The sequence below is a fragment of the Xyrauchen texanus genome, chromosome 48, assembly GCF_025860055.1.
Source record: "Xyrauchen texanus isolate HMW12.3.18 chromosome 48, RBS_HiC_50CHRs, whole genome shotgun sequence".
NCBI classification, from domain to species: Eukaryota; Metazoa; Chordata; class Actinopteri; order Cypriniformes; family Catostomidae; genus Xyrauchen; species Xyrauchen texanus.
The window spans coordinates 11,778,313-11,911,735 of record NC_068323.1 but is presented as its reverse complement, the minus strand read 5'-3'; the positions used below and the strand labels follow the sequence as shown (position 1 = coordinate 11,911,735).

Here is a 133,423-nt window from a genome sequence, read left to right as displayed (position 1 = left end):
TCAATTGTTTGATATTCTTATTGATTTTAAAATTAATTTTTTTAGATCCACTTTTAAGTTTAAATTTTTTTATGATTTAATTTTCAGTTTGAATTTTTTTAATGAATACATTTTTTAATTAAATGGATTTTGTAAAAGTAATGAAATTTAAATTTGTGATTTTTTTTTTTTTGATGAATAAATTGTGGTTTATTTTTTAGTTAAATGAGTTAAAAAATACATTCGAATTTTAAATTAGGGCTTTTCTTTCGTTTCTTTAAATTTTGGATTTTTATTAATGTTGAGATTTTTTTTTAATGAATTTTAAAGCTTTATTTTTTTTTTTTTAAATGAATCAATTTACAATTGGGATTTTAAATGAATGAATTTAAAACCATTTTTAATTATAGGCATTACATTACATAAAGGGAAGTGAGGACAGGTACAAATCATGCCAGACTCAAACTTATGTCTCCCACAGCAGAGCTAATGTGCTAACCAAGCCGTGGCGGCTTCAACAAACTCAAGGTTTAAAATTAATTACTTATACATTTGTGATTAATGAAAACTGAAAACTTTGGTTTGATGTTTAATTTTTTAAAATTACATGTTTATACATGCAATGGCCAAGACATTAATGAAAATCCCTCCTGAATGTTTCATTTTTTGAGACTGCATTAAATAAAGATTAATTATGTAATAAATGCAGTACGATATAAAATGAATATTCTCTGGGAGCCGGACTAAATGAACAATCACTGTTATTGCATTCCTGATATAAATCAGACCCTCAGTCACCACTCAGATTACATAGTAATAAGAAAAATAGAAAATGTATTAATATAATAAGAAAACACTTATATAGATCCATCAATATTATAGGCAGCTTTGTTTGTTTCAATATAATGGACATCTGCCTTTAAAAGGTTATGTAAAAGGCTGAGATGTGATTGTGGCCATGGCTTCACCTCTCAGCCTGGTTATTTGTACTCACATATTACTGCTATGATAACACTGTGGTCTGAGCTGACTGAACTGATCACAAAGTACTAATGAGTTTTATGACTTAATGGTTTTATCCACAAAGGTGACATCATATAAGAGTGTTTCAAGTGACCAACTTTGACATGCTATTCAGTATATGTTACAGATATCACATAAAAAGTTACACAAACATTATACATATACTGTCATTAGCACTAATTGTTATTAAACTCTAACAGCATGGTGCTTTTTAATAACCTTTTAAAAGGACTTTGTAATACAAATTACATTGCATATTGCGACAGGATGGATAATGCACAATAATTGCTGAAGCATGTAACACCATGGTGATAAATCTATTTCAAACAGGCCATATCAATCTGAGTACCCAAATACTAAGAGATTTGTGATAGCGTGACATTACACGAGTCCACTTTATGCTTTTAAGAGCCCTCATAAAATTAGACTGCTAAAACAGCTACTATAACATGGTATTGCGATATATATGTTGCTTCTAAAATATATATATATTTGTTTCTTTTGAATGGCTGTCAATGTGAAAGATGCTTTTTTTTCTCTCAAGCATGGTGTAGTTATGGCATCTACCAACAGGGGTGAACTTGACCAATCAAATTTGACTCAAAATGGACCCCTAACACTAACCCTTCATGTTACCGTCTTATTTAAAAGTGTAAAGCTATTAAACCTTTTGTAGAAGTTTTCTATTTTAATTATTTTTATATATATTTAACTTTAAACATAATTTTTTGTTTATATTACCCTGACATGAAATTAAAAACTAGTCTGTTGCTGTGATGGAGTTTCAATACAACTGCTAAGTGACAGTAAATTTGGTGTCTTTCTCCCTTCTGACGGCAGTAATCCATCCATCCATCCATCCATCCACTAAATCTAAACCTAACCTTAACCCGACCACTAAATCTAAACCTAACCTTAACCCGACCACTAAATCTAAACCTAACCTTAACCCGACCACTAAATCTAAACCTAACCTTAACCCGACCACTAAATCTAAACCTAACCTTAACCCCACCACTAAATCTAACCCTAAACCTAACCTTAACCTCACCACTAAATCTAACCCTAAATCTAACCTTAACCCCACCACTAAATCTAACCCTAAACCTAACCTTAACCCGACCATTAAATCTAACCCTAAACCTAACCTTAACCCCACCACTAAATCTAACCCTAAACCTAACCTTAACCCCACCACTAAATCTAACCCTAAACCTAACCTCACCACTAAATCTAACCCTAAATCTAACCTTAACCCCACCACTAAATCTAACCCTAAACCTAACCTTAACCCGACCATTAAATCTAACCCTAAACCTAACCTTAACCCCACCACTAAATCTAACCCTAAACCTAACCTTAACCCCACCACTAAATCTAACCCTAAACCTAACCTTAACCTCACCACTAAATCTAACCCTAAACCTAACCTTAACCTCACCATTAAATCTAACCCTAAATCTAACCTTAACCCCACCACTAAATCTAACCCTAAACCTAACCTTAACCCCACCACTAAACCTAAACTTAGTAACAGCGAATGAGACTCTTAGGAGACTTAATTAGTATACATAGGTATACTTAATTTTTGTGCGCTCCAGATCGGATTGCTACCGGTCGACCACCTTGCCCTTCCTCTCTTCTGATTGCGAGTGAATATGAACGTGTTTGACGCATGCGCACTACGACTGCTTTGCAATACTCTTTTTGTACAGTCAACTGCAGGCGCTTGCGCCAACGATGTGCACAGACAACGACTGTATACTTGTTGAAAATATATGGGCCACACATGGACTTTGCTTGACGCAAACGTATTTGAATCACACATACTGTGCGCAAGGCAATCAACAACGTGGACAACTTTGGCCTTTAAGGCCCAGCTATACTTCTTTATTTTTGCGTTCTAGATCAGATCACGCCCAGTCAACTGTGTTGCCTTTGAAAGTATACTCTGTTGACCGTGAACAAATATAAACAAGTTAAACGCATGTGCACTACGACTCCTTTGAGATACTCTTTTAATTGATTCAATGGCAGTCGCATGCGCCTACAATGCATAGAGACATGCACTGTCCGCCTGTGGGGAAAATCAGGGAGGATTGATTACAAAATGTGTGTCACTCATACTGTGCATGGCGCGATCACCAATACGGACAACTGAAGTATACTTTGGCCTTTAGGCTCTCGGGATGTTACCTTCTAGACACAGCCGAAGTTTACCACACTTGTTTACTTCCACATTTCAAACAGGGAAATGTAAAAAGGGACCTTAAGGGCTGAAGTCATAATTCAGAAAGTTTTTTCCTCATGCTGAGCCTCAATGTTTTCCAGGCCTGCCACAGACTGTAAAAGTGGTTATTGTCAACCTGATACAGAGTTCCTTCCCATTAAACACAAAATAAGCTTAGGCCCAGGTACACTTCGTTTTTGCATGTTCTGGATCGCTTAAAGCCTGGCCAATTGTGTTGCCTTTGTGAGTATTCTCTTCTGACCGTAAGCGAATATGAACGCATGCACACTAAAGACCAAAGTATGCAAATTGTGTCTAGATCCGTCTAGATGTTCTCGACTCATGCACGCGGTCCTTGGCTGTGCGCGTCGTCTGCGCCTGTGCTGGCCATTGACTGAAATTTTCTTCACACATACTGTGCGCAGAGCAATCAGCAAAGTGGACGTGCCAAGTATACTTTGGCCTTTAAGTAGCACTGTCAGGATCTGTTGATACCCAGTTCAAATCTTATAAGGTTTGAACTGGCTGTCTGATCACTTATAATGATGGGAGTTAGGATTAGGTTGAATAAAGTTAGTCCTGGATTAGCATGAGAGTGATCTGTTTAGGAGTCAAGTTAAAACTGGGCAAAATTTGCATATAAGAAGGCAGAATGAGTGCTTTTGGAAAACAGTGCTTTTTTTTTTCCAATCTAGTTTGGCGACTAGACAATAGAACACCCATCACCGAAAGCATGATCTAGGACACTTCTAGTAAAGCGTGACAATGGCTGACCTCAAAGTACACAGTGAAAACACATATTTTAATTTTCACTTGACAGCCCACTAGCATGCTAACCGCCTACATGAAACCTTTCATTCACTTGTTTGCTTCTTCTCCCCTAGATTTTCCATGATGTCAGAGCCCCACAGCATTGGCCTTATTTGTGAGCTTGTGTACCTGTACAGCTACTGAACAAAAAGAAAGGTTAACATTTTTAGAGCTAAAAAGCTCAGATATACTATATGTGACATGATGACACCGAAATGGTAACGTGAACGAGCTTGAAAGTCACACCATGCCAGGAATGTAATGCAAGCCCAATGTGTGGAAACCTGAGCAGGTTGCATGAACCAGATCCTCCATGTTTTGTTCCACTGGCACATTCTGCACACACTGTACAAACTGTTGTAGCATATTGTCCAAAATAGATTTGGTGCTTTGAATGGTGTAGTAGGTTCCAAGGAGTTAAGACCGTTCCTCAGGGAAACAGGGAGCTGTTGGTCCCACCAAACCCAGTTCTGTTATACCTCCATGAAGGCATGTCAGACGCTGCATCCTGGAGATCCCAGGAGAATAGTGAATGGAGCCAGTCAGCCCAAGCTGTGCACAAGGTCTGGATCTCCTTGATTGGAGGTAAGATGGACTTTCTTTTAAGCTCAACATTGTTGATATAAAATAAACAGATAGACATTCAGACAGACTGTTGATTCCTGTAGCCGAGGGTCAGAAAGTTCTGTGTTGTTTACTCATTTGACGATCATTCAAATCCTATGCATAATGCACCAAAACATCCTGCTTGCTGGGTTTGCATTGTTTACTTCCTCAGTGACTAGATACAACATCAGACTGAGCTATCATTTATGAACCCATATGACTAATTTCCTTTGTGATGTCCATCTGTTCAATGTGAACCATTTACTGTAAAACCCTTTGTGTGAATAGTCTCATGTGTGATCTCTCCAGCTGTTGTTGTGGGTGAGGGTGACCGAAAAAAAAGAAAACAGCCTGGTGCGGGTGACGGATATTTGATCTTGCCAATACAGATTGTCTGGCTACTCTTATGTTTGGGTTCTCAGATGATGTCACAAGCAACAAGACAAAGACAATGCATTCAGAGAAACTAAAATGTCTAAAAATCTGATTTGTTTTTTTTATTGCAGATTTGCAGTTTATATATCAGAACATTTTGTCTAAACATAAAAACAGCCAGCCAGCCAGACAGATAGACAGACATAGTCATTCAGACAGACAGATAGATAGACAGACATAGTCATTCAGACAGACAGATAGATAGACAGACATAGTCATTCAGACAGAGAGACAGACGATAGAAAAGAAAGAGTGACAGACAGTCATTCAGACAGACAGACTGTCAGACAATCATTCATGGGTGATGCTCAAGATGGCACCGAGTATGGCTGCTGCATTGTGAGCTCCGACAATGTTGCAGTTTTTTGTATGTTTTGTCTACAATTCTTGTGTTTTTTGTCTTGGATGTTGTCTGCCTTATGCCTATGATAGACAAACACTTTTGGACATTGGTTCTGCAATAGCACACCAAAAACAGGACTTTAAATACCTCAATGCTGACCCGCTGTTTACAAACACGAAAGCGGAGCCCTTTGTCTGGGCAGCCCCAAAAGGGGAAGGAGAGCTGGCACTCTCATCAGACTAATACATCGTGCAAATCGACCCCTGCAACCCAGCATTCATCTGGCAAATGTTCAGTCCCTGGACAACAAAATCTGCGAGCTGAGAGCATGGATCTCTTTCCAATGAGAGACGAGGGACTGCTGCATTATATGCCTTACAGAAACTTGGATGTCTGCGGAGATTCCAGACTCAGCCATCAAACGCGTGGGGTTCAGACAGACAGACAGATGATAGATAGTCATTCAGAGAGACAGACAGACAGATGATAGATAGATAGTCATTCAGACAGACAGACAGATCATCATTCAGACAGACAGACAGAAAGATAGTCCTTCAGACAGACAAATGTTAGATAGTCATTCAGACAGACAGACAGAAAGATAGTAATTCAGACAGACAGATTTTCAGACAGATGATAGATTGATAGTCCTTCATTCATTCACTCATTCATTCAGACAGACAGACAGATACATCACCATTCAGATAGATAGATAGATATAGTCCTTTAGACAGACATATAGTCATTCATTCAGACAGACAGACAGACAGACAGTTACATGTAGTTAGATAGATATATAGATAGATAGTCAGACAGACAGACAGACAGAAAAACAGATTATAGATAGACAGACGATATATAGATATACAGACAGACAGACAGATAGATCATCATTCAGATAGCTAGCTAGATAGATAGATAGATATAGTCCTTTAGACAGACATTCAGAGAGACAGATAGTCATTAATTCAGACAGACAGACAGTTACATGTAGTTAGATAGATAAATAGATAGATAGTCAGACAGACAGAAAAACAGATGATAGATAGATAGACATACAGACAGACAGATGATATATAGATATACAGACAGCTAGAAAAATAGACAGACAGACCTCAAATAGATTGAATTACAACGCGGATCCTGACCTGAAGTATGATGTCTTCCTGTTATCTGATTGGTCGTTTAAGGGTTAACCCAAGTAAAATCCTTCCATGCTGCTGATTGGACAACAGGACAGCACATGACGTCCCTTTAAGATATTTCTTGACTGTCTGCGACCATGGCACTAGAAAAAATTCCACCTAATGACCAGGGCAGAATAATTACAATAGCGCAGTGCGCGTCTCATATCTACCCAGTTTGACGCGAATACGGATTTATAACTCGGCGATATTGGCGTTTCTCATAAGGGAATAATCTCCGTTGTTGATCATTCAGGCACTTTTACGCTGTCGAAATGACGCACCTTGAGTTATTTTAACAGATTGGGAAGTTTAATTTGTTATTAATTTCCTTCTGGACTACTACTTGGCAATTGTCTTGCATGCACAGTCAACCAAATCAATAACAAGTGACTTCGCCGAGCAGAAATCTAATATCGGTGCATATTTACGCGTGGGAGAATGCCACTAGACTTTTAAGTGCCTTGTTTAAACATATCCTGGGGCTTTTTGTTTTTTTTAAACTACTCGGAATATTTGCGCCATCGGTTAAGAGAGAAGTTGCATCCGTAGAGAGGAAACTGATTTTCATACCAGCAATAGTTTGTTCTTTTCTGTGAAATAGCTGCGCCAAACTTGTTCTCTGATGACTCTCGACAACGTAAAACATTCCGCGATTCTCACGACTTTATTTAAAATGGCAGAAGAGAATGATTTGATAGGCGCCTCTGAGTTCATAAAAGGTGAGTTGAACTTGCTGGGCATCTTCTGTTTGAATACATTTGATTCAGTGAGTCAAAATAATTAATTGTGTCGCCTCAGAGACTGAAATAAACTTCGACCATCAAATTTGGGCAGAAAACTTAATTTCTTTCAAATTAAGCAATCAAAATAAAATGTCTTGCCATGCTGATTAAAGTTAATGTTTGTACTGTAGTTAAAGTTGCAGTTGGATAACTTCTGGTTGATTAACCCAAGCCTACAATAAAGTCTCACCTCTTAAAGGGCCTTTAATGGCTGTTTTATAACTGTTCCAGGTTGTTTAATCGACCATATGTGTTTCCCCCTCCAGATCAACTCTATTTTGCCACCCTACGAAGCAAGCCGAAAAGCACCGCAAACACTCATTACTTCAGCACGGATGAGGAGTTTGTTTACGAAAAGTGAGTTTTCCCTCCCTCAGTGTTTTACCTCCTGAAAGCCTCAGCAGGCGGGAAACCGTTCCAACGTTTGTTACGTAACGCTTAATCGAACGTTTCCTTCAGCGAAAGCGCTACAAAGTTTCATTTGTTTTATCTCCAAAGTTCTACAATGGACCTGTGAAATAGTTTTTGAATTTCCTGCTGAAAAAAATTAAATAAAATAGTCCTGCTGTTTTTAGCGTCTTTCTGACAGAAAAGTGGACAAAATAGTTTCGAACACTTGATTCTCAGGATTTAACCCTTTAAATGCCAGTTTGTTTACATAATGCCACTGTTGTTTTTTTTTGTGCCGGGCTCACACACACATTTCTCAGTACACGCGTACAAAACATATTCTGACATCCATACCAACACACCCACACAATTTTAGCTGCATCATTTATTTAGTTGACCTGCAGGGCTCTATAATACAGAAAATGAGGGAAAAAATAATTATTGTATTTGCTCCATAGGCTAAACATGAGAAACTGTGCCATCTAATGGAGAGTATTACATTTAAATTTTGCAGCCAGGACTGTGGTATTAAAGCATAATATCATAGAATTCATGAGTTTATTCTTTAATGGCACTGGGATCAAATATTGCAGCTTTAATGTGCTTCAATGGGGACATTTTTGTCCTTAAGAGCCTGAGTGTAACTGTTTTGTGTACACAGTGCCTCACTGCAGAATAGATAGGAACTGAGGTTGAAATGTAAAATTCCCCCAAAAATACACACTTTTGGCCAAATTTATTCCATTGGCATTAACAGCCATAATGATTGAAAAAACAAAGCAAAGCCAAAAATGTCCTTAAGGTCGCACAAGTGTTAAGAGGCCCCCTGAGCCGCAGGGCACATATCATCGCAATTGAGAGTGATAATGAGCAAGTACATTGCAAATATGTGAAATTAAGTTGCAAAGCTGCTGTTGGGGGAATAAACACGTCATGTGCATTGTACATTTCTAAAGGGGCAATGTACCACAACTACATCATAAAAGTTTGAATAAAGATTTTTAAAGAATAAAGGCACTGAGTGGCCTGGAGCTGATCTGATTTCTTTACCACTGTTTGCCTGTCTAAATCAATTTTATTTTATCCGTTGTGGCTTGTTTCCTGTTTTTGGCCCACTGTGGCCACCAGGTAAACTAGGAAATGGATGATTTTCTTAATTAAATTAAATTTTTTTATTTATTTTTTCCTTCTCTTTGTTTTTAGCTTTTATGCAGATTTTGGGCCCCTCAACCTTGCTATGCTGTACAGATACTGCTGTAAGCTCAACAAAAAGCTTAAGGTGAGTGGAACACCTGCCTGGTTTGTTACATCCCTCCTGAAAAATGTGCATTATGTAGGTACAGCAATTCAAAACAATGAGGAATTTGCACCTACAACCCCGGCATTGACTGCATTGAAGATATTTTGGGCAGTTGAATCGCGCTGTCATTTCCTTTGTTTGTAATGTGGGATGGTAATATAAACTTAATGACCCCGTAGTGAACTTCGGTTAGAGCTAGAAAAAGTTTTGTTCAGCCCTCACTTTAAGGCGTAGTTCACCCATTTGAAAATTCTGTCATCGTATGACTACGATGGGAACAAATGGAGATGTTGGACATAATGTGACAAATCGCATCAGACACCATTATTTTTCATTGTAGTTTTCTTTTATAGTGTTCACAGTGTGCTGAGAAATTGAATTACATTATTCAAATGATATCTTAGGCCAGATCTTTTTCTTCTATCATAACCCAATGTTGGAAATTGAAGTGACTTTCTGCCTTTTATCTAGTAAGACTTCATTGACTGCCACCAGCGTTGGGCTCCGCATGTGGTTCAAGCGTGTCCTAAGGATTTATGTTGGAGGATTAGATGTCCGTCTGATCTGCACACATAAGTTGGGATGAGGGGGAGAGTCTTTGGATTTGTCACATCTATTTACAGGGGACTATTTGGTTGGGAATGTATAGCAGTAGGTAGAAGAATCCTGGATATACCACATTTGGTTAGCTCCTGTGAAAATACACTACCTCTCTTCCAAAACCTTGTGAGCTGCCTTGCAGTCTACTGCATATATGGGTAGCTGCCATGTCCACGCAAATATGTTTTCGTTTGAAAATGTATTGATTTTGCTATGTTTATGCCTGGAATGGAGTTTTCCACCACAGAAAATAGAGAATTTCGAAAGCGATTTCTAGTACTGCATACTTTGGAAAATGACGACGTTAGGAAACTTGATGTTAGGCTACATCCTTTGTTTTTGTTTCCAAACAAAATTGTTTTCCAGATTAAGTGGGGTGGACTGTTTTTATTGGACACAATATTTGTGTATGCTACTTATTTTTTTATTTTATGTAGTCGAGTGTTGCCATTAGCGTAGCAACATGCTAATGACTAATTTGACTATTCTAGTTTCAACATTTCTCTTGATTTGTCCACAAACTTTGATTTGTTTCTCAACTCCGACCTCGATGCAATGCATTCTCTAATTGCCTTTTCCGAGAAGGACAAATGTGATGCTTTCATAGATTTTGGCCAAAAGAAGGAACCTAAGGGTTTGTTTCATCCGTCTGCACTGTTTTTCAATAGTTTTTCTATATAAACATGCACTTTGATTATTGCACCGTATATTCTTTAGTCTTGTGCAGGTGTGCTGCCTTTATTAGATGTCATGTCAAGTTAAAAAGAACTTGAACTGTTAAAAATACGTATCGACACCTGCGTTCTGTTCTGTTTGTTGCACTGCGTCAAACTTACGTTTTAGCGTAACGACTGATATGGTCTGAACAGACACTTGCTATGCTGCTATCTTTTGGAACAGCCCTGTGCATTGAGCGTGTCTATAATGCTGTCTCGGTAGGTTGCTCATCAGGTGTTGGAACAGTGCTAATATGTTCTATTGTTCTAGCTAATAACAGAAATGTAGTAGTACATTTATCAAACTTTTATGACCATAAAATGGTTAAAACAACTCCAACTTAATTTTCCAATTAACCTAAATTGAGAGGTCAGCCAAGACGACCAGACCCAAAGCAAACAAGACTCTTTAAGTTTGTGTCATGCACTGATTCATTCTGCAACATTTCCATTTTCTTCAGCTATGAGCATCAACTGTATATGGGTTTACCAGAAAGGAATAAAAAAATAATCAACCCCTTTTTTCATCCCTGTGTTCTGTGTTTCTAAAGCTGGCAAGGTGTAGTTCTCTCATGTGTTCATGTTTTGGAATATTTAAGGTAAAGTCATGAATGATTTTTCATGTGTTTTCCTCCTGTTTTAATCACTGTCTTCGTGTCCACACCCATCCAACCACACGCAAATGTCCCTGCCTGTCTTGCCATTTACAAGTTGTTGCCATAGGGATGGCATTGTTTTTTTTCTTTTTCTAGCCTCTCCAGTTTGGGCTTGCATGTTTGGTTGTACACTGGAGGAAACTTAAAAGCAAAAGCTAATAAGTGATGTTTGGTAGGATCCGTTTGTAAGCTGCAGTTAAGGCAGTTCTTAGTGGATTCAACACCATTGCATTGGTTTGCAAGTCTGATTATCAGATCTGCTTTCTTGCATTGCTGAACGGCGCTTATGCCATCTGAAGTTGGTGTTTTTGAAGCACAATCTGATAAGAACGGTCAGTTTTGTGGTAAGCTGTTCTGATTGGTTAATTTTGACAGCTCATTCTTCCCCTCACTAGCATAAATACCTCCTGCATGTGGATGCTGCCATATAGTGATTTAAGCTCGTTCTGCTTATCGGTTTAGGCTGGAAAGGAAAAAAAGTGTTCACCCCTGTTACTTTGATTCAGTGAAAAGAGAAGGCACTGAGACCGTTCTAGTGAAAATATCTTCATTTACCAAACTAGCATTGTTGCTCAGTTGTTGGTGGCCAATTTCCATCCTTCAAAGTTGCATCCAGAAAGGGTCAATAAGAAAATGTAATATCTCAATGCTGCCAAGTTCTTGGGCTAGAGAGCTTTGGAATATTTATTGTATGGGCAAGTTTGAATCTCAACAAATTGTTGTGCAAGTAGATTGATTTATGTATGATGTTATCACACCCTTTGACTGCACCATGTGGAGTGACATGGTAACAGATTTTTGGAGGGCTTCGCTCGGATCCAGTACAGTTACTGTTATTCGGAAGCGTTGACGTTGTTGTCGGGATTCTTATAACCTATTTCCCAAACATCTAACCTGTCATGTTAACTGTAAACTGGTTTGAAGTGACTTGAGTGAGATGTTTAATCCAGTTTTTTTTTTTTTTTTTTTGCAATGTGCGATTTTAGCCAAAAGCTAAATTAACGATTGCCGTTTTTATGTTAGGCAAACCAAGTTTTAACTATTAATGCAATTGTTCTGCTATTTTAGCCAAAACCAAGTTTAAGGATCGTAATTTTAGTTTTTAAACAACCAAACTTGAATGATTCGTGCTATTTTTATGCAATATAGGCTATTTGAGTGAAATGCCGAGTTTTAACTATTCATGCTATTATGCAATCATTCATGCTGTTTTCTTGCTAATTATTTTGTATGTATTTGCACACAAACCAATGATTTGATTTTCATTATTGTTTTTGTTCAAATTATATTTTTATGAATACTGGAAATCAAGTTTAACTATATGCGAGTTTTGCATCTTATGTTAATGCTATTTTAGTGAAAACCAAGCCTGGCGACTGATAAAAGTTTTGTTATGTTAAATTATTGTAATGGAAACAGTTTTAAAGCTTAAAGCAATTTTTGATTGAAGCATTTGCATTTAATTGCATATTTGAAGTGTTTTTTGTCCTCTACTTGCATGTAATACGTTTATGTCTGTCTTTCTAGTCTTTTACACTGACCAGAAAGCGGATTGTGCACTACACCAGCTTTGACCAGCGCAAAAGGGCTAACGCTGCTGTGCTCATCGGTGCCTTTGCTGTGAGTATCCTGTCTCTTCTGTTTCTCTTCCCGTCTTTTTCACTGGAAAACTGTATCAATTACTTTTGCTGGCATTGAAGAATCACACCCTGGGTGGAATCTGTCAAGGCCCTGCAAATGCTCAGCTGTGTTTTTCCATGCGTCAGCATCAAAACCAACAATCCTCCCACTCCCCGTTCACATTTGCTGGCGTCAGGGACATGTCACATCAACATCTTCATATATGTGGCATGTTTGTGTGCATGCTTTGTCAGACAAAGTCTTCTTTGATGTCTGCCAGCATCCTCATTCCAGCCTCCCCCTCAGGGAGGGCAACGGTCTGATGACAGAGTGATACATCCCCGCAATGTGGCGGCTCAATAATCCTGTACTTGACTGGCTCATATGCTAGTGTGCCCCATTCCACTACATTTAAAAAAAAGTTTTTGAAACGCTGATCTAACCAGCCTTCACCATAAAGTTGCTCGCTTTAATGTGAACAATACCAATTTGCCCCCCTGATTGTGCTTTTGGACGTCTCTAGGCTTCCACTTCATGACAATTTAAAGACTTGGCAGAATTATTTGCTCCGATGGCACTGTTTGAATGCTATGCCATGTAAAAGGCCCTTGTGCCTGCTGTAATGTGGGCAAGTCTACCATTCTGATAAGCCATTTCTTCAAATGACTGCCCTCTTTCTGAGATGTTTAAGGCACCAATGTTTTGGCATGGCACCAATATTTTCATAATGTTCATAACCTGGTCAGCAAATATTTTAATCCTTTTTTGAAAACATGCAAATCTTTTCACTTTGTGCAGACTTGTGTTCTCATTGACAGCCACGGTCTCTCACAATGAAATAAGCTCAGTGAGAAGGCTGTCCTCATAAATATTAATGAGTCTTAAATGGAAACACAGAGAGGTAGTGGTATATGAGATGCTTCTCCGATGTCCTCCAAAAGTTTGTTTCTGCCAAATGCACAATTTGTGCATGTGAGTCACACTTTAAAACGTACAGGAAAGATCCAGGTTTGAATTGAAATTTTAGGGAACTGAAAGTGGCAGTGGTGCAATCCAATATCGGGATCCTTTTTTGCTTGATCCTGGCCCTTTTTTTGTTTTTCAGCATTCATCTGATGTTCCCTTTCTTTTCTTTGGATGAGGACCATACTGAATTGTAATCTGTCTTTCCACATAATCTGACTCTGTTGTGCCCCCCCCCCCCCAATAAGCTAAATCAGTGTTTCCTAAAAAATTAATTGTCAATACAATAAACAATCTAACTACGCAATGCCATAATCATCCAATCAGTGAGGCGTTGATTCATTGTTCATCCATCGTTATCAATGAAGACCTCCATCTCATTCATTTGATGACCTGGCTCTGTGCGTCCGAAGATAAAGGACCGCTCTGAAGGATTTCCTTTTAAGAGTCATTTGTTCTCAAATTGGACTAAAGTGGTCGTGCAGTTTTTGCACTGCAGCAAAAATGCAGCAATTGTTTTTCGATGCAAGCGTCTTTGAATGGTTGGCACCTTTTTCAGTAAGCCTTGTGAAATTAATGTTTTAACTTGTCTCGAGACACTGACCCATTCTATCTGTTGCGCTGCGTGCAGCTTTTTCGCTCATTTAATTTGGTCTGAATGACTTCTTACTCTAGAATCCTAACCATGACTCTCATTTAGGAACTTGTGGCATCTTAAGTATTCCAGGTTCAACAAGTTAAACTCAAATGATAACATTCGTGGCATAATGTTGATTACCACAATTTATTTTGACTCGTCCCTGGGTTACAGTGATGCACGTAAAATGGAACTGAAAAGGTCTAAGAATAATCACGGTTTCAAAAGTGTACCCACAAAATATGCATTGACATGATTTTAGTATGGTATAATCGCTTACTAACTTTTCTGTGTAAAGCGTTATCAATTAGTTTAATTAGCTATGTCGACGTAACGCTATAAACCATACAATTTACGAATTTTACACAACACTACAAACACTGTTGATTTGAGCTTAACTTGTATTGAATTTGGAATATTTCTTTATGACTTTAGATGGGAAATCTTAAAGATCCAGAGAAAATTTGCAGTACTTGAGATCCTGGTCTTTCATTTGTAATTATCCTTCAAAGAACCTTCAAATTGAGAGCTGTCCTCCACTGTATTCTACCAGGAATGTCCACTTTTACCTTATGTGGATCAATTTAGCCTGAACTTTGATCCTGCTCTAAATTTAACAATGTTTTAAATGGAAACTCCATTTAGCTACCTTCAAAAAAAAAAAAAAAAATCTCTTGAGATAAAGTATGCCCACATATAAATCCAATACTGTTCTCAAGATGGACTTACTACCATGATCTCCAACAATGAGGTTCCAAGTAAAACCAACCATTATCTTTTCTCTGGAGTTCTACAGGCACATTACTTCTGGCCCTGCCCATCACTCAGTGTGCATAGCTGTGCTTTTCAATATAATGTTTTTTATCTTTCAGTTAATGTTCTAAAAGTAGGTTTTTGAGCCACGCTTGTGTGGGACGACTAAACCTTCATGTGCTCCTCCGCCTACAGCAGATGTTTGCTGCTGATCTATCCAGCAGCAGATAACCCTGTTTTACCATGTGAAGGGGAGTATTTTGCTGGGCCAAGAGATTCCACAGTTATTCTCAGTCACATGGGACAGTAGGGCACAAAACAAGCACTGACCCATCTCATGGAACGAAACATAATCTGCAGAACTCTTCAGCTAATTGTTCACTTGGTGCATATTTCATGAGCTTGTGCAGAAATTACAAGGCTGTGCTCTCCTGCTGAACGGATATGGCCTTCATAAACACGGTCACTTGACCTCTGTTCTAGCTCTCCTCCAGCCACAATCCTTATGAAGTCTGTTTGAAAAGGGCTGTTGGGACAAACAGCATCTCAAGGTCAATCTCAAAAAAGAGAAATATTTAGCACAAAGGTGAAGCATAAAATGTGTAGCATTAATGATGCATTTTTATCTTGTGCACTGTTCGGTTGACAACTTTCGTCATCAGCACTGTACATGCAGACTGTCCGTGTACAGCCTATTTAATTTTTCTATTTTCCATATTTTTTGTGTACCATCTGTGTATGCATCTTCCGTTGACTGTGCTAAAAGAGCATCACAAAGCAGTCGTAGTGCGCGTGCGTTGAACACGTCCATAGGGGCTCATAGTCAAATGAGTATACTTTGAAAGGCTGAGCGCATGATTGTGAGCAAGACTGAACACCACACAGAAAAACCAAGTATACCCTAACATTAAAGTGCTTGAGGGTCATTTCCGGTGTGTTATTCATGCTGAGGTGCAACATGGTTTACTTGGTTTCTTATTGGATTTTAACACTGCAATGCTGTATTCTTACATCAAGCTGTTGAAATGATGATGATGATGATGATGATGATGATTGGGGAGCAGATGTCATTGAGAGGGATTGGCATGGCTGAATGGAATAGATGACCACTTAAACTCTGAACTTCAGCAAGTCTGTTTTTGTGTGTGTGTGGGGACTGCACTGTGCCGTGACAAGTTGTCCCAACTTGAGAAGGCCCCTATTGTGCTGGGCCTCAGCATCTCATCTGTGTGACACATTCTGCCAACAATTTTCCTGAGGGTTTGTTTGTTGGAGAAAGAAGGACATAGAAAGACATGGATTGCAAAATGGTTAAATAGAAGGTTGGGAAGTACTGATGTCTGATTCATGAACATTGTTCCTCCTTTTACAATGGTTCATTCAAGCAGATTTGTTGGCAAGTCTCTTGACTGCAAGAGAGCATTTTAAGAGTGGGTTACCACAAACCATAACTAAGTGACTAAACCCATTCGAAATCAAAGCTATCAACAGATTGACTTAAAGCTGAAGTGTGCAATTTCTGCAGGGCTAGCACCTCCAAATGTAATTGCAACAATGATTGTTTTCATATGTGTTTCTTGAACATTGGTCAAGTTAAATGCCAGGGTTGGGTATCAATTTGGTTTGTTTTCTGATTTCGATAAGATTTGACTCTGGGGCCTGGGTAGCTCAGAGTCGTGAGTTCGAATCCAGGGTGTGCTGAGTAACTCCAGCCAGGTCTCCTAATAAACCAAATTGACCCAGTTGCTAGGTTGGGTAGAGTCACATGGGGTAGCCTCCTTGTGGTTGCGTTTCATGATTCTCTCTCAATGGGCCGTGTGGTAAGTTGATCGTGGAGAATAGCATGAGCCTCCACATGAGTTTCCGTGGTGTCATGCACAACGAGCCACATGATAAGATTGGCGGTCTCAGAAGCAGAGGCAACTGAGATTTGATCACCCGGATTGAGGTGTGTAACTGCACCACCACGAGAACCTACCAAGTAGTGGGAATTGGGCATTCCAAATTGGGAGAAAAGTGTATAAAGACTGTAGACTTTACTCAGACTTATCCGTCAGAGACTTCAGACTTGACTTGGACTTCAGATGAAAGACTCGTTAACATCTCTGCTTTAAATCATCATCAACTAGATATAACCGCTTCTTTTACTGATCTTGTGTGAATTCTACTCCGTGTAGTCTTGAGAGTCCTCTTATTTAAATGCTCCTCTAAACGGCTCCCCCAGTGGTGTGACTGGTGAAGAACAGTAAGTGTACCTGGGCCTTAACTTAGTACATTACAAAAGTATTCATAAAAAAAATGAAATTTATGAAAATTAATTTGTTGTTATTAATTATATCAAGTATATTTTTAACCAACCCTATAAAATGATGCACAGGGACGCTTTATAAACACTGTAGTAATGACGAAATAATGTCTTGCTACCAGTTCATTGAAATGAACCATGTGAATAAACTTCCGCTTAAATGTTTCTCACTTTCTAATCATAGAGGGAAAATGTTAGTCCGTATAAAAATACAGATTGACTCAATAAATTTCCTTTGTACATACTCCATGAATGTTTCACTCAAACTCCTATTACAGCAGTAAATGGGTTGTGTATTTAGTTTTACGGTTTCTTTACATGGTAAAACATCCTCCATTTCCAGCTCAATTCTGGGAACTGCGTTTGTTGTAGACTGATCTAATTTCCTGTTTCTCTTGTTCCTTAGGTAATTTACCTAAAGAAAACACCAGAGGAAGCCTATAGAGCCCTTATCTCTGGCTCCAATGCCTCCTATCTCCCCTTCAGGTAAGACTCTCACTGTAAGAGTAGTTCTCCTGCCCAGTTTGTGTCAGTCACCTGAGTGGGGTTGTGGCTTGCATAGTTGAATTATAACCACCTTATTCCATAACAGAACCCAAATGAATTAATCCACACACACTCGCACTTCAGAGGCAACATTTTCTCCATCTCTCAAAGAAATGCATGCTTTTTATTTATTTTTTTGCTTTCAAAAAGCAGAAATTGTTCATGTCATGCCAACGAGATGTTCTTTTTTAAAAACTTGAACAAAATACAGTATATTTTGCCTCATTTCTCACAACTTTCCTCACACTGCCTCACTTCCTGCATGCTATGCTCTAATCTTATTTAGCACAGCATGAAATATTCTCTACTGTTGTGGCTCAGAGGGTTTTGCAATGCGATTGTATCTACTTCAGCCAGCTAAATAAATGGGGTAATGGAAAAATGCAAGCCTATTTTTTTCCAAGCTGTGACTGCTTAATCCTGATGTCAGGATGGATTGTTTATGGTAAACAATCATAATACATCTATAGCATAATGCTTAAAATTGTTGTGCTCAACAATCAGTACGGCTACATGCTGATGGTGTGAGACCATTCCTACTTATAGAAAGTCTCGTCCAATCAGATTCGTGCATGCGTGCCAGCCAGCCACAACATTAAAACCACTTGCATTAAAACATTTTCTAGGTCCCCCTCGTGGAACAATACGGCACCAAGTGTTTATCTGAGTTACCGTAGACTTTGTCAGTTCTAACCAGTCTGACCATTCTCTGACCTCTCATCAACAAGGCATTTCTGTCCACAGCACTGGATGTTTTTGGCACCATTCGGAGTAAATTCTAGAGAATGTTGTGTGTGGAAATCCCAGGATTTTCTACTTCATGCTATTTTATCTAATCAGCCAATCGTGTAGCAGCAGTTTAATGTACATGCAGATATGGGGCCGGAGCTTCAGTTAATGTTCACATCAACCATCGGAAGGGGGGAAAATATGATCTCCGTGATTTAGTCTGTGGCATGTTTGTGCCAGGTGGGCTGGTTTGAGTATTTCTGTAACCGCTGATCTCCTGGGATTTTCACACACAACAGTCTCTAGAATTTACTCAGAATGGTGCCAAAAACAAAAAACATCCAGTGAGCGACAGTTCTGTGAAATTTACTTGTTCATGTCAGAGGAGAATGGCCAAACTTGTCCAAGCTGACAGGAAGGTAACCGTAACCCAACTAAACACTGGTTACACCAGTGCTATGCAGAAAAGCATTTCTGACAAATCTGGATTGCTGCCAAGGTACACAAATGGTAGTCCCACTGCAGCCTCAGTTTTCTATTCTTGGCTGACAGAAGTGGAACCCAACGTGGTCTTCTGCTGTTGTAGCCAGGCGTTGCGTTAACCAAAAATTCTCCATTTACTTATTTTCTGTCAATCTTTCAAAAATAAAATGTTAAATGCTGTCTGTCATTTTGACCAATATAAAATAAAACCTTTTCACCTAGTGCATCAGTTTTGACTTCACTGTCCATCACACACACTCTTGCTGCGTTTGTTTGCCCTGTTTATTGCTTGGTATTAAGATGCGTATTAACGGGCATCATCGCCATTAACACCTGATAGTACGTGTCTCTTATGTCCAATTGTGTTTGGATTTCGAGGAGAGGTCTGAATAATTGACTGCATATCAGTCATTATGTTAGTGTGTTACTGCACGATCAGCGTGTCACTATTAATAAAGTAAAAAAAATAACAACAAAATGATGGCATGAAAAAGCAGCACTTCGTTTCAGCCAGTTACTTGCATTCAATCGAAGTGCAAACATTAGCCGAAATTTAGAGCAGAATTGTCAGTTATTTTAGAGTACCTGCATTAGAGCTTCAGAGATGCATGTGCTTCTCATCTGTGACTTTGTTATAGGCTATCAGCCACAGTGAAGAAGTTCTGTGAACCTGTGCATTTTCCAATCGGACTGTTTTCATTTAAAACTGCACATACGGTAAAGTTTAAATCGTGTTTTAGTGCAGTGGTTGATTGACTGGTAGCTTGTTTCACACAAGAATTCCTTGTTTTCACCAGACTTGCACTTGGAGTCAAAATTTTAATTAAGCCTATCCACTGTCATGTATTATAATGGATGCTATGCCCCTGAATGTGGTACTTCTAAAATGAAAACCAGTATGATGGATAAAAATAGACAATGACGGAAACTCAGTCCTTAAAATTTTTTCTAGCGCAGTGTCTGGTTGTAGCCCATCCGCCTCAAGGTTTGACATTCTGAGATGCTCTACTGCTCAATACAGTTGTACAGCGTGGTTATACGAGTTATCATAGCCTTTGTCAGCTCGAACCAGTCTGGTCATTCTCCCTTGACCTCTGTCATAGAGTTGTTTTTGCCCACAGAACTGCTGCTCATTGGTGGTTTGTTTTTCGCACCATTTTCTATGAGACTGTTGCGCTTGAAAATCCCAGGAGATCAGCAGTTACAGAAATACTCAAAATGGCCCATCTGGCACCAAAAATAATACCACTGTCTAAACCACTAAAATCACACATTTTCCCCATTCTGATGGTTGATGTGAACATTAACTGACGCTCCTGACTCATATCCGTATGATTATATACATTACACTGCTGCCACACGATTGGCTGATTAGATAATCGCATGAATAAGTAGATGTACAGATATACCTAATAAAGTGGTTAAGTATTGTCAGCACACTAATGTGATCCCAAGCCTGTTGGGCTGAATTTGGGACGGTTTCGCAAGCTTTGCCATATTTAAAGCTCACATTTGTAGAATGGAGGAAAACCTGCTTGTATCAAGTTTTGGACTCATAGCAGCTGGTGTGTGGTTGCAATCTACTGTGGTGGATTTGTGAATGGGTAAATGGAAGATTTTATGTTGTGAATGGGTCTTCCTGTTGGATTATGGTGTTGCCAGTGTAAAAGCGGTTTTATTAGTTGTCTCCAGTGCTGTTATTGAACCAGTTCCTTTTTGTTTAGTGTTGCCGTACAGTATAATATTTAAAGGATAATACAGAAGGATAAATGTGTTGGGTTGCCATGTGTAACCTGAAGAATGGCAAAATAGTGTTGGCTAATTCAAACCAATTATTGGTCTCTACTGTCATCACATTTGTTTGTTGTAAAAGTGTTCCTTTTAAAAAGAATAGTTCACTCAAATGAAAGTTTTCTATTTATTTACCCACCGTAATGTTTTAAATGCTACAATGTTCTTTCTTCTGTAGAACACAAACACGCAATTTTGTATTTTGTAAAAAATTATAAAAGTGAAAAGCTGTCAAACTTGAAAAAGGATGGAAAAAAGAAAGAAAAAAAACACACCATAAAACCAATGCAAAAAGTAGTCCATACATCTCGTGTACTATATTCCAATTTTTCAGAAGCCATAAGATAGCTGTGTGTGAGGAATGGAGCTAAATGTAAGTCATTATTCACTCTCAAATCTAATTGATTTTATTGATCGACTCAAATTAAATATGGCGACAATGTCAACATCAAATCTAAAAATTTTTGGTTTTGTGTTCCACAGGACAGAAACGTACTCTAAACAAGAAAATAGATGCATCACATTTTGTGAGTCCACTGCATTCCAAAACGTGTCCGACCACAATTCATAACAGAACACATGTAAGCATTGCATTCTCGGCGTTGCCACAGTGGGCACTATAGCGGACATTAGTGTGAATTTTCTGCTTCAAATTGCGGAGCAACAGTTTAAAAAAAAAATATGGTCGAGCAAGTAAGTTAGTCAATATGTTTATTGCAACTTACCTGAATAATGGCACATATTGTTTTAAGGTAACTCTATCGCCCCTCGGTACTGAGGTTTGTTACCGCCACAGTACAGGAATATTTCACTTATTATTTAGGCCATATACATACTTTACACAAGTACGCATAAGCAGATTGGAGTGTTTGGATGGCACATTGCCAACACAAGGTCAGGTTGAACATGCTTGATGTGTTTCTGCGTTACTGTGGCGGTAACACACCTCAGTACTCAAGGGGCTGATGGTTACCTTCAAAAAAAATTAATTGGCCATAAAACCATATGTGCTATTATTGAGGTAAGTTGCAATAAATACATGGACTTTAACTTACGTGCTCAACAATATTAATCTTCATGAGATCAATGATCTGACTGAAGCTTTAAAGTTTAAAGCTTCAGCTAGATAATTGAAAATATGAAGATTAATGAAAGTGACTCCAGACAGTTGTGGAATAGTGCCAGTGTAACTACTGTTCTGTTTCTCAACAACCCGGCTCAAAGACTCTCCCCTGCTGTTTCTCAAAATGACTTGAAATTCCCATGGAGATATCAGTGCCATCTCAAAGCTTTATCCATTTCTTTCATTACCAAAATGAAGTCTTTTATTACCATGTAGTTGGTATTCTGGATGAGAATAGCATTATGGCTGTGTGTCATTACCACATGCAATTTGACCCCTCAACTCCATCCTCCCTATTCACTGACCCAGAAACTCAACTCTCAAAAGTTCAGCTTGGCCAAGCACATAGCTACAGATTTTGTTATGCGTGCATGTGAAATGAAGGAGATGAAGAAAGCCTGGGTGACCCGTGGCCCCATCGAACAGAAACGTTCATTGTAGAAGTGGGCTATCTTTGGCTAATGACTGGAGCTATATTATAAGCCATAAAAGAGGCCTTCGTTTTCTGATTCTGTGATTTTCAATGCAGTCTAACAATGCTTTCAGGCGAGGACCTATGATTTCATATATCTGTGCATACACTGATGGGCACATGTACATTCTGTAATGTGTTGTATTTAAGTGCTTCTAATTAGGGGTGGGTAAAAATATTGTTTTTACGATTAATTGCCATCTTCATTTTGAACAATTCTTAAATCCCAAGAATGATCTTTCACTCAATGCGCAACCCTCTACAATGAGTGGAAATACTCACGTTTGCAAACAAATTTCATGCTATGTGACTAAAGTGAATATATTTGGCAACTGGCTGGTAAATGTTTTCATTTCACTCACCAGTAATTATGTAGTTTAGCCATGAAGTGTTCAGCAGTGAGATCCTTTCACAGCGTGTTGAGAGTAAAAGTTGTTCCGTGTAATGTGTCCAAGGCGAGATCAAAGTAACCCATTTGTCATTGAATACTGTCTCTTTTAATACCCTTTCTTTTCTTTACAGTCAGTTGTTTATAAAAAAAAAAAAGTGAAGTCTAATTGTGTCTCGCACAAATGAGGTAAGGCCATTCGAGTCCTCTAGTTAACATGCGCTCATTTAAAGGCACTGTAACAGAAATGCCTTTTTTGTTTTAAGAGATGGTACCAGTTTTGTTCAGCATGATTCAATAAATCAATGTAAATATTGTAAATAGTAAAAATTATGATTTTTAAAAATAAATGAATATAACAATTAATATATGAAATCTAGATCATTTTGAGGATTGTTCATTGATGAAGTCACTGTTCCTTGAACATTTCGTACTTGTCAAAACCGACTATTTAGCAGAAATGGGCCACTTCTATTAAAATGAATGGGAGAAATTGGAATGGCCAACGATCAGTGAAAAAGTACAGCCTCATCACTGCTGCCTTTTAAACACAAAGCGTGTTTATCCTGGCATATTTGCGGGTCCAGGAATGGAACAGAGCAGTTGTGAGTTAGATGTGTTGCCAGACCTGCACCCTGGAACCTGGGATTGAGTTAGATGCAATGCTGGGCATTGGAGCGTGTGTTGTGGCCAATGCCGAGGAAAGCCGGGCCGCTCGAGTGAACTTGCCGCCTTGTGTGCCTCGGAACAAGAACATTTGACTGCTTATTTGAAATATGTTCTTTTATTGTAATCTTGTCCAACCGTTTTGGGGATTTTGTTCTTTCCCCATTCAAGTAGATAGAAGCTGCACTGTCATGATGCTTGTTTACATAGAAAAATTGCTTCCCGAACTGTCCAAGAGCGTTCCAAAAACTGTCACCAAGTGGACTCACTTGCCTTGAAAAAAGACTTTGTTGAAAGGATCCGGAAAGACGTTTGGACCATTCAAATTCCTCTGGTGTTTGTTTACATTCTTGAAATGAGGATGTGTGTGTATGTATGTATGTATGTATGTATGTATTATATATTTCAAATCAGTAAATAAGATATTTATTTCCATATCACTTCACCCAATTCTATCAGTTATTTCAAAGAGCCCTACAGGCTACAACAACAAAATAGACAAATGAAACTAAAACATTGCCAAATAAAATAAATGCCTTGGTTAAGAACGTCAATGTCTATAGTATCCTATATTTATTTCAATTATGGGTTGAAAAGCTCCCTCGTCTCCCCTGCACTTACACACGCTCGTACATGCACGCAAGACTCGAGTCGCGACCAACAAATAAAGCCGTTTTAATATGTGAACCTTTTGTTTCGATGTATTTTGCCCTAATTGGTCTCGCATGGCTATAATGTAAAGCACCGTGGTACCCCTCTCTTTCGCTCATGCATGTGCACACACACACATGCACACACCATCTTGTTACTCCCAATGCCGAAAAGCAACAATGCGTCTTTTATTTGTCTCTGTTTTTGTTGGCATTAGTTCTATGCTTTTGTGCTGACATTTCTGTCAACTTCACAAGAGATTAACCTCAGATGTGTTTGACAACTGTTTTGTGTAAAGGTGCCGATTGAAATTGCTACCACACCTTGGGCTTGTCCATGCTTGTCGGGTGATCAAACATTTATCTTGGCCACAAGGTTTAATGTTTAGTGTCACTTTCTATCTATTTGTGTTCCTCATTGTGTACTAAAGATTGTAAATGGAACAATGTAAATCTCACATGAATGGTTTTATGGTCCAGCACTTTCGCCCCAGAATTTAACCTTGTGCTTCCCTCAAGATGTTACTTTGCACATCCAATTTTTAATATATGATAAATGACTCTTGATCACAAAAGAGATCACTTCTAACCGAATGTCCAAGCTGTTCTTGTCCATACTGTGTGTAATAGGGGTGTTCATTGCCAACAATATGTTTACCTGCTCCGCTGAAGAAGATATGTGATTTCCACAAAACTAAGCAGTAGAGTTTGACATGCATTTTTTCTATGCATGTAGTGTAATGGTGCCGGTATTAAAATGTTGATTTAATAATTAGAGAAGTTTTTTTTATTAGTTAAAGAACCTAACAAAATTAACCATGGTTTTACTATAGTAATATTGTAGTAAACATGACTGCTGTCACCATGGTTTTCTTTGCAGAAATCATAATTGATACAATTAACCATGGTTTTACAACAGCAATACTGTAGTTTCCATATAGTAACCATGATTATACTAATATATATATATATATGTGTAAACATGACAGTTACCATGTTGATTTTGTGGTTACTATGTTTTATTACAAATACCATAGTTAAACTATGGTTACTGTAAAACGATGATTTTTAAGGGCAAGTGTTTGTTACCAAATAGAGTATTCTTACTTTGGATTTGGCAGTAAATGTATTTATTTTTTTCTGAACATGGCAAATACAGAAACGTACCCAAAGTAGTTTCTGTTGAATAGAAACTTAAGTCTATTCCTCACACAAAGCTATGCCATGACTTCAAAATGTTCTGAATATTGCACTCTAGTCATAATAGAAAAGTGTCTGGATGTCCTACCTGCACCCTGACAGCCCCTGGTCCCCATCCAATTTAATGGTATAAAAGAGCAGCTCATTCTGCTTAACATCTCATTTTGTGTTTCACAGAAACCGTTCAGCTTTTGGAACTATTCAGGTTTTGGAAAGACATGTGTAAGTAAATGATAATTTTTGGGTGAGCGATCCCTAAATAACCAAAGCTCATGCATCCATTCTGAAGTAAACCACTGGGGTGCTAGCTGCTGAAACCACTTATTGTGTACAAAATCCTACGTTTACTAGTCGTGCCTCTTATGGCTTTTTTGCCACTCTGTTTGTCATCACGTCCATCTTGATAGTTAATTGAGCATTTGTTTCTCCATAAAGATGTCTTTTTGATGTCAGTGGTGTAGCTGCATGCAGAAAGAAAAGCACTTTGTCAGTGCTCCACCCACTTGGCTGCCGTAACCATGGCACTTGTAGAGACAAACAGGGCAATGCAGTTATGTAATTCTCTGCAATTGGTTAATTCAGGAAGTAAATGGAGTTGTTTTGTTTATAAGAGGCAGAGGTGCCTAATGGCAAGGCATGAGACATGCCATCCAATAAAGTAAAGCTCTGTGTGAGAAGAACTCATGTTTAAGTTTTCCTTCCAGGAAGTGCCTGTAAACCAATGTTGTATAGATGAAGCGATATGTTTCAAATGATAGTTTACCCCAAAATGATCTTAGTCCGTTGGGTCTGAGTGAGCCTACATTCAGGTATACTGGAGCTATATGGTCTATTTGATCCATCTTGCCTAAGAAAAGGCTTGCTATCTTCATCTGTCGGTTACATCATCTTCATGTTGATTGTATGGGAAAAATGCTCTGCCTTTCAACCTAGAAGTCATTTTTAGAAAGATACTTGCATAACCTAGTGTCCACCCAATAATGGAATGCACAACATGAACGGGACTTGTTGACTTCAAGCAATATATTTTAGGAATACATGCAAGTAACCTGAAATATCAGATGGTTTGGTAGCATTGAATGTTCCATTCAACTGAACTGGTTTTATTATTGTATGGTTTCAATACTCAACACAAGTTTGACATTGCTCTAGTGGCCAGGATGAAGAGCTTTAAACTTTGGTGAAAGATTCAGTACTTGGCATTGTTGACTTCTTATGTAAGAATGGGAAGGAATAAATCTCTATCTGGCCAAATATTTGGCAATCCCCAAGAGGAAAGCAGTGGCAGTCTTCCAGAGGACATTGGCTTGTCCTACTTTGCCCTGCAAGCGCAGATCTCAAATAAGAGTCTCTGTAAATGGACCTTGCTCACAGTGTACAGATTAGGGGTGGGAATCTGCAGGAACTTGGTGATCCAATATTGTATTGATACCTGGGATGCAGTACAGTAGTATTTCAGTAATACTGCATTTACTTTTTAGTGTGTTGCACCAAAACTGTTAAAACTGATGTGGTTTCTGCGCCACCAAATAGAATTGCCAAAATTGTGTTTTTAAAATGGCTTTCTGAATAAACCCCTGTCTGCCGTTGGGCAAACCCCATTTGCGTAGTCAATATCGTTGTTGTACTTCAGCTTTTAAATATTGTTCTTTCACTCTATTGTTTTATGAACATCCTGCATTATTTCATCATGGAGTCAAAGTAGTTTACCTTTTAACATCTGGCTGATTTGCGATTTAATGATAATATGATAGCATCTTGATTCTTTGTGTTGCGACATATCATTGACATCCCATTTTGATGGTTTATTTGAACATAAACTGAAGCTCCTGACCTGTATCTGTATGATTTTATGCACTGCAATGCTGCCAAATGATTGGCTGATTAGATAATCGCATGGATGATTGTTGGTCCCAGACGGGCTGGTTTGAGTATTTCTGTAACCGTTGATCTCCTGGGATCTAGTGTGTGTGTGTGTGTGTGTGTGTGTGTATACATGTATGTATATGTCCTCTTGGCCCCATTGAATGGCTCCACGCCCAGTTTCATATGAGAAAGGGTGGGTTTCACTTCCAATGTGCTTTCCTGTTTTACTACTGCTTGCCAAATTTAGTCCAATGAACTCATCCTTTCTAATTTAATTTGCACATACTGGTTGTAAAGGCCTTGTGTACAATCATATCCTATCCGTTTTCCCACTAGTGCTGGTGTTGAATATGGAAACCCAATTGCAATTCCTCCCATGGGCTTTAATGCTTTCATTTCCCTATTATTTTATCATATAAGCTTTAGGCCTGTTAAGACGCATCTGCCTTGCCAAATAGTGTGCACCAAAGGCTTTCTGAATTATTAAATCATATTTGAATCATGAAGTTGCCCCGCCCACTAAATCTCTGAAGATCTTTGAACCTTTCTGAAAACTCAGTTCTGCTATGGTGGTTACTAGTGTTGTCAAAATTGCCAGTACTTCGGTAACAAGTTGGTACTAAAATAAAGATTTAATGATACCACTGATTCTACAGCACTGGTAGTACCGACTTAATTCGGTGCCCACACACTGTCTTACCAACACATGACTGCTTTCAAATGCTCACACGCTTATTTGAGTGTGTGCTCTGTTGCTTTTTTACACTGAAATGCACAACTAATCGAATTAAAATTGTGAAATATCTTAGTGTGATTATTAAACTGCTAAATGCTGCAATCTTCATCTGTATGAGCTTTAAATTAATGTGAAGCAGACCGCTCATACACTGGAAACTCCACAGACTATGAGAATCATTCGCACCGTTTGAGAGATGACAGGGCAGAGAACTAATCCACTCTGAATTATTTTTTTTTAATATAATTAAATTGCAGCATTTGCACTTTAACGATCACACTGTGCCATGCAAACTGTTTATCCGAAGAGTTAAACTAACATAAAAAATACACATAAAAATAAAAGCATGATTCATCATAAAAGCTAAACTCCTAATTTATAACTGTATAGTAAAATATAATCCTCACTGTAGAAATTATAATGATTTTAATAAAAATTAAGCAATATATCATAAGCAAGAGTGCTTTTGTACTGAAAGTTTGTTAAAAGAAATGCAATGGTATGTTAAGTAATTGTTCTATTTTTTTTTTTACTTGTCCAATAAATGTTTCCTTGATGTTTAAATCATTTTGATGAATTAAATTAAAACATGGAATTCTGGAAAAATAATAAAAAGGGGAAAAAAGGGTTGGGGGAAAAAATACAACCGATTTCAGTAGGTCCCTGCCTAAAAGCAAACCAGTGTTAAAACGCTTGAAGGAAACCATGCATATCTTTTAATTGATTATTTACATTGAAATTAAACTTTGCTAAAGGAGTGTGTTCAATAGCACATTTATCATATTAGCACATTTTTCTGTGGTTTCAAAATTGGTATCGAGAACCTCAATTTCACTGGTACTGAAATTTTGGTACAGTGACAACACTAGTGGTTTCATAACGGGACTAATGTGCGGCTGTGTGGTTTTTGCATCTGTAAGCTTGTTCTGCTTTGCTCCTTAAGCGTTCGCCTGGGACACACCCAGTGCTTAACAGCTCTGCTTATCCCAGACGTTTATACCATGACTATAAAGAAACATATTATTATTATTATTATATATTTTTTTTTTAAATGTAATTGCTCTGACCAACCCTCTCTGATACCTTATTTGTTAGAGAGCCTTAATTACGTAGTAGCTCGCTCAGGAGGGGTTCTTGAACCAGCATATGTCTTTTGTTTAAAGGATAGTTCTCCCAAAATTAGATTTGTCATTTAACCATAGGACTTTCTTTGGTTTTCAGCAAAGAACTTTCACCAAAAGGTTGTAGGCTCAAAACGCATAAGGGACAATTTATGAACTATTACCTTTTTGTGTAAGGCACTTGACCTTGAGTTATTCCATTGAGGACGGTCCCTGCAATTAGTGTCCTTCAAGTTGCTTTGAATGAATAAGGTCTACTAAACACACATTGGTAAATTTAGAAGTGGACAAAGTGGGGCTGGTTTAAATGGAGTTGTATGACTCCTGTCCTCCAATAATGGAGGTGAGGCATTACTTAACCTAGAGGATGTTGGTCTATAATTGGTTCTGGTGAGCCTCAGTTTCTGCAGCCGAATCGATTGGCTCAACATTTCTCAGGGCTGCCGGGATGAAGATGTATGAGCTTCTAGCTGGTGGGAACAACTCCAACTGTTACTTCAAAGGTCTCTTAAATCCTGCCGTCATAATGTGGAACCGACAATGGAGGGAACAAAATAAAAATTTGTCTACAACGCTCCAATGGAAACTTGGCCTTTCTGTAGCCTTTTTTTTTTTTTTATCGAAGTGAAGCGAGTATGCTTGTTAAATCATTGTTGCAGTGGTTAAAAGTTTTGAGCTGGTAACTGACAAGTTGTAGGTTTGAACCCATTCAAGGTTGAACCTTGATCCATCACCCTTGTTCCCATGAGAAAGGCCCTTAACCCTAGTTTGTTTCATGGGGAATGTTGAGGCAATTTAAAATTTGTGAAATCGGCCTAATGGACCTAGATACTGTAACGTGATTTTAGCTCAACGTAGTCCACTGTGGATGCATGCTAATTGGATCGCAATTGGCCATGGCGTTGTGTGCACGTATACTTGGAGAAACAAATGAAGATTGTAGTTCAACTACTCAAAAACCCAACGTAGCTTGATTTATAACATGATGTTAATGTACAGAGTTTTTTGGGGGGGAAATCAACCTATGAATGGTTTACTTCTAGTTTGCTCTGCACATAGATTTGAAATGAAGTATTCTATCAAATTAGGCTACACATAAAAAAAAAAAATGTAACTAAGATATCTGCCAATACACAACACCCCTATGCCCTCTTGTGGGTGTTTGATATGCATGTGTGAATGCGTATTGTGCGTGTGGGTGGACAAGAGTCGTGTTCTTTCCATTGAGGCACACTGGGAGACGATGAAAAGATCCCAGCAGAACACTGACCCACTTTTTATACAACCCTGGCTGCATCATAAACAGCCAGTTAAGCACATGCATAATGCAAAACTTAATCTAAGCTGGCACAAAGAATCTTGTTTCTTGGTATGCATTAGGCAAGGGTGTCGCTTCTTTAGTTTCTAAAATACTAGCAAAAATATTTCTCTTGACCCCACGGCACCATTTCAGGAACACAAACCAGAATTGAACTTCGTTCATCTTTTCAAAATATGTCTGTGACACAGGCTATTTATTGTTCCAACTCGACCTTTAAGATGTAACCCATTGGTCTATTGAACGCCCACATGTGTGGCTTGACAGATGCAAGGTTTTCATTCTTTGTGGTGTTTTTGGTATTTTTCCGTCTAGTCTCTCGCTCTACCTTCACTCCCACATTCTCACACAAAGGGCCTGACCCAGTTGCTTGTATACATGGACAGGTAATAGTTTGTTCCGGATGAAAGCCGGCCACATGAGAACCACTGTATGATATCTGCCTGTTGTTGTTCCTTTATGCATAGCAGGGCTTCATATTCTTGGGTAGAGACCTGTGGCTGAATGGAAGGATGGTGTTTTGTTGTTGGATATTTATCTTGTGTGACTACACCAACATCTTTTTAATGTCTTCTGATTTCTCTTTCAGGGATGCTTCATTTGGGAATTGCACATACAACCTGACGGTTCTCGACTGTTTACAAGGCATTAGGAAGGTGAGATGTGCTCTAAATTGAATTACTTTGGCTATGCTATACTACGCAACTGCTTCAACCAACACTGGCCATGTTAGGAGCACAGATGGGTCAATTCTTCAGAATCAAACTTGTTGTTGATTTCAAAACAAAACTGAATAAAACACAAAATAAATGCACAGAATCAACTTTAAACACCATTAAACCCCCATTAATTCCAAACCCCACCACAACCCCCATCAAACAACTCCGTGGTCCAAGCCTGGGTTCTGTACATCCAATACAAACACACAATTGTGGAAAATCAAAATACAGCAATCAACATATAAAGAGCGAAAAGAAGAATTGAAATTCTACAAAGAATACAATTTAGAATTTGGACCATAATTGCATTTCTCTCTGCCTTCCAGAAAGGACGGGTATTTGCCCCATTTCTTAAAATACACCTCTAATCTGTCAAGCTGCTTATGACATCTTTTCAAATGCTGCCACCCTACCCAATTCGGTGAACCATTTTTTTTTTTTTTAGGGTAGTACTGTGTAAGGCGCTTCAGATATTCGTGCTTCTCATCTGCATCTCTGCATGTTGATGTCCGACACAATGAAGTTCTCATGCTTTACGTACACTGCCTGGCCAAATAAAGTCACTGTTTGGATTCAAGGCAGTTTTATGATCTGGGGTTGCTTAAATTGGTCTGGTCTTGGCTCAGCATCGCTATGCAGCGATGCCCTAAGTCAGCTGATTACCTGAACGTACTGAATGACCAGGTTATCCCATCAATGGATTTATTTCTACCTTATCGGCATGGGCATATTCCAGGACGACAATGCCAAGATCCATCGGGCTCAAATTGTGAACGAGTGGTTCAGGGAGCATAATTAATCCTTTTCACACATGAAATACACTGCCTTGGACTCTACACTGTACTATAGTTTGTGCGAGTTGCACGTAGGGCAAAGAGTGTTCTTGTCTTGGATAAAATGCTTCAGAAGGGTTTTTGCTAATGGTTTGCATAACACAGCAGGTGTCTTTACTTGGTGTAAACCTAAAACAAAACAATTTATACATTTGAAATTAACACTGATTTGGTGCGCAATCAAATAACAGGACTGCTTCTCAGACATTTAGGTAATTTATCAAAAACGGGATCGCTATCAAACATGACTCTTATCAGAGTTTTTCTGGATGCTTTAAAGGCAAGTAAATTTATTACATTTAACTGAAGAGCCACAATGGCTTCCCCAGTGGCAACAATTTCTATTTTGCTCCAATGTCCCCAAAAGTGAGAGATGGAGATGGTGCTTTATTTGCAAGTTGTTTTTGCAATATTACTATTTTTTTTGCATACATTTGCAAATCCAATATTGTTCACAACTTTTGGTTAGGAGAAACTATTTTAATATAGAAAAATTAAGTTTCTCCTTTCCCCTCATTTTGCAACTCAAGGTTTTATTTGCAGTTTTCAAAGGAATGCTTTCTAGACTGTTCCTTATTAGGTGTTACGAGTTCTTCCAAGTTGTCAAACTAGCTGCATTTTAAATGGTGTTCTCTTGAGGGAGGTTGTCATGCACATTTGTTTGCAAGTATCTTCACAACCATCCAGCTGGTGTGCTGGTATTGGTGTGACTGCAGCATGGCATGCTGAAAAGACTCGTTCAGCATGGTGAGTGTGCATTCAGGTTTCTTAAACTCTTTGGAATGTCGTCTGGTTCAGCCCACTTAAAAAAAAAAAATGGCAGAATTCTTTGTATTCATCCCTCCCTTGCCAGCATCCTTCATTTAACTCTTTACAACCAATAGCAATAGATTATTTTTGAGTGTACAATAACTAATATGCAGAATCAGTTATTAATGTTTTATTTCAGATTTTTTTTCACAATAATAATGAAATGATCATTAGACTGCACCAATAAAAACAAAGTGAGCTATTAATTTGATTTTTGTTATTCATAGTAATGTTGTTGTTTATAATTGGTGATATTAATAATTTATTTTATGTATGAATTATGCCAATATATTAATAAAGTTGTTTTGCAATCTGCAAAAATGGACATTGTCATCTTTGCTATAGACGATGTCCTTCACGTTTCGTCAAAATGAATAAATTAGGGCTGTCAATTCAATTGTAATTAAATCAAATTAATTGCATATATAAATATTTGCGGTTTCACAAAGCCCCTCAAAAAAACTATAATTCAATACACAATTATCAAGTAATATTATTTAGTTATATTTAAATAATAATAAATATGATCATTTAAAAAGCATTCAATTATTGTGGCAGATGAGTAAAGCATTGATATGACATAACAAAAGTGACATCAGAGGGCAATATATTTCCATATTATTGAACTTAATCCAATCGCTGGCCTACGGTCCACAACGATCTATTTAGCAATTTAATTTGTCAATCTGTCAGATACTGTACATTTATTATAAGGGTTTTTCTAAGGTTGAAAGATTATTTTAGAATGCTTTGCATCACATCATAAACATACATTTTGTAGCTCACTCTGTAAAGTGAAACTTAAATAAACGTAGAGATCCCTGCATTCGGAATTGCGCTCTGTTCAGTGGTGTTTGAATGCAAGAACGTGTTCACTGTTTGTGCTGTTGCTAGTGTCAATCAAGCATGAGTTTGGTTTGGCTGTATGATCAACACACACCTATTCGAAGAACAGAGTTCTTTTTTGTGCTTGATTTGCTCTGACAGAAATAAGGCATATACCTACCATCAGAGGACATGATTACTTGCGTTAATTATGTGGAGTGGTTAAATTTAGTTTTAATGACTTCTTTTTAATGACAATTAAAATAAATCAGCCAAGACCACAGAAAACAATTGTGGACCTCCACAAGACTGGTTCATCCATGGGAGCAATTTCCAAATCCCTGAATGTACCACGTTCATCTGTATGAACAATAGTACGCAAGTATAAACCCCATGGGACCACGCAGCCATCATCCCGCTCAGGAAGGAGACTCATTCTGTCTCCTAGAGATGAATGTAGTTTGGTGCAAAGTACAAATCAATCCCAGAACAACAGCAAAGAACCATGTGAATGTGCGGGAGGAATCGGGTAGACGAGTATCTATATCCACAGTAAAACGAGTCCTATATCAACATATCCTGAAAGGCTGCCCAGCAAGGAAGAAGCCTCTGCTCCAAAACCACCATAAAAATGCCAGACTACAGTTTGCAAGTGCACATGGGGACAAAGATCTTCCTTTTGGAGAAATGTCCTCTGGTCTGATGAGAACTTTTTGGTCATAATGACAAATTATTTTTGGAGGAAAAGGGGTCATGCTTGCAAGCTGAAGAAAACCATCCCAACCATGAAGCATGGGGGTGGCAGCATCATGTTGTTGGGGTGCTTTGCTGCAGGAGGGGCCTGGTGCACATCACAAATTAGATGACATCTTGAGGAAAGATAATTATGTGGATATATTGAAGCAACATCTCAAGACATCAGCCAGGAAGTTAAAACTCTGTCCGTTTGAAGACCCGTTACAATGACCCCAAACATACCTCCAAGTTGTGGCAAAATGGCTTAAGGACAACAAAGTAAAGTTATGTGAGTGGCCACCACAATGCCCTGACCTCAATTCAATTTCTGGGCAAAACTGAAAAGGCGTGTGCGAGCAAGGAGGCCAACAAACCTGACTCCGTTACACCCAGTTCTGTATGGAGGAATGGGCCAAAATTCCTGTTACTTATTGTGTGAAGCTTGTGGAAAAAATTTTTTAAACTATTTTTACAGATTTCTTTTGGATTGAAATTGTTGATTTCAGATTGCCGTATCTCCCCTCTGGCTCCTAATTAACCACCTATTTAATTCTGTGACTCACACTGCATCTGTGAGATTGGTTCTGGCAGTGTGATAAACACTGAAGCCTGTTAATGATCAAATCAACTCTTCTGCCTCTTGTGAAATTGCTAATGTGCATTTAAAGTCCCTATTGCTGACATAAGAGATTGTTTTGTATAAGGGAGGTAAGGTAGCCTAGTGGTTGTAGATTTGGGATCCCACAAAGGGCAATCTATTGAATCATTTGCTAAATAGTTTTTTTTTTTTTATTAGAGTTGTTCATTTGCAAACTGTATAGGGTCTAATATTTAAATTGCTTTAATATAAACTATTTAACGGGACACTCATGGTGGCCTTTTGAGGGTCCCAGGACCGTTGTGCACGGCAGTATGCCACAACCATCACAAAGTTGGAATGAGGCGACTGGTGATTTCGGTCATGTTAGCGGTAATTCAGCTTATCCACACTGTCTGTTGAAACTGCAGAAGCGAATTTCTGCTGTGAACTCCTCGTGCAGCATTGCAGGGAAGGAGGGAAGCCAGTTTCATCTGATTTAAACCTTCCCAGGACCAGAGAACAGTTACATAACAACAGCTTGGTAGAGAGAGCGGGCAATACGGCTTGCCAGATCAGATGCACACACATCTGTCAATTCGTAGTAATGGACACGGCTGTCTGTTGCATGTCTGTATGGCTCAGCATGTGTGATAGTACAGGTGGTTGTTTGGACAGTGCAGACAGATTCAGGGTTGCATACCTGAAAGCATTCAGCTGAGCCATTTAGCCTGGTGTAACTTTTGCCAGCTTGTGATAATCTCTCAAATGCTGTGTCCTTACCAACAGTCCACTTTGAAGGGGTTTTGACAGACTTATGGACCCTTGCAGCTCAGGACAACATGGCTCATGGTAACACCTGCCACCTTCCCAATTCTGCCAAGAGTCCTGTTTTTCAATAGACCCACCTGGTGCTCTCCTGGTACCACTTCACTCTCAAAATTCTCCTGTTTTTGGCCCATTTACTTAGCTATGTATGAGTGTTTCTTCAAATTCACTTTTAGCCATGTGAATTTATCAAAAGTGCTAACATTTTTCACCCTCTTGCTAGTTTAATTTGTCTACAATGTCCAAAAGTGTATTTACATGCACCATAGGCAGTTTATGTCAGTTTTGTGAACAGAAATTTGTCTGAATCATGAAAATACCCACTGGAGTTTCATTTCCACCATGAAATGACGCTGACATTTTACGTTTTTCAAATAAAATGTCCCTAATAAAAATGCTACTGACAATTTTGTCTGCTTCGTTAACAAGTACACTAAACGATTTAGCCCCAAATAAAGTGTTTCAAAAGTTTAGTGTGGCAGAAATTATGCCACAACTGTGGGACACTCATAATCTTTTAAAAATGAATGGAAATAATTTTCACAAAACATTAAAACTGTTTATTACACTCTTTGTTTAGAGTTTTAAACAACAGCTTTTTAATAGTTTAATATTGAAAGGCTAAAGCAATAATACAATCTGTATGTAAAAGGCATTTGAAAAGTACCAAAAATAAATGAAGACATGATAAAAAGTTTAGAAGTCAGTTTTAATGAGGCTATTTAACAAAAAAACGTTAATCTCTTGGTTTTAAGAAATATCAACGCCTTGGGACATCACATTTTCGGAAGTTGAAGAAACACTTAAACCTTGCCATGTCCCCTGCCCAAAGTTTGTTCTTGAGGATCCTAAAAATGCAACTGCAAGGTGCACTGAACTGATTTTTAATTGTGATTTCATGTGCTGTTCGAGTTTACCAAAGTTCAATGAAGCTAGGCAAGTAGGCAATCTAGCACGAAGAACCAGTGAGAAATGGCTAGAAACAATAAATGCATGTAATTTTAATTTTTAATGTTCTTGACTGATAGTTTAAAGGGAAAGTAAAGTAGTGTGCCTAGTGTAATGTCAGTAATATTTAATTATCTGTTCAGAATGGTGGTGGAAATTGTGGCTTACCATTTAAAGACTGAGAAACCTAAGGCAATTGTCGCACACTAAGGGCAACAGTAGTTCATTACAGATGGCATGTGGTTGCTGTTGGAATCAATACAACTATACATCTGAAGGCCTGTCTGTTCACCATGTGTGAGGTTCACGACCCTTATCAGTTTAAATCTGTATTTCATCTTACTGCCCCAATCTTTACTGCCATGTCGGACAATTTTATTACACTCCTTGCTTGGCGGTTCCTCTGTCAATGATCCTAAACGTCTGTTGAACACTTATTCTAATGTTTACTATAAATGCTCTACCAGATGGGCATGAGTTGTTTTAGCATAAAAACTGATGTTGTATATTATTAACTTTTTGTTTTTCAGGCCTTTCAGCACAGATTCTTGAACTTCGAGACGTTCGACATTAATGAGTACGAGCATTATGAGGTAATGACGCCCCCTCACCCTCTCGTTATGAAATGCATTGCATTCACACTCATTAGGCACACCAGCAGGCAATCTTTTACCCAGAATTGGATTCATGGCTCCTCAAGCCTGTTGCATAATCATGTTTATTCTACCGGATCTAAAGACATTTAACTTAATGACAGTCCCGCATTGATCAATTTTGGATTTAAACCGTACACACGGTGTAGTTCTGAGTCAACGTGAATTATACGTTGTGCACCTGTGTTATGTAAGGGATAATGTACAGTTGACTGGTCAATGGAGCAACTAAACCCTAATATTATCAGAACTTTTGTATAATAGCAGACCTAATAAATGCAGAAGTTTCCTTTTGGTCTTGTTGTCTTCCTGTCTCTACATCAGAATTTTCTTCATTCTCTTTTCTATTCAGCGCGTAGAGAACGGAGATCTGAACTGGATCATCCCCGGCAAACTCCTCGCATTCAGCGGGCCTCATTTGAAAAGTAAAATAGAGAATGGTAAGATTGAAACTAGGAAACCTTGTATTTGTATACTGGAATCTTTTGGCCTAATGCGTGTTAATTATGTAACTAACCACCATTGCAATATTGTTGCAAATCATCCAGAATTGTCATCACTTATGATCTTAAATTTCTGATGGTCTTAAAAGCCATTTGATACAAAGGCTTATGCTTTAATGCTTGAAATTAGTTTTGTGAATGTGAAACTCAAGATTTGTATTGTTTTGGTGATCGACTAGAGAAAACCACTTTTTGGTTTGTGGTGTTCACATATGTGGCAGTAGAGGGAGCTCATGTTTTGGGAAAAACTGGTCTAACATGCCATATTCACACATACAAAACTAGCTTAACCCTTAAATGTATGGGTGTTTTGCCTAACATTTAACATACCTCTGGTTTTTATCGACCCGGTATGTATGTCGATCACAAATGAATCTACAAAATGCCAGATAGTGTCACATTTCCAATTAGAGAGATGATTAGAAAAATGGTGAAGTTTTATTTTTCAAATATCAAAGAGATAATCAAGTTCAAGTTTATAAATTTCCCAAGGGAAATTTAGTTTGCGCTAGTTTTTTTTGTAGACATCAAACACACACAGATGTATAAATGCGTAAAAAAACCCACAATGTAATATAATTTACATAATTCACCATAACCCATTCCCTGAATTATCATCTGCCTTTCCCCCTTGAATTAAGCATTCTAATTGCTGTAGGAACAAAATAATTTACTTATCACCAAGTAATGCACCAAGTATAGAAATGGATTAATTTCTTCCCATCTGAAATTTTATGAGACACAACTTGCTGTTTAACACACATTGAGCAAAACATATTACATAAGCCATGCATGTTTCCTCGGCCACTTTTTCAGTCTAAATAGATGGACAATTTGCATATTTACAGTCATACACCCAAATGTCTTTAGTCCTATCATAGTGTTCATGTGTGTTGCAGGGCAGAGGGCGGGGCCGTGTTATGATTATACACACCCGGTCCTTATCGGGCTAATTAAGCCTCTGAGAGGGATAAAGGCCGATGGCAGACGGTGCGACGAGAGAGGTGTGTGTGTGTGTGTAATCCAACCCGGCTCCGCCCTGCCACAATGTGTTACACTTGCTATAGTTTATTCAACATTGCTTCTTCGTGAAATGGCAATGCCAAATGTAATTAAGTTAATCACTGAAACATCAGCACCACCTTGAGTAAGAAATAGCATGTATTTACAAAGTATTGGTAAATCAACATGATTTACTTGTATATCTCAATACAGTACGCATTTGTCTTGAAATATATACCTTGTGATTTGTGAACTTAGATGAAATAATCATAATAAGATTTTTGGAAGCTCAAAAAAAAAATGCCAATATTTTGGGTCTTTAATGATCCACTACACTTGGTAATTAAGCTATATAATGCAATTTTTTGTTTCATTATTCAGAAGAGAGGTTGAGGAATACTAAAGCAGTGTAGGCATTACTTGATGAGGGACTGGTGGATTAAGTCCCGGGTCGAGGTACACATTAAAGGGTTAATGGGATAAGCCACCCAAACAGGAAAATGTATGTAAAGACCTATTCTCTTGGGTTTAAGGTTACCCTCTACACGCACCTGAAGCCTATTTCCCATATTTCCGCAAGCACAATGTCACCACCATAGTGCGCCTCAACAAAAAGATCTACGAAGCCAAGCGTTTCACGGATGCCGGATTCGACCATTACGACCTGTTCTTCGTGGACGGCAGCACACCAAGTGATGTTATCACCCGGCGCTTCTTGCACATCTGTGAGAGCACAGATGGGGCAGTGGCCGTACACTGCAAGGGTGAGATGGCAAAGACATTTAACTTAAAGATATGGAAATTCAGTGCACAATGACGCCGTTGACTCATTGATCTACTAAGATTTTGCCAAAAGAGGATAATTGTTGTCAAAAATGGTAATGAGTTTTGTTTTTGTTGAAGTAAACCGAATACTCATTTTGAGATCAGACTCATTACTCCTAGAAGATATTTATTGGCTTCAGTGGAAATAATGTGGCATAATTTAATTTCATTCAAGTAGTGTAAAGCATTGACACATCAGTGTCAATAAATAAATGCAGTCAGGCATCCTTACAAAATAAATGTTACAGAGTTACTGAATTTCTGAGTTGGTTTGAATGTTTTTTTTTTTTTTTTCAGAAAAAAGTATATGAATATAAGTAACTTTAAAATATTGATTCTTGCCATTTAGAGTTTTGACAACAATATCGCAAGGAAAATTATCACTATACTTTGAAATTGATATACCCTCCCACCACCTTTTGCATCTCTGTGATCAAAACGCATTCGATGTTTCTCCTGCCAATCACAGCGGGTTTAGGCCGGACGGGCACCCTGATTGGCTGCTACATTATGAAGCACTACCGTTTCACAGCTGCCGAAGCCATCGGCTGGATCCGCATCTGTAGACCCGGCTCCATCATCGGACCCCAGCAGCATTACTTGGAAGAGTAAGTCCTTAAACTTCCCACAATGCACTATTACCACTATATATATGCTCTTTGAGCACTGGTGTCCCCTTCCTGGAGTATTTTTAGAATTTGTGTCCTTGAGCTAAGAGCAATTTATGAGCCATTGGCCATATTTTCGAAAGCGTGTAGAGCTTTAACCTCTGTATGCATTTTACGAGAGTGCCCTCTTGAGCAAAGTAGATCAGGAAGTACAGCAGATGTTCTAGATCCAGCATGGTAAAGTGTTACTGGTGCCAGCTGGTACATGATAGCTGTTCGGTATGTGTAAACGCTCTAGCAATCGCCTCGTTAGAGCGCCCGCCTCCAATGGAGACGCCAGGTCGAATCCCGTTAGGAGTGGGCCGAGCAGGACCGGTTACACAAGCAATAGTCATTCTAGGAAAGAAAGCATGCGTGTACGAATACGTCCTTCCGTGAACTTGGGATATTCAAAATATTGGCTTTATTATAATTTCAACTCATTATCCGATCAGAACAATCCAGTATCGGTCTACCTCTAATTTTTATCTATTTATATAATAGTACATAAAGCAATTTTTGTGTGATATTTATTTATTTTTTATGTGGAAAACATATCTTGAGAATTTTAAACTTGCAAATAGCCTACCATGTTTTACTAAAGCAATGTTAAGGCCATGTTGAATGTGTGCCCCTGCCAGTTTAATAGTCTGTGATACATGATTTATTTTGAGATTGTGTGGGTTTGTTGGTATGGGGATGCAGTATTCATTTTATTTGTTCAGGTCTTTAAAAAGGTCTTAAGTCTCAAATTTGATTTCAAAAACTGTGCAGCAACCCTGAGTTGTGTCACGGCTGAGTTAAAACAGCTCTGGTCATGGGAAGGTCAATTAAGCCTAATCTCGAGTGCTTTGTGATGCCGTGTACCTCAGTGGAGAGAATGCTCACCACTGCTTAGATGGTGTTATCTGCAAGCATTTTTTCCTCCTTAGGACATTGTGAGATGTGAGACATTCCATTCACTGTGTGGTGGATACAAATTGTGTGCTATATAGCATTGGCACAGATGTCTTACTATGTAAATAGGACTTGTTGAATTATTGGTGCAAAATGAGAGATCAAAAAGTCTGGCAGCAACAAACTACAAGTCCTCCTGATCCACGTTGCAGCTTATTCTGGCCAAGAACCAACAGACTGTTAAGACTTAAGACTGAGCAGAGTTTCTGTCCATTGTAGTCCAACCAGATTTGTCCTATTCTCTTTTTACTTGTACAGGAAGCAGGCAAGTCTCTGGGTTCATGGAGATGTGCACCGCGCTAAACAGAGGCAGTACGAGGACCGTTGCGTGCCTCACCTCATCTCCAGTATGGACAATCTCTCCATCAACACCACCTTCTTGAAATCCCAAAGCATGGATCACATGGAAGAGGTGAGGCCTGCCATGCTGCTTCCTGTTCAGGGCTTGTCGTATTCATGCAAGTGCCACACCGTCTATGATCATTGACCACGTGTACACTGCTGATGAATGAGATTGTCACTCCTCTTCTGATGAATAGAAATGGATTAAAAATAAAAATATGCTTTTTAACAGCTTTTTAGGTTTTGAACAGCAGTTTGTCGATCAAGTATTCAAGTAAACATAAAACTACTCCTGGTCTTCACTGTATGATTATAATACATTAATACTTTATAAAGCTACTAACGTTACTCCGTGGAGCATTGAGTGTTTTCTCATTGTCTTATGGTTGTTTGATTATTGTAATAACACACTACACTAGACGGCAGCAGGTCTATTAGCTTACATTTATACTTGCAAGTCTGACATTGTAAAACAAATTTACGGTTTATTCACTTTAGACATCACTCTGTGTTTACATGAATACCTCACCAAGGTGGGCATTTTGGCAGGTGCATTATCGCAAGCGTTTTCGTAACACGCGTGCATGTTGAGCACACACACATGGGCCATCGCGGTCTTGGTAATTAATGGGGGAAACTGGTTCAAGTACATGAGCGCAGTATCCTACCTGATACCAGTACTGGTTTTTGATAACCGTATCAGTATTATGACATCCCTATTTTTACCTAAAACTTTGCAGTGTGTACATTGATTGGGGGGTGTATAAACTTTTTAAGTTTAGAACTTAATCATCATAAAGATGTTCATGATTGCATGTTTTGACTCTTGACAGAATGATTATGCTGAGAATGACCTTGGTATGACTCAAGGAGACCAACTGCGTGCCTTAAAGGGTCGAAGACAGCCCAGGTCTGCGACCACTGGAGCCATAAGGTAAGAATTCCTGCCAGAAGCTAAAGCAATTTTGTGTGAATGTTTTGCAAATAGCATTTTATCTCAACAGTTGGTAACTGGATGTGATGAGGTCATTTGACAACAATGGAGCACGTTATGTTTGAAATGCTTATAATGGAAGAATAACTGATATTTTTAAAGAATAGCAGGCAGCGTATAATGCAAAGAATTCTGTAGTAAAAGAGCTAGTTTTACATTCTCTTCAGCCTCTTTAATGCTGCACCGTTTAAATGATATCCTTGTTCATTGTGATTATCCAGTGTAGCTGTGTATGAACCAAGTCTTTATAGTAAGTCAGTCCACTGGTGGCCATCTTTGGAATGCTCCTGGGAGGCTATTTCCTGTTATAACAGTGCAGCTCCCATCTACTTGAATGAGGGAACACCAAAATCTCAAACTGCTTGCCGAGCTTGCGTTTAAACGGCATTAAAATCTGATGACACTGGTATCATAATTTGTACTTCACATCATATTAAGCTAAAAAACAAAATTTTACCGGCTTGTATAGCTAATGCACATGCGTATTCTCAAATTTAATGATAGGCAATGTCTGTATCTAAAAGTTGATTGGCTCTTTTACCTGAAAGGCCGGACTTCTTTTCTACATCTGTTGGGTGCTAGAGCTGCTTGGTTGGCCATTTCGTTTTCTCCCATTCATTTGAATAGAAGTGGCCCGTCTCTGGTACGAAGCACCGCACACACAGAGGTCAGTGCTAAACCAAGCAACTTCCTATTGGTCAACGCAGCGAGTTCGCCAAACTGGAACTCCAGTTTTCTGTATATATGTATATGTCAAACAGTTACATTTATTTTGTGTACAGCAATCCGTGAAGGACGAGTCTTTTAGTTTTCATTAGTTGACCATAAGCTCTCTTGTATATAGCAAATTAATGTTTTCCTCAATCAGCACTGAAATTTAAATAACTTCGCAAATCCATTCACTACCAGCAACTGTAAAGTTTGCTTTCTGCTATCTTTCATGTCGACATGCGCCTTCCGATGTGATAACTCATGGGTCATTATGTGATAACTCATGGGTCATTATGTATCCCAAGCTTCTAAATACGACTTTGCGTGGTCATATGCATGTTACTCATAATTACAATATTTCCGACTCCACTTTAAGGCCACAAAAGAGGGACAACACATCACAACTTCTCTCCAGGTCTCCTACAAATTGTAATGAGCCATATTACGTAAATTACACTCTTTCCTTCTGCCAGTGAACAAAGCCTTTTATCACGACTCTTTCAACTTCCATTAGCTTTTAGCTCAGTGAAGAGCTACATAATGGCAGGCCATGCTTACTGTTTCCAGTCCTCTCTTAAACAAGACACCGAGCTACAATAATTACAAAAGAACATGACAGTGGAAAGAGCTGTGATGTTCCAGGTGCAGAGCTGGTTGGCATAGTAACATGGCATATGTTGTCTTGGGAGAGATGGTTTCTCTGTACTTAAGGATGGGCAAGTAACATGCTGTTGTTTTTTCTCAGTTTATTTACATCATTGATTTTTAGAGCAATTGGCTGTGTTCAAAATGGAATTACGGAGTTATTCCATCTGTAATGATATCATGAACATGGGCTTGGGATTACTTTAGTAAACCTTTGTTAGTCAAAACCACTCCCCGCTGCATCCACGGATGCAAGTTACGACTTTATTATGCAAAGCAGAAGCCGTACATCAACACTGTCCAGAAGCGCCGCCGACTTCTCTGGGCTCGGTCTCATCTTGGATGGAAAGTAGAACAGTGGAACTGTATTTTTTTTGGACTTAAGTGTCCATTTCAAAAAGTTTTTGAAAAACAAAGCTGTCATGTTATCCGGGCCAAAGAGGAAAAGGGCCATCCAAGTTGTTATCAGCGTCGGGTCCAAAAGCCAGTGTCTGTGGGGTGTGTCAGTGCCCATGGCATGGGTAACACACACTGGGAGAAAACCATTAATGCAGACAAATATGTACACATTTTGGAGCAGCATATACTGCCATCCAGCACAGTCTATTCCAGGGATGTCCCTGCATTTTTCAGCAGGACTACTTCAAACCACATACTGTCCAGATTACAAGTGCATGGCTGTGTAAGCAGAGAGTGCAGGTGCTATATTGCCTGCCTGCAGTCCTGATCTGTCTCCAATTGAGAATGTGTGGTGCATTTTGAAGCACATCCTACGGTAATGAAGACCCCGTACAATTGTGCAGCTAAAGACCTACATAATGGAAAATTCCCTTTTCTAAACTTAAACTTGTGTCATCGGCACACAAATGCTTAAGTGTTAGGAGAAATGGTGATGTTTCACAGTGGAAAACACTCAACTGTCCCAACTGTTCCAGCAAGGGGAGGCAGGAGTATTTAAGGAGAAGAGGGGAGGGAGATGTACGAAGCTTGACTTTGTGACTTGTTTGACTGTTTTTATGATTCGATGCAGCTGGCAAATTTTTTTACTCTTTGGAGGTCTGATCATACAATATATTTTTACATTTTATTTATTATTTAATCCAATTGGAATGCAATTCCTTGACTTTGTTCACATATGGTATCTGAATAAATAAATGGGACCAAAATTTTTTTTTTTTTTTTTTTCACTTTGTTGTTCAAAAATGACCAGCCATTGGAAATGATTGATAAATAAATAGACTACAAAATACAGAAATATGAAGTGTTCAGGAGCATCCCAGTCCTTTAGATGATTATGTGGATGTGTGTTAGCACAAATAAAGCCCTTGGACATGCACACGCGCACACACACACACACACGCACACACACAACACACGAAATTAATAAAAAAAATTAAAAAAAGATCTTCAAGTACCACTTGCCAAGAACAAGCTGCAACGTCCTTGTACTTGTGATGTCGTCAATAATTGGAACAGGCCCGTTATAGCACGTTTATGCCCAAACGTAAATTAAACCTCCCCTTGTGAGCACAGACCTTAATTAATTTCCCACAAAGACTCAGGAGTTAAAGAGGGCTCTTCGACATAACTGGCCCTCCTACTCTTCCTGTCGCAACTCCTTTTAATAAGAATGAATGATGAGAAATATGGTCTTGGCAAGTTTGTTTGTTTACGGAGTGAGAGAAGGAAAGGGCTAAGATGAGTCAAAGGGAGTTTGATTGATAAAAAAGGAATTAAGACACTGAGAAATGAAAAGAGCATTTTGGGATTAAAGGGATAGTTCACTTGTGGAAAGGAACCTGTGGGACTTTCTTCCCAAAATCTCCTTTTGTGTTCCATGAAGGAATTAATATTATCCTCCCCTTCACCATTTAATTTGATTGCAATGGTGACTGAAAAGTATTACCTCAAACTAAGCTGTTAAAAAGTGGAAGGAAACCTTTGGGACTTTCTGCCTATTATCCTTTTTTGTGCTCCTTGGAAGAAAGAACGATAGAAGGTTTCCTTCTGCATATTTGTGGTTTTAGTTTGAGTTAAATAATTCTCAGTCACCATTCAGTCATTGTATAGAAAAAGATGCAATGAAAGTGAAAGTGAAAGGTGACTGAGGTTTGAATTCTGTCTAACATCTAATTTTGCGTTCCATGGAGGAAAGATGGTTTTCCCTCAGTTTCCGGTCACTTTAATCACATCCTTTTTCCATACAATAAAAGTGAATGGTGACTGAAAATTAATTTCTCCTAAAATGTAGACGAAGACAAAACTGTTTGAGGAGAGAGTGGGATGAGAATGTGATTTGAACCTGCAACTCCTGCAGGAGCACCAAGGCTCAACATGTCTAATGTATGTTAACTAACCACTAGTCCACAATACGGACTCTCCTAGCGGAGATCTTGGCTCATCGCCAGTTACCTCCCCTGATTTCTTTTTCTCAAAGCCTCTAATAAATGTAATGTTCTGGATTTGTTTGTTTTGAAACTACTTTATGGACATGGCTTGGTAGAATCTAATGTCTTTTTCCAAGAAAATGGTCAGTTCTTAGGAAGTTTCGTGCATTGTAAATGGACAGTGCTATATTTTGACTGGAGGAATTTCAGAACTATACACACAAATGTTGGAAATCACCTTGTTTCCTAGTAATTTGAGTCATGGTTGAACCCTAGGCTGAATTATCTTTTTTTTTTTTTTTTTTTTTTATTCAACACATCCTTTTTAAATCATTTTGAGCTTTGATTTCACTTTCTTTTCTTTGGAAATCCCCTGATTAACTTTAAGTTCCCTAAAATGAAAGATTATGCAATTCTGCTTTTTCACACTCGGATCAAGGGTGATGGCTAAAGTCCTTTGGGTGAACTATCCCGTAAGTTCTGTGCTTTTTGACCTTTTTATATGGTTTGGTTGTTTTACAACAGGATGAAGCCGGCAGCCGCTGACCAAGGCTCCGCCTCTCCCCTAAAATCCTCCAAAGTCCCAACCTCCTCGGTCTCTGCATCTGCCAAGCGAATTGGCCGCTCCTCCTCCTCTTCAACCAACCTTAAGAGGTGAGCTAGCCTCCTCGGTCTTCTGCTTCATCCATTCTTCTCCGCACTTCTACTTAATTCTTTCTGCATAGCAGGTAATTTTTCATTACCCACCTCTCAATCGCCTCTTCTAGATTGTTGCCTCTTAATGGGTGTTGGGGAAAAAATATTCACTGCATCACAAATCTTTTTCTTTTTACTGGATTGATCCACAAAAATTCGAAATCTGAATTTTAGAATAATTACGAACTGGCAAGCGAAAACGGTGAATGTGACTGAAGCCCCAAGAGATCAATGATGAATACATTTTCATTCATTAACGATTGTTGATCAAGGATATTTTTGAAAATGTGCATCCCTAATTGAGATGCATAAACAATTTGATTGCGATTCACTGAATCGAAATCACAATTGTGTGGTGCCTAAAGATTCCCTCTATTATTACTTGCTGACTTTTTTCGAATAACTTACTCTTCCTTTTTTCTCTCTCCTTTTCCCCCCGTCTTTTCTCCTCCTAGCTCCCTGGTGGCCTTTTTTCCTCTCTGTGACTACCCTATGCTCTGAAATGGAGAGTAGTTCAACGCAAGGAACCAAGATGGTTCGCTTCGTACTGTTGGTGCACTAATTTTAAATGATTCGCTCCCTGCTGTTCATTTAATCAGCAGATAGTCAGAGCCAAATCACCTTCAAATAACTATCATTCTCTCACTCTCTTCAAACCAGCACTTTCTCAGTCATTTGCATTTTGGGACCAAGTGCATATCCACTACTTTCTAGTACTGATTTAACCATGTAAAGGACACTTTGGATCCACACATTTTAAGCACACATTTAAGGCCATGCTTTACATTTTAAATGTCAAAGTGCAATTTTACACAGAATTGTCTCTTTTCATACCTAACAGTATAGAACAGAAAAGATGCCATCTAAAAGTAATAGGACAGCAAGTTACCGCCAACATTAATGTCATTACCAATGGCTCAATTAAAAATGAGGCATCTATTTGATACATGGTTGTTACTGAAGTTTGATCATTGTGAAAAACCTCTATTATATAGTCAAGTTCATGCAATTGTTTTCATTATCTATCATTGCTGTAACTTCCAAGTAGGTGTGGGTGAGATACTGAAATTTTCGAGGTTATGCAAAACTCTGCCACATGGTTGGAAATGCACATTCAATTAATTTTTATATTTGGCTTAAAAAACTGCTAAGACCCTCTGCCCTTTTAGTTACAAATATGGAGAGAGAAAAGCATTTTTTTGCTATCGGCACTGTACGCGTGGAGTGTCCTCACGCAACCTCGTTTTTCAAGACAGTTCGCGTCTGCACATTGTCTGCTTATACACCTGGCACTGACTGTACTAAAAGTGTCCCAAAGCAGTCATCGCACATGCATCGAACATATCCGTTTTGACCCACAGTCAAATGAGTGTACTTTGAAACGCAGAGCGCTCGACAGTTTGCGAGACGGAATGGCAAGTATACCGTAGCCTTGAGGCCACGTTGAAGCCAATCTATTTTCGTCTGCAAACTCGATTTTTCCATTTTCTAACATTCTAGTTTCTCAAAGTGTGGGATACTAGAGCGTTTTCCGTTCGATGACAACGTTTCATTGTGAATTAGTCAAATACGCTGCAAAATTAAACTGTTTTCAAACAAAAACGTATTGGTGTGGACGTGACCTGAATTACCTCTTATCAAACAAAAAATATAATTTAAAATACATTTAGCTTGTTATTGCCCACCCCTACTTGTGATTTTATTTGGTTACATGTGCCTGTCCCCAATTGCCTTGTCTTAAAGTGTAGATATTGTAGAGTACAAGTGTGTTTTGTACGTTGAGTCGTCATGAACATCCTCCATATCCTCCACCCTTGTCTGTTTCCCCTCCCCCACCCCCTCCTCCAGCACCAGGTTAGCCAGCTCTTTGGGTAACTTGTATGAACCCGATGAAGAAGCCAAGAGCTCTAGGAAACAGTCCTCCCACTCTTCGTTCACTTCCTCAACTCCTTCCCACCCCATCCGTACAAGCTACAGCAGCCCCCACAATTACCACTACGAAGTCAACAACAACAACAATCAATACAACACCTCCAGTGCCCTGAGCACCAATGGGGTGAGCCCAACCAGTGGCACAAAAAGCCTTGCCTATAACATCAACCACACCAGCCTTGGGGGATCTTCCACCATTGGAAGGCTGGGGGCCGAGGAGAAGGGACACCACAGAAGCCCCCGGCTGGGTTGAGCGGGGTCTCCGCACGCTACCGGAGCCGCTCCATTCCTGTAAGTAAATTATTCTTCCTTTTTAGCCCTCCAAAGATACACAAACCCAGCAGCAGCATTTCATACCATCATGAAAAATGACAATTGTAACCTCCATTTCTGCCAAAATGTCATGGTTGCTAAAATGATCAATTCAAATTGTTAACCTGGAATTATGCTATGGTCATGTCGAAATTATCATAAAGCCATGATCACACTACACTTCTCACTCCATTTACTTCTAATTAAACTCATCTGAATGGGGGAGACCGTAAACACAAGCTCATTTGAATACATTTGCATTGAACACAGTGTACCACAGTTCAAGTTTGGTGAACTCTGACTGGCAAATTCGTATGATGAGAAGACGTGTGACCAATTGAACTAAATGTCACACCCTTGTCTCATTACGAAGTATACATATTTCAAAGTGGTACAGTATGTATTTATTGTTGTGGGATAGTGATTTGATGGTGTATTTTAACATTGACTACAGTTTTATGTAATTGTTTTATTTATTGAAATCAGAAGCCCTCAATTTTTGCACATTTCTGTTTGAAATGGCATTTGTTTTAGAGCTGTGTGATTTCAAGTCTTTTTTCTAAAACCCATTTGAAATTCTAGAGGGAATCCTTGGCAAAATTATACTTGCGTGTTAGACAAATGGACGTCAAGACTGAACGGCTTTAATATAGCCAGATGTATCTGGTTCACTTTCTTTTGCTCTTGAATATCTGAAGTATAGGTCTCTGTGGAACAATAATGGGCGTTTCCCAATCTGTGGGTGTTTTCAAAGCGGGATGGACATTTCTCAACTATCCAATGAAAGTAGGGGATCTTAATGTAGTAGGCAAATCCTGTAAAGCATTTGAAAAATGCCCATCCCGGTTTGAAAATGCCCACTGATTGGGAAACATTTGCAAAATATTTGAGACTTGTGTCTGCACAGAGCGTATAGACAATACAAACCGTAGAAACTTATTATACTTGTATTTTGGTGGGTTGTTACTATGGTCATTTTTTGTTGGGGGACCCTTTTGGGAATCCATCCTATATCACTTTCTGTGTCTCCTAACATGTGATTTTGTTCTTTTGCATTCTGTAGTTTTTTTTTCTCTCCAATTTTATTATTATCATTTAAATCCTGACTATTTGTCCAACAGATGCATGTACGTGTGTCTTTATTTTTACCCATTACACGCTAGTGTGCATGTCACTCATGGATACTTCTAATGGTCCCAGTTTCTCTGTGTACCATCTGTCTCTGTGTTCAAATAAAGCACTTATTTAGATGTTCAGATATAGACCTTATTACCATTGTCAAGTGAGCTTAAATCAAGTGGTCGGAACGAGACTAATTTTTCAATTTCATGCTAATCTGCAGCTCTTTAACTTGCCTGTGAGTGCATCCCACGCTCGGAGGAAATCAAAATGATTACTAAATTAACTAAAATATTAAAAAAGGCTGAGCAGTGATTCATTAGGGATATGGAAACAAAGGCTTTAAAGCCAAGCTAATATAAGTGTATTTTGAATTGCGAAAAGCTGCGGTGTTCTGGTTTGGCAGTAATTTGTGTAGTACATAAGTACTAATGGCATCTCAGTGCTGCTGTTTGATGCAGTGGGAGTGGTTTAGGCTGCAAGAAATGCTAAAGTCTCAATATTTGATTGTGTATCAAACAAATGGTCCTATACTTTCAGCTGGTGAATTTGCAAATAGTTCCTGTCGTCTTTACCTTGCCTGGAACACTTAGACTGCATTGCAGTTTAGGGTTTTAATCGAGAACCATTTCTTATCCTGAGCAGTATTTTATATATGTGTATATCTATCTTATCTTTTATCCGTCCGTCCGTCCGTCCGTCCGTCCGTCCGTTGTTATTTAACATGCATTTTATTTTAACGTTTCCACAAAACAATGTAAATGCATCTTTTTGCAGTCACATTGTTCATTATTCTGCCTTAAAATGACTTGTATAATAGAATAGATTCTATAAATATAGAATAATTTATAGAATCGTTAAGTGAAATCAGAGGTCAAGGGTCATCCTCCAGCCCAAGCTCCCTGTTCTGTTTAAGAAACACTTGACCAGTGCAATAAAAAGTTGATTCGGCTGTGGTATCACATGACAAGTGCATTCAGGTCAGGGTTTTTAGTGGGATGTTGTTTTTGGGTCTTCTCCAGAACTTTCTTCTTTCATTTAGGAAGTCGTCCTACCGAGGGAGTTTGGTGGTGTTTGTCTTCAACATCCGGTTTATTTATATTTTTCTTCATTTGTGCATGTAAAGCATGTGATTTCTACAAAGGCAGAATTTCTGGCAGCCTCTCCCATTTATTTGATTAGCGATTTGCCCATATCACCTCCCTTTTTGGATTTTAGTGAGCTGAGTTTTAGAACATCAGAACTCTTGGGAGGAGTGACTCAATGCTGCATTGCAACAGTGAAACATTACTTTCTGTCCTGAACTGATAACCGTACTGTATAGTATGAATAGGAATAGGCCAGATGACCAAGTAATTTGTTTGGTACTTTGCTTATCTGCAACACATCCCTTTCAGATGTTTGAAAGATGTTTGCGGCTGTATTCCAGACGTTTACGATATAGAATGTTTGCGAATCTGCTCTTCAAGACGTTGATCAGATGTTTGTAAACAAACAGAACACTGTTCTTTCTACAGCTTTATGCACAGTTTCACAAATGTCTTTATCTGCCAAAAAGACCAGCTTAAACGAGCCTAACGTTTAAATGTTTGAACTGGTTTAGCTGGTTTCCCATCCTAGCCATGCTGATCTACAGCTGGTTTATCTAGTCAGACTAGGTGTCCCAGACTATACAGCTGACAAGTGCCCCAAAACCGTTTTAAACCCATCAAACTAGACCAGCCTGAGCAAGTGGAAACAGCTAAGACCAGCAAACCACCTTAGGCTGGTTTTTCCTTTTTTATTTCAGCAGAATTCCCTTTTAAATGTACATGAATTTGCCATTTTGTTTCTTACGTTACACATGTAGTTCCTCCCCAGTCCTTAACTATCCATGTTGTACACCTGTGTCTTCTAACCTAAGTGGCTTTTTGCACAAATTGCATTTTCCCCATACACAATTAATGCAAATGTATTTTAATTTTCTGAGCTTTGACTTGTTCATTCTCCCATCTCACCTTCATTTACATCAGTGACACTGTGTTTTTAATGTCTCTGCTTGGCTTTTTCGACTATTATTTAACTACCTTTTGCCATTTGTCATTTTCCAAAATTATATTTGGCTTCAAAATCATTTAAATTACCTTCTGTATTTTCTGCACTTACCTTTTTTGTTTTTCATTTTTTGCAGTCCCTTCAGTCGGAGTACGTTCAGTACTAATGCGACCAATTTCCGTTAACCCCGTTCCATAGTGCTGCCCAGGTTCCGACCCACGACGCCATCACTGTGACTGCTGATTCTTCATCTTTTTGTCACAGGCACTCAAAGTGAAACAAATTCAAGAGGAGGTTCTTTAAGACTGAAAGGCTCCCATATGTTACTTATGGGGATATGATACTGATCTGGAATCTGCTGTATGTTGTAATTAACCAACGATGAACTTGCCCTGGCCCTCTTCTGTTTTGTTTTTTTAAAGATATTTTCCATGTATGAATATACGTAGCTATACTGGAAAGAAAATATTTTTAGATGAATCATTTTGTACTATTTTTGTCCTTACTATTTTATCTATAATTACACACAATCTTATGCTTGAAGACAAGCACGTTTTGTTAATGTATTTGTTTATCTTTGGACTGTTGAGTTTGTTCTGAAGCCTGTATCATGTTTGAGTGTACTTACCGAATAACATATCAAGTGTGAGGGCTATTTTTGAAAGGTGCAAAATTGGTTGACTGCTAGTGTTGTCTTCAAAGGGATTTTTGGGCCATTTTTAGGCACATGAATCTGATTAGTGCATGTTTTCTTTGGTTGGGTTTGGTGGGTCCAAGGTTGGCTTGTTTCCACGCAACAACGGCTGGCTAATGAGACCCCAACCATTTGCAAGCGCAAATAATTTTTCTCTGTACATGAAGGGTTCCGTTTGTTTAGTAAGAGTAACAGGTTGGACTCCTGTTATTTTCCCAGGCCTTTGACATTATAATGTACATGATAATCAAACTAATTCAGCTCTCCTCTCACTTGCTTTTTGAAAGCTTCAAGGGCTGTTGAAAACACACAAGCAGACACTTAATCTTTCACATTTGTCAGTTGCTCCGACGCACCAATGAAACTCCTTAATGTTAGCTTAAGTTGCACATTTTTGGCTGCTGGTCTTGCCGCCTAAGCCACGTTCAAACTAATCAGTTTTCATTTGAACACTTTCCTAATGTCATTGTTTTCCAAAGCATACAATGGAGAGCATTTTCAAAACCCTCTATTTTTGGTAGAGAAAAATGCTGTTCTAGTTTGGATTAGAGGGCATAAACGTAGTGTGAGTAATGTGGTTTCAAACTAAAAAGTATTAGTGCAGCCATGGCGCTAGGATGTATGGTGGTGATTATGGATGCTTGTACGTTCAACGGTAAATGGTAGTATAAAAATACGCAACATGACTTGTTCACAGATCTTGGCTTTCAATTACAATGGAAGCTGATGTAAAGGCAACAATATACGTAAAATCCATTATGTTCTTAATGCACATAATGAATGCATAAACTACTCAGAAAATGTTGGATGGTAAATGTAAACCAGTGTGTCTACTGAAATTTGGATACTTGTCCAAAATTGACTGTCAAATCATCAGATATGTGGATGTTTACAATCAGGTGAAGATTATTTATCGTACAGTGTTCAGTTTACCTGCAGAGTTTAAGCTAAGACTGTTGGAATATTCATGCAAAAGAATAGTTAAACCAAAAATTATAAAAAATTCTGTCATTTAATTACCCTAGAGTCAAATGACTCCATATATTTCAAGTCTCAGACCGGTGATAGTTATCCAAACTCTTTCACCCTTTCCCAACATTCAAACTTGCCAGCATGATTGGTTACGAGACATGAGAACAATGGCTTTGGTGGCATTGATGTCAAAGCTGTCAAGATGCGCCAATTTTGAAAATGTGAATGCGTGAAAGATGAAAGCTGCGAGGTTTTTGGTAAATCATGATTTTAAATTTCAGGGTGTTCCTCTTACAGAGCTATTTATTGGATGGCTTCAGAAGACTTTTTGTCCCCAATCATATGGATGGATTTCGAATGGATTTCATTTAAGTGTTTGACCACCAGTCCCCATCCACTTTCAATGCATTGAAAAGAGCAGTGTGAACATCTATTTGTGTTCCAAGAATCAATAGAGTCAAACAGGTTGACATGAGGGTGTGTAAATGACAGAATTTTCATCTTTGGGCGAACCAAACCCTTTAAGTTTATCTTTTGAACAAATACTTCAGCACACTTTCAGTGTTTTTGCAATTACAACTTGATGAATGAATTCTTGAGTTATGTTAATTGCTCTGAATGACTGTTCTGTATCCTCTTTCGCCCTGTAGCACTCCGTACATTCCAGATGATGTAATGATCGATGTATATAAACATTTTGGGAGGTTATTATTTGATTGAAGTATTCTACCTCTTTGATATATATGGTTGTATCTGCTGTAAACTACTCCTTGCTTATGAAATTTATATATTTTTGAAGCAGTATGTAAAGAAAATCTAACAATGTTACTGTAGAGTATTGTTTTTCACAAACATAGTGATTATATAAAGTAAAATACAAAGTAGTGGATTGTACATTATTATTTTACAATGTAAACAGGATTTCGTAATCCAGAACAAAATAAAAGACTAATTTTGAACAGAAACGTGCATTGTGTGGAAACCAACATTTTTGCTTCTCTTTGCAGTTGCCCAATTAGTCTAAAGATAAGTTAATACAGTACAGATTGTGTTCTTCAGTGGCAAAAATAAGTGCCGGCGATGCTCTTTCCCTGACAACCATCAAAGCGTGAACTGCAAATCGCCACATTTATGGACTAGAGTTCTCTTTTCCTTTGAGTTTGTCTGGCAGCAGGCGTTCGGCCGTGGGCGTCAATGACAGCTGTGAAAATGGCTGCAAGTCAAATGATTTTTGAAATTTGCAAGTATTTTAATATGTCAGTTTCAGTTATGTATGTGTTGCTTCTTGTTTAGTTTCTTTTAGTTGTAACATTTTACAATAAGGTTGCATGCGTTAACATTAGTTAATGCAATAGTTAACATGAACTAGAAATAACCAGTATTAATAAATGCTGCAACAGTTTTGTTCAATGTTCATTTCAACATATGCTAATACATTGTAACATTTAAAGGTGCTCAAGTTAATACAATAGTTGCCGTTAACATTGGTTAATGCAATAGTTGCCGTTAACATTGGTTAATGCAATAGTTGCTGTTAACATTGGTTAATGCAATAGTTGCTGTTAACATTGGTTAATGCAATAGTTGCCGTTAACATTGGTTAATGCAATAGTTGCTGTTAACACTGGTTAATGCAATAGTTGCCGTTAATACAATAGTTGCCGTTAACATTGGTTAATGCAACAGTTGCCGTTAACATTGGTTAATGCAATAGTTGCCGTTAACATTGGTTAATGCAATAGTTGCCGTTAACATTGGTTAATGCAATAGTTGCCGTTAACATTGGTTAATGCAATAGTTGCCGTTAACATCGGTTAATGCAACAGTTGCCGTTAACATTGGTTAATGCAATAGTTGCCGTTAACATTGGTTAATACAATAGTTGCCGTTAATACAATAGTTGCCGTTAACACTGGTTAATACAATAGTTGCCGTTAACATTGGTTAATACAATAGTTGCCGTTAACATTGGTTAATGCAATAGTTGCCATTAATACAATAGTTGCTGTTAACATTGGTTAATGCAATAGTTGCCGTTAATACAATAGTTGCTGTTAACATTGGTTAATGCAATAGTTGCCGTTAATACAATAGTTGCTGTTAACATTGGTTAATGCAATAGTTGCCGATAACATTGGTTAATGCAATAGTTGCCGTTAATACAATAGTTGCTGTTAACATTGGTTAATGCAATAGTTGCCGTTAACATTGGTTAATGCAATAGTTGCCGTTAACATTGGTTAATGCAATAGTTGCCGTTAACATTGGTTAATGCAACAGTTGCCGTTAACATTGGTTAATACAATAGTTGCCGTTAATACAATAGTTGCCGTTAACACAATAGTTGCCGTTAACATTGGTTAATGCAACAGTTGCCGTTAACATTGGTTAATGCAACAGTTGCCGTTAACATTGGTTAATGCAATAGTTGCCGTTAACATTGGTTAATGCAATAGTTGCCGTTAATACAGGTTAATGCAATAGTTGCCGTTAATATAGGTTAATGCAATAGTTGCTGTTAATACAGGTTAATGCAATAGTTGCCGTTAACATTGGTTAATGCAATAGTTGCCGTTAACATTGGTTAATGCAACAGTTGCCGTTAACATTGGTTAATGCAACAGTTGCCGTTAACATTGGTTAATGCAACAGTTGCCGTTAACATTGGTTAATACAATAGTTGCCGTTAATACAATAGTTGCCGTTAACATTGGTTAATACAATAGTTGCCGTTAACATTGGTTAATACAATAGTTGCCGTTAACATTGGTTAATGCAACAGTTGCCGTTAACATTGGTTAATGCAACAGTTGCCGTTAACATTGGTTAATGCAATAGTTGCCGTTAATACAGGTTAATGCAATAGTTGCCGTTAATACAATAGTTGCCGTTAACATTGGTTAATGCAATAGTTGCCGTTAACATTGGTTAATGCAATAGTTGCCGTTAATACAACAGTTGCCGTTAACATTGGTTAATACAATAGTTGCCATTAACATTGGTTAATGCAATAGTTGCCATTAACATTGGTTAATGCAATAGTTGCCATTAACATTGGTTAATGCAATAGTTGCCGTTAACATTGGTTAATGCAATAGTTGCCGTTAATACAACAGTTGCCGTTAACATTGGTTAATACAATAGTTGCCGTTAACGTTGGTTAATACAATAGTTGCCGTTAATACAATAGTTGCCGTTAACGTTGGTTAATACAATAGTTGCCGTTAATACAACAGTTGCCGTTAACATTGGTTAATACAATAGTTGCCGTTAACGTTGGTTAATGCAATAGTTGCCGTTAACGTTGGTTAATGCAACAGTTGCCGTTAACATTGGTTAATACAATAGTTGCCGTTAACATTGGTTAATGCAATAGTTGCCATTAATACAATAGTTGCCGTTAACACTGGTTAATGCAATAGTTGCCATTAACATTGGTTAATGCAATAGTTGCCGTTAACATTGGTTAATACAATAGTTGCCGTTAATACAATAGTTGCCGTTAACACTGGTTAATACAATAGTTGCCGTTAACATTGGTTAATACAATAGTTGCCGTTAACATTGGTTAATGCAATAGTTGCCATTAATACAATAGTTGCCGTTAACATTGGTTAATGCAATAGTTGCCGTTAATACAATAGTTGCTGTTAACATTGGTTAATGCAATAGTTGCCGTTAATACAATAGTTGCTGTTAACATTGGTTAATGCAATAGTTGCCGATAACATTGGTTAATGCAATAGTTGCCGTTAATACAATAGTTGCTGTTAACATTGGTTAATGCAATAGTTGCCGTTAACATTGGTTAATGCAATAGTTGCCGTTAACACTGGTTAATGCAATAGTTGCCGTTAATACAATAGTTGCCGATAACATTGGTTAATGCAATAGTTGCCGATAACATTGGTTAATGCAATAGTTGCCGTTAATACAATAGTTGCCGTTAACGTTGGTTAATGCAATAGTTGCCGTTAACATTGGTTAATGCAATAGTTGCCGTTAACATTGGTTAATGCAATAGTTGCCGTTAACATTGGTTAATGCAATAGTTGCCGTTAATACAATAGTTGCCGTTAACATTGGTTAATACAATAGTTGCCGTTAACGTTGGTTAATGCAATAGTTGCCGTTAACATTGGTTAATGCAATAGTTGCCGTTAACATTGGTTAATGCAATAGTTGCCGTTAACATTGGTTAATACAATAGTTGCCGTTAATACAACAGTTGCCGTTAACGTTGGTTAATGCAATAGTTGCCGTTAACGTTGGTTAATGCAATAGTTGCCGTTAACGTTGGTTAATGCAATAGTTGCCGTTAATACAATAGTTGCTGTTAACATTGGTTAATGCAATAGTTGCCGTTAACATTGGTTAATGCAATAGTTGCCGTTAACACTGGTTAATGCAATAGTTGCCGTTAATACAATAGTTGCCGATAACATTGGTTAATGCAATAGTTGCCGATAACATTGGTTAATGCAATAGTTGCCGTTAATACAATAGTTGCCGTTAACGTTGGTTAATGCAATAGTTGCCGTTAACATTGGTTAATGCAATAGTTGCCGTTAACATTGGTTAATGCAATAGTTGCCGTTAACATTGGTTAATGCAATAGTTGCCGTTAATACAATAGTTGCCGTTAACATTGGTTAATACAATAGTTGCCGTTAACGTTGGTTAATGCAATAGTTGCCGTTAACATTGGTTAATGCAATAGTTGCCGTTAACATTGGTTAATACAATAGTTGCCGTTAATACAACAGTTGCCGTTAACGTTGGTTAATACAATAGTTGCCGTTAACGTTGGTTAATGCAATAGTTGCCGTTAACGTTGGTTAATGCAATAGTTGCCGTTAACAATGGTTAATGCAATAGTTGCCATTAATACAGTAGTTGCTGTTAACATTGGTTAATGCAATAGTTGCCGTTAATACAATAGTTGCTGTTAACATTGGTTAATGCAATAGTTGCCGATAACATTGGTTAATGCAATAGTTGCCGTTAATACAATAGTTGCCGTTAACATTGGTTAATGCAATAGTTGCCGTTAACATTGGTTAATGCAATAGTTGCCGTTAACACTGGTTAATGCAATAGTTGCCGTTAACATTGGTTAATGCAATAGTTGCCGTTAATACAATAGTTGCCGTTAACATTGGTTAATACAATAGTTGCCGTTAATGCAATAGTTGCCGTTAACATTGGTTAATGCAATAGTTGCCGTTAACATTGGTTAATGCAATAGTTGCCGTTAATGCAATAGTTGCCGTTAACATTGGTTAATGCAATAGTTGCCGTTAACATTGGTTAATGCAATAGTTGCCGATAACATTGGTTAATACAATAGTTGCTGTTAACATTGGTTAATGCAATAGTTGCCGTTAATACAATAGTTGCTGTTAACATTGGTTAATGCAATAGTTGCCGTTAACATTGGTTAATGCAATAGTTGCCGTTAACATTGGTTAATGCAATAGTTGCCGTTAATACAATAGTTGCTGTTAACATTGGTTAATGCAATAGTTGCCGATAACATTGGTTAATACAATAGTTGCTGTTAACATTGGTTAATGCAATAGTTGCCGTTAATACAATAGTTGCTGTTAACATTGGTTAATGCAATAGTTGCCGTTAACATTGGTTAATGCAATAGTTGCCGTTAACATTGGTTAATGCAATAGTTGCCGTTAATACAATAGTTGCTGTTAACATTGGTTAATGCAATAGTTGCCGATAACATTGGTTAATGCAATAGTTGCCGTTAATACAATAGTTGCCGTTAACATTGGTTAATGCAATAGTTGCCGTTAACATTGGTTAATGCAATAGTTGCCGTTAACATTGGTTAATGCAATAGTTGCCGTTAACATTGGTTAATGCAATAGTTGCCGTTAATGCAATAGTTGCCGTTAACATTGGTTAATACAATAGTTGCCGTTAATGCAATAGTTGCCGTTAACATTGGTTAATGCAATAGTTGCCGTTAACATTGGTTAATGCAATAGTTGCCGTTAACATTGGTTAATGCAATAGTTGCCGTTAATACAATAGTTGCCGTTAACATTGGTTAATGCAATAGTTGCCGTTAACATTGGTTAATGCAATAGTTGCCGTTAATACAATAGTTGCCGTTAATACAATAGTTGCCGTTAATACAATAGCTGCCGTTAACATTGGTTAATGCAATAGTTGCCGTTAACATTGGTTAATGCAATAGTTGCCGTTAACATTGGTTAATGCAATAGTTGCCGTTAATGCAATAGTTGCCGTTAACATTGGTTAATACAATAGTTGCCGTTAATGCAATAGTTGCCGTTAACATTGGTTAATGCAATAGTTGCCGTTAACATTGGTTAATGCAATAGTTGCCGTTAATGCAATAGTTGCCGTTAATGCAATAGTTGCCGTTAACATTGGTTAATGCAATAGTTGCCGTTAACATTGGTTAATGCAATAGTTGCCGTTAACATTGGTTAATGCAATAGTTGCCGTTAATGCAATAGTTGCCGTTAACATTGGTTAATGCAATAGTTGCCGTTAACATTGGTTAATGCAATAGTTGCCGTTAACATTGGTTAATGCAACAGTTGCCGTTAACTAGCAATAACCAATATTAATGAATGCTTTAACAATATTAGCAGCAAGTAACAGCAATAGTTAATATGAACTAAAAATGTGTAATACTGTTGCAGCATTTATTCATGTTAGTTAATGTTAATTTATGCATGTGCAACTTTTAATGCTAAAATGGGTTAGTACAAGTTTATGTTTGTAAATGCAATAGTTAACCTGAATAAAAAATGACCAATATTAATAATGCTGCAACAGTGTTGTTCAATGTTAATATATACAAGCGCTAATACTTTTTATTAGGGGCATTTATTAATCTTGGTTGATATTAATTTCTACATGTGTTATGCATTTTATACCTTCATTTATATGTTTATTACATTACTGTATACTTAATGTTATGTTATTTAACAAAGTTAACCAAGATTAATACAGTAAGCTGTAAAATTGTTAGTTCATGTTAACTAATGTATTAACTAATGTTAATGTATAGAACCTTATTGTAAGGTATTACCCTCTTTGTACCAGTAGGTGCACGACCATGCAGAAAGTGTTCTCTTGAAATCATAAAAAAAGGAAGACTATTCTCTTGCATACCAATTAATTTTGAAGCACTCTACAATCAACTCTGTTATGCACCACATCAAGTAAGGGACTTGAATAATAGAACCGTCACAGGTCTAATATCTTTTAATTGTAACTGGCCTCACAGGTTTCAGAAAGCTTTCATTTAGGTTTGTGAAGGTGTAATGCCTTTGCACATCAGCTCAATGATCAGCTTGATGCAAAACTGCAGGTTTCAAGACGGCTATAATAATAGTCTCGGAGTTGCTTTGAAATTAAACCAGCTTGACATACACACGTGTTCCTCATAACATCTACCTGCTTTACATGCTTATTTATCAAATGGGTGGATTTCTTGGTTGCCTTGCTTGCTCTGTGGTTTCTTCTTGCATCAGAACATCAACGTTTTTGTTTTGGCTTTATTCTCTGTTCATTTATCTATATTTTCAAATTTAAGTTGGCAATGTAAATGTCTTATGCATCAATGTTGCTGTATCAGCCCTGTTACTGCCATAACTGTCCCTTATTAAAACAGCTGCATGAAGTGTAAAGTCATCAACCCTGTTACTTATCTGAAGACATGTAGTTATATCCCCAAAGAAGATTAGTGCAACGAACCACGCCCACCCCGGCCCACCCTTAGCTATGCCACTGGTGCATACACATGTAGTACTGACAATTCACCACCATTGCGCAGAAAATCGACGTGATATAGTAGTCATATGTCTGAATAATGTACTCATTTGCCTTGTAATAAACAAAGAAATGGATATCCTTTAATAATAAATTTATACAGATATGAAATAATCATAAACTTATGATTCACGATATATATCGGGTCTTTAATGACCCAATAGGCCTTAAGTAACTAAAAAGTTGTATAATATATATATATATATATATATATATATATATATATATATATATATATATATATAAAAGCTATATTTTTAGCAATTTTTGCCTTTTTGTTTTTTGTTTTTTGTTGCCTTGAGCCATTTAATTTTAATGCTTCAGCTGCCACTTAATGAGCCCATTATATTATGCTCTATCAAGAAGTCGATTCATTATGAACAGTTAATTGCCTTTGCAATTATTGTGCACACTGATAATAATGAAGAAACAGACATGTGAGGTTACAACGTGGGCCCTTGTTGATCTCACGCCTCTTCACGCGCGATAAACACACACACACACACACACACACACACACACACACACACACACACACACACACACATATAAAGCGCGCGCCTACCGCAGCATCGCCATAGGGGGGCTGCGAGCTCTCGCACGCACTTTTCACCATTTTAGCCCCACAATGTGAGAGTTCCCTCGAGATAAGATAAGATGAGATAATATTATTTTTATCAGGCTTCTTCCGTCATGCCAAACGACACGGACGTGTCTGAATGTGCGCTGGGACGCGGATCGCGCATCTCCATCGCCACCATCTACTCCTTCATGTGCGTTTTGGGCACCATCCTCAATCTTCTAGTCATCTATTTAGTCGTAACGTTCAAGAAGCTCCGCACGGCCAGCAATGCGTTCATCGTGAACGGCTGCGTGGCGGATTTACTGGTGTGCGCTTTCTGGATGCCCCACGAAGCGGTGGCTACATCCACAGGGGGAATCCTGGTGCTCGGGTACCACGCATTCAAAGAAGCGCTGCTGTTTCTGGGCATCACCGTGTCGCTGCTTTCCCATTCGCTCATTGCTGTGAACAGGTATGTTTTGATCACCAAAACCCCTGCTGTATATCAAAGTCTGTACCAGAAGAGGAACACAGAATGGATGATTGCAGGATCATGGCTCATTGCACTGGGCTCTTTGTCTCCATGGCTTGCATCCTTTCGGTACCTGCCTGAGAGATGCAGGGATGCTGAGGATGCAGCAGCGGCAGCATCCTTCGCCATGGGCACTTCGGTGTCGGTGCTGTCCAGTCGGGTCACTGCTGGCACATTGGCATTCTCTATCATTGGACAGACTGTCGTCGTGGTATACTGCTACTTGAAAATCTTCCGCCGGGTACAGATAAGCGTGAAGAGGGTCAGCATCCTGAATTTCCAAATAGTGAACAATCTTCCCTATTCTTTCCCCAGAAAAGACAAGCGCCTCGGCTTTTACGTTCTTGCCATTTGCTTCATATTTCTTCTCACAACTGAGCCCATGTTTTGGGTTCTGATTGCAGGACTGTTCGTGCCAGTGTCCATGATTCTTTGGACATCAACGTGGATTCTCTTCTGCACTATTTTTGTGTCCAATCCATTTCTGTACACTTGGAAGAATGAAGAGTTCAGGAAGTCCTTTAGGTCTGTGATGAGGGGAGACTTCTTGCGGGGATCCACGGTTGGGGTTGAAACCACCACGATCAATGCCATTTCTCACATCTTCCCAAGACAAAATAGCCGCAGGGCTTTCCTGGGTGAGATGAACTGAGTCACCAACTAAACCTTAAAACTATGTGGCCAAATGCTGCTTGTTCCTGTGTGTCCAAGATGCTTCTACAATCTGCCAGTGATTTTCCAGTCACGATACGCTGCATGCATTTTTCAGTGTTTTGTAAAGCAGTTTTTGACTAATTTTGTGAGTTAATGTGGAATTTGTAAAACAGTACTGCCACTTTTTTTAAACAAGACATGTTTATGAATGTGTTTGAATAAATGGGAAATAAATCACTGGATTGTTTTTTATCTTGTTATATTTGATTTTAAAATCAAATTGTGATTTAAAACGATGATATTAAAGACATAGTTCATCCACAACTCATTTAATCACCTCATGCCATCCCAGATGTGTATGATTTACTTTCTTCTGCAGAACACAAATGAAGACTTTTAGAAGAATATCTCAGCTCTGTTGGTCCATACAATACAAGTGAATGGTGACCAACATTTTGATGCTCCAAATTCACATAAAGTCAACATAAAAGTAATCCATAAAACTCCAGTGTTCTAATCCATGTCTTCTGAAGGGATATGATAAGTGTGGGTGATAAACAGAACAATATTCAAGTACTATTAATCTCCACTTTATTTTATTAGAGCTTCAAAGTTCTGGCCACCATTCACTTGCATTGTTAGGACCTACATTTCAAAAAATATTTGTGTTCAGCAAAAGAAAGTCATGCACATCTGGGATGGGAATAAGGGTGATTAAACGATGACAGAATTTTCATTTTCGGGTGAACTATCCCTTTAATAAATTCGAATTTTATATTAGTATGTTTAATTGTGTAGCATATTAGATTTATTGTACATCAAAAAAATGATTTACAACCTGTTATTTATATATTAATTTGTATTATACCAATTGTATTTTAGTTACAGTTCACATGTTCAGAATCATCTAAATTGTGTATAACAGTGATATGTTTAATTTCATTGTATTTATGAATGTATTATGGATAGGGCCAATTATTTAGATATTAGATTTTTTATTTGTTGTATATAACACATCTATTTAAAAATAAATATATGTTTTATTATGTATTTATATTATTTTTGTATTTTATTATTATATTTGTATATATTTTATAAAAAAAAATTACATAATGTAAATTGTATAAGAAATTAATATGAGTAATTTACATTTTTTAGTTTTTTTTAAACATATATATATATATATATATATATAGGGCCTATTATTTATTAATTAATTTATTTATATTTTCCAGCTTGTATACATATAATATGCTGGAAGTTTTCACAATGTTTTTGGTCACATTTTCAGAACCATCTCAAGAACCGTTAACAGAGCGTGTACAGACATTCACACCAGCAGAATCTGTGTTAGTCTCTCATGTCTCGTTTTTCAACGTCCAAATTGTTTACTAGTAAGACACATTAAACACACAAGCAGTTTTTCAGTGCTCTCATGAGGAATTGTCTGGCACTTTGACACTCTGACGTTTGACACTTACACTATCCAGCCAAGTTCCTTTGGGTCATCTCCTGTCATAATAATACCGTTTACATAATAATATTCTCTCTATTGTTAAAGACCTAAGCAAACATCTGTGCAGGTGGCCTAAATAATGACTCTGATTTCTTCAACTTGTTTCAGGATAAGTGGCATGAACACAGTAGAGATAAGCATAAATGATACAAACATACAAATAATAGCCCAAGAATGTAATCTAGAACTAAATATTTACAGAAGCCTCGCTGGAAACCTATTCAAGATTGCCTAGTTATAATCTATATTTTAAATAATTCAAATAATAAAAGTAGTAATAATAATAATAATAATAATTACAACTGTGTGGTGTTACAATCCTGTGATGATGCATTGATCTGTATATTTGAAACTGTACCACATCACCAGCCCTTTAAACGGACCTTCTTGTAGATTGAGCATTTCTGGGACAAAATAACTGCCCAAACTCTCAATATCTCGCAGAATATCTTAAAAACAACATCCGCAATTAGCTTATCAATGTAGTGCGATATCAATCCACAGTTCATAATGAAAATGAAAATTATCTTGAAAGTGTTCAGACTGCAGGCAGCTTCCTGTTATTGAGACAGCACTTAGAACAGCAGAGGGAGCCTGGTGGTGGAGAAAGTTTCTCTAGCATTTCTGATTACATCCCACTGTGATTGCAAACACAAGCACTGCTGGGGAATTCCTCCATGACCTAGTCAAACTTGAGAGGCCCCACCCCCCCAGTGCATATAAACCCCCAACCATTGATGAAAGTGAGAGTGAAGTTCAAATTCTTTTTTGCTCCCTTGAAAGGACACTGGATAATCTGTGCACTTGGAAAGCTCCTCGTTTGTGGACATAGATTTTGCACCATGGCTTTAACTTTGCTTTTGACTTTGCTTCTGCCAATTGCAGGTAAGTTTATTACTTTAATCAAAACTTTTCTGTAACTATTCCAAATAATTTAAGAACATTCGCTAATGATTTATCTAGACACATTACCTGCATATTTTAACCACAAATGCAGATTTTAGCATCATAAATCATACTTAATACAAGACTAGACACTGAAAAATATAGTTTTGCCTATTTTTAAGATTGAAAAGATTTCAATTTCATATCAAATTTCCATCAAATTGTGATGTTTAATCAAATTAAGTTAATTCAACTTAAAATATTGAGTTTTGTTAAATTTGATTAAAGATTACTCATTTCAATTTGATGGAAGTTTATTATGAAATTGAAATATTTTTAAGTGCATAATTGTATGATTTCACTATATGCAAGTAGTTAATTTGCATATTTAAATTATAACATTTTAATTCTGTAATTTAAATGAAACACATTTTTGTCTTTAGGTTTTAATCATTTTAGTCTATGTTTACATTTAACTTTTCTTCCTTTTTAATACAAATTTAATGATTTAATGTAAAGTTCTACATGTATTTGTCTTTTACTTAATTATGTCTACAGTATGTAAATCAAATGAATTGAATTGAATTGCCATTAGTATGAAACATGCAACTGTATATAGATAATCTTTATAAAAGTCTCTCATGGTGTTTTATGATGCTCAGAAATTAAAATATTGTAATTTATTAAAAACATTAAAAAACATATGCATTATAAAACATAATGGGAACACTTTACAATGAGGTTGAATTCATTAACATTAGTTAACTGCATTAGTTAACATACTTTTACAACACTTAATTTTTTTATTTATTATTTTATTAAATATTGTTTATGTTACGATTAACTAATTAATTATGAACTTACAATAAACTATTATTAACATTAACCAACATTAATAAATGCCGTTAAAAACTTTGTTTATTTAATTGTTCATTCATTATACCTAATGCATTTAATGCATGTGTACAGTGTTATATTAGACTCATTATATTTTAGAAAGGTTTGCATATGTACTGTAGTTACAGGTAAATCTTAATAGGAAAATATTTTTTGTCTTGATCAGCTGTTTCACATATGGTGGAGCTGACTCCCAGAGTTCTGTTCAAAGTGGGTGGCAGGAGAGAGGTGATGTGCAGCATGAGATCTTGCCTGGAGAAGGTTAAGTTTGTGTGGACCTCGTTAGAAGATAAACCATTGTACGCCACAGTTACGAATCACAACACAGAGTCTGTGCTGATCTTTGACAACGTGACAAAGAATCACGAAAACACCATACTTTGCAAAGCAACCTGTGGGAAGGAGACAAAACAGGCAAAAACAACGATTAGAGTTTATTGTAAGTTTCAATGTCATTATTGTATGTTTATTTTAAGTAAGTTTGAGTAAAAATAATTATAGCTATTATTAGTTAATTATTACTTAAGTATTTTTTATAATTAAGTAATTAGGGGAGACCGAGGCTACTTGTAAGACTGTTTACTCCAGTCTCGATTACAAAAAAAGTTATTGAACGTGTCCACCATTATTGCAAAGGACAAAAGATACTTTTCATTTAATACACATTGACCTATGGCAGGGCGTGTTGTCACAATTTGAACCTGCTTTTTATTGACAATAATTTGTGATGAATACAGTTTTTGGAAATACTATCTTAAGTTAAAAAAGTAGAATCTTTAATACAAGATTTCTGTATTTAAAATGTATCATGGGTATTTGATTGACTTTCAGCCAAATTGTAATTTTAGAACAATTATGGCACACAATAATGCATAAAACAGCATGAATGGGAAACATTTACATTTATAAATTTGGTAGATGCTTTTATCCAAAGCGTCTTACAGTGCCCTTATTACAGGGACAATCCCTTGGAGCAAACTGGAGTTAAGTGCCTTGCTCAAGGACACAAGGTGTCTGTGGGGATCGAACCAGCGACCTTCTGCTTACCAGTTCAGTGCTTTAGCCCACAACACCACCACCACTCCATAAACCATTGACCAGCATTTGACCAGCAAACAATTGTAATTAATTAATAGTGTTAAATTTCAACACAAAAAATGTTCAAACAACCAGTTGTTTGAAGCCAACATGTCCAACCACTTCTAGAGAAATATATGTTTATTGGACTTTTGACTCAAACACTTACTGAGATATAGTCCTTCAGAGAATAGAGAACTTCTCCATTTGACAACTAGCCCCTGTCTCCTCAATTTCATAGTTGATGCTGCATATGATTCACATAATTATGGGGGAAAAAAGGATTATGTTAATGCATTTTAAAGATTATTTTTGCTTGTTTATCTGTATTTGAAACCTTACGAATCTATGTTTCAGCTTTTCCAAGTAACCCAGTTATATCTGGGAATGATTGTTTGATGCTTGGCGAGGAAAGCCTCTTGACCTGCGAGGTGTCATCTGTATACCCTTCTGAGTTTCTTGAAATTGAATGGTTATATGGAGACACTATTCTTCACAGTGAATCTGGGGAACATGGCAAAGATGATTTGTCGATTCCTTACACATTCATACCTTCAAGTGAGCATGATGGAAAGGCAATAACCTGCAGAGCATCACTCCACGTTGAAGGTATACCAACCAATGAAGGGACCAAGGAGACATCTGGACTCATGAAAGTTCTGTGTAAGTTCAGTTTCACCATAATCCATTGAAGTTCAATAGAAAGCTGCTCAAAGTTTTACCAGATGAAAAATCTTAAACTAGTTGTTGTGTTTTGAAACATAGTAGCTGGTTTCTAGCTGGTCTTTGACCTGGTCTAGTTGGGTAGTGAATCAGCCACCATGTCCCAAAAACCATCTTAACCAGCTTAAGCTAGTATGACAAGCTGCTAGTTGGTTTGTTGCTGGTCCAACATGATTTAACAGATTAGACCAGCTAGAAACAATCTTCCATGATTCAAAAGACAGCTTGGCCATCTTAAGCTGTTATGGCCAGTTGGTAGTTGGTTTGTGGCTGGTCCAAGATGGTCTACCAGCTAATGACCAGCTCCCATGTTCCAAAAATCAGCTTGACCACCTTAAGATGTTATAACCAGTTGTGGTTGCTTGTCCAAGATGGTCTGTATTTTGGCCCAGCTAATGACCAGCTATTATGTTTCACAAAACAAACTGACCATCTTAAGCTGGTATGACCTGCTGGTAACTGGTTTGTTGCTGGCCCGAGATGGTCAACCAACCTGAACCAGTAATGACCAGCTAGGATGAGCTAGAAACCAGCTACCATGTTCCAAAAAAACAGCTTGACCTCTTTAAGGTGTTATGAACAGTTGGTCGCTGGTTTGTTGGTGTTCCAAGATGGTCTGTCAGTTTGGCCAGATTAGACCAGCTAGAAACAAGCTACCACATTCTAAAACTCAGCCACCATTTTAAGATTAATTTTCCAGCAGGCTTGTTCTTGCATATTCATGATGATCAGCTCCATATGTAGGTATATTTATGTAAACCATTTTCAAATTAAACCCAAAACAGCAATTCCTCTATGAAATGCTGTTTGATGGCTACCCCAATGATGTCATCTCATTGCCTGCTGTGTTTTCCCATTGCTTTTACAGCTGCACCACACAACGTGAATGTATCTGAAGTGACCACAGTCTCCTTTGGATCCAGTTTAACTTTGACCTGTGAGGCAGAGGGCAACCCGAAGCCTGTGTTTACATGGATGGTTCTTAAATCAGATGGCCAGTCTGTTGAAATAGTGAAACATCAAGAGCTCTTCATGGAAAATGTGTCCTTATCAGATGCTGGCACTTACCAGTGTGAGGTTAGCAATGAATTGGGAAGAAAGAAGGCCAATGTTTCAGTTGTCGTTCAAGGTTAGCAGGAAATCTCTTTTCATTCTTTTAAATTCTTCCTTTTAAAGACATTCAAGAGAGATAATGAAAATTCTGTCAATATACTCACCCTCACTTACATTTTTGGGTGTATTATTAACAGTGGTTTGACTAGTAGTTTTTTATGAGTTTTGAACAGCTCAGTAAAAGCTTACATTGTTTAACATAAATACACAATCGCTCTGGTAATGTATATGGAGTCATTTCAAATACAGATGAATTAAAGATTTAATGACCCCATCTAATCTAATCTAATCTTCAAATTCCTTTTGAAGCACCTCCAATGAATACAAACATTGAAGCAAGTCCACCAGGAGTTTTAAAGGAAAGAGAATCTGTGAGCATTTCCTGCCTGTCTGATGGCGTTCCAGTGACCCGTGTGGTGTTGAGCAGGGTGGTGGACAACACAGAAACAGAACTTAAGACCATTGATGGGGCAGAAACATCAATAACCCTTCCCTCAGTGAAGCTGGCTGACTCTGGCAAATATGTATGTGAGGCTTTCAATGAGTATGGGAGTCAGAGGACCAATCTCAGTCTAACCGTTGAAGGTAAGACCTTGAAAGTCTGGTATTAACAAATATTGGTGGTCCAAAATTTGCACTGCTGAATACAGTTACAACATGATCTGTAATAATAGTTAAAGTAGAAAGGAGGAACCACTTAATCCCTTGATACTCAGAGAATGATGTGTAACACTGAAATTACAGCTCCCCATCTTGAATGATGAGCTTCATTGTCAAATGATGTCTTTAAGACATGGATAACATAGTCTTGCCCTCCTGAAAAAGCCAGCTAAAGCAGGTAGCTGTGTTTTGGAACATGGTTTTTAGCTGGAATTTATCTGGTCCAAGCTGGTCATTGGCTGGTGGACCAGCCACAATGTACCAAAAACCAACTTGACCACCTAAATTTAAACCTGGTTTATACATATTACAGTAGTAGTCGTCATGATCTTACAGTATGCAATCAGGCTAGATGATGACTCCTGAGGTTCAACTTGTTGCTACAATTCAGTTTGAGGGACCATGTCAAATTGTCTTTTGATGTTTTGCAGCTCATTTGCTAGAAGTGACTCTACAACCAAATGGTGTTATTGTGGCTGAGAGAGGCTCCAGTTTGGTGCTCTCCTGTGTGGCTTCAGGGTGCCCACATCCTGAATTCTCCTGGAGGCGTCTCACAAACATGCCAATCACCAGTCAGATTGAGAGCAGCGGATTCTTGTCCCAACTGTTGCTCAACACAGTTGATTTAGAAGGAACTTACATCTGTGAGGTTAAATGTGACTCAATCATGAAGTCCAAGCAGTCTGAAGTGAAGATGTTCGGTAAGTGTCACCAAAGGTTCACTTTTGAAAAAGAGAGAACTCTCTATCCATTGATGTAGCATATATCCTTGAGTTTGTGTCAAAAACAATTAGAATCGGAAAAAGGCCATTATGCCTATGGGATCAGCAAACATTATTCTAAATTGTCAGTTTGTTAGTTACAGGCAAAAGTCTCAAAATAAGGCCTGCAAGGTTGTCACCAATTGATTTTTCACTCAATTTGCTATCAAGTATTCTTAGATTCATTAAATGGCTCAATTGAATCCTTCAAAAAAGGAAATTGGCAAATTAAATCTTACTGTTAAGGGAGAAGATCACTGTGTATCTTGGTTTTGAGTTGCAATTAACCAACCATTAGCTGTGAATCATCAGCTAACAGCAATTCACTCAACCTTGTTTTGGGAAATTTTAAAAATATCTCGCTTTTATAAGACACAGGAATAAAAGGTTTTATTGAAAATGTTCCAGAAGCAGGCCTAACAAAGACTCACAGGTTTATTGGGGTTATTGCTGACAGGATTGAATACTCCTCTGATAGAAAACAGGAGTACTTTGTAGGCTTTCCTACAATGTTCTTTTGCTCTGCCAGCAGACATGAACTCTTGTGTTTGTGAGGGAGTATTGGTCTGTTTACATTGTGTGTTTTACTACATAATCACTCTATCAAACTGATGTTCAACTTTTCTCATTTAGGGTAGATAAGTATTTATCAGTATTTTGTGTGCGTTTATACTTTGAAACACTTCAGTGTTTATTTTTTGTCTCTTATCAGCATTCCCTACAAGTCCTGTTGTAGAAAGCTCTGGACCTTCTCTAGAGGGTGGGATAATAAACTTGACCTGCACTGTTCAGGAAGTTTTCCCAGCCAACCTCTTCCAAATCCTGTGGATGGATGAAGAGAGAGAACTGCTCTCAGAATCTGGGTCGTTTTCAAGTGAAACACAGAATCTGACTTCAGTGCTGTCTTACCGTGTAGAGGCTAACGTCAAGGACAAACGCATCACCTGCAAAGTCTTGCTGGACTTGCAAGGTGTGCCTGCAGCTCAAGCAGTAAAGACAGCTTCTACGACATTGTCAATTCACTGTAAGTCAATGGGGCTAAAGCAAGCATTGCTATTATTATTATTACTAAATCCTTTAAATCAGGTTTATTGAGGAGAGATTCGACTTTTTACCTGGTTGATTATAAAATGAGCATTAAAATCCCATAGGCTTTATTTACATTAAAGGAGGGACTAGGGTTGCCAACTCAATAGGGTTGCAAAATGAAAATGACCTAAACGGGATGACTTTTGTCCAGCATTTAAGCTGCAAACAACCAGCCCCCGCACAGATGTCAAAACCTCTTGTACTGAAGGCATTGTGTCCTGTATTGAAGCATCAAAATGCTCAAATGGAACCCCTCCTGTTAGACTGCAAAAAACTCATGGGAGACCCCCTGTTGAACAGCAAAATGTCCTGTTTTGAAGTGGTAAATTGCTCACACATCCTGAATTCGTGGGGGGAAAATGTGTACACCTAGAGGGACCGGAGCTATTTATAGGGATCACAATATCACAGAGACTTGGGGGCACTTTGGACTTGGGCTCGTAAGCAACCACCCTGGTCACCATAGCAACCACTCAGAACCCTAGCTTAGTGATGGCAAGTTTGACACGGGAAAGCATGACGCATATTTTATTTTATAGTATAGTTTACTTCAAAGTACAGTATATTAACTACACAAAGAAGTATAAGTATAGTACAAAAAGTAATAGAAGTATAGTTTGTATAGTAAGGTATGTTAGCTACAAGTACTTAAAGCTAAAAATGACTCTTTTTCCAGGGATGAGATAAAATTTTTCCCAAACATATTGGAATTTTTGGCTGACACACAACATAAATTGATAATTTGCTAGAATTTGTCCAGATTCCGTGACATTATGCTCCCTTTTACAGATCCCCCCAGAGGAACCAAGATTACTGTAAGCCCACAGACTGAGTTGAAGTACGGAGAATCTGTGAGCATTTCCTGCCAGTCTGACAGTATTCCAGTGGGGCGGATGGTACTGAGCATGGTAGTGGATGGTGTAGTAACAGAGTTGGAGGCCAGTGATGGGGCTGAAACTTTGGTTACTCTCCCTTCCGTTGAGCTGGATGACTCTGGCCTGTATATGTGTGAAGCTTCGAACCAGTATGGAAGCCACAATGATAGTGTTCAGATTACTGTTAAAGGTAAGAGTTTGCGCTAGAAAGCATCTACACATTTACTGATCCGAATTAAAACATTTTATCTTTTAAAGGATGTATTGCTTCATACTTGTATATCAACAGTTAGGTAAAATTCTTTAAAATTGGAATAACTGCCTTGCTCTTCATTTTGCCTGGTTCTCCTTCTTCATCAAAAATGAATACTTGTATTTTTTCCTCCTGTGTGTCTTTGCTGTAATTAATTGTCATGCCTCTCTTAACTCAGCACCACCCAGGAACACGACAGTGGAGTTTTTTCCATCTGCTGAAGTTCAGGAGGGACAGAATATCACCATCTGTTGTCGCTCCGTCAGCTTCCCTCCACCTGCGGTGGTCCTGAGAAAGCTGGATAGCAAGACAGACATCTACTCCCCTGATGGCGTCTTCCTTCTGGTCAACCTCACTCCCAATGACACAGGCCTATACCAGGTCAATGTCACCAATGACCTGGGTTATGAGACAGAGGTTTTCACTATTAATGTATTGGGTAAGTGAAACTAGTTAAACACTTCCACTGTTTTTCTGAGTACCTGGGCTAGAAAATACTTTTCTATTTAATTGACCTAAGGCTAGGGTATACTTCGTTTTTCTGCGTTCTACTCCATCTTGTGCAAAACTGAGTAACCAACCTTTCAAAGTATATTCTTTTGACCATGAGCCCATATGGACATATTCAACGCATGCACATTACAACTGCTTTGTGATAGTCTTTAAGCACAGTCAATGCCTACACAAAGACAAGGACTATGCGTGTCTAGATGCGAATACTCTGCTGATGATGAAATTTGTGTTGTGCGCACTGTTCGCAAGATGGAAAATCGAAGTATGTTTTGACCTTTAACACTGTTTCCAAACTAAACGCGAACTGACAAGTTTCCAGCAACACAAGTAAATTGTCTTTCCTCACTCGCATCAATCACAGCGAATCACAACATATTTGATGCTTAACACAGTCACTGTATGTTGAGTGGGACTTTTGACCGATGAGATTGAACAGTGCCTATCCTGTGCAATGCCACAGAAATAGAAACAGCAATTGACGAAATTGTCCTGTCGCTTATTGTTTATCGTGGTCACTGCTGGCTTTTTACGTCGCACCTGGCTCGGAAACTGTGTAAGAATTCTTTATATTTAAATTGCAAAATGTGTCAAGTCATCTGAATGTGCTTTTGACAATTCTTTGTCTTGTTTTTATTACTATTACAGAGAAAAGATTCAAACCTCCGCCTGATTGGAAGGATTTTCTATCCACTGCAGTTTGCCTGGGAGCTGCAGCAGCACTGCTTGGTTTTGTGACATATCTGTGGAGAGCTAGAAAGAAGGGATCATATGACCTTACAAAGTACAACACAGGCACCGTGTAGACTGTTTATACCCCTCAAACTGTTTGGGAATCAGCTACACTTTGCCTCCAGGGCCTCCCTGAAGTGAGAACTGCATGTTCGGAAACAAATTTTTAGTCACCATGTCAGGTGACAGTACCCCAGCTGGTTGGGTACCTGCATTTTCCACAGCCACAGACAATCAATGTGCCCATTGTTTGTCATGAATCCCCAGCCAAGGGAAATCGGTCTGGTGGAGTTTCTTTGTGGTCTTATTGTTGAGAAGTGCCAGCTCTCTTTGAAACCTCATGTCTGCACTATAGCAGTTTCAATCCAAATGTGTGAGTGAATTGAGGTTAGGGTTAAGGGTTAGAGGTAAGGGCTAGGGCTAGGGTTTCTGACCACTGGCAGACAGAATAAGGATTAGTGAAACCTGCTTTTATTATTTTAGTAAATCTGCAAAATATGAAGCTAGTAAAGAAGTGTTTGTTACATTAGAGATACCTACTGTTAACCTCAACGTCTGTTGAAGAAGATGCGGTGTTCTAAAAATTGTCCTTAAAGTGTTCTAAAATGTCTGTTTTGAAACCTGGGGTGGTGGTGGCGTAGTGGCTAAAGCACAGGGCTGTTAATCAGAAGGTCACAGGTTCTAACCCCATGGCCACCACCATTGTGTCCTTGAGCAAGGCACTTAACTCCAGGTTGCTCTGGGGGGATTGTCCCTGTAATAAGTGTACTGTAAGTCGCTTTGGATAAAAGCGTCTGCCAAATGCATAAATGTAATGTAAATGTAAACCTGTGTGTTGTGTATATTTCAGATGTAAAAAGTGTTTTCTTGCTCATAAATATTTATTAAACAAGCATCTGGCAATTGTCTGTCATTTGATCTGGGAGAGTGATATGCGAAAGTCCAAAGACATTTTGAGAGTTACAGGAATATTAGCATCACACACCATCTGTTATAGCTTCATTTTCAATTTCACTTTTCAGAACTTTCACTATCAGTTTAAAAAAACCGTACTTTCCCTGTTAGCATAACACAGATTATCATGGATGGATGTGGGGAGACTTTTTCATTGTTGTTATCAGCACAAGTTGCTTCCTAAATTCTGACAAGATGGACACAAGTTGATAAAAATTGAGCTGGAACGCACACCTTCCAAAAGTAAACCATTCTGTGTATACAGTATGCGCATCTGTCCATATTGCACCAATCAACACATTCAAACAACCTTTTCTTTCCTATAATTTCACTGTGCAAATTAGCATCGAATGAGCCAAATTGAGTCCTCACTCCTTTCTTAGTGTCTTGTATTGATTTTTCCCTACCAGTGTTGCTATAATAGGCTGTTGCCATGGTGACATCCCGGTGCAACGAACAGGGAGGTGGGTTGTTTTTTCACCTTTCTCTGGGGAAAGATGAAGAGGCAGAGGTGCGAATGGAACAATGTTATCTCAGAAAGATGGAGGGCCACTAAAGGTTTATCCATATCTTTTTTTAGCCCCTCATACTAAATATAGAAGAGTCTTTTTAAAGAGCAAGCAGTAAATTATTTATATAATCCCTGTTGTTATAACTAAATGTTTTGCTATGCTGTTGCTAAGGTGTTCTGATTGTTTTTTAGTGCATTGCTAAGCGGTTGCTAGGGTGTTGCTTACATGCTCAAGTCAGTGTAAATCCCTCCTGCAATGTTAATGGGATATTTTTATCTTGTTTTATATTCCGGCAGGTAAAAATCTGAAGTCTGATTGTTTAGAAAAGTCGTAGCACACCTGTCCTCAACAGGCCACATGATTTGAGGTATCATTCATGTCTGTAGCTCAAACAGTGCCGTATGCATCAATAGTGATCCTTACCTTAGCAAGCACCACTACAGATTAATTACCCATATTTAATTCTGTATTTTCCAGTTACACACTGACCATGTCCTTATGTGTAGTCTGTACTCTAAGGGCGTACTCACACTAGGCCCGGTTGCCTTGTACCGTGCCCACTCCCCGCTGGCCTGCACTCAAACTCCACTTAACGTTCTGGGCCTGAGCATGAGAATATCATTAAAATGTGACTTTGTTTTGAAGAAAACAGGAAGAAAAGTTCTCTCGAAGAGCACAATGGAGAACATCATTGTAACGTTTCTTACGTTGTGGCTTATTTTGAGTCGTTTGTGGTGCGGTGAAACACAGCCCTCTCACGTGCCTAATTTTCAACAGCATCGTACCACTGGAATTTATCCTTTTCATCCGACAGACTGCCAGATTTACGGAGTGCATTCTGTACCTTCAGATACTTTTTTCAGCTTGTCACTTCATTGCTCAGTGGTTCCTTGGTATCCACGAGCACGAAGATAGTCACCCAGGCATGGTACGGAATGATCACACTAGGCAAACAAACAGGACTTTGGGGGACAGATGTGCTTGGGCATGGTACAGATTGCCTAGTGTGAGGACACCCTAAGTGTATGCAGACATGACTATTATGTAGTAATTGTGTGTTAGAGGTAAATGGTGCACTTGTGAACCTACTATCAGTGTACTTGGACAATAGTCGAGAACATCTCATCCCTGTTCTCTGGTCTGGTCTTTTCTAACATCAGATCGTTTAAAATGGTTCATCTTTGAATAAATACTTCTACAGTGACTAATCCTTGAAGATACTTCTGCTTAGTTTCTGCTTTAACCTTCTTGGCTGGTTCTTGCCTGCTCATTAGTGATCTTTTCAAGGTCGTTATCAGGATTTGGGAAGATACTGTATGTGTGTCTTTTTTTATGATTGAAAATCCAGAAATCTGTAAAGGTAGAGTTCCATTTTTGCCTCATTAGTGGTGTGAGGCAAGCATCACTATTACTATTGCTCAAACTTTGGGTTCTGGATTTGTTTTTCTACAGATATAAATTATATCTCAAATGGCCCGGCTTGTTTGAGGAGAGGTGGCTATTACTTTTCTAAATGATCAGATGATATATCGGGTCAAAAATACCCATAAACTTGACTGAGGAGGACCTAGATTGAAGAAGGGACACAAGCCATATCTAGGGGCAAGAATGTCATCGGAACCTAGGGTTGAGCTCTTTTGATTTGGGCAATTAAGCCACCCAGAAAACCCTAGAGGCCACCAAGCACCCTAACCTCCATGATTTTAATAACTATCAGATGAAAATAATAATCATACACTGGCGGCCAAACTTTTGGAATAATGTACAGAGTTTGCTCTTATGGAAAGAAATTGTTACTTTTATTCACCAAAGTGGCATTCAACTGATCATTGTGTATAGTCAAGACATTAATAATGTGAAAAATGACTATTACAATTTGAAAAAAAAATGTCAGAACTTCTTAAACTACTTCAAAAAATCCTTCACGTGCAGCAATGACAGCTTGGCAGATCCTTGGCATTCTAGCTGTCAGTTTGTCCAGATACTCAGGTGATATTTCACCCCACACTTCCTGTAGCACTTGCCATAGATGTGACTGTCTTATTGGGCAATTCTCACACACCTTACAGTCTATCTGATCCCACAAATGCTCAATGGGGTTAAGATCCATAACACTCTTTTCCAATTATCTGTTGTTTAATGTCTGTGTTTCTTTGCTCACTCTAACCTTTTCTTTTTGTTTTTCTGTTTCAAAAGTGTCTTTTACTTTGCAATTCTTCCCATAAGATCTGCACACCTGAATCTTCTCTTTACTATTGTACATGAAACTGGTGTTGAGCGGGTAGAATTCAATGAAGCTGTCAGCTGAGGACATGTGAGGCGTCTATTTCTCAAACTAGCGACTCTGATGTACTTATCCTCTTGTTTAGTTGTACATCTGGCCTTCCACATCTCTTTCTGTCCTTGTTAGAGCCAGTTGTCCTTTGTCTTTGAAGACTGTAGTGTACACCTTTGTATGAGATCTTCAGTTCTTTTGGCAGTTTAAAGCATTGTATAGCCTTCATCCCTCAAAACAATGATTGACTGGTGAGTTTCTAGAGAAAGCTTTTTCTTTTTAACATTTTTGCCCTAATATTGACCTTAAGACAGTCTGCATACTGTGTCAACTCAAAAACAAAGACAACGTTAAGCTTCATTTAACAAAACAAATAGCTTTAAAGTGTTTGATATAATAGCAAGTGATTTTCTAGTACCAAATTAGCAATTTAGCATGATTACTCAAGGATAAGGTGTTGGAGAGATGGCTGCTCATCAGTAATGTCCTGACTGTACTTTGTGATTAATTGAATGCCGCTTTGGTGAATTAAAGTTCCAATTTCCTTCAGAAACAGCAAAATCTGTAAATTATTCCAAACTTTTGGCTGCCAGTGTACATGTAAAAAATAATTTATCGATGTCTATTTATTTATTCTTGCATGGTTGCATAAAGGATCTTGGAATTTAGAGGTTAAGGGAACATTGGGGAAACGTTCCTTAAAAACTAAAATGTACCTTTAAGCTCTGTTCAGTAAATCAATACCTAACTTTTTCCAATCATTCTGGGAAACACACATTTTTAGTTGGGTACCTGACATAATGTTTTTTGCTTGATTTTCAGTGAAGTTGCTATAGTGGTCTCCACTGAAAGTTGCAGTGTTTTCACACTCATGTTGCTTGGCAGAGGGGAATGAATCATTACATTGATATTTACCAGTGGATCTCTCAGAGGACAAGAAAGATCAATAGTTTATTCAGCTTTTGAAACCTCCATCATGTTAAAAGCTTCCTTATGAACAGTTTGTGCAAGACTGTGAGGCTTTCTAACCCCAGAGCCCCCTTAAAAGCTTTTGCAACTCTTTGGTGAAAAAGAACAGCTACAATGATTTGTGCTGAGTCTTGTCGTATTTTAAAGGCAGTGGAATTTCCTGGTGTTTTGACAGAATGTTTGTAGAGTTCGAGTCTCATCCACTCAAATTGTTTGCTTGATTGCCATATCAAATATTTATGGAGAACCCCCTTGTTCAGCAGATAGTGTTTGACCCAGGGTCTGAGCTTTCTCACAGAGCATCCTTTGCCACCGCAGCAGTCACTATCAAAATAGTGGATATCAGCAGCTTTTTTACAACATCCTAAATGCTTTCTTGTCCAAGTGATCTGTTTTGTTTTTATTGTTTCGCTTATATGTACTGTATGTGCTAGCCTCTTTGGGTGCCTCAAAGGGGGGACATCTGGTTTTACTATATTAGGTAGGACATCTTATAGATGCAATGGTTTCAGCTCTTTTGGTCCAGAGAGTGCAAGTGAATGGGTGCCAAAATTTTGAAGCTCCAAAAATCACATAAATCAGCATAAAAGTAATCCACATTACTCCAGTGGTTAAATCAATGTCCTCAGAAGTTATATGATAGGTGTGGGTGAGAAACAGTTCACTTTCACCTTCTTCTTGTGTTTCTTATGATTCACAATCTTCATGCATAGAATTTTTTTTATTTTTTCAAATTTAATTCAAAGTCAAATAAATAACATGTGGCTGCTCAGTGCCAGTACTTTGCAGAGTCAAAATGAGTGCCTCACTTGATTGAGTATATGACTTGAACCGATGACCCGAGGTTAGTTATGTTGATATCTATTATGAGGTGTCATTACAGCAAACGACTCCACAAGTTGAGCCTGAACTAATTTTTACTCCAAATAATACTTGAAATGGTTGATTTCTCCATCTGGATTGCTTGTTTTGGTAGTTTTTACATCGCTACTTATAAAGACCTGAACCAAAATCAGTCCAGCGGCAATCAGAATCATCATAGCGCCACCCAGGGTTGGTCAGAAAAACTGTGGATACGTTGCACTCGCCTAGAATTTCTAGCACAAGGATGTGTTCGATGTGAAAAGACCATAGTTAAATTGAAAAATGCACTGCTAAAGTCATGGTCACATTTACCTTTACGCAGCGAAATTCTGCAGGCAAACATGGTTAAGCGCAAATGAAACCCGCAAAAAAACTCCTAAGCAGACTCTTTTTATGCAACACTTTAAACTCTGGCCGAGTCAAATTATAAAGAAACTCACCACTAAAATGATTTTCTTGTCCATCATGAATATTCAGTTTAGCTACGTATTTATGAAGCACCACCCACACAGAGTTAACTACCAGAACAAGGAATGAAGTGAATTTGCAATGTCAAGTTTCACCAAATTTTAACTCAATGTGAATTTCACATTGGAAAATTCTTCGCCACTGGAAGTCCATCTGCTGAAATTCTGATAGCACGGATTCCTATTAAAACTGTGTCTCGCCCGTGGAATTGTGTCATGCAAAGGTGAATGTGACCGCACCTTAAAGATGCTGTCATTTTTTATAAAATGCCATTTCGGGTATTAGGAAATGGTATGCTGAAAATGTTTCTACTCCCTGGAAGATATCTCTGAAATAAGTGTCCAGAGAGATCTCACAGGTCTCTGAGACAGAATTAGACTTTGGAAACAGCAAACCAAAATGTGTCATTCAGGTTTAACGCCATATTCTGATTCATAATAGTTGTCAGTTGAGGGCACTAATTTGCAACTTTTGTATTTGGCAACCTTAAGAAGACCCTCTTCTGCTCCGTGTCGTACTCAACGGTCTCTGTGGAGGGCAGAGTTTTGGAAAGATGTCAATGTCAGTGCCAATGTCAATGGCTCAGTCTCGTGGAAGTTCCAGAACGGCTAATATCACTTACAGTCGCTTTCATTTTACGAGACAGCGTTGCATCAGTCAAAGACCTCTGCCTATCATATCCCCATTCAGATTATAAGCATAAACATTCCTACAGCTGTCTTCCCCCCTGCTGTGTGTTAGAAAAACAAAATGAAAGTCTCTTCCAGGAAAAGAAGCCAATAACATGTGGAATGATTCATTTGACTGGCTGGCAATGTTTTTTATCAGGGCTTGTCTGATTCATCAAGTTCCTATGTCTGAGTATTATTTTCATCACTTTTTTAAAGTGAAGTGTGAAAATCCCAGAAGATCAGCAGTTACAGAAATACTTAAACCAGACCATCTGGCACCAACAATCATCCATGATCCAAATCACTGAGATCACATATTTCCTCATTCTGATGATTGATGTGAACATTAACTGGATCTCCTGACCCATATTATTTAATCAACCAATTATGTGGCAGCAGTGCATAAAATCATGCAGATACGGTTCAGGAGCTCCAGTTAATGTTCACATCAACCATCAGAATGAGGAAAAATGTGATCTCAGTGATTTGGATCATGGATGATTGTTGGTGCCAGGCAGGCTGGTTTGAGTATTTCTGTAACTGCTGATCTCCTGGGATTTTCACACACAACAGTCTCTAGAATTTACTCAGAATGGAGCTAAAAACAAAAAACATCCAGTGAGCGACAGTTCTGTGGATGGAAAAGCCTTAATGAGGAGAGAGATCAACAAAGAATGGCTGTACTAGTTCGAACCGTGACAAAGTCTACGGTAGCTGAGATAACCACTCTGTACATTTGTGGTGAGAAGAAAATAATCTCAGAATGCAGGTTGGTGCTGGCAGCACGAGGGGGACCTACACAATATTAGGTAGGTGGTTTTAATGTTGTGGCTGATCAGTGTATGAAACTATACTGTATATAATTTACATTTACATTTATGCATTTGGCAGACGCTTTTATCCAAAGCGACTTACAGTGCACTTATTACAGGGACAATCCCCCCAGAGCAACCTGGAGTTAAGGGCCTTGCACAAGGGCCCAACAGTGGCATCTTGGTGGTGCTGGGGCTTGAACCCCCCCGACCTTCTGGTCAGTAACCCTGAGCCTCAACCACTGGGCCACCACTGCCACATAATACACACCACAATACTGGGGTTTTTGGTAGAATGTTGGTATGCTGTTGCTAAGATTTTGAGTTGTTCCTATGGTAATACTATTTGGTTTCTAGGGTATTCTGGGTGATTGCTTGGTCATTGCTTAACTACATAGCCATGTCAAAAGAGCCCAACCCCATGTCTATGATATTGAGGTCCTTTAGATTTGGCTCAAGTCCTTAAAGGAATATACCAAATTCTATTTAAATTACGCTCAATCCACAGCATTTGTGGCATAATGTTGATTACCACAAAAATGTAATTCAACTTGTCCATCCTTTTCTTTATAATAAGCAAAAATCAAGGTTACAGTGAGGCGCTTCCACTGGAAGTGAATGGGGCCAATTGTTTGGAGGGGTTAAAGGTAGAAAAGAGAAGCTTATAGTTTTATAAAAGCACTTACAATAATTATATTGTTAAAACTCTTGTATTATTTGAGGTGTAAAGTTGTTTAAATGGCTGTTTTTACTCATTTTAGGGTTTACATCGTTACGTTGTCATAGAAATGAAGTTGCAAAATTGGATATAACTTACACAGAAAAGGTTAGCAATCAATTTTATTACATTAAAATTATGTTAGCACGTTTTATCTGTCTTGTAGCTATACTGTTAAAACAGTGTGTATTTTACCGTTTACGGATTGGCCCCATTCACTTCCATTGTAAATGCCTCACTAGAACCTACATGTAGCCATGTGAAGACATTTAATGTAATTAACTCTAGTCATAAACTGGATGTGGCCCCTTTAAGAACCACAGCTTTGCAGGTCCTTGACATTGCAGCTGTCAGTTTGTCCAGATACTCAGGTGACCTTTCACCCCACACTTCCTGTATCACTTGCCATAGATGTGTCTGTCTTGTGCTTCTCATGCACCTTACAGTCTATCTGATCTCACAAAAGCTCAATGGGGTTAAGATCCATAACACACTTTTCCAATGATCTGTTGTTCAATGTCTGTGTTTTTTTTTTTGCCAATCTAACCCAAATAGCTTTAAACTGTGTTTGATATAATGTCAAGTGATTTTCAAGTACCAAATTAGCAATTCAGCATGATTACTCAAGGGTAAGGTGTTGGAGTGATGGCTGCTGGAAATGGAGCCTGTCTAGATTTGATAAAAAATGTTTTTTTTTTTTTCAAATAGTGATGCTGCTGTTTATTACATCAGTGATGTCCTGACTATACTGTGTGATCAGTTGAATGCCACTTTGGTGAATTAAAGTACCAATTTCCTTCCGAAACAGCAAAATCTGTACATTATTTCAAAACTTTTGGCCGCTAGTGTATATTTTAGCTTTTTTTAAAGAAATGGACTGACAAGACAAAATGTATTTTTGTGGTAACCAACATTATGCCACAAATGCTGTCGACTGAGCTCAACTTGTATTGAAATTGTACTATTCCTTTAAATGTAAGTCCTTATGGGACGGCTGTGGCTCAGGTTTTTGAGTGGGTCAGCCACTAATTGCAGGGTTGGCGGTTCGATTCCCGGCCCACATGACACTGAACCTCTTTACTCCCAATGCCAGGCTAGCACCTTGCGCGTGTGTGTGTGTGTGTGTGTGTGTGTGTGTGAATGGGTGATTGGGACACGTAAAGTGCTTTGGTAACCCCTAAGGTTAAAAAAGGAGCTATATAAGTGCAGACCATTTACCATTTATGTCATCCACCAGGAACAAAATCATAAATCCTGTCGTTTAGGCAGTAATAGCACACCTCTCCTCAAAAAGCTGCAAAATTTGAGTCATCACTCAAATCTGATATCCCAAGCACAAACTGTGCGAAATGAGGTATGATCCTTAATGTTTTTTTTTAATGTCTTAACCCTCAATATGACCACAGCATTTTGCTAAAAATACCCACATATTTGCAAGGGTTGTCTATTTTTAATTCCAAATGACATTATATATCCACTGCCCTCTCTGTCCTCTTGCTCCCTGTAGTGAAACCCTGCCAAATCTTTTATGTTTTCCTCTTTAACACAATGAAGACATCAAAATGTTAATCTTCCTATTGGCTTTCTTTAAGAATATAATGACTCATGCATAAGGCCTTTCTTACATAACATAAATAACCTTGCAAACTCATGTTCCACAGGAAGCAGAGGTTTGCATACTCAATCAGAATACAGTTTTCCGGAATACAGTTTGACCTTATGCATGCTGCATACCTCATGAAGACAGTGATTAAGAAACATCTGGCATGAAGCTCGAGTAGCTGACCTCAGCACAAGTGTTGCCAACATCCGTACAAACTGTGTTTTATTTATTTAGCCTTTTGTTGAGATGCAACGAGCTCAAGAGCTACTTGTCAGAAATATAGTACTTAATTGATTACAGCCTTCTACAACACTAAAGCACATTTTGCATCTTTGGGCAAGCGCCATAAAAACCTAGTTTAAAAAGAGTGTTTTAGCATTTACATTCAAATAGAAACTGATGAAAATAAATAATTTGTGAATACCATTAATAAAACAATGTGTCAAAAGATTAAACATTACTTTTTTTCTACACAACATCCAACCAGACAATCGCACACTGAAAACCCTTATAAGTTGACTCTCTACTCAATTGATTTGAGTAACGGCGTCTCCAAAACTTGTGTCATAAAGTTAACTTAACTTGGCTTTCACATAGAATGAACTGAACTATTTACATTAAGGTAACTAGATGCAAGTAGACAACTTAGATTTGCTATTTAAATGTTGTTGATTCAACTTAGTAATTTTGATTAAATGGACTCAAATTTCAATCAAACAGTAACACAGCTGAAACAATGAAGCTCATAACTGATTCTAGGTCAATCATGAAGTAATCTTATCTCTCCACAGAAATGCATAGATACCTGTACTTCAGATGCACATGCTCAAGATAAACTGAAATAGAGTTAACATGGTCCAACTTGACCAAAAGGGACACATATTACCCTAATAGTGACATCATACAAAACAACTATTTGCAATATAATAACAAATAATACTAAGAGCTTAAACCTCTATGAATTCTTAAACAACTATTTAAATGCCCCTATAAGTTCCCCTTTTCCAAGGAAACATAATTAAATTATTCAAGCACAAGGTATTCTGGGTATTCCCCATTGCCTCAATTTTGTACGCAATAGTTTGAGTTATTAACACTTAAAATGTTAAGTCTATGGATTTTTTAAGAACAATAAGTTCAGTGTGCTGAGTGACTCCAGCCAGGTCTCCTAAGCAACCAAATTGGCCCAGTTGCTAAGGAGGGTAGAGTAACATGGGGTAATCTCCTCGTGGTCACGATAAGTGGTTCTCGCTCTCAATGGGGTGAGTGGTAAGTTGTGCATGGATCACGTGAGTAGCATGAGTCTCCGCATGCTGTGAGTCTCTGCAGTGTCATGTACAGCGAGTCACGTGATAAGATGCGCAGATTGACGGTCTCAGAAGCGGAGGCAACTGAGACTTGCCCTCCACCACCCGGACTGAGGTGAGTAACCGCGCCACCATGAGGAGTGGGAATTGGGCATGCCAAATTGGGGAGAAATGGAGGATATCTGAGTTATGAGCCCAAAACTTGACCTTCCAAGTAATGTTTATTTATGACAATTTGATTTTCCCAGTAATGGCAACATTAGGATCACTTTAAAATGTTTGCATGCTGCTAAACAGCTAAAAGAGCCAGATCACTTTAACAAACCCTTTTGGACAAATCCCACGAGTGAGAATGAGTGTTTTCAGAGCAAAGGAATTCAAACAGAACACTTGCTCTCCACTGGTTGCTCTCTCTAGCTTTGTATCTGACATAGAATGTGGCCTGAATAAACAGTTTTACCTTCCTCTTGTTTAATGTACAATTAATGCAGCCAAATAGAGGCTTCTCAGGCGTAACATTACATGCTGTATCTAGAAAAACTGTCCAGTCCACCAAACTATAATCCTGGGAAAAACCTTCCATCGTCCTTCCATATGTTTGAACATCTAAACATCAGACCTACTTTATTTCTGCATTGCATGATCTCTACTTGCATTAATTTTTCTTGTGGAAATAAGCAGTAGAAAGTTGAGAATGTGTTCATTGGTGTTGCTTGATTTTGGTGAAACTTGGTCTGACTACCAAGCTTAGGATTGGAAATGCTTTCAGGAATGTTTTAGGATTTTAGGCCTACATGGTGATGTTAATAGCATGCAAATTTCTTGTTGCGAATTCAATACAAAGAAAACCTCTTTCACTTCTCGCAAGAGCATTTTATTGAACACATTTATCCTTTTTAGGAGATATTGCACAAGTGTTCATAATATCCTTTAACCTTTGGGTAAACAGTACACCATGATGTTTTGCACGCTGTGGTGTGTGTTCCAAAGAAGCTCTTGGAAAAGGTTTTTATTAGCACAAGCCAGAAGTTTGCTCACATGTACAAAAAGCCTGCTCTGTCCCTTCATACATATTCATGAGACTAATGAATGAAATGAGCGATGTCTTTGAGAATAAAATCACTTTGAAACCTCTCCCATGCCCTTTAAGTTGCACATCAGTGGTTGAAAACTGTGATTCAACATAAGGATCAGATCTGTCTACTCAATTTCAAGATGCATCAATGCATGTAACATGCTGTGATCAAAAACTGCTTGCAACCTTTGGACTTAAAAGATGATTTAACATGAATTTAGCTCTTGAAAGCCTTTCATTTTATGAATTAATGGATCTGTATGGAATTAATGTGCAGCCACCCCAGCGATTAAATAAACAGATTTGTTTTTGATCAGAGTTATATAATGGAAGTGCCATTTCGCATTTCTGTATGTCAGGGAAAACACATTGTGACTGTCTGGCTATCGTGGTACACAGCAACAGGCTGTGCTTGAGTTCCCATTCCTGTCTGCTGAAGCAGTTACCATGGGAACACCCTTTTTTCTCTGTTGTTTTGAAGTATTTAAAATGCAGGTCTTGCACAGTTTAGCATTTAGGTTTCTCTTAAGATTTGTGTCCAGTTCAACTTGCTTTACTTGTTTTTTTATTGCCTTAAAAGTGCTGAAATGTACTTGTATACTGTGTGTCATTTTTATGAACTATTTTATGTACTCAACATTATATATTTGATTTATTGCATACTTATCTGAGCTCAGAGGCCATCAAAATGGATCAAATATATTTTAATTGGATTACAGAGATTATATAACTCCAGAGATATTTTAGAGGTGTAATTCGCTTTTTTCTTTCTTTTTATTTTTTCTATTGCATGTACGTATTATTTGACTAAGTGTAACAAGAGTGGGAGTTTGACTACCTGGCCATGTTGAAACAATCACAGACGTTATTTCTCTTTATTTATTTGACACTAAATTATAGAAAGAGATTACAGTTATCTTCACATATATTTAAAATTATCAGGACATAAATCCATGTTTTTCAGTTAGAGAGGATAAATTATATCTGTACAAAGTTTCCACTACAATGCTGCAGTGTCTAAAAACAATTATACCAATAATAAAAGGGGGACATCTGGTGGTTTTGTGGTGCTAAAAAGTATTATCAGTACTCTTTGTTAGAGGAATGATCATTTTCACACAAAAAAAATAAAATTGAAATCTAGATTTCGACTCGACCCTCATCTATTTAAGAAAAAAAGGAAACAAGAAAATGCGGTTACAGTTAATCACTTACAATGGAAGTGAATGGGGCCAGTTCATAAACACTCAAATACTCACCATTTCAAAAGTATAGCCATAAGACAACCAGCCCTGATTAGGCAGCGAGTGTACAGTCAGTTCTTGAATTTCATGTGTTGGAAGCAGGAAAAATGGGCAAGCGTAAGGATCTGAGCGACTTTGACAAAGGTCAGACTGTGATGGCTAGACGACTGGGTAACAGCATCTAAAAAACGGCAGGTCTTGTGGGGTGTTCCCGGTATGCAGTGGTCAGTATCTACCAAAAGTGGTCCAAGGAAGGACAACCGGTGAACCGGCGACAGGGTCATGGGCACCCAAGGCTCATTGATGCACGTGGGGAGCGAAGGCTAGGCTATCTGGTCCGATCCCACAGAAGAGCTACGCACAAATTGCTAAAAAACTTAATGCTGGCCATGATAGAAAGGTATCAGAGCACACAGTGCATCACAGCTTGCTGCTTATGGGGTTGCGTAGCCACAGACCGGTCAGAGTGCCCATGCTGATCCCTGTCCACCGCCGAAAGCGCCAACAATGGGCACGTGAGTGTCAGAACTGGACCATGAAGTAATGGAAGAAGGTGGTGCTGGTCTGATGAATCACGTTTTCTTTTAGATCATGTGGACGGCCATGTGGGTGTGTGTCGTTCATCTGGGGAAGAGATGGCAGCAGGATGCACAATGGGAAGAAGGCCAGCGGAGGCAGTGTGATGCTCTAGGCAATGTCCTGCTGGGAAACCTTGGGTCCTGGCATTCATGTGGATGTTACTTTGACACGTGCCACTTACCTAAAATTTGTTACAGACCAGGTACACCCCTTCATGGCAATGGTATTCCCTGATGGCAGTGGCCTCTAATAGCAGGATAATGCACCCTGCCACACTGCTAAAATTGTTCAGGAATGGTTTGAGGAACATGACCTTTTGTGGTAGGCCTAATTTAAATTCTGCTATTGAGCTTTACATACAGTTGTGGCCAAAAATATTGGCACCCTTGGTAAATATGAGCAAAGAAGTCTGCAAAAAAAGTGAAACAAATCTGCGTTGATAATCCTTTTGATCTTTCATTAAACAAATCACAAAAATCTAACCTTTGATTGAAATAAAACAATTAAAATAGAGGAAATATCTCATTATTAAATACATATTTTCCTCCAAAACGCATTGGCCATTATTATTGCACCCTTTTATTCAATACTTTTGCAACCTCACTTTGCCAAGATTTCAGCTCTGAGTCATCTAATATAATGCCTAATGAGGTTGGAAAATGCCAGGGATCGGAGATCATTCCTTCATACAGAATCTCAGAGGACCATGATTACATTTACATTACATTTATGCATTTGGCAGACACTTTTATCCAAAGCGACTTACAGTGCAATTATTACAGGGACAATCCCCCCAGAGCAACCTGGAGTTAAGTGCCTTGCTCAAGGACACAATGGTGGTGGCCGTGGGGTTTGAACCAAGGACCTTCTGATTAATAGCCCTGTGCTTTAGCCACTACACCATCACCACACCATGGATTCTCCTCTTTAGTTCACCCCACAGGTTTTCTATTTCAAGGTTCAGGTCAGGGAACTGGGATGGCCATGGCCTAACCTTGATTTTGTGGTCAGTGAACCATTTTTGTTTTGATTTTGATGTTTGTTTTGGATCAAATCCTGCTGGAAGATCAAGCCATGGCCCATTGTGAGCTTTCTGGCAGAGGAAGTCAGGTTTAGATTTTTAATCTGTTTGTATTTGATAGTCTGTGATGTCATGTATCCAAACAAGATGCCCAGGACCTCTGGCAGAAAAACATCCCACAACATTAAAGATCCAGCACCACATTTAACCATGGGCATTGGCATCTCTGTGTGTGCCAAACCCATTTTTTTTTGTTTCATCTGACCATAGAACCTGGTCACATTTGATGTTCCAGCAGTGTCAGAAACAACTGAAGACGCTTGAGTCCTTTTCCAGGCCAATTCTTAACATCTCCAGTTGATTGGAACATGTTAATTATTACCCTGATATAAATGGGTATTTTCAATGCTTTGGCCATTTTCTTTTAGCCAATTCCCAATTTGTGAAGCTCAACAACCTTTGCCACACATCAGAACTATATTCTTTAGTGTAACCCACTGTGATTGAGGATTAAGGGAACTTTACCTGTGTGTTACCTCATAATTATACCCCTTTGAAACAGGAAGTCATGGCTGAACTATTTCATGTTCCTAGTCACCCAGTTGCACTAAATGTTTTTGTTTTTTTAATGAATGGGAATATACTTAGTATATATATTTTACTCATAATAATTTCTGGGGTGCCAGTAATTGTGGCCAACGTGTTTTGGAGAAAAACATTTATTCAATAATGAGATATTTTCCCTCTTTCAGTTTGCATGATGCAGTTTTTTTTTCACAGCCTTCTTTGCTCATATTTAGCCTACCAAGGGTGCCAATAATTTTGGCCACAACTGTACATACAAATTTACAGAACATACATAATTAAGCCAGTCAAAAAATATGAAAGCTCACACTGGACAAAAGTGTCTGCTAAAATGACTACCTCAAGAAAGAATGAATGCATGCATGAATGAGTTTAAAACATATTAATAATAAGTTAGCCTTAAATGAAAGGATGAATTAATCTAAAACGGTAATTATAGACACAAATAGGCATAAGAGCTGAATGAATGGATGAACTGACTAACATGACATCTTTATCCCTTCAGTTTACGCGTGTAGAAAACACTTGCTCCAGGCTCATCATGGGACGCACGCGACGTCAGCGCGAGGACTTGTTTCTTGCTTTGCGTCAGGACGCACGAGCAGCCACAGCGCTAAACGGATACCGGAGACACTTCGCTGAAAATGCTCCCGTTATCCATCAAAGATGACGAGTACAAGCCTACCAAGTTTAACCTTTTCGTCAAATTATCGGGCTGGTTTAGGTAGGTAACGATTGTTAAATCGTCAATAATTCATTGACTTTCACTCACACAGCTGTCGGTTTGGAGCGGCTAATGGAGTTAGCATGCTAGTGAGCTCGACACACTTTATTTTTAAAATGTAAAAAGGACTCTTAAAATAGTATTTTTTTAAATATTTAATAATTCAAAAGAAAGCTTTTATATCCTTAAAAGTTAATTTAGCTGTCATGATAAGAAAACAGTCTTGTATAAACTTAATCCCGGTCAGATTTTGTTAGCAGAGTGAGGTAAACCTTTAACATAGAACGTAATATCTTTTATTTTGCTTTATTAAATGTATTGAAATATATCTCACACCAAAATATGTGTTTTAAGAGTTTATTTAGACTACATGTCATTTCTTTAGACCATTTTATATATAAAAAAAATGACAGTAGTGTATCTGCTTGGATGTTAGTATAGGAGCCAGTTTGTCTGGTCTGGTCACTTTTCAAATGAATCAGTCTGAAACAATTTTTGTATGTGTGTTTGTATCATTCTCTCTTTAGATCAATTCTTGCAGATAAGACCTCTCGCAATCTGTTTTTCTTCTTGTGTTTGAACCTGTCCTTCGCTTTCGTGGAGCTCTCCTATGGCATATGGAGTAACAGGTAACAGTAGGGGGCCAAACACAAAAATGCCACGTATGTCTAAGCTTGGGAGGGGCTAGTGTGCTTTTGTTATTGGTGGGCGGGGTTTTTGATTGAGTATTAGGGTATGAACATAAAGTGAGCCTAATGGCTGATCAAAGTTAATTTTAAATAATCTGCTTTGTTTCAAATAACATTTTGAGCTGCCTTGCTAGACAACATTTTTGAAATCATAGGTATGTTTGTGGAAACATATTGGGCAGTGATGTTGAGGTAGGCTGCTCACTAGGTTTGGAGACACAGCCATAGTATTACTTGAGAAACTCTGGCTGATGATGGTGATAACTCAAATTAACTGTTGGTTTCCAGGAAATTAAATCTGGATTTTTTTTAATCCCAATTTGGAATGCCCAATTCCCACTACTAAGTAGGTCCTCGTGGTGGTGCGGTTACTCACCTTGATCCGGGTGGCAGAGGACAAGTCTTAGTTGCCTCTGCTTCTGAGACCGTCAGCCCGTGCATTTTATCATGTGGCTGTCTGTGCATGACACCGGAGACTCACAGCATGTGGATGCTCATGGTACTCTCCGTGATCCACGCACAAATTACCACATGCCCCATTGAGAGTGAGAACCACTAATTGTGACCACGAGGATGTTACCCCATGTGACTCTAACCTCCCTAGTAACCAGCTGGCTGGAATCAGTCCGCACAACCTGGATTAGGGATGCCGCGATTATACACCGCCATTTAAAATGTCACGGTTAATTTAACTGCAAGAATTTAAAATCCACAGTTAAAACCGTTAAAATAAAATACATAATGTATAAATATATAATGTTATAAGATTTTGTAAGCCTAAATGTGAAACTCCTGTGCATATGTGGGTATTGGAGCTGTTGCTGTGGGTACGGACGGTGACTGCTTGTTGCTTAGCCAGGTGCCACGGACTGAACGTGAACTTTCAATTCATGTGACACTGGGGCTTGAACACACAAACTACAAAATATAATTCGATCTACCAGACTCGTGCATCAAAAATTGGCTTAAATCGGCTGTTTGGCAGTATTTAAACATCTGACTGAAGATGGATATAAATTGTGCATCAGCGAGTAAACTTGCAAAAAGTTGCGTCTTAAATCGTCCTCATTATATAAAGTATTGCTTCTGTACAAATGAACTAAATTCAACAATAAATGTAAATATTAGTCATGATCTGACTTTACATTACCTGCTGCGAGCAATGTTCCCATTATTATGCATAGTCCACAGGTTAAATTGTAAGCTGTTGTGGACAGTAATTTTATAGAATCTGATGCCGATTCTTTATGTTGGGGTGTCTGCCAGACAACAAATTGCTTTAATAAACTGTTGCAGAAGAAAAAAAATGTTGGATGCCTCTAACTATATTTTGCGCACCCACAGCAATCTTGCATTTACACACTTTTGAAGCACTCTCGTTACATTGAAGCACATAGAGCTCGGGAATGTGCATAAGCGATGTCGTGCCCTAGATGGAGCATCTACTATTAGGCTATGTACCTCCTATGTGTTTATGTATTTATCAGTTTTCTTATTGTAGGGCTGCCCTTAGTGTCCACATATCCCCCAGAAATACATCCACAAAGATGTTCATCTGTCAGTAGGTGGCTCGCACTGACCCAACAATTACAGTGCAGTGTTAATATCAGTATACAGTATGATATAAGTATTATATTAATATATACATATTATTTTCCTTTTAATATTCATAGTATTTTAATTATTCAAGTATTGCAAAATTAGCTGCAAAAATAAAGGGCATCTTGTGGAGCACTTGCTTCTGTTTCACACATGACTGAGGACTGGTCCTGAATAAATAATTTAATCAATTACAATTGACAATTGTGCATGTGCACAATTTTATTTTTTATTCTGTGCTTGTGCTTTGTGGGATTTAAATGCATCAAAGTGGCTCGAATGTTTTTGACTACGTTCAAAATGAGTTCAGGTCCATTTAATAATTCAGTGACCATTTCTGGTGATGCCAGAAGGTGGTGACAAATGAGTATCTTGTGTGAAATGAGTTCGTCACTGAATCAATTTTTTAATCCTTTAAATTTTTTATGTCTACGGACCTTCAAAGAGACTTTAGTAGAGGATTTAAGCATTATAAGAACAAAGCAAATCTATAATTTCCCTACAGTTTGTGAGCTGCTGAGCATGACTTCCATCAAGACAACAATAATAGTCTTATAATAGAGTTTCAATAATGTCTGTACATTTTCATGTATAAAAACATGCGTCTACATATCAATTCACTTCAGTACCATGCATAAGTGTTCTAAGAACCAAGCAGATCTCTCTTTTTTTCCTACAGTTTGTTGACTACACACCAACATAGAGGTAAAAAACAGGAGCTGATATTAAAAATAGCTTTACATATTTAACTCCGATCTAGTAATCTGCTTAAATTGGCAAAAACAACTGATCAAACTATTACCTCACAAACTTAATGTAAAAAGCACAACTTAATGAAGACTCATGCGCTGATATAAACTCCACTTACAATGTGTGCTTAAAAGGATTGTCCTTTGTTTGTTTTGTGCAGTGCATTTCACGTAATGCTGGCACTAAAGAACGATATGCCGATAAATAACTCTCGTTTGTGTGTTCCTCATCTCTAGATTATTAATTTAGATCAATGCTGATAATAAAACATGGAAAAATGAGTCATGTTGAAAGCAACTCTGTAGAAATGAACGGAGCTGCATTGATTAGACTGTCTGACTGAAGGCCTATTACATAAGGGTTGTTTTGGCTCATGAAACTCACTTGTGATTTGCTGGATGGTCACTCAATCGGCCCAAAGTAACAAAACACAAAGAATACTGTATACAAATCCACCATTTGGACTTTAGGTTTAGCTTGGAAAAGTGCAGGGGAGAAAAATGACCTTTTTAAAGATTGTGGGGATGTGTCCCCCACAGCTGCAACACCATTGGTTTTAAATGCTATATAAATAAAGTTGAATTGACATTAAAGCGCAAATGCTCTGATTTAATTATATAAATATACAGTTTACATGTGCTGCGAGGGTCCCAGTGGATAAGTGCTATGCTTTGTCATCTCAAACAACGTGAATGATTCTCAATGTCTGTGGAGTTTCCAGTGTATGAGCGGTCAGATTTATACATTCAAAGTATGCAGCTCACCCACGCTAATCCTAAAGGAGAACATCCGGTCATCAGTCCATGAGGTGAAGCTCAAGCACAACTGGATTATGCAGCAAGTAAATGATCAAAAGCATAGGAGTAAGTAGGGCTGGGCGATAAAACAGTATCAATATTTATCGTGATAAAAAAACTCCAAGATATCGACGATAAGCTTTTGAGTAATTCTCGATATTTAGCCTGTGTTCTACATCTAGACATGCGTGTTGCTAAAAGCACTAGCAGTTTGGATTTCTTGTTTTATGTTTCCACTGACGTGAATGTGAGCGAGCACTTTCAATTCCTTCCTATGGAAGCCGAGCGTCAAGCTCGCAAGGTGGATTGTAGAATTGACAGTAGCACAAGGCAAGTGGTTCCCTAGCGTTGGCAGTGGAATTGTGCGGATTTCTTCCGCTTCAGTGGAAACGCAGCCTCAGCCTGTATAAAGTTGCTATTGCCCCCGCTACGCAGGTCACCGTGTTCTGGACCCAGACCCCAGATTGATTCCATTTTGACTGCAAGACGTCATGACGATGGTTATGCCCTCTCCTCATCTCTAGTAAGCATGGCGACAAAACAACAGTGCCGGTTACATCATATATGATCTTTCTGCGCTATATTCTTGAATATATTTCTCTAGCACTGAAACACGCTTCACTGATGCCCTGTCCTCACCCGCTTCCTCTTTTCCCCACATGTGCATAAACATGAGGTGCGTGTTTCCAGAGGGTCTTTAGATCATAAAGTTTTTTTCTTTCTTAATTTAGTTTTATTAATTGGCATGTTCCAAGCCTTTAATAATAAACAAATAGGTTTCTGTTCTAATTTTGTGAAATTATTCAGTCATCACTGACAAGGATGAAAGACAAGGCAATTACTAGTTTGTAGCCTAGTCTTTCTCACTTTAATGAAAATGGTCCATTCAGACTTTTACATTTTCAAAAGTTTCTCTCTGGAGATACCCCTGAACAGTATCATTTCAGGCTCCCAGGGGATTTAAATTGATATAGTGTAAATACCGGGGCAATAGATACTGGGCACAATTCGTCAACTTCGGCAAATACTTTTGAGACCGCAAGATGCTTTTTGAGTAAATAATTATGATTTTGCTTATTCAAAAAAACTACTTCAGATAAGGCTGTATAACTTCTTGATAATTTCAATCACATAAGACATTTAACATCTCAAGTAGTCTATAAACAATTCAATCTCCATTGTGATTGGATCAGTCAATGTGAACCCACTTTGAAAAATTTTCATAAAATTCTATTCTCCCCCATTTAAAAAAAACAATGCGTTTAATAGGGGAACTTTAGCCCCTGCAACAGGGTGGCTTTTTACCCCAAATGCTATCCTTTCACTTTTTGGACAGTTATTGATTTTTATAAAATAATCAACTTGAACAAAATAGTAAATGACTAATAAATATATTTTTTATATAAATGTGATCATTTCCTAAAAAGAAGTGAGCCCATGCCCCCCAGAAGTTCCTCACAAAGTGGAATTCCTCACAATTTACGATTTTGACATTAGCCACCAAGGAGCTTCAGATAATATTGTGTCTAAAACTTTAGTTACAAAGGTCTACATTCCTAAATCATTTTTAATTGAATAGGCTATATATTTTTCATTAGACCTATATGATATGTGCTTGTAAACTGATTCAGTTATTTAATTATTAAATCAAATGGAAATCATGAACAGAAACCTGAGTTTTATTCACAATTGACAGTGTTTTAAATCACAAAGGTTTTTTTTATTTGATTTTTACATTAAAACATAAGTTTCTGTAAATACTTGAAAATGAAAACATATGTTACAATATACTAAATAAATAATTTCCATTTTTATTAAATAACTGAATGCAATTCACTTATGGTTATCTGTTTGTATAAGCACACGTGTTTTAGACGAAAGAGTGAATAATGTCTCACAAAAGCTCTTAAACTTGCGACTCTGACCTCAACAACAGGTTTAACGAGTTTCTCAAGTTTTGTTACTATTTAACACTTTTGTCTTTGATTCTCAGTTTAGGTTTGATATCCGATTCCTTTCACATGTTCTTCGACTGCACTGCTCTTCTGGCAGGCCTTGCTGCATCAGTGATCTCACGGTGGAGATCCAATGACTCCTTCTCATACGGGTATGAGACCAACATTGCATTTTGCCATGTACTTCAGACTAACTTGGATTAATACAGCCTTTCAGGGGCCGTTCAGAGTCATCACGTTCTTGCGCTGAAAAAAAGCTAGACAGAGTGCAACGGTTAGAACCGAATGCATAGTTGATGTTCTTTTTTTAACAACGCATCTAAATCACAGTGCTCCTGTGCAATGTTTAGCACAATTGTCAAAGACGTCTTTCTTACACATGTTTACATAGAAAAACAATGGGAAACAATGACAGGAAATGGCATGTCTTGGGTTGCATTACTTTGGTTGTGTTATGAAGTCCTCTTGAGCAAGAATGCATCTGTTTTGTAGGTATGTCAGAGCTGAAGTTCTTGCCGGTTTTGTGAACGGCCTTTTCCTCATCTTTACAGCCTTCTTTATCTTCTCTGAGGGAGTGGAGGTATGCACAAAATAAACAGATCAGTTACTATACCTTGTGTCTTGTGAAATACACAAATTTTGGTCTTTATGGATGCTGCTGTCTTGCTTTCTCGTCACCAGAGGGCGCTAGAACCCCCTGATGTTCATCATGAACGGTTGCTGCCAGTGTCCATAGCAGGACTGCTGGTGAATCTTGTAGGAATATTTGTTTTTCAGCATGGAGGACATGGACATTCGCATGGCGATGAAGGTGTAGGATCTCCTCTTGTATAGAATATGCACATGATCTTAAATTATGATGAAAATCTCGCAGCCAGATTGCATGCACTGCATGTAAAGAAAATTGTATTTTTATAATTTCTGATAAATATGTTGACGCTGTATCGTTTTAAGGTCATGGCCACAGTCATTCACTATTTAATGGCAGTGCGGGACATGGACACAGTCATGGAGGACACAGTCATGGAGGTCACAGTCATGAGTCCAAGCATGGACATGATCACGGGCATTCACATGGAGGGCATGGACATTCACATGAAGATCCCCACTGCCATGGTAAGACCTAATTCAACCTTTATCCTTTGTAAGTTCTGTGTTCTAATCAGGTCGGTTGTGCAGGTCGGTTGTGTTAAAATGCATCGGTCGTTACTTGGTGTTCTAATGTTCTGTCAGTGTTACTTTGTGTTAAAATTGAAATAGCAGAGCTATATTGACACATTGTGATCTTGTGGATATGGAATTATTCATTTCTAATCTGTGTGTCCTTAGATGACCACTCACATATGCCAGGAAAAGGCTCCAGCAAGCAAATATTACAAGGTATGGCTGTGATTCGTTTATTTGATTACCACCAGATGGCATTAGAGACTTTGAGTATGCTGTCAGCAAGTGTTTTTAGTGCATAAAACATGAAAATATTTGCAATGACAGCTGTCAATTGTAGACCGATTTTCCTCTCTTATAGATAATAATTTGAATTCTTAGTAGGTTCTATATTCATATTTACTCCAATAGCTCCGATCTGATGAGATTATTTAAACAAGGGATACCACTTGAAACGAGTTGTCACATGTAGGCCTGTCATGATAACTTCTTTTGTTGGACGATATATTGTCCCAGAAATAATAGCGATAAATTATACTATTGACATTTTAAGACCATTTTTATGCCACCGATATAATGATAATCTAATAGCATAATAATTCAAGTACACCCTTTCAAAGAGCAATACATTTTTAAGTCTTAAGAATATTCAGACATTGGAATTGGAATGTCAAAAGAAATTAAAGTCGAGTTGGCCCCTCTTCATGTCCAACTGCGGTTTTTGTTCCCAGCTTGGAAAACTGGATGGGGATGGTCATGTTTTAGGCTAGTTGTAGGGCTGGGCGATATAGCTTCATAAATTATATCTCGATATTTTTTAGCAAATTGACGATATTCTATATATATCCCGATAATTATGTTCTTGCTCTGAAATGGCATAAGTTTGTTTGCTATTATAATATAATACTGAATCATTATTATATTCAGGGTAAGATTTGTTAAAAATAAATGTATATATATGTCTGTCATATTTAATTCACCCTAAACTGGGGTTTTAATTTGGACAATGCAAGTGCAGTCACGTTTTTTCACCTTCACCATTTGTAGATTTGGAAAATAACTTTATAGCGGTTGCTAATGTTTGGAATTTCTTGAATGCTTGAACCAATATTTCTTCACAATCCAGGTGAACTGCGCTAAAAACACTAGCCCATGAGCCTCCGCGTGTGCACAGATCAGCGCATCACCGGTTCATTCTGAAGCACACACAGACCATGTTTATATGTCTTTTTAATTTTTAATCACAAATGATCATATCTCGATTTTGATGTTGTTTTGATTAATTATACAGCCCTGAGGGATCGTGAAATTAGTCTACCGATGCTCACTATGAAACTTAATGGCCAAATATAAGGCACGATATTGTTGAATTTCATATCTTCAGCAAAATCATTGAGATGATATCGTAGGTATTCCAAGTATCGCCCAACCTTATTGTCACTTTTTTCGTTGCCACGTTTTTATACTAAGTCGATATACCGGCTCGTTCATGTTCATTGGCTCTCCTCTCTCATTCAGCTTAAAGCCAAAATGTTCCCACACCGGAGCTGTGGAATGCGGCTTTGAAACCATGTCCATTTGGACTCATACTTCCAAATGTTCTGGCTGGAATTATGCAGTCACAGAGAGCAGACGAGATGACAGAAGCAGCGTGACTGGCTAAAATGTTGGTGACATTCATTCTTTATGTAAACAAACACGCAAGTAAACACAATGGGCAATGTTGAGATCAGCAGAAATGATCACGGTCATGTCCATTTACTGTACGATAAGTCAACAATGTAATTATCGTGACATAGTCACATGACACCCTAATTTTCATTAGACGTGTCCAAATGATGGAGTTTGATGTGTGGTGAACAGACAGCTCTGACCATCCCAACCTCTAACCTTTGACTCAGGGCTAACCGGTTAACACTGACCCCGGAGAAAGTGTAGGAGCACTGTCACTTTAAATCCCTTTGTGCGAGCTTGTGTGGGAAAAGAGCAGAGAAAGAGTAGAAAAAGAGAAAGTAGTTTGTCCCCTTCACCCTGGCACACACACAGAGAATGAATCCTTTGGGAGGCCTGCTCAGGGGAGAAAGAAGGGGGCACCGAGGGGAGGACCATGTGGAGAGGGGGAGGAGGTGATGGTGCAAAAGGTTATGCTGCCTCCATTCCAGTTTCACCTCCGTTGAGGGACCTTTTCTCAAATCTTTGTGATGAATTGCAAGTAGACTGTACCAACTTCCCTCCTTGAACCAGTACAATTTCTCCATTTCTCTTTGGCCATGTTTTAAAATACTAACATACTACTCTTACTTTTTTGCAGTAAATTGTATGTATTCTGTGCATAATATTTTGAATACTTGGATTACCTATTGCATTTGCCAAAATGTGTCCGTATACAACCGAGTACACTGTCGAATACTGTACACACAATGCAGTCCGATTTTCATGAATTGTGAGGAATGAATTGGAAGTTGCAACAGCTCCCATTTTCAACATTTTATTGGATTACTAGAAGTAAAAAAAAAAAAGCCTTATGTCAAATGATGGAATATACTCTTAAAGTGGAGTGCATAGAAAATGATTTAAGTGCCAACCAAAGCCTTCATCAGCCAAATAACAAAGGGCACAGCATCTATGTGCACTTTCACTGTTAAATACATGATGGACTTCAAAGACTTTGTTACTAATCTTACAGTTTATACAACATCATTTAGTTTTAACATTGGCTCCTAACATTTACTTGGTTAACTCATTTAAACCACGACTTGTTCTACACATAAATAACTAATATTAGCATTATATTCAAGCTGTTTTGCCAGCAAAATTTATACTCGCCCCAAAATTAACCTTGATTCTCCCAAGGTTAGTTTTCTCCATTTAACCAACAGGTTTTTTTGTTCTTTGCCTCGGTCACCTTGGATTGTTCACTGGGGGTAAAAAAAAAAGCAATTATATTTACATTTATGCATTTGGCAGATGCTTTTATCCAAAGCGACTTACAGTGCACTTATTACAGGGACAATCCCCCCTGGAACAACCTGGAGTTAAGTGCCTTGCTCAAGGGACCAACAGTGGCATCTTGGTGGTGCTGGGGCTTGAACCCCTGACCTTCTGGTCAGTAACCCTGAGCCTCAACCACTGAGCCACCACTGCCCCATCAATTATTATATACTTATTAAGGCACAATCTACAATAACATTATAAAATAGCACAATGATGACCAAGACATTACAGTTTAGGTTCTGTTATAGCATATAACTTCTGTTGTGAAAAGTGCTATAAAATTAACATTACTTGACTACTTTTCTTTGGATTGTGTTTATTATAGCTGTTAAAAACTGCAATTGATCTGCATAGTTTGTGCCTGTTGTTAATTTTAAAGCAAAATTTATTTACAGTATAACTGAGATGTATCCAAATGAATCAGAATCTAATCAAAGCAAAATTGGAATCAAATCGAGAGCTTGTGAAATGGAATCAAATTGGAAAATCAGTATCGAGACCCATCATCCAATACACTTTCCTTTTGTACTTTCATATAATTTTGTGCCTAAAATCTTAATGTCGATTTATATAAAATAGGCACATTAAGGGTCGGTTACCCATACACTGTATAGTGTACACTTAAGGCTGGGGCATTCTTTCAGGGGCGAGAGCCCATATGTTTATGCACCATGACTGCTCTTAGCAGTCAACAGCACATGCATATGGGATGACATGCACAGATACCTTAACTGGGCTATGCACGGGCAGTCTTGTCCTGATGGAATTTGCATCATGTACTGCACATGAGATGTATCGGCATGCTGAAAACCAAAGTATGCTTTGGCCTTAAGCAGTTAACTAGTAGGCCATTCTGAACATGGCCATTGTGTCTGTTTATAAGGAGCACTTGGGTTGAAGAGTTCCAGTATTACTGTTTATTTTGATTGTATTTGCTTTGACCACATTTGGATGGGGTCTTGACTTAATGAGTTTGTTCCATTACTGTGGTTGTGCTTTCTGCAAAAATGAAACTAACCTCAATCATGTCTCCTCATTCTTGGGAATGGGAGGACTTTGACCATCTCTTAGCATGCCATCATACCACATTCCACAACTATTCTCTAGTGTTGATGAGAACAGAACAGACCTTTAAGTTTGGAAATGTTTACTCATCTAGACTTCTCATGCATGTTGGTTTAATGTAGTAGCAGCATGCGTTTTAATATATTCTGGAAATAGTATCAGTGAGGGCAGATTACAGGTTGCCACTTTCATTCTGAGATGGACTGGTATGACCTCATTTTTCCTCAATGTTTATGCAATGACTTCATCAGTTTGAGTGTTACCGCTAGAGATGGTATCCCAGGCACCGGGTTCGTTCTGTCCACAGTAGTCATGTTTGAGTATATGTGCTGGCAAATGCTGTACCCTCATCTCAGACACAACCTTACTTGGTATTAGACCTCACACTGGGTCAAATGAAACCAGGATATTTATAATGGGCCAAAGATCTTTTCCAAAACATCCTGAGCTGCCTTCTAACTGAAACAGAATCTCAACATTTAGATTTGAAACACTTTACATAAGTAGCAACTCGGCATGCCATACAAATTGTGTTCCTCACTAAAAACAGACAGAAGACTTGACTCACATTTGATTCCAGTAGAACGCAACAGTGCCCGCCCAGTTTTTCAGCCATCTTGGTTCCGGAAGTATTTTACCCAATGATTTCTTCCATAGACTTTTCATTAAATCCTTCATGAAGTTTTTTTTTTTTTTTTTAAATCCTTCATGAAGTTCTAAGCCGTAAAGTATTGCGAATGACATAATCGAAAATAAAATGGTGGAAATATATAAAATGATTGATTTTTAGGTTGTTGATTATAAGTTAGAAACAATGTAGTTCACTTTAATTGCGAAATATTATATATATATATATATATGTCATGAGATTGGGCGGTAGCTTTCGGACTTGTTTGGTGGGCTTTCTTGGACACACTTCTCTGATTTGTGAATCTCTGCTGTACCAAGGGTAGTGTAGTCGTTCACCAGGAACTCTGCTATTTAACAAAAATTTTAAACAGTGAAGTTGAAAGAAGTAGACTGATGGCTTCAACAGAAGCATATACCATCGAATACAACCTCTGAGCTCATAAGTCTGTCTTGAAAGGTTTATAAATTAGCTGTAAAAGTCCATTTGTCTATGGAAAAATTAAATGGGATGTTTCTTCCAGAACCAGACTCTCGTGCTCTATAGAGTGTGACATTAACATTTTGCTACACTACATATTAAAATACATTTTAAAGTATTTTACTGTTACACACATATATTGGGTAAAATAGTCCATTTTTCATTTGGTTGAACTTTTTTTAAATGGATATGTTTTGGTATTGAAATAAATATATGAATAATTGGCATTTCTCTTACCCACATCTACCGTCTTGGGTGATTTGTTTATTTATTTATTTTTGGAAGTTTAGCTCAGTTGACAGCATTGGTGTCATAACTTTGATTACCACAAAAAAATATTTACGCCTATCCCTTATATATAATATAATATAATATAAATAAATAAATAAAAATGCAAGGCACTATAAACATACAATTTATTTTAAGTTTAGCCACAAGACGTAACGTACCTTATGTGTGTAGTTTTATATCCAATATTACAACTCTGTTGTCATAGAGACATAATGCCTGTAAACCCTGTAATCTGAAATGGTGTGCATTTTAATGGACATGGCCCATTTCACTTCAGTTGTAAGTGCCTTACCATGACTGCAGTTTGTTTGTTTATTTATTTATTTTATATATATATGTGTATATGAAGCAAAATTAAAGTTTTGGTGTGGCCTAGTCAGTCCTGACATGAACCCGATTGAGATGCTGTGGCAGGACGTTAAATGGGTAGTTCATGCTCAAACCCTACAATGTGGCTGAACTAAAGCAGTTCTTCAAAGAAGAGTGGGCCAAAATTCCACCACATCATTGTGAAAGACCGATCTCTGGTTATCAGAAACGTTTGGTTGCAGTTGTTGCTGTTAAAGGTGGCACAACCAGATATTCATTTGAATGGGGCAGTTATTTTTACACATGGGTGATATAGTTGTGTGTGTGTGAACTTTTTTTTGCTATATATATATATATATATATCAATCCTTTTTTTTATTTTTTTACTATTTTGTTTACTCTGGTTGCCTTTGTTTCAATCTTGTTTAAAGATCTAAAACAATTTAGTGTGAAAAGTACACAAAACTGTAAGAAATCAGGAAAATACTTTTTCACAACACTATATATATATATATATAAGAAAGAAGAGTCTTTTTTAATTTTTTATGTTCAACATTTTACAACAAATAGAACCTGGAATAATCCTTTAAAATGCTGTCTAGAATGGATCCTCAAGTTTTTGGAACAAATCTAAATGTCTTTTTCGTAAATTAAAAACCTTGCTTGCTTTATTGCAGGAGTTTTCCTGCACATTGTTGCAGACACATTGGGCAGTGTCGGTGTCATCATATCAGCCATCCTAATGCAGAAATATGACCTAATGATCGCAGACCCTATCTGCTCCATGCTGATCTCAATTCTTATAGGAGTGAGGTGAGTGTATACACACACACACACACACACACACTACACCCAGCTATTATAAGGGTCTGACCTCTCTCGACTCTTACTTAAGACAATCCTCCACCGAAAAACCCTGAACAGCACCTAATACAGATCATACGAAAGCCACTTCACAGTGGCCTGCACCAAAAGCCCTGTGAAGCCGTTGGCACTCCAGCCGGGTGAATTACAGGATACATGCTCAGAGGGTGGAGAGGACTTTTTCAACATGTGGCAAAGCCAAAAAACAGGACTCCACTCCTCTCATGTGGCATTCTTCTAACAGCTTCAGTCAAAATGGAAAAATGCATACTTGTCTTGAATTGCTTAGTTCAGAGTAGTTCACCCAAAAATGCACATTCTGTCATTGTTTTTGCTCACCCTTAACTATTCCTTTAATCATGGAAAGGCATCAAATGGCTGTACAACGGTTACAGACAGTTGGGTTTTGCATATGATATAGATGAGTTTGTGTAAAGGCTGTGCATATTTGAGCAGGAGCACTGCTGTTTGTGCCCCATGTTTAAATTGCATATGCCCTGCGGTTACTGTGCTTCACTGAAGAGGCACAGTTTGGATGGAGAATATGGCCCCATTTTAGAAAATGCACGGGTTTGAGCAAAGCCTTTTCCACATATTCAACTCGTCTCTCGAACCCCCTTTCTCTCCCTCTCCCTCTGTGTTTAAGGCTTTTCTTCTCCCTCTCTGGAATGTGGTGGCGATCTGTGAATGTTACTTCAACAAAGGCATCTTTTAAGATGGATTTTCCTTCTCTTTGTTTCTTAAAGAGATGGGGGTTTATGTTATTGAGTCCCCAGCTTGGAGTGGACGTTTTAACCCCTCTTGAGTTTTCTCCAAGTGGCCAAATGGTGAAATACTGAAGAATTCACAATCACATTGTGATAGTAAGGTCTCGACGTATATAACGGGAGATTTCATCAGTTTGCACCTGCTTGAAATAGTATCATTCTGGTGCAATATGGAGATCTGAGATTATATGACTACAGAAAGCTATTAAATGTCAAACCAGATCATTAAAACCAATTGTTAATAAGTAGAGAGGTATTTAGAAAATGTTTGGATCATTGAGAGTTTCAACTAGCATCTCGTGGAGCTTGTTTTCCATTTAGTTCATGTTCCTGTGGTCTGCATGGTAGATATTGTGTGTTTGGGCAGTGACTATCAAGCGCAGTTATAATCGAGCTACATCTGGTTTTTGCATAGTAGAGCAACAGACTTCATTTGTCTGCCAAAGTAGATGCTATGTGTTAATATATATTTGAAGGAAGGACACCAGATGTAGACATTGTTCAGTTGATCTTTTGCATAAAGCCAACTTTTTCTAACTTTATGGTAACTTTTTTTCTTTTCTTTTTTTTTTTTTTTATATAAAGTTTGCCATTCCTTTTTTCTTTTCTTTTTTTGTCCATCCATGGATTTAAGAATGCTCAGCTCCTTCAACTACAGCAGAATGCAAAGGCCAGTTATGGTCTAATTAACATGTTTACAAGCAGGCCGAAGCAAGCTACAATTGCATCAGTCTTATTAAGTAAAAAATCTTATTTTTGGGTCCTTGTTATCAAAAAGTTTAAAGAAGAGTTTAACTTAATGTAAACAAACATCAATGCAATGTGGTGAATACAGTACCTGTGGCACTGCAGACATCAAATTCTGTGTGATCCACCACCTGATATAGCAGTCAGGTAGTAACTCTTACTGCTAATGTAAAAGACTGGACAAAAACATGAATTCATCTGCAACTGTTTGACTCAATAGGTTTAAAACTGCAATCTACATTGGTTCTACCATACTACAATCATTTATTGTTTGATTGTTGAGTGATGGATCATAATTGTCTGTGTGGAATGTATTTGGTTTTTAGTTTGATAGTTAAGATGGACTGCTATGCATGCATCCCAAACCCTGAGATTAATATTCTCAGTAGAGGTCTTTATTTTGATTCAGCGATTTTTGCTCCCATTTGGATGTTTGACCTCTCATTAGGGTGATTGACTACTCATCAGCCACACCTGAGGCGTGACCCGTTTGCACAGTTCTCAGAAAGACCCCATGCTGTATGTGAACCCGGGCGTGTTTAGTTAAGGCCACTCTAGGTGCAGTAGCCTTGCTTTAGGGATATATTGGTATGGCTGGAGCTGTCTGTGTACCTTGTAATTAGTTGGAGGGAGTGGTGGAGTCCTGCTGTTGTGACCTACATCAGTCCCCCATCTCCCAATGCTTCTAAAGACTGCTAATCGCTTTGGGTCTCAGCCTAAAGCCAGAGAAATGGGTGCTTGAAGAACGTGAGCATTAATTAACATTTGTTCTAGGCTTGCTAAGCATGGACTTTGAGTCTGGATTAATTCGTTAGGCCTTAAAGGAAATGTGTTTAAACTGCTCTCTAAAGCTGCTTTTGTTACATGTTACTGTGCTACTCTTTGATGTACTGTATTTTTCTGTGTAATGCGTTAAGTCCAGTGTTTAGCCCAGTGTTCTTAACTGAGATTTCTCAGCAGAATGATTATATGTAACGTTGATCAATTAGTCTTGGTCAAGTTGGGGAACAAGCCATATACTTGCAAAGTCACTTTATTTTGTGGTGTTTGTTTGCTAAGGCAAGCATCACTATTAATATTGCTCATATTTATGGTTGGGAACTAGAACATACCCCTAACCCCAAGTGTTCAAATGTGGATCATCTTGCACCATTTGTGCTACAAACTTAAGTGATTCCTAAAATCACAACATTTGTTTAGGAAAGGGATACTTGCGGTGTACACAGCTCCATTGTTTTGTCACGCTGCTGACCTAGTGTAGAAACGGTGAGATGGGGCAACCATTGTCATATTGTCTCGTGGTCCAGATGGAACCAATCCAAGGTCTGGACCTGGAGCGTGGTCTGCTAATTGATGACCGTTGGCCTAGGGAATGCTTTGTTTTTCTGAGTACTGTTCTGTCTCTCTCACGGTCGAGCTCTCAGCCTTTTAAAGTACATATTTTCAACCAGAATCCCATATGGACATGTACAATGTATGCCCACTACAACTATTTTGTGATACTCTTTTAGAAAAGTTAACAACAGGTGCAAATGCAGATGACACACACAGTTTACATGTTACGCGAGTCAAGTCCAGACTAGTGCGAATCTCACACAAATGTGGAACATGCAAATCATAGGCACACCTCAAATTGATCTGAAAGATCCACATTCCCATAAAAACCTTAATATTAATGGAAGAGACTTGGGGGTGGGCTCTTTTGACCAGGACCATTTTACATTTATTCACTAGTAGGCACTTTTATCCAAAATTATTTACTAATGAGGAGAACAACAGTAGCAAATCATCCTAGGGAGGCAGTAGTAACACAAGTGCTGTAATACAAGTTTCAAAATTGTTTAGAGAAGTACCCCCTAGGATGAGAGTTTTTTATTATTAAAAAAATAAGAAGACCATACACTAATGTTGTAGTCAAGACCACCTAAACCGAGACCAGGCCAAGACCATTGTGTATCAAGACCGTGACGAGACCCAGACTTTGAGAGGTTGAGACCAAGACCAAGGCAGGGCGAGACAGAGTCAAGTCAAGACTAGTGCGAATCTCACACAAATGTGGAACATGCAAATCATAGGCACTCCTCAAATTGATCTGAAAGATCCACATTCCCATAAAAACACCCACAGAAAACTGACTGTATCAAACAATTATTTATTACTTCAGTCTTCACTTTTCTGTCTTTTCTTAAACAATATATTAAAGACCGAAACATACTTCACGTAGATGCGAGCGCTTGGCCAACGCGTGGTCCTGTTGTACATACATTACATGCGCTCTTGCATTGCTCTGGAGATTACAAACCTCAGACCACAAGAGGGCAATGGATTTTTTTTTAGCTGTGACCATGAAACCAGTGCTGCATCCAAAACCAGGAAAATGCTACCTTCGGAGACCATGGAGGTATAATGAAATTAAGGTGCTTTTCAAACTGTTCGGAGACCAGTTTCCTTAAGAGTTCCATTCATTCAAAACAGCTGTCAGTTAAGCCATTAACTGATTAGGCAGCAAGTCAGCTGCCTACGTTTTCGGATGCAGTCCAGATGTGGTAGATGAGTCAATAGTTGAGTCGGGAGAGGCAATTTCATTTGAATGGACTGGGGACAAGAAGTCTTATATTTTTCAAAAAGATTAAACTCAAATTCAAGCCCACCATGACAGTTGTTGAAATGAAAGAAAATCCGCTCTAGCACCACTTGCAGCAACGTTGAGAATACAGTGCGTACGTGAGATGTGTTGTGAATTGAGCGCTGACACATTTCACAACACAACGACACGTGAAATCAAGCTTGCATAGCATGGTGCGTCTGCGTTTACGTACTTGCTTAAAGTATGTTTGGGCCTTAACGTTCCAAGTTGTATGGAATGCAGCAAGAGGCAGATTGCTTACGTTAGCTAGCTAGCTTTGCTAGCATCACTTGCACTTAGCTTATCTTTCTTTATGCTGAGTGATGATGAAGCATCATTTTGTGGGCATGTGAGGAGTTGCATTTGACAGTAGACTAGAGTTTGTTAGAACAATAATGTTGTGATTGACAAAATATTTATACTTGTTGCATAAAATAATTTGTATTGGAAAATATACTGAATTGGCAACTTTAAAACTCTTCTACTGTCTCTATGCCTTTCTAAAATACTGGAAAAAAACAGTTTTATTTGAAAATTTTTATTATTTTCCAATCCGCACCTGACAATTTTTAACGGCACGCTAATGGGCATAGTGGTTGGGAAACACTGGTTTAGGTAGCCAAATTGTATTACAGAAGATTTGTCTTGACTACGATCTCTCAGACAGCCACAGTTTCTTCTCTTGTCTCCCGCATTCACTTTCTTGGAGTACGTGGGGAGGGGTGACGGCTTTAAAAGTAACAAATGTCTAAATACAAATGAGTTTAGTTATTGCATTTGAAGCAGGAAGTTTGACATCCAATCACAGTAATTATGTTAACAAATAAATCAGTCAATGCACAGGCAATTTAGTGATATCCACGCAGTTTTGGTCTTGACCGGTGTGTAAATAAAATCTCGAGTGCTCTTTGTCTTAGACAAGACAGAGCAAAAAGCAGTCGATTCCGAGACGAGACCTTAAAAAGTAATCCCAAGACTGATTACTACAACACTGGCGTGCACTAAAGTGGTTGGGTCAAGTGCTCATGGAAGATCTGTGTCTTTAGATGATTTTATTGAACCAGCTGCTCTGGTGGCGTTTGGCAGGTCATTCCACCAAAAGGAACAGTTGAAGTGAAAGTCCTGGACAGGGTTTTTCTTTTTTTTTCTTTGCAGCTTGAAAACCCTATTAATGTAATATAAAACACTCCCAACTTGGCAACTACATAGCAATGCCCTTGCAACCACCCTAAATGCCTTAGCATTGTGGCAGCAACTTTTGCTCTGGAAAACAGCTCACATTTTCTTTTAGTGTTTAAGGCTAGCTCATTAAGACCAAAGTTTTGTATAAGTTTTAAGTTTACTCAAATTATCCTTTACATTTAGATTATTTGACTGAAACTCTCTGGATCATCAACTTTGTGGCAAGACAGAAAGTTTGAGTTTATTTGAGAACATTTGTGGGTAAGTGTTAGAGGAGGTGGTCCAAAGATGTTTGAACGTCTGTATAATATGCATACCATAAAAATATACACTTGAATCCTGGAATAAATTATGTATGAGGCCTAATAGCTACACCATCCTGTGTTTGTGGCCGGAACTTGAGTGCAGCAAAGCACTAACATTTTTTTGTGGTGAAATCCCATGTATGCATTTCTTGCACGAGTAATGGAAAAGTGGTAGGTCCTATACTGTATAAACATTCAGTGAAAGTTTAATGTACCACTCTAATTCCTACTTTGCAGTCTCTAATACAGACTGCTCTACTGCCACCTCATTCTTGCGGTTCTACTGGTGTCATGAATGTTTTTGCGCTCTGAGTAGGTGCTGAGGTTGACTGGGTGTCATAACCAATCGTTTCCATGTGGTATAGAAGTGCTTTTACGAGAATACTGTTTTTGCCTTGTGTTTCAGGTGCTTTCCTGCTTTTTCAAAAAAAAAAAAAAAAAAATACAAAATCCACTAGTGATTACAAGCATCCTTTGCAGAAATATTTATTCCTGATTGTCGCCCTGACCTAGGTGGTGACATTTCATCTGTGTCACTGGCCAACTTACCCTTGACATTCACAAGTAATTGTATTCTAGCCGAGTGAGTCACTCATGTAACTATATTACGGAGTGTTTGGGGCAGGTTAGTTATCAGGCAAGGAACGTTGAATAAGAGTGTCTCTCTTTCACTGAACAGGAAGGTGTGGAACAATGGTATGATGTCAGAGGTCTGAGGTACCCTCATGCAGTATTTTCCTGTTTGCATTTTATTGGACAAAAGGAGCACAAACACATGAGTTAGTGAGTGGAATGCACAGTGACCAGTTTTATAATGCCCTGTCACGTTACATTAATGGAAACAATTGGTCAAACTTTACCTGTTATGTAATATACAGAAATGAGAATTGTCATTTACTCACAATCATATTGGTCCAAACCTGTAGAAATTTTGAAGTTCCCTAAATATGTATCTTATCAAGCTAAATTATTACATTTATGCATTTGGCAGATGCTTTTGTCCAAAGCGACTTACAGAGCCCTTATTACAGGGACAATCCCCCTGGAGCAACCTGGAGATAAGTGCCTTCCTCAAGGACACAATGGTGGTGGCTGTGGGGCTCGAACCAGCGTCCTTCTGATAACCAGATTACCAGTTATGTGCTTAGACCACTACACCACCACCACTTATTAAGATCATCAGACTTATTTCCGCTTTCCGGGTGTATGCAAGCTGCCAAGAAACCAAAGGAGGAACTAAATAGACCATTCAGGCTCCAGTTTCTAAAATGTTACTTTATGGTTTTGGTATAGATTATTACATGCATGTTCAGTTGCAAACATTGGTTGGTAAACCACAGCCATCTTGAGGGAGATATTAAAAGGAATACTTGCATGCGGTCAAAAAGACGATTGTTGTGAAATCAGATGAGATGTCTCGTGAGCAACATGATTGCCATTTAAAATCTTTTATCAAAACAATGTTTGGGGCAAATATTTAGGAGACTCACATTGTTTCTGATTTTCTGTGTTTTTAGCAAGGTCAAAAATTGTGAAGCGTGTCTTTCATGTCTTTGTAGATCTGTTTATATGTCAGTATTTCTTTCAGCATAATGGTGGTCTTCATAAGATGATGAATAGTTTATCCACATTGGCGTGGCCCAAACTGAGGCTGGGGTTTCAGAGAGGAGATCAGAGAATGTGGTTGTAATCGAGCAGATTATGGATTGGGAAAAAAGTCCAAACCAAGGAACCCTCTAATGGTTCACAGATGCTGCAGTGGTCAGGTCTGAAGGTTTGGAGGAGGACTGATGACTTTGTATGAAGCTGGCAGAGTCACGGGCTAGCTCTGATGGAGCAGAAGTGGTTTACTCTTAACCTCCTTTTCCTCTCCTAACCAGTCATCCATTTCTTCAGTAAAATGAATGAATTTTATGTATATCAGGGTGTACTTCAACTTTGCCTTCAGACTTAAAAATTGGGTGTTCTACAGCTGTTGGAATGACGTCAATACCACTTTCTGTTACTCCACCCATACTATAAGATGGACAGGTTTATGTTGGACAGCATCAAGTGTGCTCTAAAATAATGCTAATAAGAGGTCTTGTTTGTTATAATGACTTGGAATTTCTTGATGCCTAAACTAAACAAAGTCATACCCATTGAGTCCATTCTTTTTTCCAGACTGAGACTTTTGTGCCATTCTGAGTTCATGTCTCATAGAACAACTTCAGTAGAAATAATTATTGCCAACTAGTGTCATTTAGTGTTTTTTTTTTTTTTCAAATGAATTTTTATTTGGTTTTTATTTGCAATTTGTCCTTTTCAATTTAGTTTAGTTTTTGTTAGTTTTGACCGACTGTCTCTTCAAACTGTTGCTCCACTATGACAGTAGTTTGTTTGAAAGAGAAAACTCACCATATATGTGAACAGGTCACACTATAGCACCCCTTTGGGAAATGTTGAGAATGCAATGCATACTTGTATTGTGTTATGAGTTGGGGTCTGACACTTTTTGCAATGCAACAATGCACGAAATTGAGCTTGCGTAGCTAGAAGTGTCTGCGTTCATGTACTTGCACAGACTGTGTTTTGGCCTTTTTAGATTTATTTGAGGATTTTAGGGCTTTGAAAGTTAACACATTAATTGATTGTTTATAGGCAATAAACTTCTCACTGTCACCTACTGGTACCACCACCAAGTTACTTTTTTTATGTTTTAATAAAGACCAGTTGTAAAAGCTTCAAATTTTATAATACTGTCTAATGAAATCTAATTTGTGGTCATTTTTAGAAGTTTGGAGTTATGTATTTTTGTTTGTTTTTCATATTTATCAAGCTTACCTCTTTCTATACAGTGTGGTTCCTCTGCTCAGGGAATCCATAGGAATTCTCATGCAACGATCGCCGCCTTCTCTGGACCACGCACTTCCTGAATGCTACCAAAGGGTGAGTGGTTCTACATTTCCTGGGTCCCGCTCTTTTAACATGGTGACTTGGTTAGCCAAATACGTTTTAGGGCAACTTTGTTAACATCCACAGTAATCATCAGTCTTCGTTCCATCATAAGTTAACAATAAACTGAATTTATATCTGCTTATCTGCAATGTTCACCACAGGTCCAGCAGCTTCAGGGTGTGTATAATCTTCAAGAACCTCATTTCTGGACCCTTTGCACAGACGTATACATCGGTACTCTCAAACTTCTTGTGGCACCCGACGCAGATTCTAGATGGATTCTCAGCCAAACACACAACTTTTTCACACAGGTGGGGTTTGTGAAAAAACACACTATTAACATCATCTTGCCAATTAAGGGACATATCAAAATGTTCATGCTGTGATCATTCTGCTCTGTGCCCAGGTTGGCGTCAGTCAACTGTATGTTCAGATTGAAGTGGCGGCCATGTAGGAGTCCACCACACTTCTCCTGATCTTTGGGAGTCTCGGGACCAAAGGCCTTCTGTGCTGCTGTGGGGAAGTTCTCCACCCCTAACCCGTCTCTCTCTTTGGGTTTTTTCACTCCACCTCTGTCTTGGTTCAAGATGGAGCTGGTGTATTCCAGCAGTCTGACTCCGATCTTATCAGAAAAAACGATGACAAGAATACCAACTGATCAGCTATGACTGTGATGTTTTGGAGGGAAACAAGAACTTGAAACGTGGATGTTGCCAGCATGGTCATTTGAAGTTCCCATTTGCTTTTTCCCATAATCCCATCGGACTGTTTCCTTTCTTAATTATCGCCCTTTCCATCATCAGAATGGGGTTTTAATTAATTGTCGGGATGAGTGTGTACAGTTCAGTGGACGTTTGTAAAAATTGCGTAACGGTATGTGATTCATTGGCACTTTTTGTACATCATGTGCTGTTCTGTTGCACAGTTGTAAAGGTGCAGAAATTGTCACCAATGCCATTCTAAACGTATACAGATTTGTCTGCATTTCTTAAGTGCCTTTTTAAAACCGATCATGGACAATCACTTGAACCATATTTAATGGCTAACATGAAAACTGGACCTATTTGACCTTGGGTTCTGTCTTTAATTAAAACATTCCTTTGCATCAGGTTTGCGGTTTAATGCATATTGTGATATTTGTATGAACAAGGTCCTAAAGTCTTTTATAGATGGAAGGACATGCAAATGGCTTTATTCAAACAAAAATGGAAATGGCAAAACTCAACTCAAAGATTTTCTATGTACAAGCTTCAGTTGGCAAGTTCAAAATATTTGTAGTAAAATGTCATTGGAGCCTATTAATTTAATTTATTTTTGTAATTGGTTGAAATGGTTCATCAAGGGTAATCTGGTTTGGACAAAGTATCTTTCAAGATTTTGCAGTGTAAAATTGCTTTATGGACATATTTTCCACATTTCTCCATATTTTGCCTGGTGTGATTCAGCAGTACTCAAATCTGAGATAAAATAGAGAAATTCTGCTCAGTATTAGGCAATGATGTTGGAGATTAGTAGAGTTTTGATTATATTAGACATCTTCAAATTATTAAGGGGTTTTAAGTAATGTTGCCAGACTTTCAGGACAGTATCTTGTCAAATCAATGGCAATCCAAATGTTGAGCCTTAGGTATAACATTAGTTTAAAAATTCAAGTCATATTTGGTTTTATAATGTTCTGTTATTTGTTGGGATAAACGTGGAAATAACAATTAGCCATAATGTGTTACATATGGATTTGTATTCATCCATTCTATTGAAATGATACACAACTCTTTATATCAAAGCTTCTCTTCTATTCAACAATAAATCATATTTTCTTGAGAGACAGACAGCAGGATATTCTAGAGTTTCATTGTGTCATTTCTAAAGATATGGTAATCATTTTTGGAAAAAGGCAAATCAGTATATCCCTGTAAACAACTTAAAACGTCATCTGAAGAAGATCAGGCATGTTCGAAAAATCTGAATGCTCTTCAAATAAAGCTTATCATTAGCTTACATAAATACATAACATGCCACCATAAGTTTTGCTATGGCTGCCTTCAAGGTACATAACCTTTACTCCAAAGTGAAATAAATCAGAAGCTGTGAATAAATCAAAGAACCACATTATTTCTGACAAACACTGCTCATTTTCTATGCAATTCATGCTGACAGAAATTAAATGAACAAACTTTGTCAGGCTTTGACGTAATCAGTGGAAATGACATGTCTTTTATTGTACAAAAATCAATCTCTGCTCATGCTCAGAGTCTGAAATTCACTTTTATCATATTTACATCTTCTTTAAGAAAGTTCCATGTATTACAGACAAATTTAGCCAGTTTTAATAAGAAGGTACATTTTCTGAGGTACTAATGCAACCCAGATGCAGTGGTTCCACAATAACCTTTCCATTTCCTTGAATATTATTCCATCATTTTTTTCTTTTGACAGCACGAACATGACTGCCACACATTGAAGTAATTAGTTCACTCCCAACCTAAATCTCTCTCTTAATGAAATGCAACCCTGGCCTGACTGATGCTTGAAGGGTAAAATGGTCAAATTTGAACTGGAATAACAATTATGTAATTTTTGTGCTCTCCTGACCCTCCGATGTTGTACACCACAAATGTCCCTTAATGAAGCACTTGTTTCCTCTGTACCCTTTGTAACATCAGAGGAACTCTGACAAGGGAACCATTTTCTTGATGACCACTGCTCCTTTATGCCTCTTGGACATCAAGAAATGTATGTGGAACTATCAGTCATCTTCAAGGTTTTCAATCCTTCTGGACTGCAAAAGAGTTTTAGCATGTCAATCTCAAGAGGGTGAAGGTGTCCGCTGATAATCATGGAGTGAAGTGGTCCTCCCAGGTCACAGGAGGCCAACTCCCGTAGTGTCCCAGAATGGATGGCCTGGTCCTCGGATCCAACCCGGGCCAGGCCGACACACACTGTGTCTTCGGTCATTGCTGCATTACAACAAAGAACATAAACGGTGAAATGCAATAAGGACTTCTTTTTTGATCACAAAGCTTTCATTCACAAGTAATCCAATTTTCCATCAATGTTTGCAGGCTGTTGTATCAGAGTTGGCTAGATGTCCAGATAGTTTTACCACAAAGATCATTTTGGTTCTCAAGCAATTCAGAAGGGTTTACGAGGGTTCTTACCTAGCTCCTCACCCCGTTCCTGTCGGTTTTGCAGTATCTCCAGAAGTTGCTCAGCTGCCTGAGCGACAGTCATGTACCTGGGGGGCTCATAAATTTTCCGGCCCCTGGAAAGAGACGGGACGAATAAAACTCTGGACTATTTAAAGTGAGGGGAAGAACTGCTGATGCACTTTGTCTATTCTTTTAACTTCGTCGTCTTTGAATTATCCTGTAATGGACTCGCAAATAATGAGCACATTTACATGCGCGATCTGAAACCTATTTATGATTCTTTATCGTGGTAATGTCATAAATGGTTTAAGTAAAAACTGCTCAGTATGCATAGATGTTTGTCCGTTACTCCGATTTCATGTTGCAGGTAATCACTTCTACTTGCTTTCTTACCAGCTTGTCCAATGCGTGTTGTGTGCATGACTGTTTTCAAATCATAAAATGATTTGAAATCAATCATGACAATGTGTTTTTCTTGCGTTAATGGATTTCTAGAATGAGCTGATTTTTGGTAGTTTTCAGCGTATTGGTGAGCATTTAAACACACTAAGTCTTGCATGTTATTAGATCCTTAAGCATCAGGTAGTCTCATAACACGTTGAGTAAGTGGGTGGACTGTTTACTTTCCGTTAATGCTTCCACTGATGTTATCCATAATGCAATTTACATCTGAACTTTGAAGTACTATAATTTGCATTGTTTGAGATGCATTGCACTCTTAAGGTGCATTAGCCATTAACTGACCATCAGGCTGTCTTTGATTAAATTAGCCAACTAAAGGAAGTTGGAAAAACTGTATGCTTTGAATTTCTTCTTGGGGCCATTTCCCCCTCCATGCAGTGAAGGGCACCAACCTCACTGGACAAGCATTTGACTGTGACCAAAATCATCCAGCATATGGTTATTCCATTTCCGAGTAATGGTACAACAGTGCCAATAAGTCTGGAAGACATTAGCACTTTCCAGCCTTGAACAAGGGGAGCACGCACCAGTCCTAAATGCTCCTTTCCTTATAGCATACATAGAGGAACACTAAAACTCATTTGGGGTTATGTGAACTGGACATAAAATTACACAATTGTGCAACCATGGGGAGGAGAAGATTACAAGACAAAACAGACAGAGCAAGGAGTTAACAACAACTTCTACTATGATGAGAAATATTTCAATTGAACCCCAGCGAAGCTGAGAAAACAGTTTTAGAAAAGATTGAAGGTTCAAGTTTTAAAGTGGAGCACAAAGATTTTTCTGAAAGCTCTGGATGAGAACATTATACAGTAGACGTTTTGGAAGCGGCCCAGGGAAGCTTCATGATAACAGATCATACGTCCAAGTCAAACAAGCTGCCCTGGTTTTTATTGTTATTTTTTTCCAACTCAACCAGTTTGGCATCCAGCAACTTGCATGTATGAATTTTAAGTGAATGTCTGCAATAAACCACAAATCAATCCAAAGCACCTCCCTAGATATAGGTATAAATCAGTGGAACCCAAACCCCACCCCTACAAAAGCATAAGAGAGTGAGAAGGTCTTACCTCATTAAATTCTCCATGGACTGCTCTTTGACTTTGATATCTGTGAAACAAAGGAGTAATAAGTGTTGTATGATAAAATAAGTTTGGATTTTTATAAACTAGGCCTAGATGTAACTGTCACATCATAAATAGTATGTCGGCCCTTTATCTGGGGTTGTTCACCCCACACCCCACTTTTGGAGCAAAAGTACATGTTCAGAGTGTACCTAAGAGGGGCCCCACTTTGAGAACAAAGCTAAATCAAATCTACAAATCACGAGCAGTCATGTTCTGACACTGTTTCTACACTGGAAGCGACCAATGTCGTGTTGTTTTGCATCGAGCTCGAAGCTGTCTACACTGGAAGTGTTTAAGTGGAATGTCACCTTGGAATGTTCACAAACAATGGACCAATCAGCAAAGAGCTTGAGGTGAAACTTCAGCAACAGTAAAATTTACATTCACATTTATGCACTTGGCAGCCACTTTTTATCCAAAGCAAATTACAGAGCCCTTATTACAGGGACAATCCCCCCCGGAGCAACCTGCATTTAAGTGCCTTCCTCAAGGACACAATGGTGGTGGCTGTGGGGCTCAAACCGACAACATTCTGCTTACCAGTTCAGTGCTTTTACCCACTACGCCACCACCACTCCAAAATTAGATAATTGTTTTGCCAATTTTCCACCATTGGGCCAAACGGTTCAGAGAACGGTAATGGTTCCAGTGGCATTTCCACTTGAGCATGGTTCAGTACAGTATGATTACAAATAGTTCCTGGCCTGGATGTATTGGTACAGTTAGCTAACCACCCTCAACCGTACTAGTGGAATGCCTTCAGTATGTGGCGACTCATGACTGGTCAATGAGCATGGATCCGTCCAGAACAGTTTGAGTGATGGTTCCAATAGCTATTCCAAGAGAGAAAGGTTTAGTACAGTATGACTACAAACCATTCCCGGCCTGCATTTCTGAGAAGGATATAGCTGCAAGCATTGCTCCAAAAAGAGGCGGAAGCTCCAAACCGCCATTAAAGATATAAGGAGCCCCTTACCCAACACTTTCCCTAAACTTAACTGTGAGTGGAAATGGCACCCCCTGTGGGAGTTGGTGCAACCAACTTTTGGAGTAACCACGCCCCTTTTGAGAGTAACCACGCCCCTTTTTGAGTAACCCTACCCTCTATTGGAGATTCTGCCCCCATTTGGAGGTCTCTGGACTGCAGCTATACATACTTGGGATTTCTTGGCACAGATCGCTTAACATACTCAAGACGGTATGAAAAATGATTTTTGCAAGAGCTATTTTAGAATAGTGATACTATATTCAGCAAATTGTTATAACTGTAAATATGGCTAAAAACAAAAAATTTACAATTTAACGTTATGAGCATGCTTGGCATAATTGTCAGAAGTTATATAAATATAACACATAAATTCATAAATTTGATTGTGATTGCTATTTGCTTATAAAATTGTATTCAGTTGGACGATGAATATAAAATTGCTTGAGTAACTGTGCAGCACTTTAAAAATAGAAACATGGTATTCATCAACTGAGGCGTGTTTTAATGCACTGCAAAGGCGCTTCTAGTGTAGACTTTTCTGTTGATTATAATGGGAGCAATCTGATTTTTCATCCTTTGTAGGCATGTTTGAGGCTACATTTTAATTGTGGAAATCTGATTTTATTTTGGATTTAATTAAAAAAATATCAGCAAATAGCCAATGTCTTGTTAGCAAAGGTATGATGAATGGATGCAGTGTATAGTCACTGTGGTGTTGTCTATTATATGAGAGAATGTCTGTGTGTGCTTTTGTTGTGTCTGCGGGTTATTGTGTTAGATAAACGCTCTTGCAGCCAAGGATGAATGGGGAGGTGTCCAATCCCAGCCTCTCTCTGTTTGCTTTAGAATAATGTGGTTAATATCACTGATCCCCGTCTTGCTTACTTAGCTCCACATTTTTGCTCTTCGACTGAATTTGTCCTCAGCTGGCATGCACCTGGGGACTCCAGCCCCTCCCGCTCAGGGCACACCAGCCAATGAGAGCTGACCCCCAACGAGGCATCTACATTTTTACCAACATTCATTAGCAAAGATGGCTTCTACTGGGAAATCCCACTGGTACTTTGGAAGGTGGGGGTTTATGTTGGTCCTAAATCTCCATGGCACACAGATAAACGAAATTAAAATTATTTGCGACCATCTGCCTTGGGGGGGATATTGAGCAAAAATACCTCCCACCAGGGAGACACACTTGCTCTTTTGCCTCCCTAGTGCATTTGCAATGGGCCCAAGTTTAATGTGCACCCGAGGGGAAATCAGGGGGGTCGTCGAGTCCCTTGAGTGAAGTCTGGTTTTTCGGACACATTCCCTGCTGTAGCAACCGTTACAGACACAACAAACTTGGATCTAACGAACAGACCGGAGAGCCAGGTCACATGAAGGTGTAAACAAAACTCTTACCCAACAGGCACAGCGTGTGCAGGCCCATATCCCTGTTCTTCTTGATCTTATCATAGAAGCTCTCAGGCCTCCACGTGTCTGTCCAGAAGACAATGGATATGGTCTCCCCGAAGTTGTACAACTAAGGAGAGGAATCACATTCAACTTTAATTTATTCACCCTACATCCATAAAAACATTCAAGGGGTCTCTAACAGTAGCTAGTCATTTTTGCGTGGGTCAGTGTGTTGAAAGTAGGAAACCATTATCAGTAGTCCAGTTTTGTTTAGTGTTGTGATCGCTACAGCAGATTGGTCACTCTGAGTGCCACCGACAAGGTGCTTCCTGTTATTCAGAAAGCATGACATCATTCTAAACATTGGCGTTCGGCACAGCTGACACAACAAATTAGTGTCATTGCAGTGCGAGAACTCATTACCAGTTATTTTCTGTCCCATAGACACCTTGAAGCCTTTATTGGTGTTGCATGACCCAACGGAATGAGTCAGGGTGGTTGATCAGTCAGTTAGTAAGGTCAACTAGTGAGTTTATGCAGATTTTTTTTTTTTTTAGCAACAGTGCTTTAAAGGGGATGAATTTAAAATGCATCTTACTGTGTTTCAGTCTGCAATGTTTTTCAGTTATTGGCCTACACCCATCAACCACAGCATTAAAACCACCTGCCTAGTATTGTGTAGGTCCTCCTCATGCTGCCAAAACAGCGGCAATGCTATTCTTCTCACCACAAGTGTACAGAGCAGTTATCCGAGTTACCATAGACTTTGTCAGTTCAAACCAGTCTGGCCATCCTCTGTTGACCCCTTTCATCAACAAGGCATTACCGTCCACAGAACTGCTGCTCACTGGATGTTTTTTGTACCATTCTGAGTAAATTCTAGAGACGGTTGTGAGTGAAAATCCCAGGATATCAGCAGTTACCGAAAACTCAAACCAGCCCATCTGGCACCAACAATCATCCATGTGATTATCTAATCAACCAATCGTGTGGCAGCAGTGCATAAAATAATTCAGATACGGGTCAAGGAGCTTCAGTTAATGTTCACCTCAACCATCAGAATGGGGAAAAAATGTGATCTCAACATCATTCAAACTATCATCTAATTTTTTAATTTTATAACTTTGAAACAAAATTTAGTGAACGCAATGTACAGTGACTGTTGTTCCAGACCTGTATGGATCCATAGAAGACAAAATGAGATATTTGCCTCAGTCACTATTCACTTTCATTGCATCATTTTTCCAAATAATGAAAGTCAATGGTGACTAAAACTGTCAATCTGCCCAAACTGTCCTGTTGTGTGCCACAAAAGATAGAAAGTTGTATGAGTGAATATAATAGATGAGGGTGACTAAATGATGATAGAACTTACATTTTTTTTATCTCTTGTCTCTGAAAACCAAATCAGATGTGTTGTGGGCTACAGATGGTGGCAAAGAAAAACACGCGCTCGGGGCGGGGAAAGTCTCGTCTGTATTATTATTTACTGGTAACATTTTTGTGGCAGCCCAGTTTGTTGATTGCTTCCAATTAGCGTGTCTCAATCTGAACCCAAATAGTAACATTAATGACCATCCTGCAAAGTGTGTGTTAACCTACCAAATCAGTCTACAGCTGAGAGTGGCAGCTGTGGTAGATGTGCCAAAGTTTTCTATTTGCTCTGATTTAGGATCTGCTTTCCCCATCTAAATAATACCCATTAGAAAGGGCATCGCTGGTCTGAGATCTGTTAAAGACGCCCCCGAGGGCCTGGGGCAGCATGGTGTGCATGGCGGGCAGCTGGGGCCTCTGGGTACACAAAGCTGCCCTGACAGGTCAATACAGGGGGCTGTTATTGATTGCCACAAGGCTTCGTTGATAGATTCCATTGGGACATCTTTGGCACAAAGGCAATAATGCTGTTTGATCATTTTCACCAGAGACTAGATATGAATGCCTAGCGATAGCAGGCAAAGGAGAAGTATGTTCTCTTTAAAGCTCAGAGAAGATCTGAAAAGGTTATTGTTCATGGTGACAATCGCCCTGTTCAAAAATCTAGTAAGCTGCCTACAGAAGCAGCATTTTAAGTGCACTCACAACTTGAAACTACTCCAAAAATTTATGTATCTTAATTGTTACACTAGAGCTTGGAACAGAGCTATTAGGGAGTTGTTTCTTAGCCTAAGCTTACCTGTAATCCACAGCAGCCTACTGCATTCATGATGGAGGCGTTGTGTATAACGCGATACTGTATTCCGGCATTCACCGCTCGAAGGACCAAATCACTATGAGTTGTGGCTCTGGAGAGAAGCAAAAAGGCAAGTTTATGCACACATAGCGGTCCATCGTCCAAACCAAGCTCCAACCACAGATCACTGAAATGACCTACAGGCTAAAAAACATGTAAATAAGCAGTAAAATGTCTTAGAAGACCACTTATCGAAAATGCTACATCATAATTCTTACTGTGTTGCACTGTTGACAACGTGGAAGTGGTCCAAATTGCACCAAAAAGGTTTATCTGTGCGATCTTGTAGTAAATCATTAAACATTTTTAAACCCGCACATTCTTATGTGAGGGAAAATGAGTTGTCGGAGACCCTTCCCCCTCCCACTATGTGGGTTTCATTAGTTTGGATGGAAAAAACGCTGGAGCTGAATCCTATGCAAAGCTTAACCATGACTACAACTGAAGTGACCCAGACGGGAAAGCATGGCGTAATCAGCTCATTTCTTTGGGAGCATTTGCAAAGTACCAGACGTCCCACTTATATCCCACTTCTCGTAAGACCGATATCTTGTAACCCCGGAACATCGCCAATCAACCACACTGTGGTGTTTCTCAGTGGTTCCTCGGCCACAAATAGTCAGAGTAATTGGAAACTTTCCATTATTTCCCGTCTATTAGACTGTAGAAATGGTTTCTGATAAAAGTTTGTTTTTGATTCATTACACTTGTGGTTGACATTGTGGTATACATGCTTTTAAGTGGACTTCACTCAACTTGAGGGCATTATCAAAATCAGAAAAGAGTGTATTGGCCAATAACTCTGAACTTGTGAGGAACTTTATATAGGAGTGAGTTGTTCTCTGCATACAAATACTCCACAGGGGTGACTCTCAAAAAGTATCTTATGGATAATTTTTCATACCAAAGTGAAAAGCAAAAAATAGGCAATAATACTATGCATAAACAAAATGAATCCTATAAAAAATGATTATTTTTTTTTTGGTTGAAAACATTATTTTCAATAAAAAATATTATTATTATTTTCATGAACATTAACCATATATTCCCCTCAATTCTCCTTACCCTAATGCATCCGGACATTGTGTTTTTCTTTTAAATGTATTTGTAATTGATATTATTCTTAATGGTGATTCTCATTAGATTGTATTTACTATAATTACAGTGTTTTTGTATTTAACAACAGTAAAAGTAATGACAGTGATACATTTATTTAAAGGGACAGTTCACCCAAAAATGAAAATTCTCTCATCATTTTTCACCCTCATGCCATCCCAGATGTGTATGACTTTCTTCCTTATGCAGAACACAAATTATGATTTTTAGAAGAATATTTCAGCTCTGTTGGTCCTCACAATGAAAGTGAATGGGTGCCAAAATGTAAAAGCTCTAAAATCCACATAAAGACATCATAATGTGTTGATACATGATATGATAAGTGTGGGTGAGAAACAGATCAATATTTAAGTCTTTTTTTCTTTCAATGGATTCTCCTCCCTGCACAGTAAGTGGTGATATGCACGAAGAATGTTAATCGTCAAAAACTGAAGAAGGAGAAATAAAAGTGCAGGGAAAAGGACTTAAATATTGATCTGTTTCTCAACTCAATCATATCGCTTCAGAAGATATGAATTTAACCACTGGTGTCGTCTGGAGCATGCCCTTATGTGGATTTTGGAGCTTTAAAAATTTGGCACCCACTTACTTGCATTGTATGGACCAACAGAGCTGAAATATTCTTCTAAAAATCTTTGTGTTCTGCAGAAGAAAAAATAATACATATCTGGAATGGCTGGCATGAGGGTGAGTAAATGATAAGAGAATTTACATTTCTGGGTGAACTATCCCTTTAAATAGTACAAATAATTTATTATTATGGCACATAACCAAACAGCACAATTATGCACAGAAACCTCATAAATTAAAGACTCTATTGTGACTACATTATAGTTAAAGGGATAGTTCAGCCAAAATTAAAAAATGTATTAAATAAGACTCAGAGAAACTGGAGATTGGTTTATGAAGTCTCACTTACCCAAAAGGATCACCCACCACCAGAAATGCCACATCACTGACATCTGCTCCTTTTAGAATTTCATCTGCCTGTTGTTCCACCATGTCTCTGTCTGCCAGCATAAGCTCACGCCCATAATATTCCTCCTAACACCAAGAACACAATGACACCATGAGCATGAGTGCAATATATCTCAGATGATAATGTGATTAGAGTCAGTATAGACTGAAATATAACTCAGTTTTGTACTGACTGTTGTCATACATGCACTATATGTGCTCTCGACCATACAGGAAGTGGATGTGGTATTTTGCGGGGCATTTTGATCTTTAGGGTGGGAAAAACAAGGTAAATGTATGGGGGGCAAAGCCCCAGCCATGCTCCCATATAATATGTGATCAATATTTAAATCCTTTTTTAAAAGGGACTTACATTTTTTAGCAGTTTCTCACCTAACACCGATCATCACACTTCTGAAGACATGGCTTAAACCACTGGAGTCTTATTGATTACTGTAATGCTGCCTTTGTGCTTTTTGGAGCTTCAACGTTCTGGTCACCATTCACTTGAATTGTATGGACTAACAGAGCAGAAATAATCTTCTAAAACTCTTCATTTATGTTCAGCAGAATAAAGAAATTAAGAATAAAATCATCTAGGATGGCATGAGGGTGAGTAAATGATGAGAGAATTTTCATATTGGGGTGAACTGTTATTTTAATACAGATTTTAGATTTGGATTTTCTTTGCATTTGAAGTCTTATCACAAAACACTCCAATATTTCAACATGCATTTTTATGATCCTCATCAAAACTGTAACTGTCATGCTTTAGATACTATCTGTTTGATAATCCACATACCAACGCTTCTTTCCCGACGGTCATTATGGACGTGTAAGCCTCCAAATAAACCCGATTGCACTGTCGGATGATCTCTAAACCCTTGACAGTGATGTCTTTAGCATCACCGAGACCAAGACCGATAAAATACAACATCTTTAAATCAGCGAAGAGACCAGACCGCAGTTACACCTCGCTATAAAAAAGCTAATCACACTATTACTGGCATTTATAAGCCTTTTAAATAAATGTAAAAGAAATGTCTGTCAATACAGTTGTTTATGTTGTTTCATCTAAAACAGAAGTAGTTCCTAAAATATCTTGGTCAGGCTGCAAAATAAATTAAATGCATCACTGTTAGCTGTCAGTTGCACCTCACATGGTACCATATGGAGCAACTGACAATCGGCTGCCGTAAAGTGTAGGGTAATTTACGACAGTGTCGCGGTTTTTAACTGAGTGGTAAACTTAACAATTGTAGCTGACTGGGGTGAACAAGGAGTACATTCAGAAGCACAATCATTTGTTGATTACGAAGCTCTGGGCAGTTCATGTTTGCTTATGAACCCATTTCAACTTACAAATAATAAATAAATAAAAATATTATTATTAAATATTAAGTGTGTGTGTGTGTGTTATACATAATTAAACCTTTTCTTTCTTAAAATTAATTAAAACCTTTTGTCATCTAAATAGTGCTCATATTTTGGGTCTCAACAACGTTTCATTATTATTATTATTATGTTTATACTTTGATGTGATATTTATTTATATATTAATAAACTTTAAAATGAAATACTTAGTGCTGCATGTCTTAAGGGAGCAGATATCTGCATGCAATTTCTGTTTGTGTTTCTCTGCTGCATTTGTTATTTTAGCACATTCAATTAATACATTCATGTCTTGCCTATTGTTGCCACATACCTCAAATGTTTTCAAATTCTTGCTTCCTCCATTTTTAAGGATTAAGCCTCATTAACCCAAAAACAATAAGTTCAGACATTGTGCAAGTTCAGTCATATTGCGTAATTACATGAAAAGTGTGGGTCACTGGTGAGACACAGTGTTATAGTAACTGCTTCCTTGATTACTTACCTTTGCTGTTTATTAGCGCTGTAAAGCCATCAATTTCAACCTCAAGTTGCAGAGGAACAATATGAGGATATATGTGCAGTCTTTCCCAAATACCATATAACTTTTTATGACTTTCTATTTTTTTTATTTATATAATGTGAAGCATTGCACATGACATGTTCGGATGTCATGGATTCCATTATGCTTTTCAGGATAATTTATTGACCCTATCATAATACTTTGGATAGCTTGGAATGGGGAAATACTAGCATAAACCTTAATAATGCTCAGTATAATGACCAACACAAACAACACAGCTACAATACAGAGTTTATTTTATAAAGCATTAAATATAGTGATACTTAAATTAATTAAGACCTAAAACAAAAAAGTTCACCTCAGAATTAACTTTCTGGCGTAATTGACTTGCCTTCATATTATATTAAACCTATATTACTTTTAATTTTTTTTCCAGACAACACACACTATTGTATGGTTAAAATGCAATGAAAGTGAATGGTGACTGAGACTAACATATTATATAACATATTTTAACATTCTTGATAATTAGTGCCTGTATTTGGGAAAAGACCACCCATGGAATGGGTGAAAGAAAAAGTGATGGCAAAGAGAAGACAACTGTAAAACCACAGAGTTCAACTGTGACTCATAATGTGAGTCAGGGTAAATCCATGGTACTTAATAATCATGGTTTAGCAGACCTTGAGCTTGACCTATTTTATTTGCAGGTTAATATGCTGTGAATTAGGGTGATGACCTTTTGTTAGACGCAGCTGATACCTGTAATGAATGAACACAGACTGCAGTCAAAGGTCCTTAATTTAAATATAAGGCTTACCAGCCCTTAAGGCTTGTAGACCATCTGGTCTCCACCCCAATGAACTTACATTGAAATGTCAAACAAACAGATTTCTGATTTTTCACCAAGCTTTTACGACTGGCTGATAAACACATAATCATAATTATTTATGTCTATCTGGTTAAATTGATTTACTCTCTTCTTCTATTTAAGTAGAGTGGAGTATGAAAGAGTAAATTAGAGTTGAAAAGTTTTATACAAAAGGCAGGGAGGAGTAGAGTAGAATCGAGTATTATAAAGTAGAATGGAATAGAGTAGAGTAAGAAAGGTTAGAGAAAATAAGATTGGAAAAGATTGGTGTACAGTAGAATAGAGTAGTGTAGAATATAATAGAGTAGAGTGGGCAGCATATAGTAAAGTAATGTAGGTTAAAGTAGAGTAGAGCAGTGTAGAGTAGAGAAGATTAGAGAAATGGAATGTAGAGTGTAGTAGAGTAGAATAGTGTTATGGGCTATAGAGTAAAGTGAAGTATAACTGAGTAAGGGAATGTAGAGTAGAGTTGAATAGAGTTATAGAGGATAAAGTAGAGTGATGGAGCATAGAGTAAAGGATTGTAGAGAAGAGTGCAATATAGAATTGGAATATAGATTAGAATAGAGACATGGAGTGAACAGTAGAATATAATAGATAAATTAATCTAGAGTAAAGTAGAGTGGCATAGAGAAATGGAAAGGAGAGTAAAATGCAATAATGGAGTATAGAGTAGAATACAATATAAAATGTAATGTAGAGAAGACTAGAATAGAAAAGAGTAATAGAGTATAAAGTGGAGTAGAATAAAGAAATAGAGTGTAGAGTACAACAGTGAAATGGAGATTAGAGTAAAATAGAAAAGATTAATGGAGTGTAGAGTAGAATAGAAACATTGAGCATAGGGTAGAGCAGAATATAATAGATAATTGGAGTACAGAGTAGAGTAGAGTAACTGAGTGGAAAGTAGAGTGGAAATAGAGTGTAGAGCAGAGTAACGGAGAGGAAAGTAGAGTAGAATAGAGAAATGTAATGTAGTGTCGAGTAGAACAGAAAATGGGAGTGCAGAGTAGAATAGAGTAATGTAGTGCAAAGTAGAGTAAAACAGAAATGGAGAATAGAGTGTAGTAGAGTAATTGAGTGTAAAGTAGGGTGGGAATAGAGTGTAGAATAGAGTAGAGTAATGGAGTAAAGAGTAGAGTAGAATATAAAAATGGAATGTAGAAATGAGTAGGACAGACAATTGGAGTATAGAGTAGAGTAGAAATAGAGTAATGGAATGCAAAGTAGAGTAAAACAGAGAAATGGAGTAAAGAGTAGAATAATGGAGTGTAAAGTAGAGTAAAACAGAGAAATGGAGTATAGAGTAGAGTAATGGAGTGTAAAGTAGAGTAAAACAAAGAAATGGAGTATAGAGTAATGGAGTGTAAAGTAGAGTAAAACAGAGAAATGGAGTATAGAGTAGAGTAATGGAGTGTAAAGTAGAGTAAAACAAAGAAATGGAGTATAGAGTAATGGAGTGTAAAGTAGAGTAAAACAGAGAAATGGAGTATAGAGTAGAGTAATGGAGTGTAAAGTAGAGTAAAACAGAGAAATGGAGTATAGATTAATGGAGTGTAAATTAGAGTAAAACAGAGAAATGGAGTATAGAGTAGAGTAATGGAGTGTAAAGTAGAGTAAAACAAAGAAATGGAGTATAGAGTAATGGAGTGTAAAGTAGAGTAAAACAGAGAAATGGAGTATAGAGTAGAGTAATGGAGTGTAAAGTAGAGTAAAATAAAGAAATGGAGTATAGAGTAATGGAGTGTAAAGTAGAGTAAAACAGAGAAATGGAGTATAGAGTAGAGTAATGGAGTGTAAAGTAGAGTAAAACAAAGAAATGGAGTATAGAGTAATGGAGTGTAAAGTAGAGTAAAACAGACAAATGGAGTATAGAGTAGAGTAATGGAGTGTAAAGTAGAGTAAAACAAAGAAATGGAGTATAGAGTAATGGAGTGTAAAGTAGAGTAAAACAGAGAAATGGAGTATAGATTAATGGAGTGTAAAGTAGAGTAAAACAGAGAAATGGAGTATAGAGTAGAGTAATGGAGTGTAAAGTAGAGTAAAACAGAGAAATGGAGTATAGAGTAGAGTAATGGAGTGTAAAGTAGAGTAAAACAGAGAAATGGAGTATAGAGTAGAGTAATGGAGTGTAAAGTAGAGTAAAGCAGAGAAATGGAGTATAGAGTAATGGAGTGTAAAGTAGAGTAAAACAGAGAAATGGAGTATAGAGTAGAGTAATGGAGTGTAAAGTAGAGTAAAACAGAGAAATGGAGTATAGAGTAGAGTAATGGAGTGTAAAGTAGAGTAAAACAGAGAAATGGAGTATAGAGTAGAGTAATGGAGTGTAGAGTAAAACAGAGAAATGGAGTATAGAGTAGAGTAATGGAGTGTAGAGTAAAACAGAGAAATGGAGTATAGAGTAGAGTAATGGAGTGTAAAGTAGAGTAAAACAGAGAAATGGAGTATAGAGTAGAGTAATGGAGTGTAAAGTAGAGTAAATCAAAGAAATGGAGTATAGAGTAATGGAGTATAGAGTAGAGTAATGGAGTGTAAAGTAGAGTAAAACAGAGAAATGGAGTATAGAGTAGAGTAATGGAGTGTAAAGTAGAGTAAAACAGAGAAATGGAGTATAGAGTAGAGTAATGGAGTGTAAAGTAGAGTAAAACAGAGAAATGGAGTATAGAGTAGAGTAATGGAGTGTAAAGTAGAGTAAATCAAAGAAATGGAGTATAGAGTAATGGAGTATAGAGTAGAGTAATGGAGTGTAAAGTAGAGTAAAACAGAGAAATGGAGTATAGAGTAGAGTAATGGAGTGTAAAGTAGAGTAAAACAGAGAAATGGAGTATAGAGTAGAGTAATGGAGTGTAAAGTAGTGTAAAACAGAGAAATGGAGTATAGAGTAGAGTAATGGAGTGTAAAGTAGAGTAAAACAGAGAAATGGAGTATAGAGTAGAGTAATGGAGTGTAAAGTAGAGTAAAACAGAGAAATGGAGTATAGAGTAGAGTAATGGAGTGTAAGGTAGAGTAAAACAGAGAAATGGAGTATAGAGTAGAGTAATGGAGTGAAAGTAGAGTAAAACAGAGAAATGGAGTATAGAGTAGAGTAATGGAGTGTAAGGTAGAGTAAAACAGAGAAATGGAGTATAGAGTAGAGTAATGGAGTGTAAAGTAGAGTAAAACAGAGAAATGGAGTATAGAGTAGAGTAATGGAGTGTAAAGTAGAGTAAAACAGAGAAATGGAGTATAGAGTAGAGTAATGGAGTGTAAAGTAGAGTAAAACAAAGAAATGGAGTATAGAGTAATGGAGTATAGAGTAGAGTAATGGAGTGTAAAGTAGAGTAAAACAGAGAAATGGAGTATAGAGTAGAGTAATGGAGTGTAAAGTAGAGTAAAACAGAGAAATGGAGTATAGAGTAGAGTAATGGAGTGTAAAGTAGAGTAAAACAGAGAAATGGAGTATAGAGTAGAGTAATGGAGTGTAAAGTAGAGTAAAACAGAGAAATGGAGTATAGAGTAGAGTAATGGAGTGTAAGGTAGAGTAAAACAGAGAAATGGAGTATAGAGTAGAGTAATGGAGTGTAAAGTAGAGTAAAACAGAGAAATGGAGTATAGAGTAGAGTAATGGAGTGTAAAGTAGAGTAAAACAGAGAAATGGAGTATAGAGTAGAGTAATGGAGTGTAAAGTAGAGTAAAACAGAGAAATGGAGTATAGAGTAGAGTAATGGAGTGTAAAGTAGAGTAAAACAGAGAAATGGAGTATAGAGTAGAGTAATGGAGTGTAAAGTAGAGTAAAACAGAGAAATGGAGTATAGAGTAGAGTAATGGAATGTAGAGTAGAGTAGAACAGAAAATAAGAGAGTAAAGTAGAGTAGAATAGAGAAATTGATTATAGATTAGACTAGAGTGAATAGAGTAAAAGGAGTGTAGAGTTGAGAAGAATAGAGAAATGGAATGTAGAATAGAGGAAAGTAGAGTGAAATAGCTAAATGGTATTCTAATTTACTATACACTCAATTTCTCTACTTTACTCAGTACTCAATAACTCTATTGTACTCTACCCTACTCTACTCTACACTCCATTCTCTGTTCTACTGTACCTTACAATCCATTGCTCTAATGTGCTCTACCTTCCTCTACACACCACTCCATTACTCTGTTCTAATCTACATTTCATTTCTATATTCTATTCTTTGCTTTACTCTACACTCAATTTTGCAGTGTCGATTAGAGTGGCGTAACGGAGTGTAAAGAAGAATAGAATATAGAAATGGAATGTAGAATAGAATAGAGTAATGGTGTATGAAGTAGAGTAGAATAGAGAAATACTGTAGAGTGTAGAGTAGAATATAGAAATTAAATGTAGATTAGAATAAAGTAATGGTGTATGAAGTAGAGTAGAATAGAGTAGAATACAGTACTTTATTGCCAAGTGTACAAGTACACTGCAGTTCTATTGCACATTGATCTCTCGTTACTTTAACAAAACAGCAGACAACACAAAAGTAGGCCACGCATTGAGGTGTAGTTGTTTACAGTACCTCAGCTTAAACTGACGTGTTAAGTGCATCTCAGCTCGAGGTGTGTGTGGATTGAATGACTTGTCCCTGGCCTTCTCCAGTTGCGCTTCCTCATCATTTATAAAGAGTAGAATGGACTTCGTCAGCCCGATTGTGCCATACAGAATGGACTTAGTGGAGCCTGGCAAAGAGAGCTTTTTTTTCACACTGTGGGCTCTGGATCCGGTACAGTCCATTCCACTGCCAGGGCTGCTCGTTGCCTCTCAGCTGGTTGCTGGGGCAACCAGACCAGGCCAGCATCTGAAAACAAGTTGGTTCTTAATGAGAATTTACTTTGCGCAAATGGTGGGAAAATTGGGGGTGAAAGAGAGGAAGAGACGAAAGGAAAAAAAAGAAGGAAGGAATGAAGTGCCTGGACCTTGCATACTTGCCATGGAGCTTGCGCACTTGCCAGGCATGCTAGAGGAATATCCCCACTTTAATAGGGGGTGTTTTTCTTTTTTCCATGCTGGAAAAAAAATAAATAAATACAGCTTAAACCAGCCAAAGCTGACAAGTGCCCAAAACCACTCTAGAACCAGCAAATAGTCCAGTCCGACCAGGCTGGTAGACCAGCAAACCAGTTAAGGATTTTCTCCAGAAAACACTCATTGTATTCTTAAACTGAGACAAAAAAACATATAACAAAACAAAGGGGAAAAAAACATTTTGAAAAATTAGATACATTTTCACAAAAATTCCAAGTTAGTTTCCAATGTTATGTAATGGTTCTGTGTATGACGGGCATTCAGCTCTCTGCTGGATGGAAAATGATGCCAGCTTCCTGGGATCCCCCTTTGTGCCCCTACTCTCTTTTCCCTGGTTTTGTTTGAGTCCAGTCAGCCAGTAGCAAATTGTCCCAGCAGCAAGAGCCAATCTGGTTGGACTGTGTTATGAGAAGATCTTACAGCAAAACACACTGTTTCTCACTGCCAGCGACTGGTCTAACTACCTTTACACCAGCTCTGAGGACCTGGCACAAGAAGAGGAGAAGAGGAGAGGTTGAGATAGATGTGAAGGGGCAGGATTTTTATTTATTTATATATATTTTTTGGACCACATTTGACCCCAAAATCGAAAGAAGAATAGAAGAAATCTTATTTTGCATAACTAAGAAACCTCTTTTTAAGACTTTTTTTTTTACCACTAGCCTATTAAAATAAAATTCTATAATACCTTTTTTAAATCAGCATAAATTGAAGATATATATACGTGTATATACATATTTTACCTTTTGAATAATATCAATTGTAATATTTATTTCCTTTTTTAAATAATCATGTAAATATATAATGCAATAATAATTTTTAATTAAATTTGAATTTATTACATTAAATAAATTATGATAATGAGAATGAATCTTCATTGGT

At 38.0% G+C, this 133,423-nt stretch overlaps 5 protein-coding genes across 8 annotated transcripts; 4 read left to right on the top strand and 1 right to left on the bottom strand.

Moving 5' to 3' along the window:
• Window positions 1–6,428: 6,428 nt before the first annotated feature.
• On the top strand, window positions 6,429–55,083 carry LOC127639827 (dual specificity protein phosphatase CDC14AB). Of its 3 annotated transcripts, none has more exons than XR_007970021.1 (15): window positions 6,429–7,332; window positions 7,662–7,752; window positions 8,989–9,064; window positions 12,585–12,677; window positions 17,742–17,821; window positions 31,014–31,080; window positions 37,230–37,292; window positions 37,705–37,792; window positions 39,391–39,621; window positions 40,152–40,290; window positions 41,545–41,698; window positions 42,462–42,562; window positions 46,891–47,019; window positions 47,517–47,614; window positions 48,910–49,044. XR_007970021.1 is itself a non-coding variant. In XM_052122083.1 (15 exons), the coding sequence occupies exons 1-14, from the start codon at window positions 7,236–7,238 to the stop codon at window positions 47,560–47,562; spliced, it is 1,455 nt and encodes a 484-aa protein (XP_051978043.1). In that variant the 5' UTR covers window positions 6,429–7,235; the 3' UTR covers window positions 47,563–47,596; window positions 48,910–49,009. The 3 variants fall into 3 exon arrangements, 2 of the variants coding, with proteins under 2 accessions (XP_051978043.1, XP_051978042.1); XM_052122083.1 differs by having other exon boundaries at window positions 47,517–47,596; window positions 48,910–49,009; XM_052122082.1 differs by lacking the exon at window positions 47,517–47,614 and adding an exon at window positions 52,595–55,083 and having other exon boundaries at window positions 6,432–7,332; window positions 48,910–49,284.
• Window positions 55,084–62,541: 7,458 nt separating this feature from the next.
• On the top strand, window positions 62,542–64,648 carry LOC127639999 (probable G-protein coupled receptor 88). Its single transcript, XM_052122369.1, has one exon. The coding sequence runs from the start codon at window positions 62,648–62,650 to the stop codon at window positions 63,698–63,700; it is 1,053 nt and encodes a 350-aa protein (XP_051978329.1). The 5' UTR covers window positions 62,542–62,647; the 3' UTR covers window positions 63,701–64,648.
• A 1,330-nt stretch (window positions 64,649–65,978) lies between these two features.
• On the top strand, window positions 65,979–75,689 carry LOC127639727 (vascular cell adhesion protein 1-like). Its single transcript, XM_052121905.1, has 10 exons — window positions 65,979–66,103; window positions 67,167–67,439; window positions 68,435–68,740; window positions 69,669–69,929; window positions 70,223–70,498; window positions 71,005–71,274; window positions 72,047–72,358; window positions 73,213–73,488; window positions 73,730–73,990; window positions 74,710–75,689. The coding sequence occupies exons 1-10, from the start codon at window positions 66,061–66,063 to the stop codon at window positions 74,865–74,867; spliced, it is 2,436 nt and encodes an 811-aa protein (XP_051977865.1). The 5' UTR covers window positions 65,979–66,060; the 3' UTR covers window positions 74,868–75,689.
• A 15,341-nt stretch (window positions 75,690–91,030) lies between these two features.
• On the top strand, window positions 91,031–115,412 carry LOC127639946 (zinc transporter 7). Its single transcript, XM_052122294.1, has 11 exons — window positions 91,031–91,174; window positions 91,702–91,803; window positions 97,003–97,116; window positions 97,457–97,544; window positions 97,646–97,775; window positions 97,919–98,080; window positions 98,294–98,344; window positions 104,573–104,708; window positions 113,224–113,314; window positions 113,485–113,634; window positions 113,730–115,412. The coding sequence occupies exons 1-11, from the start codon at window positions 91,095–91,097 to the stop codon at window positions 113,775–113,777; spliced, it is 1,152 nt and encodes a 383-aa protein (XP_051978254.1). The 5' UTR covers window positions 91,031–91,094; the 3' UTR covers window positions 113,778–115,412.
• A 90-nt stretch (window positions 115,413–115,502) lies between these two features.
• LOC127639947 (diphthine methyl ester synthase-like) lies at window positions 115,503–125,907 on the bottom strand. 2 transcript variants are annotated; one of them, XM_052122296.1, is made up of 7 exons: window positions 125,553–125,907; window positions 124,713–124,837; window positions 122,621–122,729; window positions 120,454–120,574; window positions 118,008–118,047; window positions 116,482–116,585; window positions 115,503–116,280 (listed from the first exon to the last, which is right to left on the bottom strand). In XM_052122296.1, exons 1-7 carry the CDS (start codon window positions 125,685–125,687, stop codon window positions 116,048–116,050), a joined length of 867 nt encoding a protein of 288 aa, XP_051978256.1. In that variant the 5' UTR covers window positions 125,688–125,907; the 3' UTR covers window positions 115,503–116,047. The 2 variants fall into 2 exon arrangements, with proteins under 2 accessions (XP_051978256.1, XP_051978257.1); XM_052122297.1 differs by lacking the exon at window positions 125,553–125,907 and adding an exon at window positions 125,144–125,272.
• Between the last annotated feature and the right edge of the window lie 7,516 nt (window positions 125,908–133,423).

What these genes read in the sequence shown, in the direction of transcription:
- LOC127639827 (XM_052122082.1), top strand. Translation starts at nt 7,236, where the DNA reads ATGACTCTCGACAACGTAAAACATTCCGCGATTCTCACGACTTTATTT. An exon ending in AGCTCAACAAAAAGCTTAAG is followed by an intron (nt 9,065 to 12,584) that starts GTGAGTGGAACA and finishes CTGTCTTTCTAG; the next exon opens with TCTTTTACACTGACCAGAAA. An exon ending in AGTGGCCGTACACTGCAAGG is followed by an intron (nt 39,622 to 40,151) that starts GTGAGATGGCAA and finishes TGCCAATCACAG; the next exon opens with CGGGTTTAGGCCGGACGGGC.
- LOC127639999 (XM_052122369.1), top strand. Translation starts at nt 62,648, where the DNA reads ATGCCAAACGACACGGACGTGTCTGAATGTGCGCTGGGACGCGGATCG.
- LOC127639727 (XM_052121905.1), top strand. Translation starts at nt 66,061, where the DNA reads ATGGCTTTAACTTTGCTTTTGACTTTGCTTCTGCCAATTGCAG. An exon ending in TACGACATTGTCAATTCACT is followed by an intron (nt 72,359 to 73,212) that starts GTAAGTCAATGG and finishes TCCCTTTTACAG; the next exon opens with ATCCCCCCAGAGGAACCAAG. An exon ending in TTTCACTATTAATGTATTGG is followed by an intron (nt 73,991 to 74,709) that starts GTAAGTGAAACT and finishes TTACTATTACAG; the next exon opens with AGAAAAGATTCAAACCTCCG.
- LOC127639946 (XM_052122294.1), top strand. Translation starts at nt 91,095, where the DNA reads ATGCTCCCGTTATCCATCAAAGATGACGAGTACAAGCCTACCAAGTTT. An exon ending in AATGACTCCTTCTCATACGG is followed by an intron (nt 97,117 to 97,456) that starts GTATGAGACCAA and finishes TCTGTTTTGTAG; the next exon opens with GTATGTCAGAGCTGAAGTTC. An exon ending in TGAAGATCCCCACTGCCATG is followed by an intron (nt 98,081 to 98,293) that starts GTAAGACCTAAT and finishes GTGTGTCCTTAG; the next exon opens with ATGACCACTCACATATGCCA.
- LOC127639947 (XM_052122296.1), bottom strand. Translation starts at nt 125,687, where the DNA reads ATGTTGTATTTTATCGGTCTTGGTCTCGGTGATGCTAAAGACATCACT. An exon ending in CCGTCGGGAAAGAAGCGTTG is followed by an intron (nt 124,838 to 125,552) that starts GTATGTGGATTA and finishes TCTTGGTGTTAG; the next exon opens with GAGGAATATTATGGGCGTGA. An exon ending in TCCATGGAGAATTTAATGAG is followed by an intron (nt 116,586 to 118,007) that starts GTAAGACCTTCT and finishes GTCTCTTTCCAG; the next exon opens with GGGCCGGAAAATTTATGAGC.